We start from the raw sequence: 131049 nt of genomic DNA, 5'->3' as shown, positions 1-131049 counted from the left end.
ACACTGAATAACTGCTTTTTGTTTCACTGAATGGTCCCCTTTCTTTCGGATTTAAAGGGGAAAATACAGGAAAAACAACTCTGGGGAATGGAGTCTCGCATATAGGAGATTTTGTTTTCCAGTGGAGAGACTTTTGGCTGCACTGGGATCTTACATTAATTTTATAGGAGTTTAACTCCGTTGACGTAATCTGAATTATTCCTCTTTTACAATAAGGTGAGAGAGGCACTGGGCAAATTAATAGGAGCATGAATTCCACATAATTTACAAGGTCACAGTCATCTGGGTCCTGAATGCTGCCAGTGTTGGGATTGATTTTTTTCTCTATTTTCACTTTCTCTCATCATGACCATAAAACCCAAGAGGGCCTGATTTAATTCCAGCCTCCCTTTCTCTTTCCAGTCCCCAGGCCAACATGTACTGTAATAGGTGTTTGTGTAGTATAGCCGAATACTCCCAAAATAGCCAGCACTAAAAGTCGTCTAATTGGTTTACTGTCAGCAAGAGACTTGCTAGAGACAGCAAGAGAGCAGCAGAATCCGAAAGACTGAGCAGAAAAGTTTCGCCACGTTTGAGTTGGTAATACAGGTCTGTAGTCACCTGCGTCTGGTAAAGGGCTTCCTTATTTTTTTATTAATTTTAGTTTTATTGATTTATTTAAATGACTCTAGCTAGAAGTTAAAGGAAAGGAGAATTCATCAGACCTCAGCTGTGGGTGCAAGCTGTGGGCACAGCAAGTTCATGAGAGGCAACAGTGGAAAAGTTTGTCCAAGTGACACCACATTTTCCGATTTCCTTTACCAGCCACTAAGAGCGGGATTCCACTCACCTGAATAAAGTCTTCTAGAAATGTTGAATATTTACCCTAGGCTACTTGTCTGGCTTCCTTCTGTCATTGGTGGAGCAAGGTGCATCCATCACTTTGGCATCTTAGGTGACACTCTTAAACTTTCTTTGCTTACTGTTGGACAAGCCAGAACAATTCTAGATTGTTCAATTTTTAGCCAGATGAAGTTAACCAAGGTGAATCTCTCTCCAGTCTCTCCCACTTCTCCCCAGCAACATGTAGTTTTCGGCTCCACGTGCCATTTGCCTGGAAAATGAACTATGATTTTGTGCTGTGCTGCACCAACCCACCAAACCTTGGCATAACTCATGCTCCAAAGCGCTGAGATCTAAAGCCAGGGATGACTTGGTCATGCAGGACCTTCAATGTGAAAGTAAGGCTGGAGTCAGTGGGTACAGGATGAGTGAATTTCCTAGCAGTAAGCATGTGCAAGCACACTGGTTACGTACTTAAGCAGGTGCAAAACTTTGGCAGGATCCAGGCTTAAATATGAGCACCTCGAGGCAAGAAAATGTTCTTCTTTTGTTTCCTTTGCAGAGCAAAACTTGCTATTGTCACTTAATTAACTCGCTTTTCAAACTGATGAATGGTGAAGTAACGTTGGAAAGGTTACAACCATGGCATCACTTAAAACACTTTAATGCAACGCTGGGAGAAGCCAGAAAGTGATAGACTGGCTGCCCTGCTGTGTCAGGCTTCTCAGTGCTCACGGGGATTCCTTTGGGGTCTGTGGCATTGGATCCTCGTGGCTGCTCTGAAACTACATGGGCAGAGTCCACTGCATCCTCTTCCCAAAGGATCCTTATCTACAACGCTGAGGACACGGTGCAGTAGTTGATCATTAAAGGCTTGGTCAAGGAGAACAAGAACAGAAAGGGAAAGCTTGGGCAGAGCACGTAGAGATCTCTTCTTCCTAGCTTTAATAGGGCATTTAACACGAGTACATTTTCTAGCTCACTGTTGCAAATTCCTTTGTAGACGCAGCAAAAGGCAGGTCTTAAACAGAGACTGGTTGCACAGAATATTACAGAGTATTTTCAAGAGCATTAAGTGCGCCACCAAAGAGAGATCTTGTTCACTTCTCCTGCCCTTTCAGTGACAAATGACTGCAGTAAAATTGAACTCCTGCTTTTCCTTATTTATGAAACACCTCTTCCCTTTTGTATGAAAAACTAATTTTCCTGCGCTTTAAAAAGTGTCTAAGTGGCAGCTGAGAAAGCATGAGAAAGGTTTGCATTAGAGTGGAGGAACAATCCAAGCACTGTAAAACAAAAAGCTATTCAGTGGTGGTGTTTTTTTTTTCCCTAAAAGAAATGGAATGAAAACTGTCATCAGATTAAATTGTTCTATTCCTGATTATTGTATATAGCGCGATGAAACAAAAAATGCATTTCCATTCTCGCTTTCATGGGCAATCTATGCCTGCAAACCTCTTGATAAAGAACTTATTTTCAAGGAAGCACATTTCTGCGCTCTGTCAGCCATCCAGCAGAGCTCTCACGCTGCTTTGACTTTTCCATCGCCCAAGAGTATCAGACCTTTACAAATTTTCTGGGATCCCAGCAAATTTAACAACACAAGAAAATCCTTCTAGGGATTGATTGTGGACGTACAAGGTTTCTGGCACCACGTATTGCTTGCTTGCGTAGATGTAACCAACAGGCAGAACCTACACACCGGTCTTGAAAAAGTGCCGTTTAGGCAAAATAGATGTTATCCGTCATCCTCCCCACAGCTGAGACTGGAAATGTATCACAACTGGCCCCATTTCTTCAGGAAGGAACTGGTCTTAAAGAAGTCAGCTTAAATAAGATCAGCAAAGCCATCTCCAGCGATACCATCTGGTGACTCTTAATCACATCCAGGCGTAGAACGTCGCAAACATGAGTCAGGTTAAAAAAGGCATGAAAAAAACAGCGAGAGCATGGAAAAGCAAGAGTATTAAGTTAGAGTAGCTTGCAGCACAGGGAAGAGCAGCAAAGAGGAACATGTAACTAAGCAGTCCATGAGCTCAGGCACTAGGGCAGAACAAAATGCAATCGAAAAGTGACTGCAGCACTGGAAAGAACAGCATTAGAGCTGAATTTGAGTAGCCTCCTAACGCAAAGGAAAGGAAAACAGCTTTGTGATGAAATTTGCAGGTGCCTGCACAGTTGAAGTTGAGAATATTCATAGATCCAGAGGAAAATTCGCAATGTCTGTAAACAATACACGAGATAATCCATTATGTGAAATTTGTTTTGTTAATAAGAGATTCTAACCCTTGGAAATCTGAAAAAAAAATGGGTTGAGGCAGGATTGCATGGGGCAGACTCCCTGGTGCGGCACCCTGACCTGAAAACATTCCTGACAGGAGGCATCCCCTTTGGAAAGTCCCGGGCAAGGGGCTCGTCCTCCTGCCTAACACGGTGGAGCCCATGGAGCTGGGTCCACAAGAAGATGTGGAGGAGCCCATGGAAGTGGATCCACCTCGGCCACATCAGACCTGGGACTGCCCCGGCAGCGCTTTGCTCTGTGCCATGAGGGAACACCGACAGCTTCGCAACAGGGCCTGGCCAGCTCCCTGCTCATCGTCGCTCAGGCTCCATCCCAGGCATTAGCTTGGGGCCACCAAACACCCGGCAAGAAAGATCTCTTGCTGATTCTCAGGGGCTGTGTGAGTGCTTCTTTCCCATCTGCCAGCCCTTGTGTGAGAGGTGGCATCCCTTCTGCACAGAGCCTCAAGGAAGAGCACAAGAGAGGACCCAGCTCCCTTCAGACTGCTGCACTGGGGTGACAGGAGGAGTCCCCAAGTGCCACCACCATGTGCCTTTAACATCTGTGAAAATAGACCAAGGGGTGAAAATAGGAGTGTGTAAGCGATTATAGGTGGCTAATTTCTTATATTAGGTGTGAGTTTCTGTATCTGAGTAATTGGTAATGACAGACATGGAGAAGGCTGAGGTACTCAGCAACTTCTTTGCCTCTGTCTGCACTGGTAGATGGGCTTCCCAAGTCCTTCATTTCCCTGAACCTGTAGATGGGGGATCAAAGTCCTACCCATTATAAGTGAAGAGCAGGTTCGAGACCACCTGATGAATCTAAACAGGTACAAGTCTGTGGGGCCTGATGACATGAATCCCAGGGTCCTGAGGCAACTGGCTGATGGAGTTGCCAAGCCTCTCTCCATCATAGTCAAAAAGTCCTGGCATTCGGGCGATGTCCCTGATGAGTAGAAAAATGGAAACGTCATGCCCCTACTCTTCATCAATTAAAACAAAAAATTGCACAAAGAGCACTACTCTTCAACAGTTAAAACAATTAGGATACATTTCTTCTCAGCAAGAGCAGTCAGGCACTGGGACGGGTTGCCCAGGGAGGTGGTGGAGTCACCATCCCTGGGGGTGTTCAAGGAGAGGTTGGACGTGGTGCTTGGGGACATGGGTTAGTGGGTGACATTGGTAGGGGGGTGGTTGGACCAGATGATCTTGGAGGGCTTTTCCAGCCTTAATTTTTCTATGATTCTATGATTCTACTTTCTGATTAAAACACACCCATTCACCAACACCACCCTGCCCGTTCTCGCCTCTGCTTTTTGTTTTGTTCTCATGCTCTGGTGCAGGTACAGATTGGGAAGATAACAGCCCAGCCCAGAGCTCAGCATCATGTGCTTGTCACGGCTGTACCGGCACCGAAGCGTCCCTTCCCTGCCTGGCGAGACGTGACAGCTCTATGTGCCTCCTGACACTGCACAAGGACGTGGAAGAGCAACCCTTGTACTTTCTGTATTTCTCTTTTTTTTTTTCTTCTTTTTTTTTTCTTCCTGCTGTTGGTGTGCATCGTTAGCTTCAGTTTCATTTCACTGACTGCAACACTGTTCCTTTGCGGTAATGAGCACCTGGGCGACGCATCACAGGACCACTGTATTGGACGACGTCTACAAATAAATGAACTCGCTGACTTTTGCATTTAAGCCCTTCACTCAAACCTCTAATCTAAAGACAGGTGTTTTCTTAAAGTGGATTTATGTGCCAGCAAACGTACAGAAGCACTGGACATGTTGGTAGAGACGTGATCTCTAGAGGCTGAGAAATTGAGAAGATGAAAAAGGCAAGCTCGCATGAGATACAGGCTGATGGTTTGATGGGAGTGGTCTTCCCATTTCAAAAATATCTTCCAGTTAGTTTAACAGTATTTGATGCAATGATTTATAGGCTTGTGAACAAGTAGCTGAATAGTTTGGGCAGCGTGTGTTTCATCCTGTGCTGAATAGTTTGCATTAAGCTGCTGGAAGCGCATGCACATCCCTTCATCGCCAGCCTCTGTTCTCATACCTTTTCTTTCCTTCCTCTGGCTATAATCCAGCAAACTATTTTAGCACATGCTTAATCCCAAAATCATCGCTAATCCCAGCCTGTGCATGTGTGGAAGCTAAGCACAGCCTGAAGTACTTTGTTAGCCTGTGCTGGGCCTAATCAGCTCCCTGGGGGATCCCATCCCCTCCAGGAAAGCCCACACTAGGTGTTCTGTGATGTGGGGTGGTATCCACCAGCCAAGGGCATGGAGAAGAGATATCTTTTCCCTATGGGCATGAAGCCACGCATGCTGCAACCACAGAGGTCAGGCTTAAGAACCTGTTGCGAGGACTAAATTCACGAGATTCGTTTGCTCTTCAGGTGGTCAGGTCTGAGTACCAAGCCCAAATGCTCTGCTGGATTCCATCTTAGGTGTTTCAGCACAGTTTCTTTCTCTTTGTGAGGTCTGTAGTGTGGTAGCTTTGGGTTCAGCCCTGGTTTCTCCCTCTCCTTTCCATGCAGCTGTGGAGAACAGGGTCTGTCAGTCACCAGTGGCCCTTCTCTCCTGCAGGAGGTGACAGGATCAGCTGTAAATCCCACGGGGACAGTGCCTTCCTGCCTGGGACCTTGGCTCACTGCTGGTGACTTTGTGTATGGCAGAGCAATATATGATGGATGTCATTGCTGTGTATTGACCATATAACTCCTAGGGTGAGAGCCCTTCCTCTTGCTGGGGAACAGCAGCTCTTGGAGAAGCTGAAGAAAAGTACTGATCAGATAGACAAACACAAAAATATATATATACACAGATATACATTAAAAATAATATACGTGCGCATGAGTAAAAAGGGTTATTTCTTTTTCCTGAAATCCCCTACCCATGAAAGCTAGGGCATCTGGGCATTTGGGGTTCATTGTAGAAGTAGTTTTCATGTTTGGTGGAGTCTTCTGGTAAAAGGAGGGCATTCGGGGTGTTTTAGTTAGAGCTCAAAATCCTCCGGAGCCCCAGGGAAGTTTTATAGCTGCTCTCACTCTTTGTACAGAATCAGATATACATTGTGCAAAATAAAGCAGAGACGTGTACAGTTACTTTTATGATAGGTTCAGCTTGACAAAGTACATTAATAGAGTTTCTTTGTCCTTGCACAGGACAGGTTTGTTGTTCTTCAAGCACTTTTGTGAGCAAATGAATGCGTTAAATTAGGTCCTGTAGAGACTTGTTGGCAATTTTCAAGACATGGCATAATGAAGCTTGTTTCCAGCTCTGCAGGGATAGCTTCTTTTGTTAATCTACCAAATTAAGTATTGGGTAGGCTCATTGAGTTAGCAAATGGGAGAGGAGACATCAAAACCCCATTCTTTTACCCTCCTGCTCCTGGCCCTGTGACAATCCCCTCTGCCCCGAAGGGGAAGCAGATTTGTGTTCTGAGGGGTGAGTACGACCCTTTTCCAAAATAAAACCCATCTCAGATCAAACACCTCCAGTGAACTACAGAGAAAGAAAAGCAAGAGCAGAGGGCCAGCTACGTGGGCAGCTGTCTTCAGAGGGATGAACCAGGTTTTGGCAATCCATTTCTCCTCTCACCAGACAAGCAACCAACGGGACTAACTTGGATTAGATACCTGCCTCCTGAAAAGATAAATTTAAATTTATTAGGTGAAAGGGACCCAACCTTAGCTTCTTGATCTTTGGACAAACTGAGTAGATCTGACTCCCCCAGCAGAATCTATTGTTGCTTTTCAAGAAAAAAAAAATTAATGTTTTATCTCTTGCCAGATGGTTTTAAAAAGTGGTGGGCTCTTGGCCGGGATGTGGTACCACAGTCCTGCTGCTGCCAGCACATTCCTGCTCTGCTGAAAGGCCAAAAAAAAAAAAAGGAAAATTCCCCCCCTCCAGCAATGGGGAGCCTACAGCTAAGAGCAGCAGCATGCTCAAGAGATTTTGGCCAGTGCATCTGAATAAAATAACCTCTGTAATATTAGAACAGCAAAATACTGTGCTGCTTTTAGCACAACAAGGCACAGCAGCAGAGTGATCCTTGCTGGAGCACCGTGATACCTCCGCAAGAGAGCCGTGCTGAACCTACATGAGGTTAATTACTGGAAACACTCGTGCTACTGATGTGATTTCACTTGAACATTATGGAAATAATGGTCGCATCTCTATGGGGCAAAGTCAATGAAAGGTCCATGGAGCAGAGCCCCAGGTAGCTTGTGTACCCTTTATAGCAGAAGCTGGCAGTGTCTCCTTTAGGAGAGCTAAAATTCGGCTCGGAAACGCAGGCAATAAGAAACGCTCAAAAGCCACTTCTGGTACCCGTGTATTTACGGCTTCTCATTTTGAAGCCAGAAAGCACTCGTGCCTTTTAACAATCTAAACACACACAAAACGGAAAATGCAATTGCTTAATTTTGCCATGAGACCCATGCACAGGAACCCGTAAGGAGCAAACTCCACATTTCACACCCACAGCAGCCACACGCCCAGCCCAGCTTTGGCTCCTAGCTCTGTCCCCAGATGACTTCTGGCTTGGATGGCAGAAGCCTTCTTTTGTCACCTGCAGGCTTGTCCTTGGGCTGCAGGAGGAGAGGGGAAGGAGAAATCTGTGTTAGCATTAGGAAAAGTCTTGCTAGAAAGTGAGTGCGGGCATCCATCTCTCTGGAGGCAGCAGCAGAAGGTCCACAGCCACCCCTACACTCCCATCAGGGCATGAAAATGAGAAGGCAGCGGTGGTGGGAGCAGATATTCCCATTTTTTTTACTTTTTTACATCATGCCCCCAAAGCAGCATCCTCATGCGCAAAGTCATTGCCCCTCCTTCAGCATCGCCAGCTCCTGCCATCACCGTGTGCCCTGTTCATAATGCCAAGGGAGGCAAGATATCCTTACACTCTCTAGCTTGAACAAAAGACTGATTGCTTCTGACACTGGATTCCTGTGCCTGATAAACCTCTGACTTTTCTAACTTGAATAAGTGGTGTAATTCATAGCGGACCTGATCGTGGTCAGATTGAGCTGTTGTCATCACAGCGTCGTTCAACACCGGATAGGAAGGTGACTGGGAAAAGCTGAAATTAATAGCGCTTTCATATGGCTTTCCTAAAAGAGCCTGAAGAAAAAAAAAGCTGTAAGTGCAGATGAAATATTGCAGTGTCTATATGGAAAGGATTCATGCTGCCATTTGCTCTCTGGTTCATTATATTTGCTTTCCCCCGCTCCTCCACCCTTTACTGTAAGGCAGTAACTTGTCAGAAAGCTCTTCTCTGTTGATGTTTCACCTCCATTTCATTGGCCCTGACAATCTGCACTGACTTGGATAACATTTAGTCAAAGAAAATGCTGCGAATAAGATCAAACATTCTTCTATTTGACTGAGCGCTTCAAAGCAAACCAACAATATGTGAAATACAGTTCGTACAATTCGGTGTTCTTCATTTCGTTGGGCTCCTAAAGGCACTGCTTGTGAAAGGAGACATTGCGCAAATCCCGAGCGAGCATATGGCCACCCCGTCCTTTCGAGGAGACAGCCTGAATCTGTGCGATCCCACTAATGACGGGAGCAGCGCCTAATGGCAGGTGTCACTCATCCCAAGGTACCACGCTCCTGGGACCTCTCGGTACATCCGTGACAGACAGATTAGATATTTTCTGGAGAGGGTTACGTGGCTGCTGGAAGAAAGCCCTAGCTGGGAGGAAACAAGGAGAGAAAAGGAGTGGGGAAATCAGATAGAGCCTTTCCAGCTCCTCTTTCCGGAGCGGATGATCCTCCTGCTCAGGTATGAGCCGTGTCTGAAGCCAGCTGATAAAAGGGGGAGCCCCCTGTGCCTATGGGGGATGCCTCCCAAACAACTCCTCGCCCCTCTCGTCCTTGAAAATCGGAAGCCGAAGAGGCGCAGGGGGCAGCTCAGGAGCCCAGGCGCGTGCTGCTCTCATGGAGACCTGCTCTATATCTGTGCCTGGCCAGCGGCTCAGCCTGTCAAGCGGAGAAAAGGCTTTTCGTGCATTTCTGGGAATAGTCACAAGGTCACTCCGCGCAGGGAACGGGGTTTGGATCCTCTGCTGCAGAAGTCCTTCATCTTCTGTCAGCCGAGGGCCACACGAGACTGCAGGGAGGGAAAGATGAACGGGGCACGGCCCCCAGGAGAGCTGCTGCAGGAGGCTGCCCAAGACATCGTGTCACAGCACACATAATGCTGCTCGAGTAGAGCTGGGCAAGGCAGCGGCGGTGCTCTGGGGCCCATGAAACTGCTCCCTGCAGCCTCCCCGGGATGGCAATGATGATGAATGATGCTGGCTGTGCTCCACAGGCTGCCCAGCCTTGGAACAGCCTCTGCACCTTGCTCCTGGATGCTGCTGAAAGCTCCCGGTGCTCCAGGAGCCTCCTGCTGTGTCTCCACGGCCAGCCCCCTGCCTGCAGCATCTCCCTTCTCCTCTCATTTCAGGATGCTCCGGGAGAAGGCAGAAGGTGCAAGGCAGCCTGCCTGATGCCTTTCGTCCTGATCTCAGCGTCCAGAAAGGCAGGCATGAACGGACACACTCCCCAACATTAAAAAAGCATGTAAAAAAAGTAAATAAGTGACCTGGAATTGTGAAGAAAGCGAGAGGAAACGCAGGGTTTGAAGTTAATTAGCCCTTGAACTGTCAGGCCCAATTACTTCCAGCAGGCTCTGACATTTCGAAGATTAATTAGGGAGTTAGCTGTCACATCCCACCAAGGGCCACCATTGCGCTGGAGAAGAGCTACCTGCTCTCTGCACACAATGCCTGGAAATCTTGCGATGTGAAATTGTATCCAGAAGCTAATTGGGGACCTCTGGTAAAAGCTTTCGGATTATTTCACTCGTCCAAGGAATGCAGCGTATTTACGTGCTGAAATACAACCGGCTGCTCCAAGGGAAAGGTTTAACTGATAGGAGGAGGATTTTAAATACTTGAAGCTCCTGGGCAAAAGGCCTTTATATCCATCTGTTCCTTCTGCAACACTCTGATTACATCCAGTATGGATTATCGTAGGCTGCTCTACTCGCGTGTGTCCTCCCCAAAGAGATCCGAGCATGTTGCAACACACCTGGCCCTGCGATCAGCCTCCCACCCCATCTCACAACAGCATCCTCCTGGTGACGTCCCAGGTTCCTGCACTCTTCTCAAGGTTTCGCCAGCCCCAGCCACTTTCGGTGCCCCCAGCTCAAGAGACACAATGAAAAATGTCTGTCTGCATTGCAGCCTTAGGAGTTTTTTTTCATAAGCAGCTCCACAGACAAAAAAAAAAAAAAAAAGAAAACCAACCCTCCCTGCCTCAGAAGAGCTAACTGTAAAGCACCGAAGTGGAGAGTTGGGCAAAGGCTTTTTTATAAAAAAGAAAAGAAAGAAAAAAAGTGGAACAAAAACAAAAGGAAGGAAAAGAAAATGAAAACCCATTTTAGACACAGAATGGTTTCTGGCTTACGGCCACGCGGATATTTTTAACATGTCCATCAATACCGTCTCTGTGCACAACAGAGCTGTGAATCCGTATTTGTGCCTCCACTTCTCTCCCAACGACCGGAGGCTGTGCTGAAAAGAATAATTTGGTCTGAGCTACTTTTATTTTCCTTTATCATCGGGGCGTACTTATGACATGAAAGCCGGGCTGTGGAGAGTTGGGGCAAGCAAAAACCTCTCTTCAAAGTCTCCTTAGTACGTTCTTCTGAAAAGCAATCCGTCTACTCCCAAAACAGGTGGATTCACCTTCCAACAGCCATAGCAAGACCCTACACAACCCCTCTGCTTCCATGGGGCCAAACCCCACAGTTTAGGGGATGACTGTGGCCAGCACTGATGTTGATGGGAACTGGATGTGGGCTTGCAGATGCCTTGAAACAGGAGGGATGGGCTCTCCCTTTCTTCTCCAAGTGACCTGTGCAAGGTGACACCCAGCTGGCAACCAGACCAGGAAGCGATGTACCCCAGCCACAAGCCTGCTCCTTCTCTCATGCTTTTCTAACCATTTCCAACCCTACCAGGAACAGATGAGCTGAAAAAGAAATACCTGAGATTCCAGATGCCTGCTAATCTTCTGCACCATCAATACAGTAGCTGTAAATACCTGCTGGAGCCAACCCAAGGCTGGTTTGCCGTTTCATCTTTCAAGAGCTTTTTTAAAGCCAAGAGAAAAACTAGTTCCTCTACAGACAGCAGTTAATCATTAATGGTATGCACAAAAACATAACATACTTGACCCTTTGATGCGCTAGAAGGAGCAGGTAAGTGCGGGCTTATGTTCCCCCTAGACAAACCTGCCTCGCTGGGGGAAGCAGCCAGCTGAAATCCCCAGCGCCCCATGAAGGAGGTTGCATTTGGAAGGCAGCAGCCGGGTGCTTCAGGGCTGCTCGCTTGTACCTCTGCCTCCTAAATGCTGAGTCATTGATACGGTTCTCCAGCGGGGAACTGCTGAGTCAGCATTATTTTGCTGACGCACTGACTTTGCTTTCGGAGGACGGCGGGCGCAGGGCGCAGCAGAGGAGCTGGCAGGCGAGCAGGACCCGGTCCTCAGCCTGGTCCTCGCATGAGGAGATGCTGCCAGAGGGACGTCCTGTCAGGGTCTCTCAACCCACTGAGTCCCTTCAGCTCCTAGGGTTAAGGGCATGGTAGGGTGCGAGGCACCTCACACGCCTCAACCCTTTATTTTCCAGCAATAAATGGGGCAGCACTCCTTCGTTAGGTTTTTCTCACCGACACTTTCAGAGAGCATCCCGTTTCACCAGATGTCCCATCAAGTGCCTTGCAGCTTTGGGCACATCTTAAAAAAAAAATAAATAAATAAAACATACTAAATAAAAAAAGGGAGTTCCATTTGCCTGATTTGCGGTGGGGCTCGGCCAGCCCCCGGCTCCCACAGTGGCGGTGCCACCTGCTGGCCGCAAGTTGCTTGGGGCCAGGGGCTCGCCAGGCCCTAAGTGTGGCTGCCTCGTGTGTCTTGGGTTTGCTTTATTATTATTTTATTTTATTTTATTTTATTTTATTTTATTTTATTTTATTTTATTTTATTTTATTTTATTTTATTTTATTTTATTATTTTATTTTATTTTATTTTATTTATTTTATTTTATTTTATTTCAATTTCATTTCATATTTCATTTCATTTCATATTTCATTTTATTTCATATTTCATTTTATTTCATTTCATTTCTTTCATTTCATTTCTTTCATTTCACCTCATATCATACCATTTCTTTTCCTTTTTTATTTCATTTCACTCTTACTTATTCTATTTTATTGCATCCCAGGCCACACTGTCTGGGCGTCACGATGCCAGGCAGGGTGAGCAGGGCGGTGTGGGTGGGAGCTGCAGCACACCCAGCTATCAGTTCCCAGTGGGAACTGATAAGTATTTGGGAAGTGGAGCTCCTTGCAGGTGTGAGAGAACATGGTTTTGGGGTGGAAGGGGACAACACTGGGTGGGAGGATACTCTTTCTGCTCAGACCAGCAGGAAGGGAAGGTGGGCGGCATGGCCATGTGGGCACGATGGGCACACCTTCACCTCCAGACCCCAAAAGCCGCAGGGACCACGCAACGCACCCATCTGATGGGCTGTGATCCCCAGCAGCTGTTGTCACCAGGACTTTGCCCTCCAGCAAGTGACCTGCCCAAAATCTCACATGGAGGCAGGGTTGCAGCTGGGGTTGGCACAGAGGAGGTAGGAAGACACACTACTTCCAGAATTAGGAAGTTTTGATCCTCTGCAGTTTGCAACACACCTTACACCCAGAGTCTTGCTGAAGGTGGTGCGATGCATGGAGCTGTAGCTGGGGGGTGAGGAACACTCTGGCACAGCAAATATTGCAGTTGCTTATTCAGAGCCAACGGTTCAGAAAGAACCACATTATATCCTTGTCTCTAAATTGGAGAGATGTGGATTTGATGGATGGACCACTTGGTGGGTAAGGGATTGGCTGGATGGTCGCACTCAAAGAGTTGCAGTCAGAGGCTCAATGTCCAGGTGGAGATCAGTAACAAGTGGTGTTCCTCAGGGAACTGAGTACTGGGACCAGCACTGTTTAATGTCTTTGTCAGTGACATGGACGGTGGGATCAAGTGAACCCTCAGCAAGTCTGCCAATGGCACCAAGCTGTGTGGTGTGGTTGATACACTGGAGGGAAGGGATGCCATCCAGAGGGACCTGGACAGGCCTGAGAGGTGGGCCTGTGCGAACCTCATGAAGTTCAGAAAGGCCAAGGGCAAGGTCCTGCACCTGGGTTTGGGCAAGCACAAATACAGGCTGGGTGGAGAAGGGATGGAGAGCGGCCCTGAGGAGAAGGACCTGAGGGTGTTGGTTGTTGAGAAGCTTGACCTGAGCCAGCACTGTGTCCTCGAAGCCTGGAAAGCCACCTGTGTCCTGAGCTGCACCAAAACCAGCATGGCCAGCAGGGTGAGGGAGGGGATTGTGTCCCTCTGCTCTGCTCTCGTAAGATCCCACCCGGAGCCCTGCATTCAGCTCTGGGTCCCTCAGCACAAGAAGGACAGGGTTAGAGTGAGTCCAGAGGAGGGCCAAGAGGATGGTCAGAGGCCTGGAGCACCTCTTCTGTGAGGACAGGCTGAGGGAGTTGGGGTTTTCAGCTTGGAGAAGAGAACGCTATGGGAGACCTTACAGAGGCCTTCCAATACCTAAAGGGGGCCTACAGGAAAGCTGGGGAGGGACTCTTTGTCAGGGAGTGGAGTGATGACAATAGGACAAGGAGTAATGGCTTTAAACTAAAAGAGGGTAGGTTTAGACTAGGTATAAGGAAGAAATTCTTCCCTCAGAGCGTGGTGAGGCCCTGGCACAGGCTGCCCAGAGAAGCTGTGGATGCCCCATCCCTGGAGATGCTCAAGGCCAGGCTGGATGGGGCTTTGGGCAACCTGGTGTGGTGGGAGGTGTCCCTGCCCATGGCAGGGGGGTGGAACCAGGTGGTCTTTAAGGTCCCTTCCAACCCAAACTATTCTGTTACCCTATGAAATATTAGATGATAAAGTGCATATAGGAAATCTGCAATCCAGCTGCCGATCCTCTGGCAAGACAGAACCCTACAGAGGGTTATAGAGGGGCTGTACTGCCATGGGGGTGGTGAAAAAAAACAGGCTCCTTCTTCCACCCTGCCTGGAAGTGATGCTCACCTGAGCATTGCTGGCATCATGGCACACACTCACGAGCTGCGCCTCTGGCAAAACATTGTATGAGCCAGGTTCAGGCCTGGAGGGCAGTGACACCTTAATTTTGATGGAATGATATCCAGCACAGAGTCACAAGACAGAAAACAGGGGTGTGGGGTGGGTATAAACCGTTTAATGGCTTGCGTAAGGTGACTGAGGAAGCTGCAAAGAAGAACTTGCCATTCTTGGCTGCTTGCCTGGGGCTTGTGTGCAGCTGGGGAAAGAAGAAGTGAGAGGAAGGGCTGCCTGCTGGGGTGCTCGAGGGAGCCATGGCTTTGCTAGAAGAAGTCAGAGATGAAGTCTGAAGTAATGGGGCAAAAAAGTCACAGGGCATTGTCAAAGCCCTAGCCATAGAGCAGCCCTGCCTAACTGCATGTGGCAGGAACATGCGGTGCTGAGGGGACCTGAGCTCAATTCCAGGTTCTCCCTTAATCTGCACTATGGCCATGGGCAGGTCCCATCACTCTGCCTCCCTGTGCTCCATGGTGGCCTATTCAGATTTCATAATCCACACACCCTGCCTATGCATTTGAACACAGTGCCCAGGACCTCTGCTGACATCAAGCTGGTGGTGGGGCCTTCTGCAACGTCCCTCAGCCCAGACGGAGCCAGGCGAGCCCCTTACAGCCTCACTCCCCTCAAAGTGTTTTATTTTGCACATCTCCCTCTGTCAGCTCACTTCTTGCAGGGTTGGAGGCCTGGAAAACCTGACTCTGGACATAACCCTCAAATCCTGGTGACCTACATCATCGTGCCTCAGGGGCCAGGCCATGCATCTTTACATGAGGAAAGATGGCTGCTGAAAAAATAAAAAATAATAAATAAAAATGATATATCGGCTATTCTTTAATCTAATTTAACTCCTCAGTGTTTCATCAGTCACCCTTCCCTCCATCATCCTCCCCTCAGCACGTCCGAATGGGTGGCTGGAAGGACTCTTGCTCCTTTCTGACTACTGTCAGTTCTCTCTGTTTATTTTCTGCCCTCAACTCTCCTGCTTCCTGAGCAGGTCTGAGTTCAGTTAAAAGAAAACACAGTGTTTTACTCCATTTATAAATATAGCTGGTGGCACAACGTTATTGCTGTGGATGCAAATAATGACTTTTACTTCACTTTTTTAACATCTGCTCAAGCCCCTGGCAGTGACAGAAGAAATGATCCTGCCCCCACCACTCCTGGGCCGAATGACACATTGCCTTGAGTATACCTTGTGTGATATGAGTGTGGATGGGAAAAACAAACATCACACCCAATGCTTAGAGCATGGGCAAAGCCTTCCTGCGGGCACCCTGTAAAAGGTGTCACATAGCCTATCTGCATGTGGAGGAGGCCCTGGTTGTCCCTTGGGGCTGGGGCTGCTGCCCAGGACAATGAGGCTCCTTCCACTGCAGCAGGGACCAGTGGGCTCCAGCCAGATCCCCACAGGGGATATTGAGGTTCCTCCAGAGGGAAAAATTGTCAGAGGAGATGGGTGCAGCCAAGCTGACATGGATGCACAATTCTTGCTACGGTGAACCAGGGAATTAATGGGGTCATGACCAGACTGGTTTGTACCAGCTATCCGTACGAAACCGGATTTAACTGAGAAAAGTCAGAGCAATCCCGCAGGCTAGGTAGACAATTACTGTCCTGGAACAGAGATGTGACTGGGGTCTAATTCCCAAGCCTAAACCCTCTGGACTTTTTTTCTTCTGTGATAAGGAGATCAATTGATTTTATTGTCTGATGGATGTTGTAGGCATCATCAGCATCCAGGATCTCCATTCAGTCAGAGCTTATCTCAGGCACCCCTGCGGGCTGCCAGAGCCAGGACAAGAGCTCGTTGTTCGGAGCCATGAGTGGACATTTCTCTGCTCTGCAGGTCCCTTGTTGAAGGCAGTGCCTGCAGCTGCCAGCAGTGACCACACATACCCATAACTGAAGGTCACTGAAGGGTTTCCAGCCTCTGCGACCACCAAGAAAGGCTCGGGGACTCCACAGAACACCATGCCCCGATGGTGAGAAATCTTCACTCTGCAGCCTGAGTGGTTGCAGAAAGGTTATAAATTTTTTCTTTCTTTCTTTTCTGGTGCCAGCATTTACCCTAAATAGCTTTTCCGCCTCTCTAAGGTATTTGCAGAGGGCAGTGATGGCTTCTCTTGGCTTTGGGTACACCACAAACTTGGAGTTTCTCCTTATGGTAGTCCCCATTTCCTTGGTCATCTGGTTTGCCCAGTACTCTTTCTTTGTGGGACACTTGCTTTTGTAGCTAACAACAGCTGTTCGCAGAGCACTCAAGCAGATATATATTAGAGAGAGTGGACAACATCAGTCTTTCTTGTTTGGTTTTCTCATGGGCAGGAACTCGTAACCCTATAACATAATCGTTATTATAGGCAAATGGACCCTGTGCAGTCTTTCAGGTGAGAGACTGACAATCAGAGCCACTAACTCTAAAATATTCCTTTATCCAGGACAAGTAAACAGACCCTTCCTTAACACCATAACCTTTTCTTACACTTCTAAAAATATGTGAAAATTGACCTTGTTGGCCTGATTTTTCTCCTCATGGAAATGTACCCGGCAAGTTATCCTAGATCTTCTGCAGGATCAACTCTGTTTTGCTATTGCAAATATTTATTTCGGTATAAATATGGGCATGCTTATCTCCAGGTGTGCTGTCTTTTTCTCCCACTGTTGTAGTTCGATCTGCTTTTTATCTTGTGCTCTTTTGGAGAAAGTGTTGAGGCACGACTTAGGTTTCTGGTGAGCCTCTCAGATCACCATGTTCCTGATGTCTCAAGAGGAACCAGATCAAGTTCAGACTAGGGGACGAGGTGACCGGCACCTGCAGCCCAGCTAGCTGTGGAGAAGCTAAGGGATGAAGAGCAGTTGTTAGCTTTGGCTAGCATGATGTGAAGGAGATCATCTCTTATGGAAACACACTTTGGCAACCTTATCTACTGAGAAGGAGTTTTAAAAGCCTCTTTTTTGTTATACAGAGATTTCTTTTGATTACTAGTGGGGAAAAAAAGTGATTGCGGTTGAGAAGTCTCTTGGGCTGAATAAAAGAGCATAGAAGGATAGAAGTGGGGAAATGTGATTGTTCGAGAAAATTGTCCCCGAAACAGGCTCATGAGAGGAAAGGGAGTTTAGAAAGAATCAGTAGCTGTAGGTTTTTGTTTGTTTGTCTGTTTGTTCTTAACAGATAAGATCTGTGCCTCATCTACAGCAGCTACACTCAGAGGGAGAGTGAGATCTCCTTCTGTGAGATCTTCTCCAGTTTCTATTCCTTCTGCTCCCACACCATTTGTGGTAAGAGCTCCTGGAGAGTTTTACTTCATATCAGGTGAGTCTGGGACCGTCAGTGGTCGCTGGGCTCTGGGCAGGGGGGTTTCTGGTGGAGCAGATAGAAACCCTGTGCCCAGGACTTGTGCCTAGTAGGCCAAAGTAAGTGGCTCTGCTCTCACTATGTACACCGAGATGCTTGTGGGAATGTGGATCTGATATCTGGGACTCATATTCAGTCAAGTAAGGATTAAATTCAGCTAGCTTATCTGTTTCAAGGTAACCTTGAGGGAAGGTCTTTTTATTATATTTTATTGAGTAATAGTCAAGAACAGGTTTTGGTGTAATACTCCTGGAATAACAGCATCTGTAAATTTTCACATTTGAGCAAGTCTTTGCATGATGTTAAATCTGTATTATGCCATTGAACAGAAGAGAGTAAAACTAGATTTCCACTGTAAATTTAGTCAGGATGAGGGCCTTGTCTGCTGATGAGTATCTTAACTCAAGACACTGTGAGGGCACCAGATTTGCAGACAGTCCTGAGTCTCCCTCAAAGGCTGGGCACCTTGACCCCTCTCAGCTTGAGCATCTGAAAATAGAGTGACCAAGGCTGGCATTCATTTCGTGCACCGTTACCCCTCCATATGGCAGGCACCTCCTTTGTAAGCAGTCCTGTGTCTGTCCACAGCCTGTGCAGAAAAATGGACACAAATGGACACCAGAAAATGGAGAGAACATTGGTTCTCCTGACTTCAGAAAGGCATTAAACTGTTAGAGAGCACCCAAAGGAGGGCTACAAAGAAGGTTAAGGGTCTATGGGGAAAGATATATGAGGAGCAGCTGAGGTCCCTTGGTGTGCTCAGCCCCGAGCAGAGCAGGCTGAGGGGAGGCCTCATGGCGGCCTGCAGCTCCCTCACGAGGGGAGCGGAGGGGCAGGCGCTGAGCTCTGCTCTCTGGGGACAGCGACAGGACCCGAGGGAACGGCATGGAGCTGGGACAGGGGAGGGTCAGGCTGGGGGTTAGGGAAAGGGTCTGCACCCAGAGGGTGCTCGGGCACTGGGACAGGCTCCCCAGGGCAGTGGGCATGGCACTGAGCCTGCTGGAGTTCAAAGAACATTTGGACAACGCTCTCAGCCATAGGGTCTGATTTTTGTGTGGTCCTGTGTGGAGCTGGGAGTTGGAATTGCTGGCCTTTGTTGGTCCCTTCCAAACCGGGATCTCCTAAGACCCTATAATTCCATCACAGTGACTGTCAGAGGCTCTATAGGAAGTCTACAGACCTTCAGACAACAGACACAAGATGGAGAAAGAAACATGACAAAAAACTGCACACACCTGGCCTTGGCTTAGTACAGCAGTCAACTTGTTGATGTCAGTATGGCCCTGTTGACCTGCCAGTGTTGGATTCAGAGGGTCCCACGAGCAAGTTGCACTTAATATTTGCTAAACAACCTGGCCAGGAATGCAGGAGCCGTAGGCAGCAGCACTTGAAGATGAAGTGCCTCTTAATGTGTTTTCCTGTTTAAACAGAGCCATGCACTCTCAAAGCACAGCCAAGGCAAGAAGCAACAGCCCTTGGCAAGCAAGCCTACCTGCAGCATGCTCCTCACGCGTGTTTGCTCAGTGGGTTTGAGAAGCATACCAAGCATATTGACATTGCAACGCCGTGTTCGTCTTGTGTTGTTTGCAACTAGAGACGAGGATGACAATCTAATCACTGGACCCAGAGCTACTCAAACCCACGACTTAGTTTTTTCTTTGCAAATAGCCGGCACTCAGAGGAGCTAGATTAATCTCTGGGCAAATTTAGAATGAAATTGAATTGTGGCAGAAATCAAAACTCCAATCACAAAACAAACCAAGGCAGAAGCACCTAGGGGAGAGGAGGGACCTTAAGTGGCTCAAAAGCCCTGGCTGCATGCAGAGAGGTATCACCAGCACGGCCTAGGAGAGGCACCATTTTCAATGGGTAGACCCCAAACAGCATCCAGATGTCAGTGCAGAGGCAACATTTCGTCCACAGGCTGAAGAGTCCTTCCAACACCTCCATGTCATCCTGCTTTCGAGAGAAATCCAGGTACCAGCAGGATGGCCAACCACCAGCATTTCGCCATCTCCTTCCCATCATGAAGTTGACTTAAAATCCTGAAAAAATAGCGTACTCAGTATCCTGTGCTGGGACACAGCAGTTACACCCCCTTCACAGTCGTCTTGGTGTCTGATCTTCAGTGCTTGGGGTTTCAGCCTTTCTCCCTCCACATCTAAGAGAGAAGGAAGAAGCTGGAAAGAAAAATCGTGATGCTGCTAAGGCTGCACAACTGCAGCGTCTCAGTCATTAGCAAAAACTTCAAATGCTAGAATTCAAAAGGAAAAAAAAATCAGATTGACAACTTTGTATTAAAAGCGCTAAATGCATTTTTTTTACTCTTATTATTCTATTTCTCTGTATGTGACCATACTTGTGATGACAAATCCTGCCACTTAGATAAGGAACCAGGCTTTGAAGCCAGGACTTGAATTAGGTTTTGGATTTTTTTTTACTTTTTTTATTTTTTTGGAGGGAACTCCGCCTGTTTGGTTTGCTTCTTCCCACATTAAAAAGAAATATCCTCAAACCAGCAAAGCTCTGCTCTTCCCTCAGTTCTCTTTCAATTCCAGCTCATTTTGGCTCAGTGCCTCTTTGTCACCCAACGCATCGCCCACAAAGAGGAGAAAAAGAGAAATCCATTCAATTAAAAAAATAAAATAAAATGAAATGTGCTTTGGAGGGCAGATGTCAGAGCCAAGCTCGCCCCATGGCTCTTAGGGATTTGTTAACCTTGAGGATTATTAACAGAAAATTCATTTCCTGTTCCTACATAGATTTCATCTGCAATTTGTTGAGTTGTGTAGGGGTTTTTTAATTTTCTGAAAATGTTTCCTCTTCTCTGTGTACACTGAGAAAATTCCCATTACATCGCCCAAGAAAAAGTAATATCTCAATTAAAAGATAAGATGCTGCGCTCCTTCTCCTCTCAGTGCAGTGAAATGTGCGGCCCCATAGTGGGGCCACTCCTTCCAAAACACACATCTTCTTCAGGGCTTTGTAAAAGGGGGGGGTGGCTCTGTGTGCAATGTGTGGGTGGTTTGCTTCTTTCTGAGAAATAATTTACAGGCAGAAAAAGAAAAAAGAAAAAAAAAAAAAAAGAAAAAATTTATAAATAAAAAAAATATAAATCTTTCCTTTTGGTGTTCATCCCCGCAAAAATGAAGGCTGTGCATGGTTTTACCAGGCTAAGGCAGAAGGAAGGCTTTACAGTGCTCCACCACTTGCACAGCACCATTGTTCCCATCCCATCTTGTGGGGAAATTCAGGGCAGAGGGCCCCCATCTCAGGATGCTGCTCTCCATCCAGCATGAACACCCCCCCCCCCCCCTTGGCTCCTCTGGAGCACATCATTTTTGCTAAACCTGATAAAACCTCTATTTGAGGACAGTGTATACATGTGGGCATTTTTCCAAAGCCGCCTCCTTCGGCGTACAGCAAATTAAATTCAGTGTCAGCCCTTGGTCTGCTTCCCTCAGGGTTCTTTGAAAGCCCCAGCTTTTGTGTCCTGCCTCAAACTGGTAGCGGTTTACTGTAAAACTTAACAAGCTTAATTTGGTCAGTTTTCTTTTTGTTGCCCCAACACTCTGGCTCAGAGCAGTCTTTGCCATGTCCCAGAAGAGGCTGTTTTGAGCAAAAACATGGCAATATAACATACCCACACAAAACTGGCTGAGGTGAAAGTTTTTCCACTGCTTTGGAAACCTCCACCAAAACCCACCGCTGACACGCCATGAGGTTCCCCTGGACATCCAGGGCTGCAGAAGACCTCCTGAGGACATGGGGCCACCTGGGGCAGCTTTGCACCCCCCTGGGAAAGCATCCTCCCATATATTCACTATGTGAATGGCTGAAGTGCCATTGCAGGTGATATTCCTAATGAGGGGAAGTTCGTTTAAGCTTGGAGAAGAGCCAGAGCTTGTTTCTCTGTCCAGCAACCACTCTGCCTTAAGTGGAGCTGTGCAGAAAAGCACAAAGAAAGCCAGAAATTATGATGGAGACAGGGACTGCAGGTGAAGGAGGGGGATACTGCCAGCTCTCACATGTTCACAACTCTCTCCTCACACAGATCAATAATGAAGATGTAGAGAAAAAGAAAAAAAGAGAGAGAAAAGAAGTGGTGTATTCCACTGAAAGCTTCATGAAGCACCAGCTCCTGGCTGCATTTCCTTGCACGAGTTCAGCCCTTGCTGAGCTTCCTCCTCCTATTCAGTTCCTTTGACCTAGGCTTCATTTTCCATAATTTCCTGATGTCTTAATGCAGTAGCACAAGGTGGAGCTCTGTGTGGAGAGGCACAGGCCATGAGGGACCAGGGCCCGAAAATTGGAAGCGCACCTGAAAGCAGTCTGGGAAGGGGGCAGGAGCATCCCCTTGGTGACACAGGACATCTCTTCCAGCCGTGGCCACGCTGAGACCTGGCTCTTGGTGTGGCGGTGGCCTGGCCATCCGTGCCCCAAGCAGCTCGGGCTCCAGTTTTTATCTTTAGGAGAGGGATTTTGCTAATTTTATAGGCTGTTGAGACTGATGTTTCTCTGACAGCAAAAAATAGTGCCATTAAAAATGGATCGAGCATGTGACTCGGAACTTGAAGTGGGCTGCCTATAAAATTTGGGATTTGTGCTTTAATCTGGCGAGGCTGGTTTATAAAGGAGCTCCGCTTCAGATTCCTGCTTTAATCTCTTTGCACAGCCAGCGCTGAATGCTTACAAATGCTTTTCTGACGGGCTCTTTGTTTGCACCCTCTCTCCCGCATCCCTTAAAATCACAAAGTGAGTTTTTCGATACCCTCTTAGTCACCTAAAAACACAATTCGCACTGAAATTCAATATTTGCACTTTAAGAAAGAGCTGTGACACATAGTAATTAAAGCTTTATTAAAAAAGTCCTTTATTTTTCCAAGGAAAATTGCATTCCTCTAGTAATATTTATGAATAAGCTCTAACCATCACCAAAGAAAAGTGCTTATTATTATCTAGGCAGGCTCGATATCATCCCTGAGTGCTCAGGCTCAGGTGTGCCAGACCCTGGCTGGGGTGTCCGGAGTCCTCCCCAGCCAGCAACACATCATGCTGGAGGCGAGTCAGAAAAAGGCTGTGCCAGAGAAACCTCGCTTGAACCCTCCAGCCCAAAGTCATTCCGACATCTTGCGAGGCTGGATTTGGAAGCCCAGGTCCGGAGTTGAGACGGGGCTGATGGCTGCTCCCTACCTTAACCTTACACTCAGTAACATGCCGAAGAACAAAGCACGAGCACGGGGAAGCGTCAGCAGTGTGACTCCTAGCAAATACCTACCTGCTGATGAGCAATTTAATTGGAGCTCAATTACACGCTCCGGAAGCCTGGTTCCCCAGGATGCAATTACCCAAATTTCCCCCTCCAAAGGCGCTTCACCTCCCGGCTCACACAGACACCCCGGGCCAGGCACGGTGCCCACCATGGAGCTGGGTGCCCCCAAGCACCATGCCAGCTCGTGGGGCTCAGCCACCCGGACCCGCCACCCACTGACATTAACACGAGCTGGCTGGGCCCCCAAGCTACTGCAATTATATTTGGTGGAGGCTTTATCTGCCATGTCCGGTTTGTATTTAGGACGGGTTGTGCAATGTGTTCCCGTGCTGCCGGGCAGGCACTCGTTTCCTTTGACACTGACGGCGGGACTCACGGTGAGCGAGGAGCTGCTAAGGTGGGCAGAGCCTCGCTTCTGGTTTCACACCCGCTGAGAAAAGTTGGGAAATGTGGCAAAGGGATTCCTCTTCTTGGGGGTTTCCCTCTCAGTGGGGTCTCACGTTTCAATATCATGGCCAAGTGCAGCATCCACCATGAGCAAGCAGCCGGTATTACTGGAGGTGAATAAGGCCATATACTGCTTTTATCCACACTCTACAGGAAGACTCGAAGTGATATACTTACAGATCAGGTCACTGCAAGCTGTAATGCACAGTGTTTGCCGTGAAAGTATGGGGAAGAAACGTTCCTGCTGTTACAAGGTCAGCATTTTGGGGGCGAGGAGATGGTGCCGGGTAAGAGCAGGGTCTGCTCTCCCCTCTGCCATGTCTCACCAGGAGCCTTGCGAGGTCCCAGCTGAGCAAAAGCCTTCTCCACCTTCTCTCCATCACCAGCTCCGTTCTCTGTAAGCACAGCCAAGGCCACTTGCAGCACCAACCTCTGAAACCACCAACTTAATGCCACAGCTTCCCAGTCCAGCTCCTCAGAAAAGCAGGCCTAGCTCCACAATCAGCCTTATTTAGTGTGAAAGAAAAGAAAGAGAGGAAAAAAAAACCGCAAAGGCTATCAGTTGCTGAAGTCAGGTTTACGTGTCCTCGATTTCTATGGCAACTGCCTGCAGTTCAGCCGTGACACTGGTGCAGCCACAAGCCCTCGTACCAGCAGCCACCAAACACCACGGCGGAGATGTGGCCGGCTGCCCCCAGAGCACGGGATGGGAACTGAGGGTTTCCAGCAGCACCAGGCAGTGGGTCCAGCCATGTTTTTTCACTTAAGTCTTAGGAGATCCTTGTTGCAAATGCAAACTGAAGTTTCTTGATACCTCCAGGGAGCATTTGTCCATACCTTTCCCCCGAGGCTGAATATCTTTAATACTTTATGTCCTCTTCCTGCTGTCTCATTTCCCAGGTCATCCTCTTCATCTCGTTCTCAGCAAATACAGTCTTTAGGCTTCCCGAAAAGCCAAATATTGAAGCAGAAATGGCTTTTTCCCTCCTAGTTCTGTGGCTAGCACATATCTGCTTGCTGGGAGCTTGTTGAGGAGGTGAGGTCTGGCCACGCGTGGGTCACCTTCAGCAGGAGCCTACTTGGTGGCCAAAGTACAAAACCGAAAGTCTGGGCTGGTCTTTGAAGCTAGCCCCAGATTAAATGATTCTGTGATCTACAGTTTCATTATTCACATGAAAAAAAATTACTGCAAAAGAACAAAGAAGAGTAAATGTTGTTGCTGGTTGATTTTTGACAGCAAGGAAAAGCAAAGCAGCAGTCTTGACTACAGCTCTGAAATGATTCAGTCTGATGAGCCTGCTGCTGGTTTTGCCTGGGAATAACAATAACTGCAAAATATAGCTGAGCGTTGTTTATTTTAAACCTAACACCAGATTTTCCTTTTTTTTTTTTTTTTTTTCCCTCATGAGTTTCCAAGTTCGCACAGGCAGCTCCTGCCTCCCTGGCTGCACCCGTACCAAATTTGCTTTGCTGTACGGAAGCGGAGCCTGTGCAGGAGCTCCTCAAAACCCATTTCCCTGCAGGAGGCTGTGCTTATTCCAGACAAGCTCCTTGCACCGTGGGGCTGTGGCGTTTCTGATTTGCTGGAGGAGGTCCCAGAGCCCCGTCTGCCTTCCTGCAAGCCGAGGGAATCCTCTCCACCCCAGCAGCCGTGGCTTCCCCAGCACCAGGCGCAGCAGCAGCCGTGCCTGATGCGTGCCATCTGCATGCTGCTCACGTCGGGCTTCTGAGCTGAGACGATCAGCTGGTGGTAGGGAGCCCGCTGCTCTCTCTCAGCATGGACCTCTAAAAATATTACAGCCTGCCAGACGCTCGGGGCCGCGTTTTTGGGGTTGTAACTGGCGTTTCTAATTGTTTCACCAGGGCTGAGGATTTCATCTCAAGGAGATCACCTGGCCGGGTCACCGGCACCGTCACAGCTGTGGATGGGGCGCCCTGAGGGCAATTCCAGAAGTGTGTCTGTGCCCTGTCCCCGTGCCGTGGGCATGGTGCCAGCCCCAGGAGCACTGTCACGGCCTCACACTGGTCTGCGAGTCGGGCAGGGCTCCTCGGGGGATGCTGGAGGGCACAGGAGGACCAGGGGACACACCGAGGGGACATCTCCCCAAGGAATGTGTCCAGTGACCCATGTAGAAATGGTTACGGCCACGCAGGAGCCCACAGGTCACAGAAGGCCTCTTCTGCGTGAGGGGGACACGCAGCCAGAGGGAGACAGTTCCCACACCCTCCCTTTCTTTCCCTTTTACTATTTTTACCCCTGCCAAATCGAGAACAAAGCCAGCACCAAGGGAACGCAGCCCACATCTCTCCAAAGCGATGCGCCGGGGAGAAACCTGTGCAGGATCCACACACCGTGAGGGATACATCTATATTTATATACCTAAATCTACATCAATCCGTGCCCAGGAGGTCTCTGTGTGGCACTGGCAGCCCCCAGCAGGAGCTGACCAGCTCCAGCCCAGCCCCTGGTCCAGCAGCAAGGGCACGGGGACGCGCCTTTGCTCATAGGACAGCACCGAATCCAGCTGGCAGGCAGCTCTCCAAAACCCCACTGCAACACAAAAACCCTCTCAGCCCTCCCACTTGCTCTGCTTGAGCATCGCCTCAGCATCTTACGAGGCTTTATTGATCATTAGGCAGGTAATGAGGAGTGAAATTGTCCATCTCCCCCCTCCCGCACCTGCCTTTCACGGGGTGCACTCGGGGAGCCGAGGCGATGCGATATTTTCATTTATCACCCACTCGTCTCGGACACGTACACCAAGTGCCTACGGCACACACACCAGCAGCAATAAGAAGCAAGCACACAGTATACCAAACCCACAATCTGCTTTTTTTTTTTTTTTTTTTAGCTGCAGAGTTGTGTTTTAAGCCGGGTGTTACCCGGCTTACTCACCGCCTTATTTTAAAACCCGAGGAGAGCGGAGGAGCCCCGTGACTCACCCCACCGCCCCGCTCCTCCCTGCTGGCCCCAGCTCCGAGTTCAGCCCCCAGGGAGATGATGCGAGACCAGATTCAGGGCACAGAAGGTAAATGATGGAGTGCGAGCAAACATCCGAGCTCAGTAAAACACCAGCGTGCACGGAAAGGGGCAGGAGAAGGAAGGCGCACGGGTATGGCTCAGGCGCAGGGTTGGATAGCCAGGCTGGGAGCAGAGTCACCGAGGGCTGCAGGGAGGAAGGTAAATTTCGGTCCCCTTGCAGCTGAAGGATTTATCGCTCTGCCTGGCAGCGATGCCCGCAGAGCACTGGCTCTGGCGAGATGCCTGCCTGCCTGAAGCACAAACTGCGCCCCACTCATCCTTGCGGGGCTGTTCCAGATTCACCCGAGGAACCTGCCAGTGAGCAATGAGTTTGCTGCCCAGCTGAGGTCTTTTTATTTTATTTTATTTTATTTTATTTTATTTTATTTTATTTTATTTTATTTTATTTTATTTTATTTTATTTTATTTTATTTTATTTTATTTTATTTTATTTTATTTTATTTTATTTTATTTTATTTTATTTTATTTTTTCCCAGGTGATCTGGCTGCACAGTCCTGCAAATAAAACCAAGCCTGGCTTTATTTCAGGGCTCACCCGCACCACATCCCAGAAGGTGCAGGGCACCCAGGGCACAGTCTCCATTTGGAGTGACCCAGGGGACACCAGACCCTCAGGCATTTTTAATTTCCTGGTCTAGACTGGCTTTGGAAGAGGGCTACCAGCCTCTCCTGACCTTCTCATGCTGAGCAGATGTTTCTGCTCTCTCGTTCATGCGCCGCAGAGGCTCTGGGTGATGGCTGCCACTGTTCTGTTCAGGTTTTTGGATTCCTGCACACGCAGCAGCTCCTGGCTGAGCTCTTTAATTAGTTATTAAAACGGAGGCTGGGATTTCAGCATTAGCTTTTCCAAAGCCCCTGGGAAAAGCTGGAAGTTTGCTGCTAAAAAGGGGAAAACCTCCGAGGGGGACGTTTTCTGGTCAGACAGGAGCGTTCCTTACCGCTAAGCAAATCAGAGACGCCTCAGGGCTACTCGTGAGCGCCTGCTTTTGGGTATTTGCATGGGTGGCCGAGAGCAGGGATGATCCCAGCCAGCTGCCACGCCTCCGTGGGAGCCAAACGTGCCGCTTATCTGAGCTCACCCAGGGCCACGTCCCGCATGGAACCGGCTGCAGGTTGTGGCATTTCTCATCCCCGGCCGAAGGCGCTGTGCGAGGTTTCCTCCCCAAGGCTGGACGTGGTGCTTGGGGACATGGGTTAGTGGTGACATTGGTGGCAGGGGGATGGTTGGACCAGGTGATTTTGGAGGGCTTGTCCAACCCTAACGATTTGGTGATTCTCCTCATCCCCTGTCCCTCTTGTTGGCGTGCTTCGTGCCGAGGAAGAGGAGCCGTGTCCTGGGCAGGCAGGGCTGGGGTGCAGGTGTGGGCACGTACCTGCAGGGCCACGAAGGCTTCCCACAGAAGCAGCAGAAGCTGTTTACGTGTGATTTCAGACCAGAAAGAGGGCCGGGCTGCTCCTGCAGCGTTTCCAAGGCGTTTGGCCCTGGGGACAGCCTGCGGCTTCTCCTGAGAGCGGGGACAGCAGCACCAGCTGTGGCTGCTTCCCCTTTCAGCCCCTGCTCAGACCCGGGGCAGGAAAATCCCTCCAGATTTCATTTCTTCTTTTGATCATCATTTTGTTTGTATTGCAGTTTCCAAGGCTGGCACTGCCCTGGGGTCAGCTCTCCATTGTCTCACGCCACTGCACAGCCAAAGCAAAGACCATGGAGGGGACAACTTCATAAGGCACAGCAGCCCCCGACGTGTCCAGCACAGGACACTTGGAGCATCCACGAGCTGCCCATAACCCCCAAATTCATCTTCTGTACGTGTAAGGCCAGGTGAGATGGCTCCCCACAGCACCCTCTCCCCAGCTCCTGGGGTTTGAGGTCCACACCCCAAGATTTCTGCCGTCCTCAGGTGGGTGATTACCGTCCCACCTGGTCCCAGGGCAGCCCCAGCAACACCTCGAGGTCTGCAAAGAGAGAACAGCGCCAGCTTACCCGGTGTGAGACCCCCTGGTGTTGGATTAATGTGTTGTTGAGCATTACCCATATAACCAATCGATATTCAAATCAAATAATCAATAAAACACCTGAACAGGGATCTCCAGACAGCAAAAGCAGGAGGTGGGGGTGAGAAGGAGGCGAAGGTCCCAGACACAGCCCTGGGGTGGCTCCCTGCTGCGGGACGTCCTCGCCCGGCCCTGCTGCGTCACGGCGCGATGAGAGGCTGCCAAAACGTGTCAGAGCAGGACAGGTGGGGACGGGGCTCCGCTCGCTGCTGGCGTTTTTCTCATTTTTGGCAGCCTGAGTCATTCCAGGCTCATTCGGTGTCTCCTTGTGCTCCGTCACTTGGGTTTGCTCTTTGTCGTTACGGCTATAATTGCGTTTATGATATATTTTTTTGGTTAAATATTAAATAGTAAATACCCACGTTCAGTCGTCACAGTAAGAAACACTTAGATTTTCTCTCCTGTCTCCAGCCTGCCCCGGAGCACCCAGCAACGTGGGACCTGAGAGCAACGTGTGAAATTGGGAAGCGAAAATCAGAGCATCACCTCTGGGCAAGCCCAGGAGTCACGGGTGTAGGTCCTCCTTGCTTCCCTCCCCGGAGTCACCTGCTTGTGCCTCCACCTGCAGGAGGCATGAATATTCCCCATGCTATTTATTTCTGCAGTCTCTCATCTCTTCGGCATTTTAGGGTGCTCAAAATGATCTCCAGATGCACTGAGATACGAGAACACCCTCAGCAACAACACCCACGAGGGCAGCGGCCGTGTCCCGTGGCCAGGGCTGGGATCTATCCCCTCGGGCACGTTGCGATTCCTCATCCCGGGTAAGGACAACACCTCAGCTCAGGTGGGCAGGGGACATGAGGCAGGGACGGAGGAAGGAAGGAAGTCATTAAGGACAGGACAGGAGGTGTCCCGTCATCATCGCTGCTGCTGCTGGGCGGAGGTTACCCTATAACCATGAGCATGGGGCACGTTGTGTGCTCGTGAGCTGTCCCACAGCCCCGGGGCAGGCAAAGCCCTCCGGTGCTGCTTCGTTTTGTGGTCAGTTCCCATTTCTTGAAACCTTTGGGATGGCAGAGCCAGAGCTGTCTGAGTGCCTGCCTGACCCCACAGCAGGAGGGGCCACCTTTGGCCAGACAAGGAGGAATTCCCAACGCGTGGCTGCAGCCTGCCACGGAGGAGAAACCTGCCCTGAAAAACACTGGGGGACTCCAGGGTGTCCACACGGAGGAAGGATTGAACCTGGTGGCCAAACAGCAATAGGAACTCGCCCACGAAAAGGTGCTCGGTCATTTCATGACACCCCGGGGTTTGCATCACCCGGGTCGGGCCGGTTGTGGCCTGACTAAGATCTCGTGGGAGACAAACAACCGGCCTAATTGCTCCGGGGACAAATTCCTTCTGACACACACACACACACACACACACACACGTCTGATAACATCAATTACCTGGCAAACAGACTGATTCAAGGGCTGTGGGTGTTTCCAGAGGTGATAAACATGACGGGAGGAGGCTGGAAACACGCTGGCAAAGGCAAGGAGCTGTAAGGCTCTGCATCTGTCAGGGGCACACACTCAGGGGAAACGGAGATGCCAGGGTGTCATTCACGTGTCCCTGCAAGCTTCCAGCATCATAAAAGAAACCTCAGACCTCTATTTAAAAAAATTAAAAGGAAAAGAAGAAATCAAAGCTAGGCTGTGCTAGCTAGGATGTCAAAATCTCCTGCGTTAGCAGGGAATATGTTGAATAAAAACCATTTCGGAGTGCTTGGAGCCCTCTCCTCCATGAGCCCCTTCCAAACCTCTTCAGCCCCATCCCAGTCTCCGTCCTTACCCCACCCCATCACTGCAGGTGAGTCCTGTGTGCCTTGGGGTGCAGTAAAAGGGCCTGATGGCAAAGGGACCACTCAGGCACAGCACTGTGGGACCACCAAGCCGGGCAGTGCACAGCAAATAGGGGCTGTTTGGAGAGGCTCGGTGGACAAATGTCCCCCCTCGGTGCTCCCTTTGTCCTCAAAGGGCAAGCCAAGCAAACTGTTAGTGCAGAGGTGCAAGCGTTGGCATCCTCCTGAAAGCAAAAAACCTCCTTTAGGGGTTTATTAGGGTTTTTTAGGGGTTTATTTCGGGGGTCATACCAACACCAAGGCTCTGCAGACCTTCCCTGCAGCCGTCCTGTTGAGCCTCTCACTCGCTGCAGGTAGGAAAGGGGAAGAGTGAAAGGGGGAGGAGGAGCCAGGCAGGAATTCAGAGCACTGCAAACTAAGCCTAGAGAGAGGCTGAAAAAAGGGGAAATTTTAAATAAAGTGATTGGGAAGCAGTAGCTACAGGGGTCCTAGAGGAGTCCTTGGGGAAATAAAAGAGGACGGAGCCTGTGTTACAGCAGCAGGGAGGGCTGAGCTCTCCGAAAGCACTCCCGTGGCTGTGAGAGCTGGATGCCAAAGCGAATACATCATCGCCCACACTCAGAAGCGCTGCAGCAAACCACGGCACCACGAGGCACATCCGTAACTGAGGGACGGGCGGGCTGCAGCTGGGAAGGACCTCCGGTCTTCAGGTCCTCTTCCCAGGAAAGAAAAACCTGAAAACCCTGCGGCCAGCCCCAGGTGAAATGGAGAAACCGAGCGGCAGGCGAATGGAGCTAATTGGTCCTGATTGGAAAGGACTAAAAATAAATCCTGGGGGAAGACCTCGGCACACGGCACATCCCAAGGGGATGCCGACTCGGCGGTCCCGAGCAGAAACCTCCCTCATCACGGCTGCTGGGCTGTTCCTGCTAACCTGCCTCCTATTTACTGCCTCCAGGGCTTCGGCAAGGGGCGTTAGGACTGGAATGCAGAAAGGAGAAATGCGGGCTGAAAAAAATCTCCCTGACACAGCAAGACGTGCTGAGTGCGTCCGCGGGGAGATTTTCCGACACCATCAGCGGGCATGGTGCAGATTGAAACATGCTGGGACCTCCCTGCCAGGCACCTGGGGGCTCCTGGGACCTGTGTGTGGGGGCAGCAGGGATGCAAAATTCACCCCAAGCATCCTCGGGGCAGGGATGCTGCCACTGAGCAGGGGGAGATGGACTTTGAGCCCCCAGATGCGCTGAGCAGAGAGGCGCGGGTCAAGTGCAGCGGTGGCCACTCCAGAGCAATGAAACTTGAGCATGTGCCCACCCAGCAGAAACCAACCTAAAATTAAGAAAATTTTAAAAAAAGCACTGTGGACCCAGCCCTGGTGATGGACAGCACATTTCTTCCCATTCTCCTGTCCCCAGGGCTGTCCTCTCCGGTACCCAGCGCGGGCACCCAGGCTGGTGCCACAATGAGGGGCTGCCATGTGCCACCTGTCCTCTGATTCCCTGAACCCAAAGCCCCGTGCAGGCTCCTGCCTCACCTCAGAGGCTATCGCAGGAGCTGCCAGGGGCTCACCGGGCAGGAGGTGGCACTAAGTCTCTCTTCTCAGAAGGTTTCTGCCTCCTGTGGGCTCCGTGCTGGCTGCCCCTGGGCGAAACCCCAACCTGAGCTACGGCCTCCTGCCGTCCTCCACCAAAACCAGTGCTTGTGTTCCCCAGAGCAAAACCACCCCAACAAACTCTTCCCATTCCCTTAAACAACACCGAAGTATTCCTGGAACCTGTGGCTGTCCAACCAAATGGTCATTAATCACAGGAAATTAGGGTGGGGATGGTTCGGTTTCAAATCATCGATTTTGTTCCAAGAGGAGCAATGGGAATAAAGTTTTTATTCCCCATTAGCACCCCCAGGCTGCCCCGCAGATCCCTCCAGATTTTGCTGCTGATGCTCTGCAGGAGGCTCCAGGTGTGGCATCGAGCAGGACGAGAGGAAAGCGGGGTAGGGTGGGTGTGACAAGCGAAACGATAATCCCAGGTGGAGCTGGGATGATTTGCTTTAAAAGCTACTATTTAAATTCATTTCTAAAATTTTATTCAAGGGATTTATTGCCCACTAAAGCACCCCTCAGCCAGCTCTCCCCTGCCAGCAGCAGAAACGCCTTGGGGATGGCAAAGGACCACCAGAAAACCCCGAAAGCAGAAGCAGCACCTGGGGACACCCGAGCTGAGCCCCTCCATCCTCTCTTTGTCATCCAGGTGCTGCGGTGTTTACAGCTCTGATTTAATTTCCTCCTCCATCATACAGCAGTGGTGAGCCAGGGGAAGCTCCAGACAGCCAAAACACCATTTCTGCACCCTTCCAGGAGAAGATGCCGTGCCGCAGGCAAGAACAGCTCATTTCCAGAAAGCCCGGTTGGCCGCAGAGGAGCGTGCCCGTGCTGGCCCCTTTGTATCCTAAATAATAAACAGTACGGAGCGGAGACAGCAGAGGGCAGCTCCACCCTGCCTAACGCACGAAATATTGTGTGCAAGCAGCTGCTGTTTGCATGCTGCATGAGAAGGTGAGGCGGATGATTTTGCAGCCAGGAAAGAGCAGGGATGATGCTCCTCATCCCACCCACCCACCCACCCACCCATCCATCCATCCATCCATCCATCCATCCATCCATCAAGTGCTGGGGTCCGTCACGTCACTGGGGCTGTGAGGGACAATCTGTGGGGTCCTGCCCTGCTGCTGGGGGCTTGATGTGGCCCCGGGTATGTCCTCCTGAAGCCCTGCATCCACACGGGTGGGTGGTGGGGCTGGGGAGATGCTGGCATCATCCTGGTCGCGACCCGCACCAGGACCCAGCATTGTCCCACCTGATTTCCCTTCCAGCAACTCCTCCTCCAGCTTTTCTCTTCATGCCACGAAGCCCCGAGTCAGAGACTTTCCCTTTTTTATGGGGTTTTATCCACAAAACCCTGAGCTGTTTCCACAGGAGCATCGCAGCCTAGGGGCTGAGCACAGCTCCTTAAGCTCCTTCCCCCCGAGCCGCAGCTCGCCCTCGGTTACACGCCTCCAGCAGAAGGTGGGCAGAGGAAGTTTTGTAGCTCTCAAGAGTACAAACGAGCGCTCAATAAATAGAAATCCTTTCCCAGACACGAAAACACGGCGGCAGCAGAGTCCCCGGTGCCCCGGGGCTGTTTGCTTGGCTGTGCAATTGGCAGCGCGGATCCGGCTTTGTGCTGCCCGTCTCTGCTCCAGCACCTCTCCTGCCTGTCTGCTCGGCTCTGAAACAACCAGGAGGCACAGCCTGCTGCTCGAGGTCTCCCTCTTCTCCCTCCGTCCGTCCCTTTTGGCTGATCCTGCTGGGTTTGAAGGCAAAGCGTTGCTCCTTGCCTCGTGTGAGGGCACGGCCCTGCTCCTTCCAGCAGCCCTCTCAGCGCCCGCGGTGCTGGGGCACTTCCAGCACCCCGCTCTGCAAATACCCATTCACACTCTTCACGGTTGTCTGACATGGTATTTTACAAAATCAAGGGAAAACGCACTCGTGCTGGACCAAAAATGGGAATTTCCTGTCAGACAGCCCCTCAACAACATCCCTGCTTGCACCACAGGCCCCGTTCCCTGCGCTGGGCCTCGGCGCTCCCCCAGGCCGAACACAACCTCCCCGTCCCTCCCTGGGGAGGCTCTGGAGTTATTATAGGATAAAAACCCTTCCCAGCAGGCTCCCAGAGGCCAGCCACGCTATTTGGGGTTGACATGGCCTGGGTGGGTGGGTGCCAGCCCCCTGCTGAGCCCCGTGTTCGGGTGCCCTTCACCCACAGCTCAGCCCCGGCCCCTTCAGGCCCACCTCGTGCTGTGGTGTCCCAGCAGGAGCATCAGGGGGGTGCCACCTCTTGGCATCTTGGCAGGGACAATGTGACAGCCAAGAAATGAGGGGCCAAGCCTCAGCCCCTGTAGGGTCCCGGTGCTCCGTGCCCCCTTACGAGCAGGACGTGTGGGGAGGAAGGAGAGGAGGAACCCCAACCGGCCGCTGCATGCCATGGGGTTGCTTGATATCATCAGGAAGACATCGGGGCTCGTGGCTAATATCTGGCTTCTTGAGCCTGGCAATTAAATGCTGAGCTCCTCATCTAATTTCCTAGCACATTAAGCACACGGAACGACAGCTTAGTCTTTTATGATTGCTCTCAGGGGACGCGGAGCCATTGCGGCATCCTGCAAGATCAGCAGCGAAGGCTGAAGGTTGCCCTCGTGTCTCCGACAACCTCGCAGGGAGAGCCAAAAATCCAGCAGCACCCATGATTTGGAGCCACCAGGCTTGTGCCTGCACCCTGCCAGCTGGCTCCCTGGCCTCATCCATGTGGGGTGGACAGCCCCGGAGAGACCAAACCCTAGATGACGGAGTTTTTTTATGGCCATGGGAGAAGGAAATGGTCGTGTCTTCAAGGATTATGACAACAAAAAGGCTAATAGGCAAAAATCATTAATAATAATAATAATAAATGGGTATTTTCTTCCAGGTTTTTCTTCCACACCCCTGGTGAGCTCCTTTTGGCCGTCCGTCTCTCCTTGGTCTCTCTGACCTCTTCCTTCTCACCCCAGAGCAAAGCCTCCCACCCCTCTGCAGCCTCCCCTGCCCCCTGCGGCTCTCACAAGAGACTCAGGGCTTTCCTCTCCGTCTTTCTCCTTCAGTCTCATTTCTGCAGCTATCAAGTGCTGCTTAATGCAAATGTCCTCATAGGTCAAGTCACTTCAGACGCTGAGCTGCCGGAGCTGAGAAAAGCAACAGGTTGCTGTGAAGTCTGCTCAGTTTCTATGGCAGCACCGAGAGAGATTTTCTATCAGGCTCCGTTTTTGAGATGCTGCCTCCAGAGCTGATCCCAGGCCCCGGCAGTGATTGGTCCCTGTCTGACCCAAGGCATCAGGAGCCACCAGACCCATGGCAGGGTTGGGAATGAAGCGGGGACCATGGGGCTGAAGGGCTATCGGGCAGCAATTCAGGGCATAGGAAAACTTGGTGAGGGTGGACTGGTAGATGAACCTTCAAGTGGTCTCATCACCAGAGGACACCGTCTCAACCCCTGTGAGCTAACAAGAAAAAAAAACTGTTTTTACAAAGAGGTGAGATGCTGAACAAGCGACGAAAGGTTTTATCCTACATGGCATTACACCAGGCTGAAAGGGCACAATCGGATATTGACAGAACAGGGAGACCTTTGCCATGCAAGGGTGGAACAAAATCTACACATTGCATTTGATTTCATGTTTCTTATGGACAACCTCAAGCCCATGAGTGGCATTTTTCAATGAATGTGAGCCTGGGGGTGTCAGGGCTAGGAGCGCTGAGTGAGACAGCGGGGCTTTGTAAACTCATAGGCATCCTCCAAAATCTTGTTTTGAGATTTATATAGATACCTACCTGCAACCTTCCCTTGGGTAAGGGCAATATTAGCTCCCTCCTTTGCCCTCTTTTCCTCTCTTTCCTTGAACACCCCCAGGGACGGTGACTCCACCACCTCCCTGGGCAACCCATCCCAGTGCCTGACTGCTCTTTTGGGGAAGAAATGTCTCTGCCGGGCAGTGCAGGAGCACCCCGACCCCACAGCGCTCCCCAGCCCACCTGGCACACCCCATCCCACGGTGCTGAGCCTGCCCGCCGCAGAGGTGCCCGGAGAAAACACCCAAGGCACCGGCCTCTACCAGGCTCTGAAGTGGAAGAAAGCATTTTCTCAGCATTTTATTCCAGCTAACGCGTTCAGGCTGGCCTCACGCTGGGCTATTAACGCCGCCCCGGTTTGTAATTCTGCTTTCACGTCGGCTCCATTTTTCTCTTTTAATGCCGCTCTCTAGCCTCGCGGGTCTCAAACGTGGGACCTATTTTTCTGGCTGCTGTAGCAGAAAGAGCTAATTTGGTCCTTCTGTGTATAAGCAAGAGGACTGTGAAGAGGAATAGCGGGTGATTTTATCTCCGCGTACGTCCTTGGTCAGGCTGACACCATCCTGCTGAGGTGCCCATATTTTAAGGAGGACATCACAAAATTGGAGCGGGTGAAGAAAAGAGCCATAAAAAAAACGGCTTGAGAGCTGAGGAAAACCACTTATGGGGGAGACTTCTGGAGGTCAGCCTCTGTAACTTGTCAGAAAGAAACCCGAGGAGTGATTTGGTGATGTGCGTAAGTACATGTGAGGAGAGGAAATTCGGGATGCTAAGGGGCACCGAAAAGTTCGTCCGAGAGAGGCACACGGCGAGGCAGTGATGGGCTCCACCCAATGCTCAGAGCTGAATTAGGAATCAGACTTTTAGAAACTGAATTGAATTAGAAATCAGGCTTTTTAACCACAGGGGTGTTCACTGTCAGAGCAAGATGGCAAAGTGAGTGATGGGGTGGAGGCAAGTTTGGGTGCTCACGCTGCACCTCGGGGCAGAGGTCCCAGGGGCATCACGGTGAGCTTGCCCGGATCCAGCCCGGGAAGGGACTGGAGTTTGGGGAAGGGCACTGCCCATCAGCTCACATCTTCAGTTCAGGGGAAGGCAACAAAATGTTGCAGTGCCCAAATCATCACAGAGATCATCAGGAGCAGGTCTGGCAGACGACACAGCATGCCCACAGCTAATATATGTCTGCAGGCAGTGCTTCGGGTGCTGGAATCGCATCCAGCCCCAAACGCCAGAGCTGCCCCGAGCACAATCTGAAAGTGCCGGGCATGTAGAGCAACTTCTCACCCTTAAAACTTCCTCAGGTGCTTACAAATCTCAAAAGCAGCTAGAATATTTTCTTCCCCTGATGATTTCTTGCTCCTAAAGGACGTGTTTTGGCAGACGGGCACAGTCGGGAGGACTCCGTGGGCTCCAGGAATCAAGTGGTCTTCAAGCATTCAGAGCCCAGTGCAGCTCTGAAACCTTTCCAGGTTTCTGCAGCCTCTGTGTGGTGAAAGAAATGTCAATACCTGTGAACGTGGCTCATCCCAAGGAACCCTAAATCAAAGGGTTATAAGCACTGCAAACACAGCCTTAAAAACGGGATCTGTCCATAAACCGCTCGGGCTGTAAGAAACAAAGGTTCAGCCACCAAAACCATACAGACTTGCAGACTCTCAAAACTTTTAGCACGTTTGGAGCTCACATTTCCAGTCACCATCCCCAGGAGGAGATCGAGCTTGGCCCCAGCCTGAAGGACGGGGAGACCCGGCTGTTTTTATTTGCTTGATTACAACACGCCACCATGGCAACCTCATTTTTCCTCGCCTTGCTGGGTCCTTGGCCACGTGTGGCTTATTGTGCACCCTCCTCGTGACTGGAGTTAGAAAAAAAAACCCAAGCGGGTGCAGGTGGAAAGAAAGGATGCTGAAGAGGATCTGTCTTATAAAAAAGGGCTGAAGGAGCTCGTGCTAACAAAGCTTACGGTGCTGCTTCGCGTGGTGACTCTATAAATACATCCACGGATGCAGGGTAGGTGTCAGGGAGCGAGAACTCCCGCAAGTCAAGGGGGAACGGATTTAGACTGGAAACCAGCAGCAAGTTCCCAAATCACCCCAGAACGCCCAGCCTCTGGAGGTGCCACGCAGCTGGAGAAGGGTCGCTGGCAGCGGTGACTCCATCTCAAAATTGGGTGAGGATTTGGATCCGGGGAGGGGCGCTTATGTGGCAGCGCCTGCACCCTCCGGGCACCACGGCAGAAATGTCTCGTTAGGCACAGCAGAGGAATCGATCTGCATGCTCAGGGCCCTTCCTACACAGGCATGAATTAAAGAAAGGCAAATATTTGCTTTGAGCGGCTGTGCCATATGCTGAGGAAATGCTAATCTGCGCAGAAGAGACGCAGTGTAAATAACCTCCCCTGCAGCACCTTGCTTTCACCAAGCTTCGTCTTTCCAGGCAAACCAACAAGAAAACAAACCTGAGCGCATCCATTTTCCTCTCCTCTGTAGGAAATTCAGGCGAGATTAGGGCCAGCACCTCGACGCCATCGCCTGCCAGCCCTGGGAGCAGCACAGGTTCCTTGTGAGGTGCCTGCAGGAGGTACTGAAGGGAAAGAAACTTACTGGGTTCGGCTCACAGCACCTTCAGCCAAAAGCAACTGGAAAACACTACGATACCCAAAACCCTGAGGACGTTTCAAGGTGAGAAGCAAGCCCTTGGGATTTCAAACCCCTTCCCGTGCCAGGCAGACGTTGCTGTGGCTGTACAAAACCTGCCCTGGAGGCTGGCAGGTTTTGCAGCAGCAAGGCGGGCGATGCAGCCCGTCAGCTTCCTTTGCTCACCGAGAGACCTCCATCCCCTCACACACATCCTCCTCCCTGGGAAGGACGCAGAGCCCCCCGCTTTCACCACCACGCACACCGTGGGGCTGTCAGCAGCTCCTTCGGGTTCTCCCCTTTCCTTTGGGGCTGGATTTATAAGCCTTGCATGGAGTTGCTATGGTTTCTGTCCCCGTTGGTCCCGTTGGCATTCAGCGCGTCTCCTCTCACCTTCCCCGCGCTGGTGACCTTTCCTGCAGGAGGAGGAAGATCTCTCGTAGAGTCAGCCTGCTCGATGAGCCCAAAATATCTGCCACCGAGTGGGAGAGCACACCTGCAAAAGGCCGGCTGCGAGGTGGACGAACAATGGTGAGTATTTCCAAACAAACTGGAAGCAGAAAGTGCAACCCAGCGCTAATCGGGCAGCCCCTTTTAAAGCCGAGTGAGCTGAACTTTTCTCTGCAAAGATTTGACCTCTCCCCAAATCCCTCGATCAGCAATTTCCCCCGCTCGCTCTTTCATCTTGGAGGCCTCGTGAAGCGCTGGGAACCAGCTGGGCTTCCACGAGGAAGTCAGAGAGAAAGCTCAAATAATCGACTCGGCCCCAAGAGATGTGGGGTCTCTTTGCAGCCTGGAGAGCTCCTTGCTAATGGGAGTTTGGGTTTTGAAAGCCTTCTGGTGAGCGAGCAGCTGATGATAGCTTCTCTGGAGCCTGGTTAGACGTTCAGCCCAGGGGCAAGCCATAAAAAAACCAAAACCTGCCCAGCTCTGTGAGGTCTGAATCAGGTGCTAACACCGAACATCTGCTGGGGCCACTGCTCGCCTCTCCCCCCTCCGTCCCTGTGCTGGATGCTGGAACATTTCGGGTTTTATAGCCCGCGGCAATGAAAGGCCAATTTAAGAGGGAAAGCATTGCTGACAGTGCTACCCAAAAAAGAGCAGGCTCTGCTCTAACTGCTCTCCGCCCAGGATTTTGGTGGATCCAACACCACTGTGACACGATGAAACAATCTGCGTTTGGAAACAGAGCAAGGCAGACTCTCCATGTACGTTTATTACTTTGTACACCCAAACTGCTCGTTGGACCAAAATTAACAGTGCCACCCAGGCAGGCGTTTCACAGACCTTTGGAAGGGGACGTGGAAACACAGCTCTGAAACCTGGTTTTGTGCAAGGGGAAGCCCAAGCCAGCAAAGCGCCACGCGTGCACACATCCACACACCGACAGACCTAAAAAATGGTTGCAGCAGGCTGTGATGTGTCAGTTTGTCACTCTCTGATGAATCAAACAGCCCCTAAGTGAGGGTTTCAACAGGGGGTTGGGTGTTGGACTCGTGTAGGGTCTTGCCTTGCTACTGCTGTCGGCCCGGCCTTCCTTCCCTGTTCCTCCTTGCTGCATCCTGGCTCCCTTTTTGAGGTAATAACCCAGCCTCCACGGGCATTTCTGCTGAACATGGTGCTTCCAGCAGCAGCAAGGGCCCTGCTGCCTGCAGTATGAAGCTGAGAAAAGGAGTAGTTACACCTTGATAAAGTAAAATGCTGCTGAATCCTGCACTGCTCCTGGGCAGCCGAAGGGCGTGGGTTATCGGCATCCCCGTCTCTTCCCTCCTAGTGCCTGCCTGTGCAGAGTAAGCTCCTCGCTCCTCGGGCAGCAGTGGTGTGAGACCAGCGAGAGCCTCTGAAGTGCTAATCTGGCACTGGCCACAGAAGAGGCAGAGCTTTACCTGTTTCTACTGCAGTAAAAGCAAAAAAAAAAGAAAGCAAAGCAAAACAGGCGCAGCACACAGCTTTCAGGAGGAACTGACAGGCTGTGCTGTGGCCAGGCTTTCAAAGCTTTCTCTCTGTAAAGATCCAGTTATTCCCTGGGAGGAACAGACTGGCCCTGGGAGGAATTTAGCCCCAAATTATAAAGAGCCAACACGGCTCTGTGCTTGCTCATCTTCCAGCACAGAGAGAGCTGCTCCTTCCACAGCCTGCGAAGCCCAAGGGCTGTTGGTGCCAAGCGGGCAGCCGGGAGGAAAGGGGAGCTTTTATTCTGCCTGCAGGTGAAGAGGGAAAAGCTGCTGTTCTCCCTGCACTGACCTCCCTGGCCAAGAGGTAACTGGAAGATATTCCGGCTCCCCACATCTGACGTCTCAGCAGGAAGCCAGAGGGCACAGTCACCCCCTGAACTGCACAGCGACTCACAGCCAACGTGCTGCTTGGCATCCAGCTCACAAAATCACCACGAGTTTCAGAGCTTGTGTATTCCTCTGTAAATCCGTCCTGTCCTTCTCATTCCTTCCATGGGAAACCTTCACCTGCCAGACTTGCAGCCCAGGTCTGTGAAAAGCATGACAATTATGCTCCAGAGAGGACTTCTCTGCTAGGGTTTATAACCCCTCCCTTCTCATCCTTGCACGTGGGAAGGGAAGACACAGATAAGAACATCAGTGATACTGCACAGGTTATTTTCCCCTTAAATCAATTGCATTTGTACATTTGAAAGACACCTTCATTAAAAAAAAACAAAACAAAACACATTAACAGTTGAACAGTTCTGCAACATTAACAAGTGCAAATTCCATCGCCCAGTAAAGCTAGGAAAGGGCTCAGGCCTAATTGGAAGAACTGGAAGTCCACAGTCACGTAGTTTGAGGACAGCCTTGATATTAGTGTCTTTACTGTATTGAAGTCCTACTTAAATAACAACAGTAACAATAAGGAAAATATCTAGAAAGCAAAGTACAGGATTCTACAGAAGCATAAAAGTGCACGGTATAACTTAAGTCAAAGTGCCTACTGGCCAAACGGGTACAAACGATGTGCAGAGATCAGGTACGGGCTGAAAGCAGCCAAGGCCCTTCTCTTTTCCTCTCATTTCCGTCAGGAGAAGTCAAAAAAGCAACGTCGGTCCAGCCTGCAGTCACATCGATGCCAAACGGGGGTGTGTACGAGCCCACGTCGTGATGGCAAACCGATCCTCGTTTCCTCCATGTAAATTTAAATTAATCCACAGGCTTCGCTCTGGAAATGTGTGCGGAGAGCAGCAGCAAGGGCCAGCAGCGTCGACGCCACGTCCAGGGGAGGCAGAGTGGGCGGCTCACTAGAAACACAGCACTTGGAGCAGGGGGTGCAGTGAGCCCCCAGCTGATTTACTGATTCTAGCCATGAAAGATGACTGTTAGGAGGTAAACAATACCGCTCTTCATTGGGAAAATGAAAAGATCTTTCTCAGAAGTATTTTTTCCCTTCCTGTTTGTCTGATTTTACTATTTCAGACATAAAATATATATATTTTTTACAGTATCAGCCCGTTATTGTGTTCGCTCCCTTTAAAGGCAAATGGAGTTTAAAGGATCTTGTCACCAGAAGGGGGGCAGCACGGGGAGGGGAGGCAGACCTTTTATTAAACCTTTAAAAAAAAAAAAAAAAAGATTTCCAATTCATTTTGCAAGTGAAAACAACAAAAGCCATAAAACTCTAGCAAGGGAGAGCTGTCGGTGAGGCTAAGCAGATCCGAACTCCGCCATCCATTTTTCGTACTTCTCCAGGTCTGCAGCAGAAACAGATTTGGAGATTTTCTTCAGAGCCAGCTCGAAGTCCCCCTTGGTAACCGGCATCTGAAGCTCCTCTTTCGAAAGAGCCCGAATCTCTTCCGGAGTTAAGCCGTTAATACGTCGCCGCATTGCCATCAGAGAGGCATCCCTGGAAATACAGGACAAGGTTTGGGAGCTGATTGCCAGCAGCACGTGCTGTAAGCCTGTGGATTTCATCTTCAACGGTGGGAGAGGAACTGCACCCGGGGCTATCTATTCATCCTTTTCTTCCCCAAAAGCACTCTGGATTTCACAGACCCCTCTTTAAGATTTAAGATTTTCCCCTTCTCCCCAGAGGGCAGCCAGCAAGTGCCATGCAACAAATGCTAACACCACGTGGCCCTGCAGGGCTGGGGCCATTGGTGCCCGTGGCTTCTCGTGCTCTTTCTGCTCCTCCTCTCCTCGAGAACACCGCTCGTTTCTCACGGTACAGCCCACATGCAGCTTGAAATTACCTTTTCTCTCCCCCCAGTTTTTTTCCCAGCAGGGGATAACAGGTCATTTAACTGTTGCACTGTGTGACACACACCAAGTTCCCAAAACCATGGAGTCATTTCACAATTTCAGCAAAGTAGGAAGGGAAATAAAAAAAATAATCCCAAGCTGTGTTCTTAAAGGATCAGTTTCTCTTGGCAGGGACCCTATCTCTGTAAGGGACGGACAGCTCCTACTGGTAAGCTTTTTCAAATACCTGTCCTCCCCCAGAAAGGCCTGATTTGTCAAAAATTGACACAAGTTGCACAAACAGGATGGAAATGAATTCAATACTAATGCTATAAGCTATCCGCTATACCCCTGCACCTATACAATTCCAGCAAAAACCAAGACACTGCTGCGCTGTGGCTGTCCAAGCATACACCATTGGGAAGCCCCAAAGAGGGGAAAAATTCTAGGAAAAAATCTTTTCTATTGCACAATCACAGAATTGTAGCTCTTCACCTCACAGGATTTAAGAAAAGAATCCAACCCTGTTGTGCACTGCATTAACAAACATCAGTAAATGCAGACAAGGGTAACACAAGATTTGCTCCATTTTTTTTCCTTTAGATCTAAGCAAACCTGCTCACCTCTCATGCAAAACACCACAGTTTTTAGAGTGCTCCACATGACAGCAATGCACGTTTTCAGTAAATAGATTTGGGCCCCAAAAGTAGTCGCTGTTAGCTCGGCTTCAGTTGTTGTGGGCACTGCCTTTTATCACATAATGCAAATGACGACTTGCCAGGCAATTTTGTTTGCAAATTAAGGGGAAGGAGATACCTGCAAACATTAGTGATGTCAGCACCAGAATAACCTTCAATCTTCTCAGCAATTTCTTCGAGGCTGATATCAGGATCCAGTTCTACTTCCCGGAGATTAATCTTAAGCAGATCTGCTCTGCCTTTTGCTACAACACAAAAAAATATTTGTTTGAAGCCATGCAAGAGTAACATTAAAAAAAAAAAGAAGATACGAGCACAGCTTAGATTTTTCATACAAACAAAAGGCTTTAATATAAGGAAAGGAAAAAGAGACAGAGCAAATCATAAATCTTAGCAAAGTGCACAATCAAATACAGTAGAGTATGTGTTTTAAAACTGGATATTAAAAACAGCATACTCTGGAGATGCCTTCCAAAGGCATACATCATTAAAAATGCCTGTTATGTCTCAGGTGACAAAGCATTTGGTGACATGCTACCCAAAGGCACTAAAGCACAAGGCTACAAACGTCTGCTGCTTCTCACATCCCTTTGGATTCATTCTCTGCTCGGGTGTTTGATTGCATATTAGTCACACAGTTTCATTAAAAACACAACGAGGATTCTATTAGCAGAGCTTTAAACAACACCAAAGCCCTAACAATAGGCTGAACTTTAAGCATGTGTTTAAGCACTTCACCCAGTTGGGACCCAAGAAAGCTGCTGAAGCCTGATAGAAAACAGATACATTAAGAGGGTAAACACATTAATGTATTTACAACCCAAATGCCCTGGCATCCCACTTTCAGACCTGGGTGCAGCGCACACACAGGGATAGCCAGCTGTGTAAGTGAGTACTTACGCAGCCAATTAACCATTTTGCTCGTGGAGAGCACACAGGAGTGTGCGCGTTGGGGTACATACACTAAAGAGCCCAGGCTTCTAACAGGGAATTTGCATTTGACAGCTCAGGCCTCAGTGTTACTCTGCGTAACGGTGCTGAAGGAGGGACAAATGCTTTCCTGGCTTTTGCCGTGCGGAACCACAAAGCAGCTCAGCATCTTCATATCCACAGGGACCAATTTTTACAGCTTTGAAAAGAGGACAGCCATGGCAGGGGAAGTAGCACTAGGAAAAGCTAAAAGTCTGAAGGAAATATCCACGCTTTCTATTCGCTGACACCACAAATTAAAATAAATAAAAGCAGAGGGGAATCAGAAAGCTCATCCAAGGCTGCTGGTAATGGAGAGCTTCACAGACCTGTCAGGAATGCAGGCAGGTATCAATCAGACAGCTGGCACTGGATATAAAACGGGGATTTACTATTTACAGCAGTGTACACACGGCGTACCTGCAGAGAGCTTCTTGGCTCAGAGAATATTCGTCTGATTTTTCTACTGGGATAAGCAAGCCTCAACAGTAATCCAAAAATGAAACACTGCAGATATATACTTGTACCAAATGCTACAATATAAAGGTGTATATATGAAATCTCTCTCTTTTTTTGCAATTAAAATGCCTGGCCACATCAAACGCCACAAGGCAGTTACAGATGCATCATTTAGGCTTGCACGGAACAGCTCGACTTCCTTATACACAGAATAAACGCGCCGGCACAGAAGGCTGGAAATAAAACAGGAGCCCATCTTGTATGTTGTCCAGGGTGTAATCTACTGTGTCAAAAAAACAACCTTGCTTAATTAGAAACAAGAGCAGGAGCTGATAGGATTTTAAACTAATTGGTCATAAAGACAGGCATCCCGTTAGTAGCTGTTGCTGCCTGTAACCTGCGCAGACAAGCTGTAGGCCTATTAAGTGTCCTTATACCTGCTCGGCTCAATCACAATTGCTGTCACCACACACGCGGCATCTTGTTATCTGGAGTGCTCATGCAGGGAGACGAGGCGCCCGCTACACGGGCGCAGAAACAAAGCCACGCAAACTTCAAGCGCTGGGGATCTCAAAATTAATAGGACAGCTGAGTGACAGCCAGAAAAGACGAGCCGAGCTGAGCCGTCGCGGGGCAGGAAGGCAATCAGCCCGCTGCATTCGGAGCAGCTCGAAGCCTGGTTTAAGGCAAGCAAGCGGTGATTTACAAGGCACTGAGCCTGGAAGTGCAAATTCATGGAGCCACTTCTTTGCATTCGTCTGCGAGGGCATGGGTGCGTTCGCAGTATTTCTTAACGTGTCCAAAGGGTGCCTTTGATGATCACTCAAGGACTGACTGTTAAACATTTAAAATAATTCCAGGCTCATTAAAATGAGCTCCCTTTCAAAATGTAAGAAGCCAGCAATGGGCTTGCAAAGCAATGCAGCAGCTCTTTGTTTTTAAGCCCCCAAGCGAGCTGTTTTTTTTTTTTCCTCACTCTTTTTAAATATAAAGCAATCCTACCAAACGATTAACTCCTAAATTTCACTGCTCATCACAAAAGCATCACAATTCCTCACAACTCCAGCAGTCCCAGAGCAGTGCTAAGGCAGGCTTGCAAAGGCCATTTTAAAGTAAAATGCTTGTTCCAAACGTACCTGTGGGTAGAGGTATATAAATCCTCTTTTCCAGTCTCCTTCGGAGAGCTTCATCGATATCCCAGGGAAAATTGGTAGCAGCTAACACCATGACCATCTTGGAGGGGTCGTCGTTTTCCAGAGCACCACCTACCCCTGCAAGCACAACGGTTGGGAGAAATTTCACTTGAGATGCTTGCTAAGAAACATTGCACAAACACTGCAAAAGCTCAAACAAAGCTCAGCAACTGCTCCTTATGCTCCTAGAGCCACTTTCCAGGCTTTCCATGGCTTAGATGTGGCAGGATCATCACTGCCACAGACATTGGGACAGTTCATTCTTCTGCTGAGTCAAGGAAGGGCTTTCTTTGGCAGTGCTAATAACACTGTATGTGTGAAATAACGTGTGTTAATAAATATATGTATTAATTAATATGTGAGTGCAGTGCTGTCAGCCCCACCGACAACGCTCTCTCTGCCAAATCTGGCCACAGAGGTCACAAAATCACCCCCTGGCCTCCCAAATGAGGACTGCAAAGAAATGATCACTTTGGGGCAAAAAGTTGCCTACGCAGGGTGAATATTTGAGGCAATTATAAATGGTGGCTCAACAGCAACTGCAGTGTAGAGGTGATTGTCAAGGTACTACGCCACATAATGTTCCTCACGGAGGTGTGTCGTGTCACACAGAACTGATACTAAATGTGACTTAAAGGGTAATGTTAGCTGCCACCACAGCAAAATGAGATCTGGTCACTGGGTCCCTGAGCAGGAGATGCGAGGAAATAAGAGAAATTTGTTTAAATTGCATCAGAAATGAAGGCTTGCTTTAAACTTCTCAAATTCCCATTATCTGCTGCTCCTAGAGTAAGGTGCCTCTTAAAAAGGAGTTCTCAATTTTCCATCAAAATGGCTGTTTAGAAAGAAATAAAGCAGAGCACCTTGCTCCGTTATCTGCCTTCAAGCACTCAGAAAACGCACTCCTCCCAATTTCTCTTATTCCCCCCCACCCACAAAGCTAGGTTTTCCAGCTGGTTCGAGTTTTTTACATCCCCATCTGTAACGGAACAGCACCCCGGCCCCCAAATTACAGCTAAGCCTGGAATCTTTACCGTCCATTTGCACCAGCAGCTCCGACTTGACTCTGCGACTGGCCTCGTGCTCGTCAGACGTGCCTCTGCGGCTGCAGATGGAATCTATTTCATCTATGAAGATTGTTGTCGGAGCGTAAAACCTCGCCTTGATTCAAATGAAAGCACCGCTGTTAAGACCGAAGCAGCAAGCACAGGCCCTCAGCTGACCACGACGCAGTTCAGGCAGAAATACCACGGAGATGACTTCCCCGTTTGTCACAAGAAAACAATTCAAAACCTTTGATTTACAAACTGCTTAAGCTTCTACACTTCAAATTGTGCCTCTCGAGTCAGAGGTCTTTCAGTGTTGGTTGGTTTTCCTCAGAAACCAGCATTGAAAAGGGGAAAAGGAACACAAGCACTGTTCAGGCAGGTTTTTTTTAATGTTTAGGCTTTTGTGTTGGTGACGGCAAGGCACAGGGAACAGAAAGGAACCCAGTCCACCCCAAAACAGAGAGGTTTCAACTGAGAGTGTGCTAGAAGTGAAATGAAGATCCCAAAGAGGTGAAGGACCCTGCAGAGTAGATCCTGTCTTTCACACAGCCTGCATGATGGACTGTGCTCAAAAATTGACTGAGAAGCTCATGTCCATCACTCAGAGCAGAAACAGAACTAATGTTTGTATATAAAATAACAGCTCCCAAGCCCTTCCAATTTCAAATTACTTGTTACTACGGGCTTGGTATCCCATAACTAAGTAACTGAATTTCTGTCAAGGTTACCTTTAGCCTGGAAAAAGCTCTCCTTAACACAGGCGATGAACCATTTCCTTCCTAACCCTTGGTGACATATCGGAACAAGAAGGATACACACAGATTGTCTTTTGCTGTCTCGGTGCAGCAAGCTCCATACTTTCAGAGCACTACTGAGGGGCAGGAAACCGAGAGAGAGGTCCCTGCTCACCTTGGAGCTCCCCAGAGCACATCATCGAGGACGTACCATTTCAAACAAGAGGCGGACAAGCTTCTCAGACTCGCCCCTGTACTTCGATGTGAGCGTGGAGGAGGACACGTTGAAGAAGGTCGTTCCACATTCTGTAGCAACAGCTTTCGCGAGCATTGTTTTGCCAGTGCCAGGAGGACCAACCATCAGCACACCCTGAGAGGTGAAAACAAAGGGGATGAACAACAAATGAAGGAAATTTGCACTATAGTCCTCTACACTACATCTCAATATAATCCCAAATCTGTATTTTAACTGCTTAATGGAATAATTGTCATCAGTGGAAAACAAAGATATCCCATATAATGAGAGCAGCATGAAAATGTTCTGCCATTTCTTTGCCTTACCACTTCACCCGAGCCAGAATCACAACAGGCACCAGCTGCTGCTGCAGCTCTCACCTGGCAGGCAGGTGACAGATTTACAGCCTTGCTCTGAAACAGACAGAGCCCAGACTTGAACTTGGGCCCTTCCCGTCTCACAGGTGGCTGTACACGTGGATGAAGAGAGTGAAGTCGTCATCTTTTTGGAACAAAGGCTGCTTCGTGAAGAAAGTTTCACAGAAACCAAAACGCTTTTGCAGAAAGTAGAGCATTTTTCTGCAGAACAACATTTTGCCAACAAATCCTAACCAAGTGCATGTATGAATCTGGTTGATTTTTACAAGTTGGTGTTGTTTTTTTTTTTTTTACAAGATGAGGTATTAGGAAGAAATTCTTCCCTCAGAGGGTGGTGAGGCCCTGGCACAGGCTGCCCAGAGAAGCTGTGGATGCCCCATCCCTGGAGGTGCTCAAGGCCAGGCTGGATGGGGGTGGGACTGGGTGGGCTTTAAGGTCCCTTCCAACCCATTCTGTGATTCCATGATTGTCTCAGCACAATACAAGCAGGTTTTGAGCTGGACACGAGTGCTCTCACGACCCATGTAGTGACTGCAGCACGGAGGCTGGTTAACTATAAAGCAAAGACAGGCTCTTTAAGTGAGCCTTGACAAAAACAATGCAGGTTTCTGAAGATAACTGACCCATCAGAGGTCACTGCTCACTCTCAGCACTAAATCAGGATAACATTCTTAAATAGTTACCTTTGTGAATCATCTTTCCAACCCCTTCAGCACCAGAGCTGGGACAACACATTGTTCCACCCCCTCACAGCACTAGAAAAGGCCACTGGCGTTTTGAGCATGCTATGAAATCGCGGTGCACCAGCAGCTTTTTTTTTCCCCAATGGCAAGGTCTGACTACATACTAACAAGAGCTTCCTCAAGTAAAGTTGTGGCGTGTTGCAGGGGTAATGAAATTAGCCGGAATTAGAATTGCACATCATAATGTGCTTGGCAATTAATATCTTACAGAAAACGCCACAGCAGTAAAGTATCTGTTAAATGCAAGCCACGGAGCAAATTAGATTTCAGCTGTTCCCTGCAACAAAAAATTTACTTCAAAAAGCACAAAGAATGGCCTGGAAGAGATCTATAAAAACAAATCAACCGGGAATGCAATTATTCAAAAACGAACTCTTCAAAAGCAATCGCCTGTCTGTATTCCATTTTCCATTAACTCTTAATACCTTTATTGCCATTTAACACTTAGCTAATGCAAGCTCAACATACATTCACTGGGAAATTAAGTCAGAAATGTTCATCCTTCCCCCGTGCAGCTAACGGCCAATGTCACTCTTCAGGCTGCTCAAGGTTCCCTGAATTTCCAGGGCAGCGAGCATGAAAAGTAAATTGAGTTTTTTTTACTCTACACGAGCACTCAGACAGATACGGATTTGAGTTGCTGCAGAGTCACGCTGATGTTGTGATAATATTGCAAGTACAAGTCTGGAGTGCCTGGGTGAAAATTACTCAGCCTGTAATAGAGCTGACTTACCGGCCTCTCGGAGTTTCAAAATGTGCTTATTTAATATTTTAAAACAAGCAGAGCCTCACTTCAAATCCCACTTCACCTGGGCTCAACAAACTGCACTTACTGCTGGACCTAGTGACCCCAGGGGCTAACGTCCTTTCTTTGTGTCCTGGTTTCAGTTTTGTATGCAGTTTTAGTCCTCCATCATTCTGGAAGGGCAAATTCCAGCTTCAGCCACACACCCTGCTCCCTGCTGAACCCGAAGCCCATCGCTTTGGGCCTCCTGCACAAGTATTTCAGCGAGCATTACCTAGCACAGGACAGTGGTGGCATTATCTACGTGCCTGACACAGGTGCAAAGCCCGGGGAACACCATGTTCTACAGAGATTTAAAAAGAAAAAAGTCAGCTATGAAAAAAAAAAAGCAGACAAACCTTGAAGACTCAGGAAAACAAGGTGTTCACGGCTGCAAAGAGAAGCACATCGGATCAAGTTGCTCTTTCTCTTTGCAACTAGGAGGGGCTGCCACTTACTCACTAGTTAAAATCCTTGACGAACACAAAGGCTTCTTTATTCCTCCTCTAAGGCTCTGTTAATCCCAAGTATTCCAATAAGAAGCTGAAACACACCACGGGGAGTAAGTGTTTTGATGAAATCACCGCAGGGTTACTTCTTGTTGTTGTAACAATCACTAGCAGAGCAGTGGGAAGCACAGGGAGCAAGCGGGCCTTGGAACAAAACAGTTCAGAGGAAAAGCAGGAGCAAGCCTTGGGACCCTCAGCAACCTGCGGCTGCAAGCACACAGCCCGGTGCTGGATCAGGAAGGCAGCTGGCTCCTCCGTGCCAGGCAGCGTCCTGGGAATGAATGCAGGGGCAAACTGCGAGGGCTGTCGTGGGAATTGTTCTCGGCAGCGTCTGAACATCCCAAGCCATATCTGGCTGCCTGTTCCCCGAGTTCCTGTCCTGAATGGCCAGGCTCAACAAACGCCTGCTGCTCCGCTGATTACCGCGAGCAGCAGCCTTCCTTCAGAGCTTCTCATCCTTGTGGCACAGCCAGAGGTCAGCAGTAGGGAAAACACATGCTGTTCTACGTGAAAAATAAATTCAGGAGAGTTACAGCTTCACAAGCCCCCAGGGGAAAGGCTAACAATGAAGACTCTTCATGGACTCGTCAGAAATCAATTTGCATTTCAGGCTGAAGGGAGGAAATCATCTTAGCATTTTTTTTTCCACGTCTGCAACCACCTCGGTTTCAGAAGTGATACTGGCCAGCAAGAAAGGATAATCCCATGCAAAGAGGAAGAGACTAACTCTGAAGACGAGGCTGTTGTTTCTCTACCCACTGCCACAATATTTGGAGAGACAAAGCCATCAGCACCCTACATTCCCTGCAGCCTGCTGAGATACCTGCCTTAAAAGACAGACGGCCACTACGTGCTCCAAACATGTTAGGTGGAAAAGCAGCACAGTTCTTCAATCCCTTAAAAAGCTTTTGAAGGCAGAACAGGTGAAGCCTCCATAGCCTATGAAGGAATGGATCAAATTCCTCTGTGCCAAGACGAAAGGAGAGAGTTTCAATAGACATTGAAGAGAAGCATGAGGACCAAACAGGAGAAGATGGGGCAAGCGTTAGTAACGCAAGGTCTGACGTATGCTGCTGAGCCAGCGGACTAAAAAACTACTCGTGGACACAGCAATCCCTACACACGCATTTCTTTGGAGACTCCAGATGACAGACAACTTGTAACAGAGTCTGTCCTCCCCAGTTAAATTAAATTAATCATTAAATCCTTCCCCAGAACCAGAAGGCTCATCTCTGGTCCATCAGGAGCCCAGCCCAGCCCCATATCCTTGCTGTTGCCTGCAGTTGGTAGTCAGAGTAAAAAAGAGCTACCGTATGCAGAATAAAACAGTTCCCAAAACTGCTTTCCTCGGTGAAATGTTGAAGAGCAGCCGTTCTATTAAGCAGAGCTTCCCATTAAGCATTTCTGCCTCTCTCAGTGCACCCTATATGCTTGCTAACGTGTACAGGCTGACATACAGAAAGTATTAGCATCAAGAAGCAATCACGGAGTAAGCACAAGAGAATTATTTAGTGTAAAGCCTGCATCCATTTCCAGCTGTTTACTTCTGCACATTTTACGTGAATCATTACGAGAGGATTTCACGAAACAAATTCCTGAACTTTCCTGTTTGGCATTTTAGCCATCGACTGCAGTCAGCCACACATGCTAAAACAGCAGACGTGCATAACTAGGGCTTGCCATTTACTCAGACACCAAATAAATCCCCACCTTCCAAGGTCTTCGGATCCCTTTGAAGAAATCAGGCATCCACATCGGAAGGACGACAGCTTCTCTTAATAATTTCTTGGCTTCTTCCAAATCTGCTATGTCATCCCTGAGTGAGAAGAAACTTTTATGAGATTCCCGTACAGCAATATTCCTCCTGCTTTTACACAAGGACAACCAAAAGCTTTTCACCTGCTGCCATCCCCTTTTTGGCATGCCAGCGTGTGCCTCGTGAGAGCACTCCTATAATCCCACGACCTAAAACTAAATCCATTTGTGAAAGGTAGGGGGAAAAAAATGATTTTCCCGACTCAAGTTTCTCTGAGCTGCTTAATTAAAAATTGTTTTGGATCACGTGAACACCCAAGCAGTATCTTTAGAGATCTCTGGAGTACGCTTTTATTTGGGCAGCACTTGCAGTGGATGTGCTGCACCGTAACACCAGTTAGCAGCAAGAGCCTGACTGTCATCAAATTAATACACTGTTAAAACCAAAAGATCTTGCTTTGCTCATTTGTAGAAGACTGCGGTGGCTCCCTGCTTTAAAGGCTTAGGAGAAGAACAATTCCTCCCCCTTTAAATGCTGGCAAAATCACTTCAATGGAGAAAATCCTCATACCAATGAATGCTCGGATTCCTTGACACAATATCCCTTTCAAGAGCTTCAACCAAGTCTTTGTCGTAACCCGCTCCGTCAAATTTTGGGATTTCCCCATCACCAACACCTTCCTGGGGTATTTTCTTGCCCTAGAAGTGAAAGTCACACAGGCTCGTGAGGACATTTTGCTTTGCACATATTCTTTACCATTAAAACATTGCAGTGACGGCTGGTTTAGCCTCTGCTGGAGCCACAAGATGATGTGAAGCTTTAATGCAGCACCACAATGGGCAGCACAACCAACGTTTTCACACCCTGCACGCCATGAGGAGCCCCCAAACACCCGTGTTTGCTGGTTAAATTAGTGAACCCAATGCTCTTACCAGTGCTAAACCACTCTTTAGACACCTGACACACTTCTTGGCCAGCCAAATGCATGAATGCAACTCGTGGAAGAACGGAGATGGTGCTGGGACTTCGTGCTGCACTGCAGCCTGGTTGAAGACCAGACCACGTGAAGCCTGTTTGGAAGATGCTAAACCTGCTGCATCCCCTGCCTGAGCTCAGCCAGGGGCATCCCACCGTGACAGAAGAACACAAAGCTCTTACACCCGCTGTCTTTGATGGAGGAAAACTGCGAAGGGTCTCTCCTGGTGTTTAAATAAAGCCTTCTTGCCTGGCAATTTCTCCTGCAAGCTAGCCATTTCGCTTCTCTCATTCACAAGCAAGCTCTGTAAAGAGTTAAAAGCTTGCCAAAAGGTCATGTTCATTTAAGGACCGCACTGAAAGCCCTGAGCAAGCTCCCCGGTCACCCAGGCTTCTTCAAACTCCAGTCATTTCTGCAGCAAGCTGCAACCCATTGAGCAACTGAGTCCAGTCCTTCCTCTGCCCCTGACAGCCCCCACTTTCTGGCTTAATGCCTCCACAACACCAGCGAGCTTACGGGGTCGATGCAATATTTTCACTTTGAAGCATCACAGCTCGTGCTCCTCCTTCTCTCGGGCCTTTGACGATGGAAAGTGCCCAAGGAGCTGCTGCAGGACTCTCCAACTCAGCCTCCAAATGCCACCAGTGAGCAGGTTACAGCATCCCAGCTGGCAGCACAAGAGCAGCCTCAGGAAAGGGCTCAGAGGCAGCTGGAGACACACAAATAACCTCACGGAGGAGAAAGGAAAAAAGGCAGTGACTGCACCCTCCTGCCCGCCATTTGCCCCCGAGGCCGGTGAGGGAGCAGATTTACCTCCCCCCTGTTTTTATTTCTCCCTTCCAAGTGAACGTGGTGCTGTTCAGTGCTCCCAGCTCAGGGTTTCTGTGCTGGAAAGCAAGCTGAGGGCTGTGGTTAGCCAAAAAGGTGGTGTCAGAAACGTAATGGCAAGGTATAGAAAGGAAAGAGAGAGAAAAAGCCCCGTGGAGTTCGGAAGGTTTCAGAAGAGAGAAAATGCAATCCAAATGGAACTATAAAAAAAATCACAGTAAAGCAAAAGGTATTTGCTGTCTTTGTTAAAATCTCTCTCATATTCCTCTATAAGGAACTGATTTTCCTAGTGGAAGAGTGAAACTGAGCAAGGGCAGCTCAGGAGGCAGGGCGAGCTGGTGGAGGAGGCTGGAGCGGCTCAAACCCACGGCCCTGAGGCAGGGCTGCCTGCCGGAGAGGATCAGGGGGAGAAAAAAGGACAAATAGACCAGCCAAGGTGGGCTCTTAGTGTGGTATAGCTGAAAGAAGAGGGAAAAACGGAGAAAAGGAAAAGCAAAAAAGGGAGAGAGGGAGAGAAAGAAGAGAGGAAAAAGCAACAACTGCCAGATGCCCTCTGCACCCCGTGCTGCCAAAGCCGAAGGTGGCAGCTCAGCTGGGCAGCCAGCCCTTCCCAGCACCGCCAGGGAAAAGGAGACGTGCCAAACAAAGCTGGACACGATGATTTCTGCTGATACATCCCAGCCTTTCTTCTCCACAGCTGCCGAGCTCCCATCCTCCAGCAGAAATTGCCCTTACTGCCTCCGAGGGCATGCCTGCTCCGCACCGCTGACCACCGACCCGTTTCCTTGACATCCAACTCCTCTTGTGTCATCCTCCTCAACGGGATGACCTTTGTGCCAAGGCCATTAATTTAAGAGTAAAAGAAGAGTCCTGGTCCTGAGGAAATCCACAGGTAATTTGCCAATTGATTGAGACTTTCAGTTTAAACTCCTCTTGCTGCTTAATTCCTCCCCGACTCTTCTTCTACACCACACACCCTCTAAATTAACTAATTAATTCCCATGTGGCAGCCACGTAGATGAATTTCTTTCCCTAAGACATTAACTCAAACTCTGTTTGAGTTCTTTCTTTCACAGAAAGCGCTGGTAAAGGCAATACCTGTGCTCAAGCCGTTCATTTTCCCTCCGTTCTGCGTTTGTTCCACAACTTTGCGTACGGTTTAGATAAAATTAACAACTCCAGTTGCCTGGACCCCTTTTCCTTGTCCCTTCTCAATACAGGCATGGTCAACACAACTCACAATTCCCCTAAGACAAGAGCAGACCCAGGAAGTTTTACTGGAAATCCCTGCTCCCAGTCTTGCCATTTCACCTACCAGTTCTTTCTTTATTCTGGGATGGAGATTAAAAAGCCTTCCAGTTCCAATTCATGGAGGTCTGTACTTCCACCTACGTGCAGCTACCTCATCTCACATCTTCTTTTCCATAACCTGCCTTGCCTATATGCTTCTGATGTTGCATGTTGGAATAATCGAGCAAAAAACCACTCTTTTATGGTATTTTAAATCACATCTTGATCGATTTTAATATTCACTTCACTGATAGAGCAGCACAGCCCTTCGCTATTTCATACCCTTTGCAGCACCCATCCTTGCCCACTGAGGATCAAAAATAATCTGAAGACTACTCATAAAAGCATCCAGGTATGGTATTATGCAGCTTCTAAAAGACATACAGGGTAACATCCATGCCTCCTCTTTAAGCTGAGCTATTGAACTGAAGCGGTGATTCTTGGAAATGATGCAGCAGAAGGTACCTTGAGAACCAGCCCAACAATTTCCCATGGAAATAAGAAGAAAGCAGCACTTGAAAGCAGTATTTTAGAAAAAGGAATGTGTAAATGTAAGGGTTTAGTGGATAAACACCATCCGTGTGGGTTTCAGGTCAAAATTATTTTACAGAGCACTCTAAAAGGCCATTTACTGGCACAGTCAGGTTAAAACTCCTAATAGCAGGATGGATACAGCCAGAATGAAAAGACGATATGGCCTGGGAAGGACAAACAGTGATAAAAGGCTTCACATACACAGGCAAAATACTCTTAAAATGTACCTCCTGTACCTGCTGGAAAAATATTAGAAATAAATATACCTATTGCATGGTAATATTATAGCCAGGAAAGGGTACAACCTACTGCACTGCAGCAAACATCTTAGGAAAAGCTTTAACTGTTGCTTTTAACTGAACATAAAGCGTTACTGAACTTTGTGATTCAACGCCTGGGGTGACCTCATTGCAGCTGTTCAGTACTTAATATTATAAAAAAGATGGGGAGCAACTTTTTGCTCCGACAGACAATGACAGGACAAGGAGGAATGGCTTTAAAATAGCAGAGGGGAGATTTAGATTAGAGATAAGGAGAAAATTCTCCACTCTGAGGGGTGGTGAGGCCCTGGCACAGGCTGCCCAGAGAAGCTGTGGATGCCCCATCCCTGGAGGTGCTCAAGGCCAGGCTGGATGGGGCTTTGGGCAACCTGGTGTGGTGGGAGGTGTCCCTGCCCATGGCAAGGGGTTGGGACTGGGTGGGCTTTAAGGTCCCTTCCAACCCAAACCATTCTGTGATTCTACACAGTAGGCCACAGAGGAAAGTTTCTCTTAGCTTTACTCCAGACTGAAAGCCTGCAACAGTTGCAGACCAAGAAAGAATAAATCTGAGAGGGAAGTTAAACCTATTTTCATGCCTGTGTGTAAAATACGGGAAGTTGCTCTAACTTCTTTCGCTTCCCTTGCCTGGCTATTTACTCTTTCACTCAAAATGTTCTTCAAAGGAAAGCCATGGGTTCCTTACATAAATAACCAAACAATGGAAGAAATTGTAACCTGCTGTGATTTTTGCATACGTACCTCAGACAAAGAAAGCAAAATAACCACCAGGTAGCTAGAAAAACGCAAAGAGAAGAGCACGTTTTTTGAGTAGACATGAGCAGCTATTTTCCTTCTGCCACCTAGTGACCGATTTATTCAGATGAGGGCAGCATTTAAGACGTGCCATGTTAAACAGCCCTTCAGGACCTCCTCTGCCTGGCAGCAGCAGTGTCACCAACCACGTTATTCCCAGAGACAAGTATTGTACGAGTCATGTTGTTGTTGGGCTCCTTATAGTAAACCCAGTAATGCTCATCCGAGGAAATCTTTGAGAGCAGAGTTCAGCTTAATTAGAGCCGAGGCTCTGAAGGCTGCATCACACACACGCAGCTGGTGAACCTGTCACAAACAACGCCTCCAAGCCCTGGTGTAGCTGGCAGAACTGTAAACAAGTTCACAGATCCTTACCAGCTCTTGATAGCTTGTAGGACATACCCTTGTTATCTTAAATCTTCCTGATACAGAGGTGAGAGATTTCTAAAATGATTACGCTTTAACCGTGCGGTCACTCGGTGGCACTGCTGAAGATGTGCATGGCCCTACCTGCTCGCGGTGACGAGGGCTGATATTACTCACTGCTTTCCCTGAATATCAGAAAAGCAATTTATGATGATGAAAGAGGTCATCTTTTAAGTTTTCCCTGCGCTGAGATGCAACCTGCAATAGAAGGGCCACGAAGGGGCTAACCGAAGTCATCTGGAGGAAAACTGGACTAAATATTTTCTGATCTGTCTGCCAAGAGCCATACAATACTGAGCGTGTGCCCTGTAGGAAGGGGCCTCTTTTATCACTGTCTGTCAGGAAGGGAAAGCCACTACAGCCCGCTCTGGACTTGAATCACATATACCACAGATTCCTCGTGTTCCCAGCACTGACTCCACAGCTGAATTGAAAAATGCAAGCTCCTCAAAAAGCAGTTTGCGCACACAGGCATTTTTCTCCACCACAAAACAGTCCTTCCTATACATCAGTTGCTTTGACATCATTATTTGACAGTGAGTCACTGTTTCTCCTTTTCTATCAGTTCAGCACTGCTTCTTTGTCACAGGTCCACAGAGGAAAGAATCCCCAACTTACTCCAGTTCACTGCATTGTTGTTTATTTTTTTCCTTAAAAAAAGGACAAAGCCTTTCCAAGAAGCATCTTCCTAAACACCATAACAACAACAAAAGCTTTTTTTTCATAAACAAAAGAAAATTGAAGTTGCTCAGAGCTTGCTTTTGCTGCATCTCCTTCACACCAATTCCAAATATGTAATTTCAGACAACTTGGCACACATTTACATACCATCACATCACTGACAAAACTCTACTAGACTTGAAAACACACCCAAATTTTACTATGGCATGGCAGCAGCGACAGCACTGTGGAATTAATAATGTAATGATTGAAGGCTAGAGAAGAGCGCTGGTCTCATTTCTGTACTTTTTATGTGGAAATCTTTGCACAAGACCTGAATTGACCCATTTTTTAAAAAAGGGGGGAGAAGGGACTTTACCCTGACAGATTAGGGTCAGGATTATTGTGGTTTCTTTTTCTATTTTTTTAAATTTGTATTTAATAAGTGGAATTATGAATGCTTCCCTTTTCACCTGTGCATGGCAGCTCCTTCCCCCCATGTCTTACCTTGTCATCCCTGCCTCTAGCCCTGGGCTCCCTGTCGCGGCTGCCTGCAGATTTGTCGCTCCTGGCCGCCGGGTGCGCTCTGCCCGCGGGCCCCCGGGGCTGCAGGCCTGGGGAGTCCTTCCTCAAGGGCTTTGCTTCTCGGTTGGGACGTTTTATCTGAGGTGGGGCCCTAATGATAGAAAAAACACAACAAAAACAGAGTAAAGAGAGCAGTGTTAAGGAGGGAGGATTCTAGTAGTTCATTAATGGCTTTTAGTGATTTTATCATCTGAGCTGACAAGCCCCGGTGTCTTAGCTCTTGATATCTGAAAACCCAGCAACCTATTTCTGTTTAACAATCAAAAATAGAAAAAAAAAAAAAAAGCAAAACACAAAATTTCGACAGTGGGGAATAAAAGAAAATTATCAATATTATTATATTATACCAGCCAATACTGTTATACAAATCTTACAGCAAACCTGCATGCTTGCAACAAGAGAGGAAGCAACTTGGTAAAAGTGCTGGAAGCACAGTTTCCTCTGAATACATCAGGCTTTACTCAGATGCACAAGTCCTACACAGCCAAAAGACACTGCTAGCAAAAAATAAATAAATGCTGGTTAATAACTCTGACAGGTCCCAAAACAGAAAGAGAGGATTTTAAAAACAACCCTCCTACCTCCAAATTAATTCCCCCGAAAATGTCAAAACGTAAAAAAGTGCCTAGAAAGCAAAAGCAAGCAGAGCCAAACTGCAAGCACCTGTACTTGCGTGCATCACCCACGGTATCAAAGGGAACTCAGCAGTGGCATGAGGAGGCAGAATTGGTTTTTGTGACGAGGTGTCACAGCCATTTTGTTCCAGGGATCAAACTTGAAACAGAAAACTGAAAATACATGGCCAGAAGTGTCACCCAAGTTTAATTAGAGTTCCCTCCTGGATCTTCTACTTAGCCTTGCTCTGAGTAACTCAAAATTTGCTAACTGCAAAAAAACATTTTCGTGGAAGATGACTTAAAAGGAGTACGTATGGATATGCAGCGTTCCATAAAACTGCTGCATTTTGCTTTGTATACATTTTCATCAAGTTCAGCGGCACAGGAGAGTGGTTAGTTTTCCTTACTTACGTGCAAAAAATTTAAATTTCAGCTAAATTTTAAATTCAGCATTTAAAAATGCAGATGAACTATGGGGTCCTTACCTCTACTACAGATACAAGAAGGAATTTATCTTGTACTTCCCGTGGCATTACCATAAAATTCTGATAATCATTTCTACCACTCACTAAAGGAATCGTTAATACTATTTTTACATTTACATTTTTTAGGGTTTTCTACAAGTGAAGAACAGCTTGTTTGAAAATCACGCAGCACATGAATTTACACATAAACTTGGCATTTCTTTCTGCTAACCCAGATCTTTCACTTTCCTTTTTTTTTTTCCTTTGAATATATGAGTACACCAACATCAAAATTCTTTGTTATTAAAATATTAGAAGAATGTTGGCATATTAACCTTTATTCTTGTATTTTAATTAGATTTTTTTTTTTCTTCCAACAACCTGGGTCAAGCTCTATTAGGGTAAAACCAGGAATCTCACAAAACATGTGCAATTTATTTTAAGAAAACTATTAGTTAGTTAAAGTTACTTTTAGAGTGGTTACAAAAGGAAAACCAGCATGTACAGCAGAACGTGGTTAGCAAAAAAATTAACCAGCTGATTAAATAAAGGTCACATCTCTAACTAGGGAGCAGTTTCTAACCACTGTGTCCTTCTAGCTCCTCCAGTTCCAGCTCTTTCCAGAGTCCTCAGCCATAAACGAATTCAACTGCTTAAATAAATTGAAGTGGAAAAGTTTTCTCTCTGCATATGACAAAGGCAACTGTCACCAAAAGCTCACTGAGCTCTCCAGCAGACTCTAGCTCCAGGACTGACTTAGTCCCTCCCACCAGAATAAAAGCCTGACTTTCTTTAGAACTCCAGTAATAAATCTGACTGTAATTTATTTACATTTTTCCCCCCAACGAATTATATTTAAGCTTTATTAGAAGTAACTAGGGCATAAATGAAATGATTTTCATGTTACAAATACATTCAAGAAGAAAAGGAACTTGAAATTGAGGCAAACCAGTTTTATTCCATCCACCCTGCCTGAGCCTCTCATTACCTGTGTTCAGCTGGAACAGGAGGGGGCCAAACAGCGGGGTCTCTGTAAGGCTCATCTTGACAGGACACGGGGATATCTGCGGGTCTGTCCATTTTAAAGCTTTCTAAAGTGCTGACAATGCTCTTAACTTGCTCATATTCTTCAACTAATTCTTGTCGGACCTTCAGAAACACATAATTTAGAAATAGTTACAATTCCAACTTTATTTTTAAACCACAGAAAGCAGTTCAAAACATACACTGCCCTCCAGAGCTGAGCACTCACCAACCCCAGCCCTATCAGGCTGACAACACCATCAAAAGTCGAATCTGTTGGGTTCATCTTCGTGCTTGTGAGTGTCACGACCAGACCTGGAGATGGGACTTTTAATGACTGCTCCATAATGCGTGTTATTGCCCAGATTTACACGTGCATGTTGACACGTATGCACTCACACACGTGGTTTTATGGTATAAGGGCCCATCTGTAACATTTGCAGATCTTTAACGTTGGCATAAAAGAAGCACAATTTCTAAGGTCCTAGATATAAAACTGAGTCTGTAAATAAAATGCTGTAAAATTAACTGTGACGTGCACAGACCTACCGTACAGTCAAAGCACAACACCATTCTTATTTGGATTAGGAAGACCAGAAGAGAAAAACAGGATCACTAATGCCCTACAGCATCAGTTCAAGTGATAAGTAAAGCACACGAGCCAAGAACGAGAGGAAATTATGTCTCAAAGAAACCTGGTTGCAGAATTCTGCAGCTGAATTACGTACTTGACTTTTCCATTGCCACTTAGCACTGCTGCAGTGACTTCAAAATTATTTACTCAATATGGGTTCACTTCATGTTTTCTGTCCATGAAGCCTGGGAGAACAATCTCTGAAGAAATCTGACAAGCTTTAAGTGATACGGCTTGTTATGAGACGGAGTTTTCCACGTTAAGGTTGCCGGTTCTTAGCACACGACAGCAGCCAAAAAAAAGGCACCGTGCATCCTCGCTGAGAAACACGAGCTCTCGGTGCATTAGTCTAAGATGTACTTGGATTCACCTAAGTGCTCTTGTATGGCATTTTACCCGTCTCTCACCTATTGCCCACTGATGCTTTCCATCCTGTGGGATCAGCCTCCACGCTTCCTTCATCTCCAGCTGCTCAAGGGTCATAGCCTCCAGCTGTCACCTCTTCACCAAAGGGCTGGTGTGCAGCTAAAACCGATCCCTGCCTCGTTGTGTGTGCCTGAGGATCAGGATTGGCACACCACGGCTAGGATTACCTTAGGGTAACGTGAATCCTGCCTGTACCAGGCTGGTACCTGGAACTACGGAACCATCTCAGACCTTTCTGTCCTCTAGGAAGGCACAGAGTCCCTAAAAGCCCTTGAGGAGACACGCTACAGCAAGGGTATTTGCAGGCTGCCACCAGGCACACAACCAGCACACCCCATACCCTGCCGGGCTGAACCTACAGCCAGGAGCAGAAGCCAGCCTGTGAGACAGCCGAGGGAAGACACAGACACCCAGCTGTGCTCATGTCGTGTGTGCACATGAGAAGGAGCTGGGAAAAACACTGCCTGGGAATGCTGCACCAAGGCTCTGCGCTGTGGCAAACAGAGGAAGGCAATCGGCGACAACATCAGCAGATGTCAGTGATGCTGCCTGAAATCCTGACAGTCTTTGCTGTGTGAATCCTGAGCAGATTCTGCTCAAATCAAGAGGAGAGGAGAAAGGAGGTCTGCACGGCCAGCCTGCCTCCTGAGGCGACAAATCTAACAGCAGCAAATCAGGAAGCTCCTACAGAGCAGCACCATGCTTCACGGACACTGTTCCTGGTGGTGGTTACTGATGAAATGATGTAGCCACTAACCTGAGATCTTCTCTTCTCCGTGCGTGCCTAGAAAGGAACCACAACGGGCAAGTGCAGGCGGCTGTGTCTCATCAGCACGAGTGCAGAAGCGTGCCTGGTTTTCACCTGCTTATCCCATTTCTCCCTCACAATCTCAGGACGATCAGAACAGCACCTTTCCTCACCAACCCTACTCTCCGTATTTAAAAGGGCAGCAGTGGCTCTCTGCTTCTGCTGGGAAAACTTCAAGACACAAAGCGCCGTCTGACATAACCATTTGCTGGGTGTGGGGTAGGAAAAAATGAACAGAGAGCATTCAGAACCAAGCATGCATCACCTCCTCCTGGAAGTTACAGTTCTCCTAAAATGCTACCAGGTACCTCCTACGGTGATGTCTCATTCTGCTCGGTAATATTTTCCAGGAACTTCCCCCCACAAAGAAGAAATTAGGACATTTCAGCAGTGCAAAGAAATGCTTCTCTAGACTAAAATTTAAATCCTGTTTAAGGAGAAGAACATATATGACTATCCTCAGCCAGATGCCAGCAAGGATGGAGGCAAAAATGAAGGGCTAACCCTTGAGGTCCTGCTCAGCTCTTGCAACACCGCATTTAGTTCACCAGGAATTCTCCCTGAGTCTGTACAAAGGTGCCCGAGGGCATGGCAGAACAGCCTTCTTGCTCCTTCCTGATGGGATATCTGCATCTTTCCAAAGATGCAGGACACCCAGCTCAGGCAGGGTTGTTCTACCAAAGGCAGTCAATGCTCGACGTGCCCCACCACCCTGCTTTGCTCCCTCTGCTTTCGCCTCACACCACGAGCACACAGCCCACTGCTCCAGGCACACCGATGGGATTCCTCTTCATGGCCTTCCAACACGCACAGAGAAGTTGGTGGAAATGTAGTGGGGAACAACTCGCCACCACTGAGAACTGGTGCACCAGAGCAGGAAGGAGGGTGGTATCTGAAAATGCAAAGAAAGTGAGCTTTTGGTGCCTTGGGAGCTGAAAATTTAACAGCTGTTCGTTATCAAGACGTGAGCAGACCAAACTCTGAATTACTCAGCCCCTGCCACTGACTTGGTACCTGGCAAGGCAACTAAAAACCCTCAACGTACTCAGACAACGTAACCACAAAGGAAAAGCAGTTGCCAAATTCCCAGAGGCCTTAAAGAGACTGAGTCAGATGAAACAGGTGCAGAGAGAGCTTCCTGTAGTTACGGAGGTGACCGAGCCTCTGAGCGATGAGCACGGCTCTGCTGCAGCCTTGGAAAGCTGCAGAGAAATCACTGGGCTGGGCTCACCCGGTCTCCTTGCCCCTTCCCTCAGGTGTAAGGGCTCCCAAATGGCTCCAGCTCAGGTTCTACAGAATGCCCAAAAAATTAGGTTATTCATGTTAAAGTAATTTTAAGAGAAAGCACAGGCTTAACAGCTCACCACTGCCAAACAAGAAGGTCTCGCTCTCCTTACTTCTTCTACCTAACCACACTCTACGGGAACTCTTCTGGATTCAATTCTGGAAGAAAACTACCCTAGGAGGGTAATAAACAAGTACACATATAAATAAAGGAGAGTTTTGTGAGGTTAGCAAGCTGTGCTGGCTCACAACCCTGCGATCAGAAGAACACCAGGACAGAGAATGTCAGCGTGCAGAAAGCACGTCCTAGCATATGGGTGCAAAACAGAGCTGGGTTCACTCCTCCATCCTTGTGATAGTTCCAAAAAACAAAACAAAACAAAAAAAAACTTTTCTGAGTTCCTCTGTATTTCAAAATCTTGCAACTCCAGTAACCTTTGGGATCAACAGCTTTTCCTCATATTGCAGCCTGCACTTCGACACAACTTCCCGCAACGTGGGTATTTTATGCTCTGGTGAATGCACACAACATGTGGGGTTGTTTTTAATTGCATCGTGCTGGAACTAAGCTAATCAAGTTTCTGCAAAAGCATTTTGCAAACCTGAAATTACTGCCTGCAATTATTGTTAGCTGTTATCTCCATCCAAAAAAAATGAAAGTAATTCCCCCAACCACTCTGTCTGATCCCAAGGAGTCAAAGCACAGCTCCAGCATTCACGGATCTCCACGAGCTGCCTGCAGAATATCCCTTAATTACTCACGAAGAAATCTGTGAAGTGTTAATAAAATGGGCAAGAGGCAGAAGCAACATAAGCACAGACTGACCAAAATGTGTTTAAGATTAAAACTAAAAATTAACCTTTATTCTCTGAGCGAGACTGCAGTGCACCTCAACACTTGCTGCAGCGACCACGGATGGAGAGGGCATGTTGGAGGCTGCTCAGAGCTCTCCAGGAGAATCCCCGAGCTTCTGCCTCAGCTCCAGCACCCTCAGACACCGTGCAAGACGCAGCACGGTTACAATACGCAGCAGGTTTTGCTCAACAGCCTCTGGCCTTGTTGTGAGCCGGCACTCTCTCCCGGGGGCATGCTCAGCTGTCGTTCTGCAGCTGCCGACCTGTCACCGAAGCAGCTCCTTCCTACAAGCCAGCTGTCTCGTGAAAAGACCACAGCAGCCAAGAAACTCTCTGGGAGTAAACAGGGGGAATGTCAGAACGAGTAAAGCTCACGACGGCGGTCAAGAGAGGAAATCTACCTTCTATTGTTGGTAAGCAGAGAGAGAGGTGAGGCGCTTTTGATTTTAAACGGGGTGACTCCCGGCCAATTTTTTTAACCTCAACCCCTCTGAATTTTCCAAAGGGTTTGAGGAATTCTCATCTCATCATATTGCTGCTTTGGCAGGCCGTGCACTGACCTCCAGGACTCATCTTTTGTCCTTTTGAAATCCTGCAGATTGCCCCAGACTAATCACCTCCCTCCCCTACTCAGCGCTGGCTCTGACGCCGGGGATGCAGCACTGCTCCACGTGGAGCTGCACCATCAGGTCGTTCCCAGAGGAGCAGATGATACACGTTCACGTTCCTGCTCCTCCTAATTATCCTCTCCCTGCCATGCACAAGAACTCCTGGAAATCACGGTGCCCAGTTGCAAAGCTGAAGCTGTCTGTGCTGTGGAAGACAAGCTACCAACTAGTCGGATCATGGCACCGAATTATTCTGTCCAGAGCAACCTGTACGAATATAAAAACGATGACACCGAGGCAAATAGAGGTGGATCAAGAGTGTTTGGGAGTCTGACCCCAAATCCTTCCTAGTTCTGGTTCACCTTTGCTCTACATCCCTCAAAAAACTGCTGGCAAAATCCTATGGCGTACACAAAGCGACGAGCCAGGTTCACCTAGCATGAGGGAGTTGCCCAGGATGGAGCACCCCTACGGAGAAGTGATCATATGGGGAGAAAATCGGTCAGCTGCAGTGGCGTGGCTGTAACTGCACTTTGAGGTATGTTACCCTCACAGGCATTCCTGTTTTAGGAGGAAATGTATATGCAAACACCTTAAACTCAGTTCTCAACCTGAGAAGTGAAAAGAAAAATCACCCTGTTCACAACCATACAGGAAGAGAAGGGCACGCTTCATGCTGCCAGATTTCCTCAGCGTCCGTTTCCCAGGAATCCTTCTAGGGGTCCAAGGAGGAAGGCAGATTGGGAAGATGCGTACAGCCAGCAGATCCCAAAGAACTGGTTTAAATAATAATCTTTTCTTCTCCTCTGAGCACTTACCTACATGCACATTCACGCCGTGGATCACGCCCACCAGTTAAAGCTCTGCCTGCCTAGAGAATGCCAAACTCCAGCAGGTACCAGTGGCATTATCCTCCTCAGGTTCAGCAGGGGATGAAGAAACTAAAGTAACTAAAGAACAGGTTTGTTCCATGTTCCAGATGAGACAGAGTTTAAGATAAGACCCATGAGCATTCATCCCCTTAACCACAACCTAAGGTTGCTTTGCTTCTGGTGCTACCTACAAGAGGACACAAGGGCATGAAAATATTCTAATTTTGTGCATTATTGGGTTAGACCTGAATTTTGCTAAATCTATGTGTACAGATTCTGGTGATAATATATTTTTTTTCTTTTACTTTTCTCGTAAGAGGCAGCGTGCCTGACAGCTACTGCTTGTGCCTGGCAGTTTGGAGGCAGACACTGTTGGAGCTGGAAAGCAGCATTAACATCCAGATCATCACAGTCCCTCTTACTCTGTCTCAGTGAGTGAGAAGACACTGCAATTATTTATCTAGAGTGGGCTAGAAAGCACGTCTACCTCTCCAGATCCCAGCAGAAAAGGGGCAGCTACGGAAAAGCTGACAGGGTTATCATCTGCTCCCAGGGCTACAGGGAGTTCCATCAATTTACGACAAGGCAAACAACCTGGGGATGAAGAACAGTATTTTTATTTCCACCCCACGCTTCTTACTCTTTGGTATTTGTCCCTGAACCAAGGGTGGCACCAGTAATGGCAAAGCCATGTTCTGACCACGCATATCCACCACCACTGCTGAGCTAGGAAGCTTCAGAACCAGGACGAGCACGCCGCATGACAGGCACGACCCCACCTGCTGCTGATCCTTCTGGAGATAGTTCTCTCTAAAGTGTACGGGACACTGTTGGGGCCGTTCTGGTTTTCTTTAAAATGGGGTAATTTCTGAGGAGGTGCCAACTTTAGATCCTCTGCTACGGAACCAGCTGCCTTCCCCAAGGAGTGATCCTGCAGACTGTTACTGGCCCCTTTTTGCTTGAAGCTTGTATGCAGCGTAGAGCATCCAGTCCATGCTGCACAGGCTTCCCTGAAGCAGTTGGAACAACACAATGTCGTGAGACTTGAAGTAATTTTCCCAAGACAAGAGCTGTTAAAAGCTTAATGGAAGAATCAATGTAATCAGAGGAAAGACAAAATACTGAAAATGAAGCCGATGCAGAGCCACAGCTGCAGAACAAGGAAAAAAATCATGTTCTACCTTCATGCCAGCTACAACTTCATCAGGAACTAAGGACATGAACAGGAGATGAACACCTCTCTGTACCAGAACGGCCAGGGGTGAGGAGGAGCTTGAACCCATACACCTGAATGTGAATATCTCCTGTCCAACCTTCAGCTTGTTACAGCATCAGGACAGCTAAGCTATCACTGCTGCTTGTATGCACACACATTTTGCAGGCAACATCTTCATGAGCAGACAGACTTTTATAGTGTCGTGATAAAGACCTACGAGTAGAATGTGATTAGGAAATGATTGCTAACAGTTTTAGCTGTCAGTATTCAAAAAATGCCAGACGCTTGAAGCACAAAATCATGACCAAAGCACCTGCTGCAATAAACATAAAAATTTGCTTCCATTTTAAGCGACATTAGTTAAACACTAATATTTAGAGAAACTCTCCTTGAAATCTTCTCTTCACCCACTGCAGAATTTTATCTTTACAAAGGGGTATGTTCTTTCAAAAAGAACATTTGCACAATATGATTTTTTTTTTTCCTGGAACATACCTTTCAATGTTTATCCTTTGAATATTATTATTTCAGATGGAGTGCATTTTCTACAATGAAAAATACATACGTGTAGAATGGTAATGTACGTGATACATGATCCAGACTAAGGGTATTACTTGGGGTTTTGGAAACCTGATTGGAATTTGTACCTTGTAGTGCCATAGCTACCTGCTACTCAGACAAGCACTCCACTGATGCTAAGCCATTTACTCACATCTTAAGTTTACTGAATAAAAAATACAACAGCAAAGAGAAGTCTTCAGCAAAACAGTTTTGCCAAAGTAAGCAATCACACACAGACAGACCAGTGAGTAGTGATGAAACATCACAAGAGAAAGCAAAAAAGGTTCAATTAGAATAAAATGATCCTTTTTAATACACCATACGAAATATTTCCCCATAAATAGCAACCAAATATTGTGAACAAAATGTTAAAAACTTGGTTGAAATATACATCCTTTATACCACAGAATGTATGTAGAATGTATTTTTCAAGTATCAGATAACAGTGGACAGGGAGCCTGATTTCACCTTACCTGTTGCCATTTGCCCTTTACTGCTGGATCTCTGATCGACTGGCAATGCCTCTGGATCTGTTGGATTACACCCTGGTAATAGACCATCGAGGAGTCATAATTCCCAAGGAGCGCGTATTCTCTTCCCTTTTTGGCATTATCGCAGATCTCTGCTAAATTCATCTTTACTCAGAAGTCTACAAAAGAACACAATCATCAGAAAAATTGTAGACTGCAGAGTAATTCAGACCGTGAAACCCCAGTTTTGTTATTTCTCTCATAGCTGAATTGTTTTTTGTTTTTTTTTCTTTACCAGTCATTTAGCTCTTGAAGTACCTCTTTACCAAATTAAGGTGAGGGATCATAACATCACAATTCTTTTACAGTGATTAAAAAACAAATAAACACACAAAAAGACGATGCAGCTTCTTCACTGCCTTTGGTCCCAATCCTGTTAAATGAACACAAGAAAATTAAAAGCCCTGCCCACACCGAACTTCAAGGACTTAACCAGCCAAACTTCCATTCACCACAATGGATGAGCAGCCGTCAGCCCATGAATCACAGCTGGCACGAGGCATTAAATTGCTTTTTATGCTTTTTCTACATGCCTACACGCTCCGAGCAGCACCAGGGACGTCTGCGCTTAGCTCTTTCAAGAGCCCTCACCCTAATGAGACTACAATGCTGCTGCACGGCAGCCCCACTGGAGGCAAAGCTGAGAACCTCCTTCTGTTTAAATACTCTTGCAAAGTACTCCAACATCCACAGGTTGACTTGCACCTTTTCATTAAATTTGGCTTGTCACTTAGGGGTTGATGGCAGTTCAAGGCACCTTAAAACAGCAGTTCTCAAAGCACTGCCTTTCCCTTGCCCCCAGAACAAGACGCCAGCGATGCCTGCCCCTTTAGTTTACCTGAATCCCACACAGCCCAACAGCTAGGGCCTCGCCACCCAAAAAAGCACCAGCTCCAAAGCAGGTTCCCTAGAGCAGGCTGCCCAGGTAGGGCCATCCAGACGGGCCTTGAATATCTCCAGAGAAGGAGACTCCACAACCTCCCTGGGCAGCCTGTCCCACTGCTCCGTCACCCTCACCATGAAGAAGTTCCTTCACATGTTGGTGCGGAACTTCCTGGGCTCCATCTTGTGGCCACTGCCCCTTGTCCTGTCCCCACAAACCACTGAAAAGAGGTTGCCCAAATCCCTCTGTCTCCCACCCCTCAGGTATTTATACACATTGAAGGGATCCCCTCTCAGCCTTCTCCAGGCTGAACAGCCCCAGGTCTCTCAGCCTTTCCTCACAGGGAAGATGCTCCAGGCCCCGTATCATCTTTGTGGCCCTCCGCTGGGCTCTTTCCAGGAGATCCCTGTCTTTTTTGTACCAGGGAACCCAAAACTGGACACAGCACTCCAGGTGAGGCCTGACCAGGGCAGAGCAGAGGGGGAGGATCACCTCCCTTGACCTGCTGGCCACGCTCCTTTTAACACACACAAGGATGGCCCCAAAATAGTTTAAACAAGTCCCAAACCTCTTATACCCATCAGCTACGGCACTCTTAATTCAGAATAGCCAACTTCCAAAGCAAGTCAGAACAAATATACACAAAATTAAGGGGAAAAAAGTTCTTTTGGGGAAGCTGCTCTCTCCTGGATGGTTTTCTGACCAACCCCATGCTGCAGCACCAGGTCTGGGAGGAGGCAACAAGATTCAGGGATGGATTTTTTTCCATGCTGTATGTGCATTTTTTATTATCTGTTCTACCTACTGTGGAGTTCATAGGCTGTATACTCCGAAGAAACCAGAAATAAAAAAAAAAAGTATAAATGGTGAGTTTTGTTTTGTTTTTAAATATTTGTTTTTCCTGCCCTATCACAGCCACCTATTTTACGATGCACAGTGAGGGACGAGCGTCGCCAGCACCCTCAGAACAACTCACACCTTCCTGGTGACACCAGCTCTCCATCCCACCGCAACATGGCTCCGTCCTGCACCACCAGACAGCTCCACAGCACACCACGATGCCCTCTGAGATCCCTCAGCTCACGGATCATCGATGAGGAGAGGTGCCCACACACAAGGTGGCTGCTCCTCTCTTCTTACTGCTTGGAAGCTTTTCCTCACGATTAATCTAAAGCTGCCCTTCTTGATTTAAGGCCACGCTGTTCTTCTAAGTCAGCTCTGACCAGTTCCAAACATACTCCTCTCCCTCAATCATAATTTCACCAAATACAGCCCAACAATCTTATTTTCCACCTTTCCCTTCAAGGTCAAAATTCATTAAAATAGAGGCACGGAACAGCATGGCAACAGGGCCCTACCTGGAGAGGCATCACCTGCAGCACTAACTGGAACGATGTCAGAGGAGGAGAAAACATTTTTACCACATCCCCCACCATCCCCACCAGAAGCCTGCAGAAGCGTATTTCTCTCAGACTCTATTTCTTCACGTGCCTGATGTATTTCAATTGATTTTAAGAATTCAAAGATGCAATTCCAAAGAAAAAATTAAATCTTGCCTGTTTTATTAGAAAGATCGTCGCCTTCATTTTGGCACGCCAAAACCAACATTTTAGCCCCTCATTGTCAGATGAAGCACAAGCAAACAAAAGGGCTTGCCAAGTTCCACAACTGAATTATTTTTATCTTTCTCTAGTAACTTGGCTTTGCTTAAATTTGCAGCTGTGGCTCCATGGACCTGGATGGGCACTAATAATTATTACCTCACTGCGTCCCAACTACTTTTTGGTCTCTATATATACATATATGGTTCTTTTTGTTATATATATACACCTGTGGTTCAGTTCCAGCAGGTCTGGATTTAAATGGTGATTCAAGAAGCCACTTAAATAAAGGTAAAAAGTCTGCTCTAAGATTTTTTTATGTTTCTTTTTTTTCCCTTTTGCTGTGCACATCAGCAGCGGCACATACGGATACAAACACGGCAGTGGCAGCAGCAGGTAATGCCATCAGAGCGTTCCCTCCTCCTCAGAGGTGTCGCTTTGAAGAGCACTCACAGGATAAAGTGTGTGCACACCACAGCCCAGGAACCCCAGCACTAAGGGGACTGTTTTTTGTCATCAGTTGTTTGGCTTCTTTGCACTGAAACTCTGTTTTGGAATAGAGTTAATAAGGAAATGTGCGTGGGAATGGGAGGAAGAGACATGCACGTGGATGTCAAACAACGTGTGTGTGGATTCTTCTAAGAACTAACTTAAAATATAAAGGGGAAAAAAATCTTTAAATGAAGTAAAAACAATCGCCACAAGTTAAAGGAAATCACAATTACACAACAAACCACTGAGCGAGGTGGTCAGTGCTTCAGAGAGAACATGCTATTGCACTGAACAGCGAGCATCCTGGAGAATGAAACGACCATGTGCAAAGCCTCTGAACTACAGCTTTCTGAAGAACTAGAAAAAGAAGCACCAGAGACTGCTGTGCTGCTCCTGAGACTGACTGCAAACTGTATTCTCCTCCTGAGCAACTCACATGCCGATTTCAGGCATACCCACAGCCACATCTGCAGCTCTTCAGGTGATGAGGTGCTCATCGCCCAGGTAGATAGATAACAGAAGTGAAAATGGCAAATACAAGCACTGTGGGGCACTTGATGGAGCATAACTCCACACACACAGGGGTTACCTTGTGAGAAGATCACCATCTTCCTTGCTGTCACAGCCCTGCTGACCCAAGCTCCTCTCTTCCCTATGGCACACCCTCCTGGGGCTTCTGGCATTAGCACCACACCAAACCCAAACCAGCATCAGTCATCCATGTAGTACCAACCCTGAGGTGGTGGATCCCTTCTCCGACAGGATACAGGGCTAAGATAACCTGAAGGCTTTTAAAAAGCCTGTCCGGAGCTCAGTCCAGGACAATAATCCCTCTGGCTCCTTGTGGAGCCACCTGCATCTCTGCACATCACACCCATAAGCGCTTCTGGCGGAGCAAACGTGCCACCAAAGACTCCCAAGATGGGTCTGTGCGGAGCCAGCCCAGGTTCAAAGTGTTTATTAGGTCAGGCTCTGAGCCAGGGAAGTTAAAAAGCTGCTGCACCTGGTGCTGGATATGGCTTATCCATGTTCTCACACCGCTGTGGCTCGTCAGCCCTGACAGCCCACAGCCAGCTCCACTCAGACTCAGCCCTGGTGCTGCCACATTCCTAGTGCAGCTGATCTGCAAACCAGATAAACTTTCCACGAATAATCGCAGGTTTAAAGGACTCACATGTGTTTATAACCCTGACTCATAAGGTCAGCATTCAGGCCTGGATGCTTTTCCTCCTCCTGAATTCCCTTTCTGAATGCCGGAGAATTGGCTCCTGAGGACTATGACCGCATATCTTGTGGAATTCTGCTTCTTAAAAGTTCTTTTGAAGAATGTATTCCCTAAGCAGAAGAATTTTGAAGAATGCATTCTATGGATGTATGCTTTAATACATAAATATGGATGTATTTATATACGTCCTGCTGTTAGTGCTACAGCCTTTGGATTCCTCAGCTCATCACCACCAGAACGAGTTGTTTGGCAATTATTTACCTAGAAAGCCCCAGATAAAGGCCTATCGTTATCTCCCTACCTTCCCCTTACTCCTCAATCTTAAAATTGTGAGTGGCTCAGGGCAGGGTCTGCTCCTTAGGAGGAGGAGGAGGAGGAGAACACCTTCAGCTGCAATAAAACCAAGCACCCACTGGCCAGACCCCCCCCTCTGAGGGGATTAATGCTGTATATACGTGTGCAGCTGCACAGAACTGGGGTAGACGCTCAATATTGACACCCAATGGGGCACCACTGCAGCGATGCTTGCATGACACAGCTCTCCAGGAACACTTAAAAAACAAAACACAACAGAACACCCCTCCACACAGCACGCCTGCAACAAACACGTACATTTTAAACACCCCCTCGATCGGGAGCTGCGGTTTTATTGGTTTTATTGCCCTGCCCCTCCCTCCTGCCTGTTGAGCGGGATAACGCCAAACCCATCGCCAGGGGTAACGGGGTGGGGTGGGGGTGGGGGGGCAGCAAAAACACCAAAAAAAAACCGGTGGGCACGACCAAAACCCGCAGTTTTAAGCACCTGAGGGCGTTAACACCCCCTCACGGAGCCCTCCAGCCCCAAATTCCCCAATTCTAACCCCAAAACCCCCTCTTCTAACCCCAAAATCCCCTCCCCAAGCCTCCTGCCCCCCCCATCCCCTCACAGGGGGCTCTCCCCCCCCAATCCCCTCAGAGCCCTCTCAGCGGGGGCAAACCCGCAGCGCCCATCCCCGCGCATGCCCGCTGGGACTTGTAGTCCCCTCCCGCCTCCCTCCCCTCAGCGCCCAGCGCGCGGCGGCGGCCTCGGGACTACATTTCCCAGCAGGCTCCGCGGGAAGCTGCCCCCCACCTCCCTATACAACCCCCCCCAGCTTTTTCTCTCGGCTCCGCCGCGGGGCCGAACCGCCTCGGGCGGCGCCCTGAGGGACCGCCGGGGCCCCGCCGTTACCTCGGGAGCAGCGGGGTGCGTGGCCGGGCGCCGGCGGAGCGGGGAGGGGGGCGCGGCCCCTTCGGCGCGGCCACACCGGGGGGAAACGGGAGGGGAGGGGAGGGGGGGGGGGGGGGGGAGGATGGGCGACAATCGGTTGCCATGGCGGCGGGGGAGGGGGCGGGGCTTCTCGCGGGGGGCGGGACCTCGCCTCAGGGCGGGCGGGCGGGCTCGGGGAGGGAGGGGGCGGCCGCTGGCGGCCCCTGGGGCGGGGGAGGGCTGAGGGGAAATGTGCCCTTTATCCCCTATAAACCCCTTTTTGGGGGGTTTTGGGGCCAGCTGGAAGCAGATTAGGAGTCCTCCCGCTTGTTGGAGGGTGGTTGGGGGTGTTGTGGACATCCATCCCCACCACACATACACACCTCGAGCGCCGTTTTTATGTGGTGATGGAGGAATAAAACATGGGGTTTGGCAGTTCTGGCACCACAGCGGCACCCGGTGAGGGCTGACCCAGTCTGAGGCGTCTGAGGGTGAACATAACCTCACGTTTCTGAGCTCTGGTGCCCGTACAAACCTCTCCCTGCCCGCATGGCCACCAGAAAGCGTGCAGCTGCTCGCTGCCACGGCTCCCCGAGCATCCCACAAACCATGATCTGCCCATAGCTCCCACCGGCCACACGTGATTTCTCTGGAAAAAACGCAAATTGTTATCTTAAGGTAGCAGCGCGAGGCTGCGTCTCGCAGCAAGAGCCTCGGAAATGGGAGCTGACGCGAGCGAAAAGAGCCGGGGCTGAAAGCCCATGCTCGGGACGCCTCTTAAACAATACAGCATGTGTGGATGTGTCACTTGTGCACGTACATCTCTCGCTTCCCTCAAAATCATGTGGAGATTCTTATGCCTTTGTGGAGCATTTTAGAACTGGAGCCAAAATCGTGATGAATTCGTAACAGCTGCAACTCTGGCTTCCCCTTTTTTCCAGATTTCTTCAAACTTGCCTGCCCATGACTCCGATTCCTGCTGTTTGTTTTTTTTTTTAACATACCCAAAAGCGTAGATGCTGTGCAGACCTTACAGAGCTCAATGTTTCTGAAGGGGGAGTAGATCATACGCAGCCTGCCCCCTGTACCACCATAATACCCATTCCCACAAGGCTGCATCCCTCTGATCCCATTAGACACATAAACTGCTTCGTCTGGGGATCGTATCCCTCAGCTGGTAAACTGTGACCGGGAGAAGGTTGGGTGGTTAGTCATAACCTCTCTCTTGCTTCGTTTATTTTTTTTCCCTTCAACTTTTTGTGTAATACTTCAGTCGAGATGGGCTGCTTCCTCGTGGTACCCTTGCCCCCCCTGACCTCCCTCTGAAAAGTTGCTGAGCACCGGAGCGGTACCTGAGTCACTCAGACACTCTTTTTGGACCCCTCAGAGGGAAAGTTTGTTTTGGGAGGCACATTTTGTTTGCACATTTAGCCAAGATCTGCTAAGTGGTTGGGACAGAAGGGAGGGAACCACATCTCCAAGCTCCCCCCCCTGCACATGAGCTGTTCTCCAGGCTCATAGGATAGCTGAAGCTGGAAGGGCCCTCGGGAGGTCGGCTGCTCCAGCCTCCTGCTCCTCCTCGTGATCGCGCTTGTAGCTATCCTGCTGCCTGGTCTTTGGTACAAGAAGTGACAAAAGGAGGGGGAAGGACTAACAGGCCATCGGGAATTCATAAATTTGTTAATAAAGTGAAAGAATGGTAACCACGAGGGTGATATTTCATAGCTTTTCCTACTGCCACGATCAGACAAACTCCAGCAGGTTTGGCTGGAGAGACCCAAGAAATATTGCTCCCCTGACCCCCTGTTCTGCCTCCTTACTGAAGGTTCCTGCCCCCACAACGGTCCCTGGAATGGAAACCACTCATGTTTCTAATCCATTTTAATACGAAATATGGCATTACACTCATCTTTATCAGCAGTTTAAGCTAATTTGCTGGACCTTGTATCGAAACAGCTGGGACTCGTGCACGTATTTCATTTCAGCAGCTCTGCTGTCAGGCAGAGGGAAGGTACAAAATGTCTGTGCGGGGGCGACACTCCAAACCACTGCAACTTCTTCTCCTCTGAGTGTGTTTTCAGGGCTTGCGTCCTTTTATTTTTCGACAGAGGCTGTCTACCTGGCAGTTCTGGGTAAGGCATGCTGGTGGTGGGTGTCAGCAGCTGTGGCTAGATGGGCTCCAGCTGTGCTGGTGGAGAAGGGCATTACTCACAGCCGGACCCCAGGGACTTTGCGTGCCCCTTTCAGCGATCTGCAAATCTGCCAGCTGAGCTGATTGCATGCCCTCTCGCTCTGATTTATGCTAGGCAGTTCAATCAGAAGCTGATATAAATTAACGTAGCTCTTTTGCTGTGAACGTTTGATTTGGTTCAAAAGTGTCTCTTAAGCGAGAGTAATTGCAGGCTCTGCCAGATAAGTTTAGAGCTATCCACGCTTAGGGTCTGTGTCAGATTAGCAAAGCTGGTTTCCAAATTGATTTGGTTATTGTTACATAAATTCTGTGTCTCGCTCAGATGGCTGGTACAGGCATTTAGGACAAAGTTGCAGGGATCTTCATCTGTAACCTTCTCCCACGCACAAAGTCCTGCAGGAGGAGGTTGAGAGCTCAGGAGGTATCCATGAATTATCAGCTGCCCTTTGCTGTTGTCTTCCCTTCCCCTTGCAATTATTTTTAACTAGAGAGCCAGCATTATTACGCCTTCGTAATATTGTTTAATGCTCACGTGCAAACATAACCCTTTACCAAAGGTCTTACAGGTTGCATTGAGAAATGCTGTAATAAGGGGGGGTAAAAAAAAAAAAGTAGGGAAGCAATAAGGAAAAGAGGGAGCATGTAATATATTCATGGACGTTAACCTTGGGGAACCTAAGGGAAGTTGTGTACGGCTCAGTAAAGGCATCAGTAGACACTGTTAATTTCAATGTATGCATGTAGTGATTCTTCTGCCTATGTGTTTTTATTGTATGGTATTTATCAGAAAGATGCATCCACCAATTTCCCTTCTAGGAAGGAATGTCAGAGCCTGAGCCTCCAGAATCTGTGATGGAGTGGCAACACAGAAGGATCCAGCCAACATCTTTCACACCACGTACGTCTCAAATGCTATGGATTGTTCATGGAAAAGCAGTTGATGCTCAAATGAGACTTCAACTTAGCCAGAAAACGAGAGTAGGCATGGATATAGTTTATTGTATTTAACAGATCAAGTGTAGACACCTGCCTTGTAGACTTGTGCATCTGAATTAGCCTTCCTCTTGGTTTTCTTCATGATGGAGAGAGGTGCTTCCCTCTTTGACTAAGGCAAACTCTCCTGACTCTGTTTAATATTTTTTCCACTGCTTATTAAAGTGCTTAGCCTATCACCATAAATGTGGGTGTTTGCAACTGTAGATGCATAAAGTTAGCTGAGAGGAGTGCTACCTAATGTGTTCATTGCATCGTTAGAGCCAGAGAGAGAGAAATATGTCATGAGAGTTATGACTAGGTTGATTAAAATGACGAAGAACGAGCCAGTGACAAATTAATGGCAAATACGGGTAGGAGAAAAAAAAAAAAAAAGAAAAAAAAGTATGTCTTTGAGATTGGTTGAAATAAGCTCCCAGCAGGTTGGAAAAAAAAAAAAAAAAGTAATTCTGCTTGGAGTCTTTGGACAGAAATTGAAAGAATTATCAGAAATGAGGTACTGTGTTTCTTTTCTGTGTATACTTAATATGCAGAAGCATTTTGCATCTGCTACAGTATTACTCTTTGGAGAAGGATTAAGAAAGCAGTTTACAGAGGTCAAAGAGAGAGTAAGGCTTGGACAGAAACCTCAGAGAAAGTGGAGCCAGGCCCACGAAGCTGCATGTCAGCAATTGGTACCTGAAAACCGAGGGCAGGAAATGAAAAATGCAGTCACATCACCCCAGCCCTGTGGCAGATCACCAGTGTAAGGTGGCAGGGTTGTGTCAGTTTCATCCGTGTGCGAGGGCTGACAGCTAAGAAGAAACCTGTGATGCTCAATTAAGCAAAAAAATGTCTGGCAATACAATTCTTCTGTGGTAGGGTGTGGATTTTAGACTGGTTTGCTAAAGATATGACACTCTGGAGTTGCACACTGTCCCACTGCAGTGATTTTGACCCTCGTTGGCCAATTTCTACCACATTTAAGAACAGGGTAGAAGCTTTAATGATAACCGAGTTCCTTTCAGTTTTTGGTAAGTGGCCTGGTAGAAAGCAGGGGCTCAGCTGGTGCCTCTGCTGAGCACAAGGTAGGCAGAGCTTAGCTGTTAAATATTTCATCTGGCAACAAGCTGCCCAGTCAGCGTGCATAAGGGGACTGACCGCTCCGTGCTGACTGCTGCTTGCACGGCCGTGGTGTTACGCATGACCCGCAGGCAGCTGTTTTACTGCGGTGTGAGGGCTGAGGGGAAACCATCACAGAACCGTAGGATGCTGACCTTCAGGAGTTTGAACCGAGCAGTTATCGCAGTCGAGCCTGTTACCTCAGACACAGGCATAAATTTAAGTCATACTGGTATGTATTGTTCTCCTTCCCTTCTAAATACGTCTCTGACTTAAAAGTGGAAGTTTCAAATAAGGGAGCAGTTGGGCAGCTTTTTTCACACACTACTTAGATGTGCAAACCAGTAGAATAAACACAGCACGGTCTAACACGCATTAATGCCTTGTCCAGCAATGGCAGTGAAGGTGGTTATGTACAGAGAAAAACACACTGAAAAATTTGTGTTCTGCTGTGTGCCTAAGAATCAAGAATGTGCAAGTCAGGAGTGCAGGAGGTAAGCAAGCAGTGCCTGTGCATCAAAACCAACTTTTGTCATTTATCCGTGACTTCTTCCTTCCATCAAGTAACGTGTAAAAAGTTCTGAGCGGATAGGAGCAATGTCCTGAATGGCAAAATGTAATTACCAAAATGTAATTAGCCAAAATCCTTCATGAAAACTTTTAAAAATTGCTTAAGGAGAACAAAAACATGAATAAGATGTGCTGGTGATCACTTCAATAATCATTTTGTCCCTTTCTGGTCCGCTGATATGATTACTGTAGGGAACATGCCGTGGTTTCCATGTGAACGACTTAATCTGGTTTGTATTTTGAGAGTAAAACTGGGAATCTTTTTTTAACTTCAAAATTTGGACTGCATGTGGAAGATGTGCGTTTCTTAACTTTGTTCGTTTATCTAACAAATGAGAAACGTTACAGTGTCAGTGGAGGGTCAGTGGCACACTGACAGCGTCGTGTAACAGAACAGACGTGGTTATCAGAGCTTTGGTTAAACATATTTCAAATTATTATAGCATCCCATTCACATTCTCGGGGGAAATATTCACTGCATACGTTTAAACATCTAACTTACATGCCTAAATTAGGAGGCTTGTCTCCCTAGATGCCTTGCATAGCTGAAGGAGTGAGAGAGGCTCCTCCGGGGAGCAATTCAGACTATGTTAGCGAGGCTTCTGCTCTGAATTATCATCTGGAGGAGCCTCTTCAACTCTGAATGCTGTTCTGTGCTATTCTTTGCATCTTTGCCTTGGCAACAAAACCGAGTTAGCTGATCTCCACCCCTCAACACTTGTTCTTGCTTTTGCTTATCACTCTGCTGCCCGTGCTGCTACAGCTGTTTGTGTGGTGGCACTGCCGGATGGGCGGGTGAAATCAGCTGGATTGAAAGGCACCCTGAGAAAGAATCACAGAATTTCTAGGTTGGAAGAGACCTCTAGAAGTCGCTGCTTTTCACCCAGACCACAGCTCTGACCTGGTGCGTTGTATGATCCTGTGAACAGCTAAACCTACACATCCGAGGCAGCGAGGAACTTTAGCAAGAGGCAGGAATTAATCGAACTCTTGGACCTGTTTGCCAAGTGTCCTACCAAGAAAAAGATCTATGCAACTTCAGGATTTTAGTAAAGGAGACTAAATCCTTTATCAAAGCATGCGTGTTTGTGTATGTGATTTTTATGCCCTTAGTGTTTCACAAATATCCTGGAGGTTTGTTGTAGATTGCATCGCTGTAAGAAGGAGAGAATCTGACCTTATGTCTCTGTTGTTCTTGTAAAAATGGCCATCGTTTACAAACAAAATAGCTTACAGGGTTTACAAATGTACCATGAAAAGGTCTGCTGAACTAAAACTTCATTTTCTGATTATTAAATCCCTTCCAGTTCAGAGGGATTTACTGCCAGTGATGACCACCACTGGGACGCTTTTGCAGTCCCAGCGGTTAAGATATTTAGCGTTGTTAGAGAATTAACTGTCGTGTTTGAAAGCAGTGTGCTTTTAAAGCAATTAGGAATGCTGGCCACAAACCCAATGAGCTGAGAGAATGGTTAATGGCTTGTAATGGTTAATAATTTTACATGGTATCTGGGGCGCCGCTTTTTAAAAGTTGTGTAGCCATCAGGACAGGCTTCTTAATAACCTGTGAAGAGATTGTTTAGTTACATATTTATCTATCACATTCCACATACATTTACCTATGACATGACCTGGCTAATTGCTTCTTCTAGCTGAAGCCTCACCTCTTTCTGGTCCTTCTCCACGTGAGACTGAAGACATTCCTCAAGAATCACTGGCTCGTGCCCAGCTGCTTAGCACTACTGCAGTGCCCTTTCCACGACACATAGCCCTCTACCCTGGAGCTTGTGGCATCCTCCTAGCCCTGGAGCAGAATTATTGTTTTAATGTGTTTTTCAGCTTACATTGTGATATGTCAGGGCTGTGCAACAACCTCTCAGAGTGATGTTGTTATAGCTTGAAATGAAACGTATGTATTATGTGCACTGGGATACAAGTAAGTGTCTGGGTAGAGGGTTTGCTGAGCCTGCCAGAATGGTGTTGGACAACACCGTGGATCTCAGGGAGCCAAATAAAAAGTTTGTGGCCTTATTTGTGCTTGGGAGTAATCCCAAGAGCAAACTACCTGAGATCCATGCCTTATCCTGAAGACACGAGATGTACCTCGATGGATTCCCAAGGAGAACGCTAACAGTTAAGTAGGAAGCTCAAACTCATTCCCTCTAACTGCACTGTAGACACAGTGTAAATGTCTAAGTGCCCAATTTAGTCTCCTGAAGGAATGGGTACAATACAACTACACAGGTTCAGACAGAGTAACTGAGTGCATGTGGTAAGTGTAAACAAATTTTGGGAACAGAAGCGGTTAATGCCATATATCACAAGCACCTGAACGTTTCATACATGCTGCTGAATTAAAGCTGCTTGCATCCCCGGTTAATAGCTCTACCTGCAACTCAACAGAGCTTTGGCTGGCTTTTGGATCTAAAAATAAAGTTCTCCTTACTGAGATACCGTGTAATTGAGTGATATTCGCCGTAGGAAGGGAGTGTAGAAGTGGAGTAGGTTATATTTAATTGCCGTGTGGAAGCCTCTCATACATTGCGTAGGAAACTTTTATTGTATTCTTGATTGCACCATATGGCATCCAAGTGTAATGTGATAAAATTACTAATACAGGACAATAAATAACGCCGTGGTTATGTGTGCTGGGTGCCACCCCATCCATGCAAAACAAGTAATTATAGCTGGAGTGAAAAATGGAGGTGTGAGTGTTGTATCTAGGAATACATTAGAAGTGACAGAGTTTGCTATTAAGGGTGGGAGTTTGTCTCATCTGACTCCATGGATTCAAGAAGTAGGTGTCCACGCGAAGCCAGTCATCTGCAACTGCGTCTGTGATCAGCGGAGAGGAACAGGCACTTGGGAAGATAAACGGCCCCTCCGGTCTTAGACAAATATTTTCAGAGGAATGAATCTCAAAACCTCGCACAAACGGAGAAGCTTCAGCAGTATCTTCCCGAGTGAAACAGAGAATACGTCCGGGAAAGCCTGGTCACACACGGTAACCTTTCTCAAACAAATCACCGAGCCTATTCTCCGCTCCAGTGGACAGTCATCAACAGCAAAACTTTGGGTAATGTTTATTTACATTTTTTTACACATCCCAGCAATGAAAATTTCACCATTTCTCTGGGCAGTCTCTAGTAATGCTTTATCTTCCTTAATCCTGGACAATTCTCTAATATTTAATGTAAATGTCTTTAACTGCAGCTTAACTTCATTGCTTGTGGACACAGGCAGCAGTCTCCTTCGTTCTTCTTCGTGACTGCTTTCTGCAAATTTGGAGATTACTATTCCCACTTCCCTCCAGTTTCCTCTACTCTTGGCACCATTTGTATCGTGACACCGAAATGAAGCGCTCTTGTGATATGAGCAGGATTTATGCACAGTTAAGCCTCTCAGATAAAGCGTAAGTGGAGTTAAGGTCTGGAGATGGGGCTGGGGGAGGAGGAAGAGGAGGAAGGTCTTTTTCCATCCCAGCCTCCTGTCTTGTGGCCGATTTGAGCTGATCCTTGGCTGTTCCCGTTCCTGTCCACCCCCCTGTAATGGATGTAGTGAGACAAGGTGACGCTGGGGCCCTGGAGCCTCCTCCTCGTTCCGCATTACTTGAATTTAGGAAGTAAACCAAACCAACACCTCCTCTCACCTGCCCTTCCCGGCCCCCAGCAATCTCCGTGATGCAGTAACTCCACGGGAGCGCTGATATTTCCTGGTACGCTCACAATTGCAATACCATTGTGCTGTTAGTCTGTCACTCAGCACGAAGACTGAGCAATCCCAGGTCACTCTGTCCTTCTTGATACATCAGGGGGAGGAGAGGATTAAGAATTTGGTCGTTTCTGTCCCTCTTTTCTGGCCTCTGACTGGTTCACCACTTCCGAAGGCACGACGGCTACACTAGACAGTGAAAATGTTGGTGCTTGTTAGGCAGTTTGTACAAGCATAATGTAATTTCTGTATCTTTTCTTCCTTTTTTCCCCCCTTGTTGTTTTCACTGAGTTTCTATGCTTTCTAATTTTAAACAGAAATCCAGCCATTTTATTTGTGTGTACTGAGCATAAGGATGTTGCAAGTTACCTCTAATACAGCACCAATCTCAGGACTATACGGTACACCACAGAAATATCCTCAACACGTTAATTTGAAACATATTTTTCTTTAGATTAGTTCATAAAGAGGGAGGAAGGAAGATGTTTAGCTCCAGACAGAATTTGCAATAGAAATTGGTTATTTCTGTACAGCATCTTTCCTTTGAAATATCACTAAATGATTTCCAGAGAGAGGAAGAATGTAATTTAATGATCCCTTGCACAGCTCTAACACCTTTCAGCAGAGCATCTCAAAGCACTTCAGGCAAGCCTGAAAGCTTGTCTCCTTTTCCCCAGCTATATCAGTTGGCCTAATAAAAGGTATTTTCTCTTCCTACACACCTTGTATTGTTTAGCACTCAAAGTATTATCGTGCTTGTTTTACAGATAACTAAAAAGAGACCCCAAATCCGTGTCGTTTGATTTCAGGCAATGAAGCTGAGACGAGCTCTGGGGGGTCTCATTTGTTGCGAGGCTCCAGGACCTGCAGAATACGCCTTCTCCCATGGCAGGGAGTGAAGCCTTCGTCCCCCTGATACTGGTGGCAAGCTTCTCCTGGATCTGAATTAGGTTGAAATCACCGTGGAGGGATCCGGCTCCCTGTTACGCATGTACATGTACTTGGTGCTGACAAAACGAGCTACGTGAGAGCCCTTGAATCAGCTCGTCCTGACCTGGATGCGTGCTCTCCTCGCTGGTGAGCAACCTGGGTTCCAGCTGTGCTGCCCAGACTGCTGCAAAGACTTGTCACATCCCCTCTGTCTTTGTCCTTTTCTGACTGAAGGCCAGCCTAACCTTGTGGAGCACACGGAGAGATCTCTTTCAGTGTCATTTTTTGCCTAGTTAAGGCTGTGGGTTTGGGTCTACAGCACCCAGTGCACCTAAAGCCGAGTGTTGTCTTGGGAAATTGCAGTCTGAGAGAATCATCTTTCTGCTGAAATGTCCTTGGAGTATGCGCTATCGTTAGAAGCTACATCCTACAACAGAAACACTTTAAAATACAGATTTAAAAAAGGACACAAAGGGAGAAAATGCCTCTGTGTGCAGTGTACAGCTGTCATCTCTTGCTATCAAGGATGGCTGGATATGGTGCTGGTGAGGAAAAGGGGATTTGTTCATTCTCTCTCCCCATATTGTCCACTTGCCCCTTGCTGCAGGAGTCTCCTCAAGCCTGATGGAGCTGTGGCCACCCAGTCTTAGTATGTTCTTGATGATTTTCTTGCTGGATGTTCAGGGAATGCTCCGGCTGTTGTGCTAGCCTGAGAAAAGAAAGCTCTTGCTCATCTGGCATTTGTTAGCCGCAGCTGTCTTTCCCTCTTTCACAGCATTTCAGGTTATGGATAAGCTAGAGGAAAAGCAAAGGGAGTTTTTTTCATGGCACCCGTTTCAATTTGGAGCTCGAGAGCACCAAACAGCTGAGGTCTGAGGGTGACTGCTGGTCTCACGGAAACACTCTCCTGTCTTTTGGGCTGAATTAAACGTCGGTCTCCCTATTACATCTGGTGTTACGAGCTGCTTGCAGATCTTTCTATCTGCTCGTTCCCTCGTCCTGCTGGAAAACAATACGTGGGAGTTTCTTTCCATACCAGATCTTTGCGGGTTACTTGCTAGTAAACTAATTTTACATGACTCAGATTTAAATAATAAAAAGGCTTAACTCCAGTCTGAGCAGAGTTTATTGTCCACAACTGTAGCCTAGAGACAAACCCCAGCACCTTTGGGACTCGGCTGAGGCAGCAATTAGGCAGCATTTTATTGTGATGCAGTGAGTGCGCAGAAGATGAAGCTGGACTACTCTCAAGAGCTTAGAAACAAAATTGGCTTCCTGGAGAGAGAACATAAGAAATCTGGCAACCTAAAAATATTTAAAGAGCTTAGGGTTCCCAGGGGAGAATTTCAAGCTATTGAAGTGGAAAAGACTGAGCATTTGCTAAGATTGGAAAAAAAAAAAAAGAGGGGGGGGGGGAAAGAAGGGGCTACATGAAAAACGACAAAGTGTACAGATTTTTTTTTTTTTACTGTAGCATGTTTCAAAGGGGAAAATATAATAAACCTGAAATCAATCAGTAGCACAGACTTCAATGCAGCCTTCCAAATCAAACGGCCTTGGTTTGAAAACCGGAGTCGAAGCGGGATTTTTTTTTTCCTTTTTTATTTTTTTTTTCTCTTTTCAGTTCAGAATTACGAGTGATCGAGGCCAAGGAAACATTAAATGAGGTGAAAGGTCTGGGCTAGAGGGCATCTTGAGCAAGCCTAATGAAGTCACGGTTGCTTCAGTGGCCGCGCTCTCCAAGGGTTTGGCTGTGTCTGGCACCGCTCCGTGCCTCCACGCCAGGCACCCTGCTCCTGGCAGCAGCCCCACAGCGTGCAGCATCCCCGTGTCAAAGCACAGAGGTGTGAAAGGGGATTTATCTCTCCCAGCAGACCTTTACCTGTGGGCTGGTTTAGCCCAACTGAGGGTGAATTCCTAATGCCTGCTAAAAATGCCAATTTCTTTGCGACTTAAAACGGGGTCAACTCGCAAGCGGACACCCCCAAGTTAAACATCTCCGTTTGATCCCCGAGCTCTGCCCGCACAGCTCCCGTTCCTTTGGTGCAGGAGATTTCTCTGCTGGCTTTGGGCTACCCCTTTGCATTGCGTTGACTTTGACAGAGCTCCGCTGGTAGGCAAAAGCAGTCCACGTTTCTTCACTAGTCCCATACGGAGTACCTTGTGAAGTGTGCCTGGTAAAGCCATCCTGCTCCTGCTTATTGCGAAACTGCCCAGAATCCATCCCTTTTTGTTTGCCAGAAAGGAGGCACCTCCGGTAAACCATCACCAGCGGGGAAAAGGACGGCGTTATCCCCTCCGAAGCCTGCCAGCAGAGCATGCCAGCTGCACTCAGAGAGCAGAAAGCAGGCTGCTGGCTGGTGTGCAAATGGAGCAGCAAACACGGCGCTCCCCAGGGACGCAGACACCGTGGGAGCAGCTCTGGAGGAGCAGAGGACATGCGTATCGCAGCGCCTGCGTGAGGCTGGGCTTCTGCTATTCCCTGCTGCGAGGCCAGATTCGTATTTAAGGCATTTCCTGCTTCAGCATCGTCTGCTCGCAGTGTGAGCCACGCTTCCTAGGTTGGGTTTCCTGCCCTGTCGGTGCTGAGGAGCCACGCACACCGCACGGCTCCCCGTGGTGCTGAAGAGGGGACGGGGCCGAGGAGCTGCTCCAGTGCACCCATTGCTGACTTCTCCAGGTAACCCGCTTCGCCCTCCAGATCCTGCTCCTTGCCAAAGTCACCTGGAGGAGAGGCAGTGTTCGGGTTCGGTGGGACGTGGAAACGCTCAGCACGGGCTGTGAAGGGAGATGGGAATACCTTAAACGTGTTTCCTCGCTGACAGCAGCAACCTGCAGCCCCAGAGCCAGGGCCTCACACCAGGAAGAGCCACCTGCCCTACAGCACCCCATTTCTTATGGCAACAGACCTTAGGCAGCTTCTTGGCCTTACAGATCCGGGCCATATTGCACTAAGCTTTATGTGTTGATGCAGAAAGGTCCCAGGGTCTTCTGTGAGCTCTGCTTGCGGCCATACATTTGGTGCTCTCAGATTAACCCAAATTTGAGATTTAGAAACAAGCAGGCTCTTTGGAAAGTGTCGTGGTTTTGTTGTTTATTTGTTTATTAATTTATATAAATTATTTTCCTTTATTCTATGCTTATGAAATAAATAGTTCAGCCAAATCAGGGTTTAATTTTCAGTGACCTGACTGGGGACCAGCTGGACAGTGTCAGGTCAGCAAGGGTTTGTTTAGGGCCCTTTTGTAGCACTTTGTACTCCTGTTGAGATGTGCTTTGACCATTTCAAACCATCCTACAAACCGAAGTGTTAAACCTGACTCTGCTGCGAGAGATCTCAGCATCGCTCCTATTACAGACAGAAAAATAAAAAATAATAATAACAAATAAATTAAAAAAAAAAAAAAAGGGCAGGGATTTGTACTTGTCAGTGGCTAGGACTGGATTCTCTCGTCCTGATTTTTGGCTCTAAGCACCAGATGCGTTGTTTTGAAGGTGTTATCGCAGCCAGCCCTTAGCGGACGAACGGTGGGGCAGGAAGCAAGCTAAAGCCTAATGAGGCCGATGTTCTTCCCAAGGCAGAGTGATACTAATGGAGCTGGAGAAGCTGCCTTGAAATTACTACGGGCTGACACCTCGTTAGAGTCAGGAAGATGAAGAACGGCGCATTTTGGGGAGGAAAGAAGTCCTATGGGCAGAGCTCGCACAAGACTGAAAGTAGCTGGAGGGCTGGCTTCTGATCACGGTATCAATTTCTCTCCTGTTCACGGCCTAACTGAGTTTGATGAATGGCTTTACTCTCCTTGTTTTACTGTCATTTGGTACCTGGAAACTCAAGCTCGAAGGAATCGTTCACCGGGTGCTCTGAAAGCACCAGGACACCATCACCCCGTGCTGTTCCCGAGCAGGATGTGCAATAAACCTGGCCAGGGAGATGCAAGAGGCAAGTCAGCGTGCGTCAGGACACCAAAACGAGCTGGCTCCCTGATCTCCTGAATGCCGGGACGCCGCCTGCCTCTCTGCAGGCACCCAGATGAACAGACCCAGCTTTCCAAATTACAGCTCCCAGGGCATGGGGCAGAGGGAGACGAAACCAAGCTAAGATCCTTTCCCTGGCAGAGAGGAGCCCAGACAAAGTGCTGTGCGTGCCATGCAGAGGGGGAACAGCTTTTTTTAGTCTCTGTCATGTGGTCTTCTTGCAGGAGTGACTTCCCCCAAGCATCCTTCTTGGCTCCCTGCTCTGCCATGCTCCTTGCCCTCTGCTCCCCGCACCCCTGTCTGGTGGCAGACGCAGCCTGGCCATGCCTCGGAGAAATCAGCTCCTCTCCAGGACTGCACGCTCCTTTTGGAGAAGAAGAGGCCTGTGCTTATTGCTCCCAGAAGAACCGTAATAGCTATTTACCCATGGCAAGAAAATGTTATTTTTGGGCAAAAGGGAGCTGTAATGTTTTCCTGTTACAGTAGTTGGCAGCATTTCTCTATAGCCCAAACCTATCTTCCTTAATGGGCTCTCTACTCGTTGCCGTAAGTTTACTAGAGGGAGAGAAGCATACGAACAGTTTTGGAATTCAACCAAAACATCATGGAAGTAAGGGAGCCTTAAACCCTGCGAGCCCAATAGCGACGGATGAAGGAACGGCCAAATAGGAGCCAGAACCAGCAGCCTCAGCTGGGAGGCACTGGTGGCTGAGGGCAGTGACTGATACAGGCGGTAAGGACGTCGCTCCTCTGGGTCCCTCCAGATGTTTCAGCTTACTCCATGTGAGCGATGGCACGGGGAAATGGGAACCAAATGGGCTAGCCGAGACAGCCGCCTTCGGAGGCCGGCTTTGCTGAGCGAGCTGATCAAAGACACCAAGGTGAATTTCACGGAATAATCATAGGGAGCAGTAAGAAAGGTAGGTGGTGACCTGCCTCTCCTGCAGAACTGATTATAAACCAGCCTGTGACCCCGATTTTCTCTCCCATTATCGTCTTGTCTCTAATCCGCCTTGGCTTCGGGGGAAGGTTACTGGGGAGGCTGCTGTGGGTAAGCCCTGGTAGAACTCGTCCTGCCGTGCAGCTTCATCTCACAGCGCCTCCACAAACCTGACACAGCAAGGCAGGAACGAGCTCCTGCTTCAGGGAACGCCTGGGGGGGTCTTGTGCAGCCAGGTGCCAGCCTTTGCCCCAGTTTTCCCTTATCACGGCGGGAGCACTGTGATAAGGGAAAGCGAGCACTGCGTGGCTCCCCGTGCAGCTGCATCACGGGCACGTCACCAGGCACCCCTCACAACACATCTCCCATCCTAAACCTTAAACAGCATGGGAAACCACTCGATTTTGTCTTGTTTCAGAAACTCAGCAAGTGCTGTTGTAGCTACGAGCCCGGTGTGTCAGGTGTTAAATCCAGCGCTCGCCGTGCTGGAGCTGGAGAGGAAGGTTGGTGCCTGGCTGGATAATAAAATAGCAGGCACCTTCAGCCCAAATACCACAGGAAAACCCCTCGCTTACGTGTGTAGCAGATGCATGGCACCGTTCTTTAACTGTTAACCCCCTTCTCTCTATGTTCAAAGGCACGGAGGAATGTTTGCATCCCATCCCAAGGCAGCTGCCGGCAAACCCCCCATGGCTTTTGGGGTTTGCGAGGTGCCTCAGGAGCTCATTTTGGGTTCACAGCCTGTGTCGGCCAGTTGAAGTCGATGCTGCTGCCAGAAGGACCAGTCTCGCACCCACCACGTCTCCTTGGGCCTGGCATCTCTCCTGGCATTGATGTGGCCACTCAGACAGCCACACCAGCAAGCTGAAGGTCCTGCAGATTCACCCTACAGGATTGAGAATGAGGAGGGAGGATTGCAGCCGGCTGGGGGAGCTGCCTCCTGGCAGGAGCCCAGGGTAGGTCAGCTTAGGCCAGTTGGGAAACTGCAGATTCACCCAGCTTCGCTCTCAGGAAGCAGCCCGAGAGCTTCCCAGGGGCCCGTGGCCCAGTGTGGGTGCAGTAACCAGCAGCATCTTCGCCCCTAGAACAAAAGAGGGCAGCCACACCGGGCCTTGCACCATTTCGAGACAGGGAGAACGCAAATTAACCTTTATGGCTTGCCTTTAAAATAATGGCACGAGGGTTTGGATAGCGTTTCGGTAGTGCTGCAGCAGTAACGATGTCAGGCTATAAGCAAGGCAGGATTTATAGGAAGAGATAAGGCCTTTTAATAGAGCAGCTGGCCGAGCTGCAGCAAGCAGACACACCAGCCCTCCTTCAGGCGCCTGTTTCAGATGGGTAGAGCTCGTGTGTGTCTGGGGAAGCATGCTTTCCCTTTGAGACAGGCTGGTTTAATAAACCCCTTTTCTACCAGCCTCGCTCCACTCCTGGTTCAAGTGGGCTCTTCAGGCCAAAGCTGAATACAAGGCTCATTGAAGCGGGCGTCCCTGATCCTGGAAATTCAGTTCTCACCCCTGAACCATTAACTTGTAGGTCCACGTTTGTAAATACACAGCAGAGGCAGGACATGCTGAAGCCAGATACGCAATGAATTAAGTCTTTTCTCATCTCCCCCCATGCCAGGCATAGCCACACGCCACCTAGTGAGGTGACACAGACCGCTGGGTTACGTATCCTGCACATGGAGCTTGCATTTATCCTACAAGCCCTGCAAGGATGCCTCCTGGAGAGCAGGCAAGTTATTTCCAAAGTCAAACAAGTTATTTGTTTTAAGGCAGCTCTCCGAAGGACAGGGCCTGTCCAAGCCATTGCTGCTCGGCAAACTGAGACACTTGCCAACCACCAGAATGGGATAGACACGTGGAAAAGAAACCAGATTTTCAGAAAAAAAATCACTTAGCACAAGAGCAGTAACCTGGACGGGGCCCATAAGGTAGCTGCTGCCTACAGTGCTTTCTGGCTACGGTGGCTGCTGTTGTAGAAGTCACTTTATCACTGTGTAACTGAAGGGAAATGCAAACTTTGCCACTGAAAGCTGAATTCCTTCCTCTGGCCAGGCTGCAGCCGCCAAGGAGCTGAGGAATCCCCTGGCTTCTTCCTGCTCCGTGCTTCCTCGCCGTAGCTGCAGCCGGCGTTACAGGAAGCAATGCAGAACACACACCCTCCTTTTGTGCTTTATGAACCCTGCACTGGCAGCAAACACTTGTCCTTTGTCAGCGAGGAAAGCAGCTAGCAGGAGACACAGAAGATTTATAGGTGCAACATCCCAGCGCCGCGCGCTCACATCTACCCTCCCTCCAATCCCAGCTCCTTTACAAGGAACCTTGCTGCTAAACCCCAATGCCACGCCGAGGATATTTACCCCACAGGGAGCTGATCATCTGGGAGGTAACAAGGTGCCATTTCCTCCTGGATGTGGTGGCTGACGGCAACCACATGCTAGTGCTGCAATTTAGGGCCGCGCTGGATGCCAGGCGTCTACGCAGCGCTTACCGGCGCGGTGAGGCCGTGCTGCCACGTGAGCTGGGGAGGCTCAGTTTGCTGTCAGGCTGAGAGTTTTCAAATAAAATAAAATAAATAAATTAATAAATAAATAAATAAAGATAAAAGAAAAAAAATTAAGATACCAAAAATGGAATGCCAGGCTTCATTGTAAGGCTTTCTTTTCTTATTTTTATTCCTTTCATTATACATTATCAATAAGTTTATTTATATCATAAATTATAAATAACTGTTTATTTATTTCACATATTTTGGAGTCAAACTCCAAAGGTTATTAGATTGCTACTAGATTTCGACCTGCTCCTCACAGGTGACGGGGTGGCTCCAGAGACCGCAGGACAGCACGGGTCGCCCCGTGTCAGAACCCTGTCCTCCAAGAACGACAAAACGCTGCCTCGCCCTTCACTTCTCTGGTATTTTGTTTATCCTTCTGTGGACGCTGGCAGATCTTATCCCGTCCTTTGCAGGTGAGCAGCCAGGAGGTGAGCAGTGCCACCGTGTCCCCAGCACCCTGCTCTGAGCCAGCACGACGCTGTGAAACCTTGGGACATGGCAGCACACACAGCAGTTCCCGTGAACTTTTACTCGGGCAGATAATGACAGGACAAGGGGGAATGGCTTTAAATTAAAAAAAGGGGAGAGGTAGATGAGATATTAGGAGGAAATTCTTCACCCAGAGGGCGGTGAGGCCCTGGCACAGGCTGCCCAGAGAAGCTGTGGATGCCCCATCCCTGGAGGTGCTCAAGGCCAGGCTGGATGGGGCTTTGGGCAACCTGGTGTGGTGGGAGGTGTCCCTGCACATGGCAAGGGGGTGGCACTAGACAACCTTTAAGGTCCCTTCCAACCCAACCCATTTTTTAATTCCATGATCCTCTGAAGCCCACGGCGTGGCTGTAGTTCTGCTTTCCCCAAGCTGTGGCTGTACTTGGCCAACTCCCCTTGTCAGTGGACAAGGAGACAAGTTTGGGGATGCATTAATGAGTGTGTCGGGGGTGATTAACCACAGTCCCTCACCTTGAAATGACTTCAGCTTGATTTCTCATGGAAATCAGGCTTCTGTGGTCGCATGGCAGCTGTACCCAGGTGTTTCTGTGTGCGCCTTCCCCTGCGGCTGCCCTTCCCCTGGTAACTTTTAAATTCACTGCCCAATTCCAGCAATCTCTAACAGAGCAGTAGCACCTTTAAAGATAATTAAGTTGCTAAGCGTTCATTAAAGTCAGCAGTCAGCTGCAGGAGAAAGAGCCTATTGTCATTTAGAGTAACAACCTGGCTCAAGGCTGCTTGCCCCAGAGAATCTCCGGAGAGGATACCAAGCAAAGCCCCTTTTCCTCCCCACAGGTGTTGTAGCAGAGCCCTAAAACCTGCAGTTCTTTTCCCAATTGTTTGTCAGGTGGGGGATCACAGATGCGTTTTTCAGTGGGTACAAACTGCCTAAGACTAATGAATTCCTCCAAACTTGGTGCAAGACTTAGCAGAGTGTGTCTCAGCGCACTGCCAAGGGAAGCACTTCATTCAGAACTGTAAAAGGATTACCAGCAGCGTGACCCAAACCACTAGAAATGATCTCGTGGGATTAGAGCAGTTAATTTCGATGTGGCAGCACCCAAACCCTTTCCAGCAGGTCTCTACGTCGAGCTGGGCGTTACGCCTTCCCCTCCACCCATTTTGTGCTCGCCCTCATCCATTTTGTGTTTACGCGCCAACGCAGCGGCCCCAACCTCTGCCTCATGCATCGCAGGAACAGCTGCATCAGCCAGTTGTCGCTTTGCAGGAGAAATTCTCTCCCTTTGCAGCCTTGCTCTGCAAATCCGACAGGAAAAAATACCCAAAGCACAGCTTGAACGAGCGGGCGGCACGGCGGCGTTGCTCCGTCGGGAGCCCAAAACCCCCTGGTGCCACCGCGCAGTGCAGGGGTGGGGATGCCAGGCCTTCCCTGCTCATCCCCGAGCCCAGAGCTCCCACTTAAAACAGCTGTCTGTGTAAAAAAAAAAGGCCTCGCACCTGCCAAACCACCAGCCTCAAGCTTCCTTCCTTGTTTCTTCAGGCCTCAGAATAACAAGAGCGTTTGTGCAATCTGCAGCGCGCCCTGCGGTTTTCTCCTCTCCCCGAAGACATGCTATCTAATCTCCTCAGCACAAAAAAATCAGGCAGCGAGAGGAGAGAAAAGAGGTTAACAGAGAAGCAGCTCAGCTCGGCTGGCTTCGCTTTTCACCATCCTTGCTCAAAAAGGGTGGTACGGACCCTGCAGGAGGGGCGCGCTTGGGCGGATTGCACTGTGCGTGCGGTGCACGAGGCGCTGAACGAGACGAATCCGTTAGCTGAAAACTCATCTCGAATCGGAAACTTTCCGGGGTCCGATTTTAAGCTACAGCGAGAGTTCAGTGTGCTTTTGGTTCCTGTTTTTTTTTATTTTATTTTATTTATTTTTTTTGCTAGCATTGAGAAACGAGGTGCCGTAGGAAGCGGCGTGGCGCGGAGCACACAGCATCAGCCTGCATACAAAGGAAGGAAGATGATGTGGCAGAACATTGTTGGGGAAAGATCCTGTTTGTACAGGGAGCCGGAGAATAGTAAACCAGAACAGAGCGGGGATGCAGAACTGAAAGGAAATAAGCCCCGAACGACTTGTGAATGCTGTTTGTGTGCAAGAGCCCGCGAGAGGCGCTGAAACAATTTAAGCAATGTACAAACCCGGCTTATTTGTCTTTTCTCAGATTTCCTATCGTTTAATGGAGGGGAGGAGAGAGGAGAAGAGAGAGGAGACACACTTGGCTGCGTTCCTCCGCCGGTCTGTTCCTCTGTGTCAGTCCGGCAGCAGCCAGGCATGTGACTCCTGCAGCACTGAGGTTTGCCTGAAAACTGCCCGAGCTGACTGAAAGTTTCTGGGCAGTAATTCCTGCTGCTGGGCAGTAATTCCTCGCTCCGCTTTATCCCAGCAGCGCCCGGCGGCAGGAGCGACTTCTGGAAAGGGCCCGCCTGCATCTGTGATTTTGGGAGACACGCAGAAAGCCTTCCCTTCCCTTCCTGCAGCTCCACAAAATAATTCACTGCTCTGATGAGCTTCGGCTCCCGATAAACGTTTGCCTGTTCCACAGATGCTGTGTGTGTATCAGGGGGAAATTACTTCCCTGCAACGTGTGCCTGTTTGAGCTCCTGTACTCTTTTGTTAGCCTCTTTAAAGCGCAGCCGCTTAAGGTCATTACATGCTCTAAATAAGCCTCTAATGCAATTTCAGATAAACCCATCTTTGCAGAGTCGTATCAAACATCCTGATAACGGAGCGGCTTGCCCCTGCACCAGGAGAATTTGGCTGTGAGTAAGCTGGGTGGTACCGCAGGCGGTGTTTTCTTCCGAATCGATTCAGGCAGTTTCTGGGCAAATTTCGAGACCAATACGTGCACAGCAGCAAAAACTTGCGTCCAAATACAAGCATCTGTAGTTCCTTTCTGCTTGTGCACAACCTTCCTGTGTTGGTGTGAGCAGCTTTGATCTGTGATACAGTGACCGGCTTCCTGCAGCAGGCGGGAGATAGAGGCTCAGCGGTGCCTGCAAGCCGTGTCGAGGGTTTATCAAAGTTGCTGACTCCTAAAATGCAGGCAGGGCTTGCTGCAAATGACCCTTTTCTCCTGGCCCGCAGGCTAGAAACAAACCTGATGCAAAGGACGGAGCCACAGGCTCCAGTGGCACTCTAACTTGGGAGCCATATGGGTTGGAGATCTCAAGGCTGATGCTTGAGGAGGTCCCGGAGGGCTCGGGGCTGTGCACACACAGCTCAGGGAGCCAGCAGCTACCTGCACGGTGCAGACATCTCAGGGCTCGTGGCCCAGGTGTGCCTGGCTGCTTCCGTGCTGACTGTGTAGGGTCAAAGCCTCGCTGCGGTGAGGGTGTCATCGCTCCTCACCCTTCTGGGGAGTTTGTGCAGCCTCTCTGGGTATTACGCCTGTCTGAAAAGGAAATAGGAAGGAGCTTCGGGTGGAAATTGTGAGCAAGCAGCGATGGAGCAGAACCCAGCCGGCTTCCCACAGCTCAGGCGGAGAATCCAAGCTGCGTGCTTTGGCGTGAAATGCTCAGAGACCCTGAGCTCTACCTGGAGTCTTCCAAAATCAGCAGGTGCTGGAGATGCTTTGTCCTGGCCATGGGTACCATGGGTTCAAGCGGGGCAGCCACGCTGGTTTGCTGCTCACACATCCCCTGGCAAGGCTTGGCCTTTACCTCTGAGCCCTCCCGAGATGCTGTTCCTCCGGGCCTGGACGAAACCAGCCTTTTTTTTTTTGTCTGGGGGGTGGCTGTGGGAGGGGAGCTTGCCCTACAGAGGAGCTCCGCTGTGCCACTTGCCAAAGGGCAAGAGAACACACCCTGGTCTGTTTACAGCACAAATCACGGTGTCAGATTTGTCTTTAGCTTCACCAGAGATGTACCAGAGAGAGTTTTGGCCCAGAACAGCGTGACGTATGTAGAGCTGCCATGCAAACACATATGAATAGCGTGGGGAAAAGATCTGGGATCTGAGAGCTTAATGTCTGTTGTGTCTGATTTTCCTCTACGGCACCCCGCAGCCAAGAAGTGGTTACCATGAGCAGATGATGCACGGAGGGGTGTTGCTACAGCACCTGCACAGCTGGATAGCTGCTCACCTGAACGTGCTGAAAATAAGAGAGCGAGGGGTGTTGGTCATCAGAGTGCTTCTCAGTTATAAAAAAAGAGAGTAAGACTTCTCAGCTCATGGATGGAGAGAGGAGGCAAGCCTCGAACACGTGAAGATGGCCTTGCTGCTTCATGTGGCCTTGCTGCTGGGTTTGTTTTCCCTGCCAGCGGCCCATGGAAATGGTAAAATTAGCCCAGGCTATTAAAGGCTCTAATCCCAATTCACCGCTCAGACCCTGCTCGTATCCAGGCCTCCTCAGCTGCATTTCACAGCCCTGGGAAGGGCTCCCCAGCTGCACCATCCCAGCGTTTTGAAGTGGAGCATGGTGCGTTGCATTAACTCGGCTCAGACGACCGGCTCGAAACATCTGAATCCCATTTCTTGATGTTAATTCCCCTTGCTCAATCTTTATTTCAGCTGTGTGGAATTCTCAGACCTTTCTGACCCCGCCTTATCGTTTCCTGATGTTTCCCTGCGAGCTCACCGAGGTTTTCGGGGAGAGGCTGATGGGTTTGAAAACGTGCACACCTTTGATTGCGTGCGCGGCCGGCCCGTCGGACCCCATCCCTCACGTGCTGCGTATATATCATCGTGCTGCCTCCTCTGCAGCTCTCCCATCCTTATCTGCACGCCCCCCTGCTGCAGTCCTCCTTAAAATGTGGTTATTATTTCAGGCTTTCCAAGCTCAGCCCTCTGCGTACGGCGCAAAACTCGATCCGAGCTTACGTCCGCCCTTGTCACTCACATCCAGGTTCCATCTGTTCCCCTTTTCCTCTCCCGGCGCTGCTCGCCACATCCAGACCACATGCTGCTTATACATTGTACCAGAGACATTTCTGCACACACACTTCTGGAAATGTGGCTCTTAGTGCTTTATTGTTCGCATGTGTCTTGTTGCTCCGGGCAAGTTTTATCAGTAATGATTTTGTTGTTTACTGACATGGAGAATGAAATAGGGCACTGTTAAAATGTGAACAGGGGGGAGAGAAAAAGGGGCCTTTGATACACCAATTACGCCGCTTCTGCCAGCTTGCTGATCGAGCCCCCCCTGCCACCACCTCCCCAAATTCCGTAGTTGCCTGAGGATGACACCAGACCCGACCACCACCGCGATGCACGGACAGCTTCTCCCTGTGGCAAGGGCTCCCAAGCATCCCCTACACCCCTGTGCCTGGTGAGGAGAGGGGACGGGATCTTCTGCCACCAAAGGGCTCCTTCCCAGCCCTCCAGCCCTAGCTTTAGGGTTGCACCCCGGCACCTCTTCACTGCAGCTATGCTCTTCCATTTGAAGCTCCTGGGTGTCTGCAGCGGGGATGGCGTGGAGCCATGAGGCTGGATTATTGCCACCCGGGGATTTCCTGCAGCAGGAAATCCCCAGCTGCCCCAAACCCCTGCTTTCCCACCTGCAGAAGCCCGAGACCTGCCTATGGTGATGATCATTTCCACTGCTGGGGAAAGCAAAGGCTGTAGGAACCCACGGGTGACAGGAACAGACCCAGTTCCCAGCGGCGTTGTTGTGAAAAATGAGATAGGAGCAGAGCTCTTGGCAAGCTGCTGTAGATTAAAAAGGGGGCAGGTAGGAGCAGGGATGAAGCAAGAGCCTAAAAGAGTTGTTGGGGAGAAACAAAGGCTCCGAGTGACATTTGGGTATGGGAAAGAAACCGGCACCCATGGCTTTCATTGGTGTCCGGAGCGCTAAAAGCAGAAGTGGTTGCTGGAGGCTGAGCAGGAATCCGAGGCTGAGCTCGCAGCTTCCTCCCAAACTGGGGGAGAAACTGCTCGCTTGATTTACAGGCTCAGTGGCAAAACAGGTCTTTAGTTGTAGAGCTTGATATTTATTTTCCTGGAAACAAATTGCTTTGTGAGCAGTGGAACTAATGCCACCTGGATGCCCGTGGGTCTGTGCCCCTTGCTCCTTGCTCCTCCTGCACAGAGCACCAAGCCCAGCTCCCCCTGCCTCTGTGTGCTCCGATTTTTGGCAGGGCAGCAGGCAGGTATGTGTGTTCAGGCTGACCAGCTAACGCCAGCGTGCAGGCAACCACTAGCCCAGTTGGCTGCTGGCCCATCCTGTGCCCAGCCAAGCGTTTTCACAAAGCTTAGCAAGGAAATCAGTGACCTCTGAGACTTCTGCCTCTCCGCCCTGTACAACACCAAGGGAAAAGTTACTGCTGGGGCCGGATAGATTGAACCTGAGCTAAACTGTCCTGGCGCGTTGTCTTTGGATGTATGTTGAGGATGTCAGTCCAGGTTCTGGAACTCATTTCTCTCCCTCTCTCTTTTTTTTCAGCTATTTTTAACCTGGATGTGCTCTGCGATTCGTTTCATGCACTGCACTGAAATGGCACAGCCGAGGGGTGAGTGGCAGGGGGAGAGGGGAAGGGGGAACCGGGGGCCGCTGGTGTTGGCACTGCAACACAGGCACAGTCCTGAGCTGCCCAGGTGTAAGGAGACAGAGAAATCAAGGCTTCCTGTGAAAAAGCACCAGAGAAAATGTTTTTTGTCACGGCCCCACACCTCAATACTGCCCACGTCTCTGCATGCGCCTCCCTCTGTGCAGGGTCTGTGAAGAGAAATCCTTTTTGTGGGAGCCCCGTCACTGTCACCCTAATGTCCCTTCATCTGAGCTACCCTCAATACGAAGAAGAAGGGAGGTTTTATCTGGAAAATGCATAGGAAAACAGGCTTCTTGAGCGTTAATTTACCAAATGAGCGCTCTAATTGCCAAGCATTTCTTTTCTTCGGTTAAATATAGCTGATTATAATGTGTGAGATCTGTCTTTTCCCCTTGTGCTCTGTTTAGCGCTGTTTGTTCGACATGAAAGGAAAAGAGGATTAAAAGGGAGAGATCGTATCGTAAACAGCCCTTCAGGGTAGGTGGGAAAACAACAGTAACTCTCTGCAACACAACACAGGGATGCCCTCAGGAAAAGGTTTTGAAAGTGTCCTGCATTTGAAAGTTAATGAGTAAATAGATCTCAAACATTACTTTAAAGACCGACAGTGCCAGCTTTAACATCTCAAGCTCGCACCACAACTGAGAGGAGACAAAGGGAATTTTTAATGGGCAATAAATGGACTAATATTTTTGGATGCAAAGCTAAAAGCGGGTTAGTTCTGATGGGATGTGGGTTTCTTCTCTGCTTCCTGACACAGCAGCTTTACTGGGTTTGTTTGCCTTACAGTATCTTCGGGTGAGACACCACTTCTTCCTTTAAAAAAAAAGAAGAAAATATTAGTTGGCCTTGGTAAATAATCTCCTTTGGGCTACAATAGATCTGTTAAGTACAGAGTTTGCAGGACTTGGGGGTCCCTTCTTACTGCTCACACACTGCAGGAGCACGATTTCTCCCCAGATGTTCCTGTCCCACCCTGTTGCACTTCAGAACAGCCTCCAGTTCTCGTGTCCCTGGATGTGAGGGGGTTTGGAGGAGTGATAGTGCTGGGGAACAGGGATGAGGTTGGGATGGAAATCCTGTATTAAGGGAACTGCCATCAAGTGAGGGTCAAGGAGAGAAACAGAGACCAAGAATCCCCATTTCCAGCCCAAAGTCAAGGCTGTCAAAGTCCCCGTACACCTGGGTATGCCTTTACCTGCCTAGAATCATCCAAACCCCCACTGATGTTCTCCAGACCCTTTACCCACTCAGGGTCCCCCAAACCATCTCACCTATTGCCAGCCAACCCCCACTCACCTTGATACCTCAGAAATCTATGAATTGTTTCACAAACCCTCTCCCTAACCCCATTTTCCCCCAAACCCCTCTGCTGTTACCACAATATTGAGACAATCTGCCTACACTGGCTCAAGTCACCAGCCTATAAAAAGAAGAATCAGCTCCCTAAGCCTCAGACATCCAGACACCAGGGAGCATGTGCCAGCCCTTGACAGAACACATTAATAGCGTCTCCAGTCCCTTATCACAGCTGCTTTCCACCTCGCCCTTTTGCCAAGGGCCAGCCACCACCTTCCAGTGCTTTCTCATTGATAAAAAACACTTGGTGTCATTTTCCTGCTCTGTCATTACGCTCTGCCTCTTCTAGAGCGTAAAACCCCTCGATCTCTCTGCTCACACCTTCGTGGCAGACCAGCCTCTCCGCGCCAAGGATCTGCATGAGTAAATCTCTAGATTTATTCCACCCAAAAGCAAGAACACTATTGAGTCCACCTTCCATCCACAGATACATACGTACCTACGTACATAGAGACACACATATATGTAAGCTTTACCAAGTCCTGTGCAATTTCTGGCATCCTTCTGAGCTCCTGGAGCATGAAAAGTCCCAAAGGAAGAGGAGACCGAGCTGCTCTGTTTATGTTTGAGTGAGACTGCTTGCACAAGTGGCCCTGTCCTTCCGTGCAGCCCCAGCCCCAGGCACTCAGGACACAGCTGATCGGCGTGAGGCTCCGGCCAAGCCTGCTGTGACCCTCTTTGGAAAAAAAAACCTCAAGAGTTCAGCTTTCTTCTGGCTGATAAAGCCGGCATTGTGAAGAAACCAGAAATACTAGTCCTGCTCGAGAGCTGTGCTGTGCCCCAGGCAAGAATAGGAAGGCAGGATTCTCCCTTCAAATAAAAGCGAAACAATCAGGTATTCTTAACCCAGTCCCAGGTGGAAGGCCCTGCTGGCTGGGAATATGCACTTGTGTGGCTCCAAGGGTGAAGATGTGAGGCTGGGGACCGGTGGAGCACGGGAACACAAACCCAGCAGGAAAAAAAAGGGGTTGCTCATGGTGCAGAACCAAGGAGGAATTTCATCACCTGCCTCCGCTAGGTGAAAGGTGGGTGAGCTCCATGCCTCGTTGGATCTGGCTGGCTGGGAACAGCATCACGTTCGGCTAAAGGTGAAACGCAGGGGAGAGGAACCGCATGGGCAAGTGTATGCAGAGGAGCAGATGGAAGAGGTGGGCGCTCTGACACTGTCAGGGCAAGCATTGCAGAAGGAGGGAGAGTTCAAAGAAGGATGGGGAAAAAAAAAAAAATCTCCTTCCAGTGCGTGAGATCAAATAACATAGAGCAAGGGTAGGTCTGGGACTTTTCAATGGGAGGAGGAAGCCTTGAGCTAAAATCTGTGCTCCCATTTCCTAGTCCACTGCCCAAAGACTCTTGGCAAGAAGCAATACCAAGTGTGAAACACTGGCCTTAGTGGATATCGGTTCAGCAAACCCCAAATTCAAACAAACACCAAATCACAGTCCCGGGGATGGCCTGTTTCCCTGCTTGTTTCCTACTCCTTCCATGCCTTGCCTCATGCTAAACATGGGTTTATCCTTCAGAAAAAGACACTGACTAAACAACACACTGCTGTTACCTGCTCTGACATCCCTTCCCTTCAGTCCCCTCACTTCAGTGCAGCACGGGGCGTAAGTCATCTCTCCAAATCCAGGTGTGAAGCTCAGATGAATGCTCTCAGGACCGCAGTAACTGCAGTGAGTAGATTTCCACCGCCTGTAATGGGCGAGCTGTGCTCCAGGACTCCCTAATACTTCCCCAAAGCCCCGTGGATGCACAGTCAGAGACCTAAAGACAGACCTATAACGTGCTACAGAAAAATAACAGGCATTGCAAGCGTCTCATGTCCTGCCATAACAGGACTCTTTGGCAAGTATTTTAGAGAGAATGAGTCTCTCTGTTGCATCTAGACCCCTAACTCTGTTCCTGTCCAAAACTGGTGTGCACTTTTTCCTTGGACAGTGCCCAATCTGAAGAGTTAGTGTTTTCCACACAAAAATGCCTGGTTGGGAACCTTCCAAGAAGTTCTATTTTTGATTCAATGAAGAATGGCAGCTTTCCATGGAATTTACTTTTCTTTCTTCCCCCCCACCCCCCAACAAGATTGCTCAAAAATCTGTAAATTTTCATTTGGAAATACTACCAGGGGGCCTTAGGGATGTCAGAGTTCAATTGTCTTGGTCTGCAGGAGGCTGGATGGTTTCTGTAGTCATCCTTTATAACTTGGAAAAACTACGGTTGTGTTTTATTTTATTTTTTTTTCCTTCTTTACCTTTTCATTGCTCTGTTTTTCCCTTCTCCTGAAGACAGTACAGCAGAGGCTCTGCCGTAGACTTCTGAAAACTCTCACATGGTTTTAACACCGTGTTCCCGAGGCCATATGGTCACTTGCGACCAGGAAAGATTAGGAGAGGAGTCAGAGCTGTGAGGAAACTGGTGGAAGCCACTCCATGTCAGAGGAAAGATCTGCCGATGTGTGGTTGCCCGAGAGCTGGAGACACAGAACTCGCAGGATGCCTTTTATCCTCCTGCATCCGAGGTTCACCTACTTCTATACACAAGCTGTCCCACAGCCTGCAAACCACGTCCTAAATAGCTGAGATTTGCAAGAGCATGCCGGCTCCTCACTGGCTCCCACGTTCTGAATCATTTCTAGTCCCATTCTCCGTCTCCAGAGTCCTCGGTGAACAAGAACTGAGCTTCTTCCAAGTTGTAATGATCCTCACTTGTTCGCTCTCTCACAAACAGAATCCCTTTGGCCAGCAGCCAGGACTGCAATAAGGGCCAGGCACATACAAGGGCAGCTTAGAAGTACCTCAGCTTTGGGAAATCCTGCTGGGCTGTAAAAGCTGCCCACAAACCCAAATCATATCAAGCAAGGCCTGTCTGATAATTCTTTGGCATAATCCCCGAACTCGCTGAACAGCTTTTCCATACTAAGTATTTCCAGGTGGGTTATTAGGTCCTGTATCCCTTCCATCTTGTATCCTCTTGTGGTTGAGAAAGGCATTCCTTAGAGCAAGCTTTTTTTTTTTAAAATAAAAGGAAAACAAATATCTTCCTTTACGTTTCTGGTTCCTGCAAACCAGAAGAATACTTTGCAAGACACAACCTCCTCCTGCCCTAACAAACAGCATAGAGGTCTCATCTCTCCCCAATGCCTGTAAAAACGTTCAGTGAGGGTGATAATTGCTATTTGCACAGGGAGGTTGATAGTGGTACAACCACCAGTGCCCGCACTGATGTTAGCACAAGGCATGCTCCGTTAAAACTAGCTTTTTTTTTTTTTTTTTTTAATAGCGGTATCACTGTAGCCACATTTGGGGCTGTGCTTCTTTAATCGTGCCAGAGTAGTTAAAAGGAAACAGCTGAGCAGAGCGTGTCCTGCAATGCCTGCTGGCAAAGCCCTGCAGCTCAGGGCTCTGAGGAGCCAGGATCCTGGACCTGGGCAGCCCGTCTACCTCAGGGTGCAAACGCTTCTCTTGTTTTCCTAGTGCTTCCATGTGTGCACACAGGATTCATCAGCAAAGCCTGGCTTTGCCAGGAAAAGCTGCATCCCCGTGAGGATCTCTCTGCTGCTGTAATTTTGATCGCTTTCTGCCAGGGAAGGCTGCTTTGCAAGGAGAGAGGCAGGTGGGGGGGTGCTGATTATTTTTGTTCACTGTGAAAATCCATGTCTACTGTGGACGGGATTACTGGACATGGACCCCCAGTGTAAGACTTGCAGATCTGTAGGTACTGTGTGAGAGAACTGGGTAAGGAAATGACAGGGGTTTTCGTTTGGAAATCATCGATGCAACAAACCGGTAGCGTTGCTGATCTGAGCCTTTGGGGTCTCTGCCACCACAGAAAACGAAGAGAGGTGGAAACATCACAGTGCAAAAACCCAAAAGGTTTCTGTGAGTTAAAACATGCTGTTTCACTCTGAGAAACTTTCAGGCAAGATGATTTTGAAAGTAGACGTGTCTCTGTGGGGGAAAAAAATAAAAATACCCAACCGTGACTGGTAAGATCTGACCAGGCAGCGCGTGGTTGGGTTGGAAGCAGCCCTGCTGGTGAGGCCTGACTCCCCAGGGAGCCCTGCCTCGCCACGAGGACACGAGTGCTGGCTGGGATTTCTTCCGTACCACCTCTTGAAAGAGGTGATGGTGATGGGAGCCCGGTCCCACCTCAGCCACCCCATGCTGGTGGTTGCAGGGAGGTCAAACAGGCCGCAGCCCTGTGCGGAGTGTTGGTGTGGCTCCCCGTCCTCCCCACACCCTTCCTGCCAGCATCTCCTCCCCGTGCTGACACCACCCGATCCTGACACCTCCCATTCCTGAGATCTTCTTCTTTATTCCCCCCACAGACATCCCTGGCCCGTTCCTGCTGGTTTCTGGCCAGCTGCGGATAGCTGTGCTGAGCACCGTGGCCTGCCACCATGTTGGGTGCTGGGCCAGCGCTCCTGCTTTTAACCCTCTCCATCTCCCCTCAGGTGGTGAGACCTGGTGAGGCCATACCAAAGCTGGTCTGGGTGGCAGAAGAACCCAGGGTCTGTGGGGCCAAGCAAAAACTGCAGCCCCAACAGCCCTGGTAGGGCCTGGAGAGCCCCCACGCTGCTGCTGGAGAGCAAAAGCAAGGCAGGAGGTGCTGCAAAGACATCATCTTCCCTCCCAGCGAGCAGCAGAAAGCTCCACCCAAGTTTCACTCCTCACTCCCATTTTAAATTTAAAAAAAAAAAAAAAAAAAAAGAAAAACAGCACTTGCTGCTGTGCATTGCCCGTGCTACCATGTGATCCAGGCATGTGATTAAGTTGTTGATACTTGCTTTTTTTTTTATTATTTTTTTTAATAGGATCAAATTCGTAGCTGCTGTAGAAGCCTGCGCAACTTGTCAGAGCAATTCTCTACCCTGGCAAGTTACACAAGCTGTGGAGCTTCTCCCTGCCCCAGGGTATCCTACCCATCTCTGCCTTCTCCCTTCACGGATGACTCCTCCTCGGTGTCCTCTTTGCAAAGGCATCAGCTATGGCTGTTTTTAGGAAAACAGGCAAAATTCCTTTTAAGCTGCACTGTGGAGCATGGTGAGACGCCTCGGTGATGAGGCAGTAGTTTCTTCCAGCCTTTCCTCCCGTTGGAAGTAAATAAAAAGGGAGGATGAGTTTCAGCTGGAGGAAAAAAAAATAATAAAAAAGGGACTGTGCTTGCCAGCCTTGTAACATGCTCTGTGTGTTTGATTTCCTCTCGCAGGCTGCACAGATCTGCCTGTGCAGATCTGTTTAGTCATGTTGCAGGGACTGGATGGGGCTGTTTGGCAGTGTTTGTTCCCAGCTCTCCTGAAGGATCAGATGTTACCCATGCTGGGTTGCCATCACCTCCGAACCGGGCCCCTTCCCTCCCTCCTGGTTTGCTTATTATCAACCCGCTCTGCAGCCAGGGCTCCGGAGGATGAAGAGGGGCGTGCAGAGCTTTTTTATGCCCTTTTACTGCAGGACTAGAAGCAGCCGTGGGCCTATGCCTGGAGTCCTTCTGTGACCGGTCTACATGCCGTGGGCCAAATCCCAGTCTGGTTCCCATGTCTCAGTGGTTCCAGTGGGTGAGGAAGCACTGGGAGTATGAAATGCCAGTGCTTACCTTTGTGGTGGTCATCACCCACCACCTCTGTGGGTTACTGAGGCAGAAGATGAAAGGTATGGTGTGAACACCACTGATCTCCCCAGCTTGCACCGCATGCTTCCAAGAGATGTACCACACGCCCTTCCCGGGATTTGATTTTAATTACAGACGAGCTTTTTGTTCATGGGAAGAGGTGCCAATCCTCCTTATGGGGTTTAACTGCTCATACACTTGATCCTAGCAGCCTGGGGAGGCCTCTCTGCTCTTTCTCCAGGGCTCGCTGTTGTTAGCTTGCTGTTGGTGCTTGTACCTGCCGACACCACCTCCCTTCGGAGATGCTGCTTTGTTGTTTTAACTAGAAATCGGGTGTAACAGTTGTACAGCGATTGTGATCTCTATCTCCCCTGTACTGGAAATGTGCATCCAAAGCTGCCCTGCAGGAAGCAAATGCTCACCTGAGCCTCCCACTGCTGCGTGGCTTTCACTAGGGTATTAAGGTGTGTGTTGCTCACTAGAAATAAACATACTAGTTTCCTGAAGTCTAGAGGCAACAGTGGACAAAGTGCTTGCTTTTCCTCTTCTCCTGTTTCCCATTTTCTTTATTTTGCTACAATATCTTCTCCCTGCTTAGAAAGGTATCTTTTTGATCTCAACCACCCATCATCACCTCTTTTCATACTGCCTGGATTTGAACCAGACAGTCACAGGCTCTCCAACTCATTGCAAACTTCCTGAGTTGCCCTAATCTTTGTTTAAAAAAAATAAAATTAAATTAAAAAAACTGGTGTTAGTGGTTTTCTCTTAAAAAAAAAAAAAACAACTATTTAAAAACAACAACAAAACAAAGCTGATGCTTAGAAAAGCCATGTGGTTTTTATTTCTATGCTTAAGTAGGACTTGAGGTGGATCATGCAAAATATCTCTATTTCTAGGTAGACTAGTTTTGCTGTGTTTTGGCCCATCTTTTCCTCATGGCCTGTGTGAGGACCCTGTTTCTTCTCTGGGCCCTAGAGCTCTCTCCTACGTCAGGTTTGCCTGAAATTCCTTTTCTCCTGAGGATCTCAGGCAGTTCATGCCTGTTTTGCATCTGAGGCCTCGTGTCTCTGCCCGATAATGGACTCCCTGCCCCATTGGTTTTGTTCTGCTGAACAGGAGCCTGCTAATTTTTTAAATCTTATCCCCGTGTTTGTAGAAGGCTCTGTTTTGCCAGAGCACCAAGCCTTCAGCCTGGAAATGCTGATTATCTGTGTGTCACTAAACAATGATCCAGATAGCATTCAGCATGTCGTTCTCAGCAGCAGCCAGCATCATTCCTGTTTTTTTTCGGATCAGTACAGCTTCTTGTTGCGTGCTGAAAATGACTTTCTGCTCTTAACAGCTATCATTCTTCTCAAAGCTCTTCTTTTTCCTTAGTGATACCAGCAGGAAACACGTTTATGATGGCAGATATAAATATGAATAACAGACCACCAGCTTTCTAAATTTCAACTTGTTTTCTACTTTTCACATTAAAAAAAAAAAAAAAAATTAATTATTTGGAGAAGGTCTGTCATTTTCTGAGAACCTCTATTAAAAAATATTTTAAAGTTCCTTTCTTTTCTCCCTGCCAGTATTCTCCACTCTCAAGAAAATATATTTCTATGGGAAAAGTTATGGAGACTCCTGAGTTAGGGAAGGGAGAAGAGCTGAAGATGTTGTGGCCATCACGACCGACCCAAAGCTGTTAACAGAGGTTGTGGTTTCACTAGCCCAGAGCTTTGCTGTGTGGAGCCTTCAGCTGCACTGAGACAAGCTGCTGCTTTAGAGACAAGCTTCCAGAGGCTAAACAGCAAGTCTGTTGCAATAACTCTGTTGATCAAATAAAATTTCTGTTCGCAGTGCTGAGCCAAAAACAGTTTTTGATTGCAGCCTTGAGGGGTATTTCTTGGCTCGTGCTCGATGTTTTAAGCAATGCGCAGCTCTACAAGTCATTACCAATGTTTAAGATCTCTTCCTTCTTACTGTTATCCTCAGAGATGTGGAATGAAGACTATTTACCGTTCCCTCATAGTTCATTATGATTATTAAACCATAAGAATGAGGACATGTGCATGAGAGTTGGATATATCAGGCCTGTTCTGGCTCTGTCAACATTATTTTCCCTAAAAAGAGAGTATATTTAGAAATATGGCCGAGCTTTCCTTTTATCATTTTATCCTTGTAACTGTGTTTGTATACAAAGATTTCACAACGCCATGTTATATATGCGGTGTTTGCTGAAGCAGTAATACACGGTCTCTCATTACCACGTTACCAAGGCGCTCAAACAAGTCCCTTCATTAATAATCCCTTGCCTTATACCTTCAGAATCCGCAGTCTGATCTCACCTCTGCTTGCTATCTCATCTGCCTTCTCCCCTGCGTTGGATATAAAGCTATTTTAATTTTCCCACCTGCCCCCCATGCCCTTCCAGCTCCTTTAAGATGGGTCCTCAGAACACCCCAGTGCAATAAGGACCAGCTGAGACCCCAGAGAGAAGGGATGGTGTAGGCACTGCAGCGGCATACAGAGGTACTAAAGAGGGTAGGAAGGGGAGTACATTTGCATTAAGATGGATTACACAGCAGCAAAAAGGTCAAAGCTTGTTGGGCCAGGCCTTGACCAATCTGGCTGCAGTGATCCTGGCTCCAGGCAGCTCGGGCTTTGCAGACCACGTTCACTTGGTGCAGTGTAGGTACATCTTGAAGTCCTTTGTGGCCTTCTAGTTAAATATTAATAAGACATCTACATAGCCTGTGTGTGCTGTCATGCTACATGATTTTTCTCCTGAAAAGCAAGATTTTTTTCTGCTCTGAAGAATGCGCTTGTTTGCCAGACACACCAGTTTGTACCTTCTCTCCATTCTAGATGTCTTGTATCCTCTGCCAGAGAGCAGCCTTCCAGTACCTAAAAGGGTACTACAGGAAAGCTGGAGAGGGACTTTCTGCAGGGGCATATAGCAATAGGACAAGGGATAACCGTCCTAAACTAAAAGAGGGTGGATTTAGACTCAGTTTAAGGAAGAAAATCTTCCCTCAGAGGGTGGTGAGGCCCTGGCACAGGCTGCCCAGAGAAGCTGTGGCTGCCCCATCCCTGGAGGTGCTCAAGGCCAGGCTGGATGGGGCTTTGGGCAACCTGGTGTGGTGGGAGGTGTCCCTGCCCATGGCAGGGGGTTGGAATTAGATAATCTTTAAGGTCCCTTCCAACCCAAATTCTTCTGTGATTCCGTGCTTCCATGATTCCCTGCTTCTAGATCGTTGTGACACAACACTGGAGCCTGCAGGACCAGGGATTATCTCATGCCTTGCTCATGCAGCACCTACACAAATGAGGTTTTAATCTAGACACACATCCCTAGTGCATACTATGTAATAAATTGGTGAATGAAAATGGATAAACCGGGAACACAGCTCATTATGGAAATAGTACCTAATATGGGAACAATTCCGAACTCCTCAAGATTCCTGTGCTCCTTTCTGCTTTGCTCCAAGCACTTGAAAACATGCTTTGCTGCAAGATGGTTTGTGTTAGAAATTATGACATTTGCTTAATTAAATTTCAGAAATATCAAAGTGGCAGCCCTACTGGGCCAGAGTCAAGAGCGTTTGCTTCCATATTTTATGGTGCTTACACTATGTTGCTAATTGGTGGCTAGTAAGTTTGCAGTTAATATACTTAACATCACATTGCTGATGGCAAATAAAACTTAATTCTTCACTTGAGAACACTTATCAGTACAAATACACTGTTATATCCTAGTTATGCTATGCTAGTGAGAGAGAGAGCAGCATTAACTAATAGTTCTGTAAGAATATGGATGGCTTAATAACAACGTATTTTGTCTTAGTGATTCTGCTAACTAGGTTAATGTTGAAATATTATAATTTTCACCATTCCAGGACCCAGAAGTCAATGCTTATAACCAGGATCGTGCTGCATTGGACTCTGAACAAGGAACAAAACATGCATGCTCCAAGGAGTTTTGACTGTAAGAAATAACGGGTGGATATAGGCAGGCAGCAGTACTAGGAGCAGGTAGAGCCAAATGTAATATTTATATGCTCACTCGAGCTTTTCCTAGTAGCATTTGCATTCTGACCTATCCACTGCTTTAAAAAACAATATCCAAGGTCTTCTCTGCAGGTAGGTCATGACTGAGCTGCCTTTTAAGCAGTAGCAGATGTTCAGATACCGCTAAGACCATGTAAAGCTGCATGTACATACAAAACGTTGTCAGTTCCCAGCAGTGGGTCCTAAAAGCGTGCATACAACCCAGTCCATGTAGCAGCTCCTCCCGGCTCTCTCTCCAGTCACCCTGCCAGCTGACAATGCAGTACATGCAGGTATTGTGGCTGCTCTGTGTCATCCTTCTCCTGCTGAGCTCTAGTTTGGGGTGACAGGAGTAGCACGGGCACCCAGACTGCTGGGATGCTCTCGGGAAGCCCTGAGGCACTGCTTTTGTGACAAGTTCTTCCCTTTGAGGTTTGAATCTGGCCTTGAGGGCACCTCGGAGCCCTGGGAGGCATACTGAGGGCAGCACTGGGGCAGCGTATACGTGTGCTTTCAATTCAATAAGGAATTCAGAAGGCAAAAGTAAAGCTTTTGGTCAAGGAAACAGCAATTAGTGGGCAAATACTTAAAACTGGAGAGGACAGATAGGCAAGTAACCCAGATGCATAAAACCAGACAAAGCAAGATGTGCATAAATGGTCTATATAACTGTTTACACAGTCCAAAAGAAAGAGAAAATCCAAAATATTTTTTTCCTGCTTGAAAACAGAGGACACGGGCACTATTTTTTGTCCTTTCTGTCAGCGTTGTGTAGCCTACTGCTGGTGGTGACACGGCCTGTGCCTGTGGTGCTTTGGGGTGTAGGGCTCCCCACATTTTACAAGCACTTCCAGCAGCCATCTAGCCATTCCTGCTGTCTCTGTCAGGTGCATCAGGAGAAGCGTAACAACCACAGGCACCCGCTCATTTGCCTTCCTTCTCTTCTGCCCTTCTCCCCGTATCAAAAGCGCCAACTCCTCCACTGCCCTGGAGCAGTCAGTCATTAACAAACTCGCTCCTGCCAGGGTGCTTCTCAAGCCAGTGCAGTCAAAGATATTTCTGGGAAAGACAGAAGACAAGTTAGATTTTCAGCTGCTGCAGAAAAGGAAAGAATAACCATTAAAAAAAAAAAAAAAAAAAAAAAAAAAACACTATTTTTTTTTCTTTTTACCCACTACCCACAAGAGGTAGTGCTGTAGGGCAGCAGCACTGCAGATGGAAGGCTTGTCAGAAGCTCTGGCCAGTGCTGTCATGATGAGTTTACTCTGCACATAGGTTCTCCTTGGCAGGGGACATCCAGAGGATGCAAGGAGCTAGCAAACATTACAGATTTTGGAGCGTGGAGTTGCTAATCTCTGGCTAAGGATACCCAAGGGCCAGAGAGAGCAATTGTTTCAGACAGCCAGAGGATGCTTCATGGTCCCACTGCTCACAGAAAGGGAGCTCATTGAAGTGCCTGTGGAGTGGTGTGCATGGGTATGCGGTGGTGGAAGCAGCGATGGAGTCCCTGTGGCCAGGAACCTCAAGTGAACAGAAGCTGCTCCAAGGAGGCAAGGTGTGGGTTAGCTGACGACAAGCAGAAATCCCTGACACTGCAGCGATTGTCTCCTGCCCTGGGATCTCTCTTCTTCGACCATTTACCTCTGAGTGAGGGAACTGGACTGTCAACACTCATGGCCAGACCGTGTTCACAGGACTGCCAGACACGTTTCCCAGGCAGAGAGGGTGTTGGAGGGGAGCACAACACGCTGCTTCTGGCCGTGGAAGGGGCCAACATGCAGGAGGGGCTCAGATTTCTTAACCTTTACTGTTAGTTCCTTGGCAGTCCTCAGCTTAATAAACCAGCAGAGGAAACCTTGCTTGCTTTTTTTCCCCCTCTATGCATTGATAATGACACCCATTTTAAATTGCCCTCCTTAGAAAGGTAGAGGAGTATGCCAAGAAAAAAAAAATTAAAAAGAAAAAAAAAAAACACAAACCAAGTCTTCATCTTACTTCTCACTTGTGTCCTGATGTCCTCCTCAGCGTGGAGCTCAGAGCTGCTATTTTGGGGATCCCATGATGTACCTTGCAGGTAGTCCAGGATGGGATGGGTGGTCATCACCACCTCTGATAGCACAGTCCTTCCTAGAGGAGGAACAGAAGAAGCTGGAGAATATTTGTGCTACTGGACAGTGTAGTGATACAGCTGCCAGAGGTCCACTGCTTTGACTTGGTGCTGCTTTCCTCCCAGCTGGTACCCCTGAGCTTTTGTTACAGGCTGGTTATTGCAGGGCTGTACATACAGTCATTTATCCTCTTGAGGTTTAGAGATCCTCTTGTTCTAGATGAAAGCATGGGATTTCAGTTTGTGCATGTGCACATCTCTTGTGTACACCTGGAGCCCAAATTAACCTGTGGCTGTGCATGCAAAATGTGGGATCTCCCCCAGAACTGGTACTTCCATTTCTCTGAAATGTTTTCTGAATAGTGTTATGGGATTTTCAGATCCTTAGCTAGCCTAAAAGGATATGGGACCCATGTAGCTGAACAGCACTCAGCTTCTTCAAACTAGGAAAACCACAAAATCACAGAAATGCTGGTTGGAAGGGACCTCTGAATGTCCCAAGCTTGTTCAGGCTCAGCACAGGACCGTCGCACTAGGTCAGGTCAGTCTTGGCCTTGTCGAACCAGGTCTTGAGAGCCCTGGTTCGACAAGGATGGAGAGCCCCTGTCCATTCTCACCCTCCAAGCTCCATCCTGGTTTTGTTGCCCCTCACATCAGATGTCACTCCTGTGGCTCCATGAGGCAGGTGTGATTTACAGGAGGCTATCACCCACTCGTCTCCCCCATCTTTGGATTAAACCCAGCCCTCAGCCTCTGCTCCTGGCCTGTGAGGCCTACGCTTCAACCACCTTGCTACCCCTCTTCTTCCTCAATCTGTGGGGCCAGAGGAGCCCAGCGTGTCACCCGTGGCCTCCCTGGCATGGAGCTGAGGGGAATTAATAGCTCCCCTTGGGCTGCCAGCTACGTGCCTCCTGGTGCGGCCCACCAGGCTCTTTGGCCTCGTTGCGATCCAGCACACCCTGGGCTCCGGCAAGGTGTGACCCGCAGTCTGTAGCAACATGAACGGGAGCAGAGGTTTTGCTGGCTGCACTTGAGATAGTACAGTGAGCAAGCAGTTTCAAAATCCAATTTCATAGGCAGAGAGATTACATTAATCTCCCTTAATAGCTAAACAATTCAGTTTTCAAGATAGGACAAAGCATGGGATATTCTTGACAAAACTGGCGCTTCAAAGCTGCCTACATCAGATTTAAACTCCTAACTCCTAAGCTCCCAATGATAGAACCGATTGTATCTTTCCAGAGAGTAGCACTGAAAACTTGTGTTTAATCTCCCCTTTTTGAAACACGCTGTAGCTGCCTGGGCTTGCCTGTTGGGAAGCAAATGTAGATTGACTTTGCCTTCAAATACCATATGAGGAAACTCATTCAGCCCTCACCAAGTGATCTCTGGGGCCTGTGGAATGATAAAAGCTCAAGTTATCAAAGTATCTGTAAACTGCCTTCTGATTTCTAGCTCGAGCACCTCCCTGAATCTGGACTCTTTGATTTAAGGTGGCTGCTTTCCTTCACCGTGTCTCAACAGGCAGAAAAGGGCATAGCATTAATTCCTGTTGGCTCAGTTGCATTAGCTCAATGCGGTGGAAAAGCCCTCCTCAGCTCCAGAAATGTAGGACTGAATCCGGATCTGCATTACAAACTTCTGTCCGTGGAGAAACTACCTTACAATCCCCAGGGATGTTCCCATACCACCAGAAATCTCGGTGTCAAAGTGCTTTTGTTGCTGGCCCTATTCAGATCGGAGGACAAACATTAGCTGTCCTGGAGAAGACATCGATTTTTGGGACGGACTGCACGTTTGCAGAGAATCTGCAGGTTTTTGTGGTCTAGGCAGATCCATTTCAGGCTGTTTTCCAGTGTTTGTGCTGTGATTTAGGGCTCTGACAAATGAGCTCCAGCAAATCATAGCGAGGTGACTGAAGAGGCAACCAGCCCAGCTGTTTATGACTGTTCCGCTGGCAAGGATTTCTGTCCCTGCAGCAGGCTTGGCAGAAGGCGACATATGTCCAGGGCAGAGCTGCTCCAAATTGTGTTTTAGCTGAAATCTCCAAGGAGGTGAGATCAGACCATCCAGAAGTCTGTGAACTGGAGATACGGAGATGTTCTCCCTAATGCTCTGCGCCCATCAAGGCCAGCACCGCTGCCATGCCGTCTGTCCTCACAGCTTCTGTCCCGTGTTCCTGTCCCCTCCGTGCACCAGAACTGGCAGCCAGCTGACCCTTTCGGGAGGTGATTCGGGGATTTCAGCCAGCTAAATGAACTCCTCACTCATCTAGCAGGAGAGCGTGGGGCTAAAACACCACCAGCTCCTAGCAGCTGAGACAAGCACGATGCCTCTCTCCCAGGCAATGCTACAAGTGTCCTGGTGGAGTGGCATCGAGCAACAGCAGGTGATAACGTGTTCATCTGCAACAGGATGCTAATCAGGGACCAGAGGCTTCTTCTCATGCTCCTGTACAGCCAACTAGCAGGACCTCTGATGTCAGGGAAATTGCCCTTTCCCCTTCAGCTGCAATTGCTGCAGGTGGCCTGGCCATCATAAAATCATTACGGTTGGACAAGCCCTCCGAGATCATCTGGTCCAACCATCCCCTAAAACCAATGTCACCGCTAAGCCATGTCCCCAAGCACCACGTCCAACCTCTCCTTGAACACCCCCAGGGACGGTGACTCCACCACCTCCCTGGGCAACCCGTCCCAGTGCCTGACTGCTCTTTCTGAGCAGAAATGTCTCCTCATTTCCAACCTGAACCTCCCCTGGCACAACCTGAGGCCATTCCCTCTGGCCCTATCACTGGTTACCTGTGAGAAGAGGCCGACCCCCAGCTCCCCACACCTTCCTTTCAGGTGTTTATTGCAGAGAGCAATGAGGTCTCCCCTGAGCCTCCTCTGCTCCAGACTAAACACCCCCAGCTCCCTCAGCCGCTTCTCATAGCACTTGTGCTCCAGGCCCTTCACCAGCTCCGTAGCCCTTCTCTGGACACCAACAACCATTAGAGGTCCTCTCCGTCCTCGGGTGACCCAGAGGGCAGCTGGCCAGAGCCTGCCCTTGCAGCCCGGGGCAGCAGCAGACAGGAGCCGCTGCAGCAGCGAGTCGGGACCGGCTGTGATCTGAGCGTCATTCCCAGGCTGAAACACAGGAGAGTTTTTCTCTCCTGGTCCCATGACTAACATGGAAATAAACCGGGAAAAGGACTGAGCCTTAAATATACAACGAGCTCTTCCCCACCCATTACCACCTAACCGATAAGCTGTTCCAGGCTATCTTGTTTATGTTTAAGAACGTTTAATACCTCTTAGCATTCGTGTTTGCCTTGAAGCTACAGGCAGCTATGTGCTGTAGTGTGCTAAATATTTGTGCAGTAAGTACAAACAGATGTTTGAAGATCTGCTTTGAAGCAAATCTTTGCCCTCTAGATTCTCTCCCAAGACTCTTCAGGAACAGTACACATCGATATATTCAGAGCAAAGCCTTGAAGGGCAGGGAGAGAGGAAACGCACAGGAATAGCCAGTAGTGGAGGAGGAACACATCCTCACATCTCTACACATAAATCCTCCTCAGCAACAGTTTGGACATCAGAGCTTTCATAAACAATTCATTTGCAGGGCCTCATTCCTACAAAGCAATCTCTGCTGTGTGCAGGGCTTCCAGGCTTGTTTGGGCTCACTAGCCAGATCCTTGTCACCCTCAAGAGCTATTGCCTGCAACCTAAATAATCTCACTAAAGTCAAAAATCCCGGAGCGAGCAGAGAAAGCAAAACCTGGCCTCTTTGCCCTGATTTTCAGCCCCTCTGCAGGATACCCCGGATGAAGTAGCTGAACAGCCTCTGCCCCGGGCAGCTCCCAGCTCGTGTCGGGATGGAGCAGGGGAGCCGAGAGGGGAAAGGTAACGCGGAACCAGCCAGGACTGTGCGGTGGTTGCTGCGTGGGAGGTTGTGCTGAGGGCTCCCAAATGACTCTAACCGCTGCTTTATGGCTTTGCTTTTGTTTCTCCTTTTCTCACGTTTTTGGGGAGAAGAGGGCGTGTCTGCAGGCTCAGGTGTTAGCCTGCGATGTCGATGGGGATGAGCTACGGCCAGGTTTCTGCTCTGCCAGCAACTCCCTTGGGCAAGCTGCTCAAATTGCCTCAGCCTTTTGCCCCTTGTTCTTGAAGTACAAATAACACTTCCATACCCCCAGGGCACATGAGATGAATACTTCAAAGACGGGGAGGCCTTCAGATATGGCACTGGAGAGAGCCCTACGAGGCCCGGAGTAGGTTCGCTCTGCACTACCTTTCGGCTGTATGCTTTGGACAGCAGAAGGGATGCTTCAGGGCACTTAGAGCAGCTGACTTTCAGATGCAAAGAAATGTTTGGCTGGAGCTGTACAGAGCCAACGGTTTGCTTTAAGGCTCGCTAATTTGCTTTGTAGGATTCTTTGGTCTTTGTTTCACCTGTTCTTGTATTTCTTGGTTAAAGCATGAAAATGACTCGTAACTACACCGTCCATTTTCTGCGAGGAGCTGGCCTGGCTCATCCACAGACAGGCTTGCTGGAGTGATAACTGGGGAGGAAAAAGGGGGAAAAAAGGAGCGTGACATCACAGGGATGTGAGCCTGTAAAGGTGCTGTCTCTCCCCTCTCCTTACCTTTGCTCTGTTCTTTTTTCTAGTTGCCTACTTGCAAAAAAAAACAAGGTCTAGTGGCTAAGCTATTACTGAGGAGACTGCCTTGGTTTGCAGAGAGTCTTCTTTGGTGTAGGTCCCTGAAACAGAGTCCTCGGGGTAGGAGGCAGCAAAGTGCAAAGGCAGGAAGAGGAGCAGAGCACCGGAGCTGGCGAGGAGCCCATCCTCGTCTGCAGCACGGCGCTGTCAGACTGACTCAGCTGTAACGTGAAGCTGCATCTTCCAGCTGCCTGGGCCGGTCATTTTGTCATCTTGTGCCCCTATACAAGAGAGCAACGTTTTCTTCCTTCGTGGCAGAAAGATGCCCTTTTGGGGGACAGCTCTGTGCCTTCATTCTCAGCTGACTTCCTTGAGGTGGCAATGAAATCCGTGGTGCTGTGTTTTCCCTTGTCTTCTGGCATCTGCAGCCCCAGTGCTCTTGGGATTGAGATTTTTCCTTTTAAAAAGGGATGGGTGTGCTCACCTCTTTATTTGTGGGTTGGGGGAAGAAAACCACGTGCCTGTTTTCATGGATTCGCAGCTGAAGCCTTATCAAGGACAGGAAAGCAAGCACCTCTCTGTTTCTTTTTCTCTTGTGCAGGTCCCCTCCACAAACAGCAAGCGTTTTGCTGGTGTAAAACAGAAAGGAGGAAGGCTCTGTGGTGGTGATCTGGCTCTGTGAATCTGCTTCAGCTGAGTAAAAGGTAGGGGAAAAGAGCAACAGCCCCAAAATTTTAAACAAAGGAAGAGAGGGAAGGAACTAAGCAAAATGAATCCTCACATCCAGTCTCCTGTTTCACCAGGAGAATGGAAACCTTGCTGAGGGAGCTGGTACCTGCTGCCAGCCTTAGCCATCCTGTGCTTTGTTTTGGAAAGAGAAGCCAAGCTGTACGAGGAATTACCACCTGCTCAATTTTAAGTTGAAACAAATAAACAGAACTGTTTTTTACCCTTAATTTCCTGCTCAGTGCCAGTTTTTCCAGGCCAAGAAAAATCTTTTCTTTCGTGAGAAGCTCTGTGAGTGGCTGTGCCTGGGGAGGCAGCTTCGCCCCCTGCCCACCTCCACAGCGACCAGCGAAGCGAAGCAAAGCTCCCGCAGCCAGCAAGCCCAAATCCCCACAGGTTGTCCCTCTGGCTCTGCCATCAGAAGGCCAAACACTCTCTGGAATGTGCTGTGCTGATGTGACAAGGCTTGGCCATGAGGCCAGCAAGTTTGGCTCATTTCTATGCCATCACTGCTAGCCCGGTACGCATGGTATTTTTTTTTTTTGTGATGCTCCAGCTTCCTCCCAGGCCGGTGCCAGCAATTCGGTCCTGTTTGATAGACCACCATTCAGCCGTGGCGTGGAGCTGTGGTCCTAATGGCCTGTGTTAATTAAAAATCTAATGGCCCTTTCTTGGGAGAAAGTTCGTTAGTTCCAGTGTTTTCCTAAGGTAATTATATCGAGCCGGCCTGTCGCCCTCCCCCGCGGTTTCGCTTACTGCTTGCTTTCTCTAAGCCCCTGCCCCCTGCAAACTGCCTTGGTGTGCCGTGTTCCACCCCGACACCTCAAACCGGGTTGCACATTTGGTTCAGAGCATGGCAAAGAGCTGTAGGAGAGAGATGCCCTGCCTTTACTGGGACAGTGTGGACCATTTACAGCTTCAGTTGTGCTGCCCCGCAGCGCCGAATTGCGATTGAGAAACTCCTCCTTGAGGCTTCATCTCCCCTGCGTTCTGAAATAGCAAGAGATAAACAGGAAAAAGGGGAGACACTTTCTGCTTTATATTGTTCGGCTCTCCAGTCAGCTCCGTCTCTGGTATTAAGAACTTCCTGTTTTGTTTTAAGTCTTCTGACAGGCGAGGAGCCTTCGTTTCAGCCTGAGCTCAGAATGACTAGCGTGTTTCCAGGCTCTGGGGTACAAATTCCAGTATCCTCCTCACCTCTAGGCCAAAATTTTAGAGCTGGAAGTCAAACTGATGAAAATCGGGTGCTTAAATCAGCGGTTGGTTGCCAAAGCACTAATGACCCGACTTTCACAATGGGTGAACACCTGCAGACCCTGTAGCAGTCGTGGGACTCGGGAGGGCAGGACCTGCAGAAATGAGATCGATTTTGTGCAGGAGCTCAAACAAGGACCCAAATTTAAGAATTTAAAGAAGGATGTGCTCAGAAACAAGAAACAGAAAAGAGGATCTGGAAAAAAAATGTGGAGAAAGGTGCATTTGTGTAATATCACTTTTGTAAGATGCTTGTGAAATGTTCTGCACGGTGCATTGCGTCATTTTTCACATGCGCTTAAATCAGTAAGACTCTTTCTTTTCCAGGTCTCCGATAACTTTCCCTGTGAACTGAACCATCTCCTTCGGGTGGTATGCTGGAGAAATAGAGTCCCTCTGCGTGCTTACTTCATGCGTACTGCCCCTGGCTGCTGCTCTGCCTGCCTGGGAACCATCTCCCGATCATGGTGTGTGACAGTTCAGCTTGGACTTACCAATTCTGTGAGAGTTAAAAATTAAACCAGCTGATCAAGATCTGAAGCAGCACTGGATTTAAGAGACTAGCAAGTGGTCCAGCCTGGAGTTAATTCATTATAAATTTCTCTAGAAGAGCTTGTCAAAAGGAAACGTGAAGCAGCTGGAAAGAAACATCCTTACAGCGAATGCCAAAGTCATTTGCATCCAGCGGACTGGGAGACTCAGGGCTTTGGACAGATGATGTGGGTGAAAGAAATAAAAATCTAAATACAGAGGAAAAAGCACTAGTTCCCACTGAGTGATTACAGAGGAAACGGTCTTACCGCTATAGGGACCTAATTAGAGACTCGGTCTCACAACAGTCTAATAACTCCTCCAGGACAGTGAGAAACCCGAACGAGCTACAGCGGTCTGGTCAGGCCTGCAGAGTTTGGAAGCTCTGCCACACCGAAGGTAAGCTGAAATGCCAGGTTTATGTAGCTGAGGTAATGTCCAGTGTTTTTGAATCCCACAGTGTGTTCAGTGCCCACTTAGGACAAGCGCAGCAATCTCATTGTCTGTATATTTGTTCTGACCTACAGAGTGCAGCCCTGGGCTCCCACTGCCTTGGACCGCAGCATCCTGAAGGAATTGCTTCCAGCACACATTTTCCCAGGCAAATACATGTATAATAGTTAATTATCAACATTAATAGGTGAGATCTTCACATTTCCATGCCTGATGTGCAGATATCTCAGGTGGTCTCTGAAGCGTCTTCTGCAGATGGGGTGTGGATCCTCAACCCTCACTCAAGACATCAGGTTTTTCTAAGCAGCAGTGAGGTTTTGCTGGATTTTAATTTAATTAATTAATTTAGCTGGTGTTTCACCACTGAAGGCCCTTTTTATGTGACCCTGATCCCTGCAGAGCGGTTTTGTACAGGTGCTGCTTCAGGGGAGCTCAGGGATCTCTCCATGCTGCTGCTATTGGCCCTGTCTGATCTCCGTGCCCCCAGGAAGGAGCAGGGCTGCCCAGGGACATCCCGTACAGGACACTGGTTTTGGGTCTCCTCCAGAGCCAGGAGATGGTGCAACCTGCCCACAGAGCTCTCAGCACTGCTGACATTGGGCAAGGACATTTCCATAACCAGGATAAATAAACAGATGCCTTTTCTTGCTCTAGGGAGATTATTTCTTCTGTGCCACTAGCCCGAGACTGTTTGCTTGGCTTAGCCCGTATTTTTACCATATGCAACAAGCCTTAACCACTTCATTTGAGGCTGTTATTCATTTGCAGCCAATATGAAACATTTCTGGAGTTTCTTTTTCATTTTTCTGGCTCTTGCACGTTGCTAATCTCTCCCCTTCTCTACATACACTCTCTTCTCTAGCATTTCAGGTCTCCTCTCCTGTAATATTTTAAATCCTTTATTGCCCGATGCTGCAGACGGAGTATTGGTTACCTTCCATCACCAGTCTGGCCGCGAGGACTTCCTTTGCTTGACAGGTTGATTACTTTGTCAAGGTGAATGTTAAGTCGAGCCTGTCTGGAGCACCTCCGTGTGTTTGCTGCCAGGCTCCAGCTGCGAGCTGGTCTCTTACCAGACACGCTGTTCCACCAGACAGAGAATAAAATTAGGAGTAAAACCGGGATTTTGAGGGGCTTTTCTCCCCACTTCCCTTCCAAGGTGGACGTTGCTCCAGTTTATACCAATGGGGTGTAGATGGCCAACTCTCTAAATGCAATAAGCTAATATATGGAAAGCAAACCCAACTGATGGAATCCCATTGATAAAGAAGACTCCCAGTCCCAGCAACAGCTCAGCAAAGCCCACAAATAGAAATTAGGAGTTAATAAAAATTGTACCGATTAAAACTAGGAAAGCTAATCAAGGTGGGAAAGAAACTTTCTCCCCCTCATATAGACCTTGGCGTCCCGGATAGCTCCCCTTGCCAGACGCGGTGCACAGGGCTGGACCCAGTTATCTCCCTGCTCACCAAACAGGCTACACGTCACACCAAACCTTGCCTCCTTGTGCCAGGCACATGCTGCCTGGTTCTCCACACCCTCAGCTTGTTCTCAGGTTCTGCTTGACCCCTACACACCACAAATCAGTGGGAGTTTGTCCTTCATAGGTGGTTTTCCCTCATCTTTAGTAACCCCTAAAAGAGGGTAGCTGTAGTGTTACCAGTGCCCAGTGGATGTCATCAGGGAAAAACAGCAAAAAACAAGTAAATTAAATGCATTTCATTGTGGTTCCTGAGGGAGAGCAGGTTATACTGTTTATGAGCTGCAAGCCAGGTCAAGAGGGTTGGATCTTCCACAGAGAAATTGCTGACATTGGCCCAAAAATGTCATTGGTATGGTAAAGAAAAGCATCCAAATCTTTCTTAACTGTCCTTAGTTGATACTTTATAAGAAGTGGCATCCAGACCACTTAAGAAATTGGGAACTAAGGGTAAATAGCACAAAGAAAACAGGGGGTGAAGGTAAGGAAACCGAGTCATGGTGCTGAGTGCTCCTGGGAAGTTAGTCCCAATAAGTGCCGGAGCCACACATCACCTGGGACCAGAGTGCAAACAACTCCCTTCTGCCGCTGCTGAGAGAGTGTCGCAACTTCTTGGGCAAGACACAGAAATAAAAAAGAAGGTTGGCCGGCGTTACTATCTGGTGGTAGGGGAGCGTTTATTTCCCTAACCACAAGCGGCTGTGCCTGACCATTTTGGACATCTGAGCAGGCAGTTCCGAGGAAAGCTGCGTAGGCTTGGTTTTCCGAGGGGCCTGTTTCCAGTATGTGCAAACTTCATTTTTCCTCGATAGGAGAAATCCTTGTTTATACTTTTAGGAATTCATTCCTGGCATATCGTACCAGAAATAGTAAACAAAGGCACAGTGGACTGGTAAGACTGTGGGGACCAACTTTTGCTGGGCGATGCAAGGTAACCTCACCACTGAGAATGGCCGGGACGGCGGCCAACCAAGATTAATGGCATCATTAACGTCCCCGGTTTATTTATAGGTTCAAAAACGTCTCAGATCTGCAAACTGAGCAGCGTCACGCCGTGCAACGCAGCGACTCGCAGGTCTCCTGCTTCTGTCCTGTTCCTGTGCTGTCACCCTGATTGCTGAGACTGTAAAACCTCAGGGCAGGGACTGGCTCTCATTGCACACCTACGCCATGAACCTTCTCCATTCTCTTTTTGAAGAATTCCTGAGGCCCAGGCCGGGCAGTCATCACCAGAATTAAAGATTTTCTGCCTCTGTTTTTAAGCTGCAAGCTCTGTGGGAGGAGGATTGAAAGTCTCGTAGCTGTGGAGAGCACCTAGATTGTGTGGGGCCCCAGTGAAGCATGCAGATATAATTAATGACCGTGGAGGTCTTCCCACAGGTGCCAAGAGCCAGAAGAGCCAGCTCAGCTCCCAGGTCCTCAAGGAAACATGTAGGACTGTCAAAAAAAGAAAGAGCACCCCGAGCGTGTTGGCCCCGGAGTGGGAGTTTTCAGCTTGTGGCCTGCCTCCAGGAGCTCAGGAGAAGGTGGGTTAGAGAGGGGGCTTCTTGTCAGCAGGCAGCCACCCAAGGGATCTGCAGAGCCACAGGGGCTTGAGGGGTAAGAGGAGAACATACAAATGTCAGGAGGGACCCCTGACCTCCAGAAACACCAGTAACCGGTGTGTCTCCTCGTGAAGACATGGTTTTGGAGGGCAGCCACCCTTCACCTTCCTGTTTGTGATGTATTCATCTGAGTTACACGCCTGTGTCAGTCTCTCCTTGGCCCTCTGTCTTCTGTGGGGTAAAATAAAGAGCTGGCAGAGAACTGCTCAAGCCACTGTTGTCTTCATTTCTTTGGGAAATGAGACCACGTCAGGGCAGAGTAAAGGAGTCCAAGATACAAGAAGGGGCTGAAGGAGGATTTCTCTGCCATGGGCACTGCAGATGAAGCCACAACCCTGGGATCCTCTCACTGCCAGTGTCTGGTGGGCTCAAAGCATCTCAGCCTCGTACTTTCCCCTTCTCCTCTTTCCCTCTTGGGTTCTGGGCTCCAGGTCCTCTCCATCCCCTCTTGGACAGGACCCAGCTCCCTGCTGTGAGAGGGAAGTTAGTGCTGGCTCTGTGCCTCAGTTTCCCTGTCTGACCATGACACTCAACAAGTTTTGCACAGCCCTTTGAAGGACAAAAGCAGAATTATTTCAGTCATCAAAAGGCCATGACTGGGAAAGTATTTATTTCCTTGTCTGATATACGTGAGATCCCATACAATATAAAAGGCTTCAAGGAAATGCAGGTCATATGCAGCATCTGAGATAAAAGGGGAAAAAAGGTAACGTTTTAACTGTGCTCCACTTATCCCAGGAAAGAGACGCCTCTCACGTAGTTGTTTCTCATCTAAATTCCTGAACATCTAACTCATGCTAGCTTAGAGGAGTGAGTCTCATGGTGTAAGAGGCCATCTACATTTCTCTCAGACTGATTATATGCTTTGAAAGGTGAATATAAAAGGTGCAAGGTGTTTTTTTTTTTCAACATCTAAGCCACAGAGGGACAGCTGTCTCCCAGACTTCAGTGCTGAATGGCTTCTGTGCAATTGCTCACCTCTGATACAGAAAGCAAGGGCTGGGATTTATTATTTTTTTTCCTGTTTCACTAGGCTACACCCTGTTGTAACCATATTTAACCTTTCTTTTTCTAGCTGCCAACACTGGGTGGCACTAGGTAACTCCTGACATTACACAAAATTGACTCTCGAACTTGAATCATGCTAACTTGGCTCCACACTGTCCTGACAGCAACTGGTTTTGTTTGAGAAACTTAGGATCGTATGGTTGATGCAGTAGACACATCTGACTCACATGGCACATTTTGTACTTCCTTGGTTTGTTAGGCTGCGAAAGCACTCCTGAAACTCTGGCACCACAGGTTTGGTAAAGACTCAATGTGCTCTTGGGCTTTGAAGCCAAGTTTCTTACTTACTGAGGTACAAATGGCTGGAAAACTTTAAAATAACTGTGCCGGAGATTAAAACAAATTTCACAGAATCACAGAATGGTTGAGGCTGGAAGGTACCCCTGGAAATCTAATCCAAGACCCCTGTCCAAGCAGGGTCAGCCAGAGCAGGTTGTGTAGAACCATGTCCTGTCAGGTTTTGAGTACCTCCAGGCATGGAGACTCCACAACCTCTCTGGGGAGCATCCTGAGTGTTCAACCACCTTCAGCGTAAAAGAGTATTTCAGCTGGCCCATTGCCTCTTATCCTGGGCTGGCAGACTTAGAAGAGTCTGGCCCTGTCTTCTTTACTCTACCCCAACATCAGGTACTCAGGTACTGAGGGCACACTCTGTCCCACCATCCAGATCATTAAAATGAAATTAAACAATATTGGACCCAAATTTAATCCCATGGTACTCCACTAGTGCCTGGCCTCCAGCTGGACTTCATGCACCTGGTCACGATCCTTTCAGCCTGGCAATTCAGCCATTTTTCTATCCACCTCACTGTCTATATATCTACCCAGTACTTCACCAACTTGTCTATGAGGGTGTCATGGAAGGCAATGTTGAAAACCATACTAAAGTTGAGGCATACAACATCCACTGCTCTGCCTTCATCCACCAAGACATTCATCCCGTCACAGATGTCTATCTGGGTGGCTGAGTATACATCCCCCTTCACAAAACCATGTTGACTTCTCCTCACCATCTGGGTCCTCTCTCCCCCAGTCAGCAGCAAGCCCATATTTTCCCTAGTTTCCCCTTTCCTGCTCATACATCTGTAGAAGCTCTTGTTGTTTACATCCCTCACCAGATTCAGCTCCAGCTGGGCTTTGCCTTTCCTAACCCCGTAGTTTCTACACTATTTCTAGGGTGACCTGCCCCTGCTTCCACCTCTTGTGCATTTCTTTTTTTGTGTTTGACCTTTTTCAGGAGCTCTTTTCTTGTCCATGCAGGCCTCCTGCTGCCTTTGCTTGACATCCTGCACATGGGGATGGACTATTCTTGAGCAGGAGGTAAAACTCGAAAATCAGGCAGCCCTCTTCTTCCCAGGGCTGTATCCTAAGGGATTCTTCCAAGCAGCAATGCAAACGGGTTGGAGCCTGCTCTCCTGCAGTCCAGGGCTGTGGTCCTGCTTTTTTTTGGACTGTTCTTCAGTCACCTGTGTCCAGAGATTATTGGTGTATTCCAGAAACCTCCTGCACTGCTGGAGCCCTGCTGTGCTGCCCATCCAGCAGACATCAGGGTGTGTGAAGCCCCCAGTGAGGACCACGGCCTGCAAACATGAGGCTTCTTTGTGTTGCATGAAGAGGGCCTCAGCTCCTTCCTCTTCCTCATCAGGTGGTCTGTAGCAGCCATTCACAACCCATGTTGGTCTGCCCACTGACCCCAACCCATAAACTCTCTGGTGGCTCCAAGGCAGAGCTCCCTGCAGCCCCTCAAACCAAGGGAATCGCCCCCTGTCCTTCCCCAGCCTGTTACTCCTGCAGGGCCTGCATCCACCCACAGCAGTGAGCTATCCCACCACGACTCGTGTAATGGTGGGTCACCATCTCCACGGTCACCAAACCAAATCCTTGTTGTCACCAGCAGCTATCCCACCAGCAGTTCAACTGCAGGACCCATCTGCTCCTCCTGAAGCCCTTCAATAGCAACACTGAGGAGAAAATCCACTGGGAGCTCATGCCTTGGCCCTTCCCACCACAGCCATGAGGCCACGCTGGATGTGCTCCAGGTCCCCCCTGGCTTCATCACTGGTGACCTCGTGGAAGAGTTGGACCAGAGCCCTTGGCAAGCAGCACACCTCCCCAAATGTTGAGTCAGCATGAGGGGGCCTCCATCCCAGCAGCAGGCTGCTGCCACTCGCTGCCTCCTACTGTGCCCTGCCCTGTATCTGCTGGGAACCCCTTCAGGGTTCTCCTTTCTTCAGGGGTCCCCTTTCCTCAGGACCACGCTGGACCCCGTTTGAGGCTGCAGCATCCCCCCCTGCAGCATCCCCCCGTCGCTCTGGCAGCCCCCCACCAGCCCCAAAGGCTTCCTGAAGATCTCGGAGCAGAGCCTGGAAGCCGCCGTGTCTGCTGCTGCCAGCTGCGCGCTGTGAACGTCCCGTTAAAATAAATCAGCTTTTATAAGAACACAACCACAAATGCGTGCCTCCCCCCCCTGCCGTCGGTGCTTACTCTACAAACGCTGAAGTTGCTGTTTTAAGGACCCGTAATGGCTCCGCTGGGCTTTGTGTGACCCCAGGGCCGGGTGCTGGTGCGCACGGTGATGGAGGCAGCAAAAAATCGGGGCTGAGAAATGTGTCCTGGGAGGACATGTGGCTGAGCCACCCATGGAGACCCATCACCGTGCCCTGGAAATAAAAGCGAGCATCACAACGTTGGTACCTGTCCCTAGGAAGGTGTTTAAAGTCTAACAGTGGGTGGAATAAGCTAACGGGGTCATAAAAAGTTTTGTCCTGAGAGCAAGGACATAGAAACATCGATGATAAATCCGTAACGTGGAAATAAAGGTCGGTATCAAACCTCTACATGGACGTCCTCAAGGTGGCTGGGGGGCAAGAAGCAGAAGAAACCTTCTCATTAAATCTTCTACAGGATAACCAGAAGGGTTTTGAGCTTTAAGCCTTTTTTTTTGTTGACTGAAATGTCGACTACTGGCAGCTCTGCTTTGTCAAACACACAAGGACCCCGAAGAGGCAGAAGCGTTTCGGAGAGAGGCCCTGGCTTTGCAGGGATCATGGGGCTTGTGGCCACATTCAGGCCGAGGATAAACCCCGCTGTCCACAGGGATAACCTGGGGAAAGGCAGTCGCACGGGGTTTTTCCATTGCTGCAGAAACCTTTGCTGCAATTCAGCTCATGTTGATTAACCCTGAACGCTGGATTCTTCAAAAGTGATTAGTGAGCTCATACTGGAAACAGAAACAGATGCACCATCTGTTACGCAGTACATGGCTTTTAGAGGGAGGTTTTCCTGAAACACAGTTGTTGCAGAGACTGACGTGAGTCTTCACTGCTGCCACCTTCCTGTTACCTCCCTAGAAGCTGAAAACCCCTCTGGACATGGACATTGAACGGGTGGGCTTTGCTTTTAGGGCATGGTGGTGCAGCTCTGGCCAGCGAGTGGGCCGAGAACTGTGCTACTCAGGGCTCGCAGCCTTTGGGGTAGGGCTTTGCAGCAGAGATGCTTTCCAAGTGGCTGAAATCCCAGAGCGGAGAAGTCTGGGCTTCGGTCTGGACTTGTGCCCGTGCCTCGGAGCATCTCCTCCTTGAGTGAAATGGAAACACCGAGAGGTCAGAGGTGGGTTTTCTCACTCCTCCTGCGGAGCTGTTCCACGCAGCGCATCCCTGCCCCCAAATGCTCCTGGTCTGCCCCGTAGTCACTCGCTGCGGGTCTGGGGGATTAGCAGGAGCCCTAAGCAGCTCTCAGACAGCAATTGCAATTACGGTCCTGCCGCAGTGATCGTCCGCAGCCCTGCTCCGCGTCCCCGTCCGGAGCAGCAGGGGATTCGAAGGAGCGCTGCGAGGCCGAAGAAAGCCGCACACACCAATGTGCCTCCCTCGATCGAATCTGGCATCCTTCTGGCTTTCATATCTCCTGAAGGGCAAAGGGCACGCTTGTGCTTTTCATAGCGCTGCTGCCTGATAACTAATATCTGCTCTAATATCTGCTCTGGGCGAGGTGTCGGAGGGCAGCAGCGGCTTGCCTTTGATCCCGAGCTCACCTGTGTCAGCGCAGCTGCACAACCAGCCCAAAAGCTTCCAGGACTCGCGCTTTCTTCTACCATTTCCACAGCACAAACCTCGTGCCTCCTATCCAAAGAGCCTGGCAGGCCTCCGTTTGCACACATAACTCTGATTTATTATTTACACAGAACCAGAGAGGGACCGCTGCTTTTTGAGCCCATGGCAAAATGGCTCGCTGCTTCCAGAGCGCTTCGATGCCGGGGACAGGATCCAGTGGAGATGGAAAGCACGGGAAGGGGACTGCTGTTGTTGAAAGGACCAGATTTCGATACACACCATGCCTACAAAGCCCAGGTGTGGCTTTGCAGGGGGAAGGCCCAAACCCCAGCACATCCCTTGAGCAGCAGTGGGTCAGGGGAAGCTGAGCACCGTGCTCCAGCATCACCCGTGGGCATCTTCTGAGCATGGGGCCTGCTGCATGACAGTGTTTTTTCCCAGCTTAGGCCAGATGCAATCCCTCAAATGCAATCCCTCTCTGCCCCCAGGCTCATACGGTGGGCGAGGAGGGCTCCGTTTCGCTGCCACCGTGAGCTCAGCTCCCCTGCACGGACAACACGGCTTCGCCCGGCCTCTCGCTCATTCCCCCAGGGCTGATTCAAAAAAGATGTTGGCAGAAGATGTTAGGGAGCTCTCCGAAAAAAACTCTTCTCGTGCTCCGGCACTTCCTTCTCTCCTTCCCCAGGCAGGTCTGGTCTGCACGCACCCGTCCCCGCTGCTGCCTCGCCGCAGGTCCTCCTGGTTAATTCAGAGCGCTTAATTAGAGAGCTGATCAGCCCTCTGCCCTGTGAAGTGTCACAGAGGGGTGAGGCTGGCAGGGACCCCTGGAGGCCCCTGGTGCCAGCCCTGCCCAAGCAGAGACACCCAGAGCAGGCTGCCCAGGCCCACGTCCAGGCGGCTTTTGAACAGAAAAAAATGGAAAGCATGGAAAAAATGAGGGATTTGGGGGTCTTCCTGCATTTCCTTGATATCCCAGAGCATCCCTGCCTGGTTCCCATGGGATTTGGGTCCCTGGGGCTCAGCGATGCTCAGGGTCCCTGCACAGAAACCCCAGTGACACCGAGAGCTGAGCCCTGTGCTCTAGGACCATGGTTTGATGGGACCTTAGATCCTCCTCGGGGACAGAAACCCCTCTGATGGCCAGACCTGCACCAGCCCACCGCCCTAATAATTTGGTAATAATTTGTCCCTGCACCCAAAAACAGTCCCATTTTTTTTTTTTTTTCCCCAAGTGTTTAGCAAATGTAACCTCTGTGTTTTATAACTTTTGTTCATTGATCAAACTGATGTGTTTCTCCTGTGGACAAATAGTCATTACATCTGAAAGTTTACAGCCCGGCTTTGAAGTTAATGTTCGCCGAGATGAAGGAGAAAGTTCACACTTCTTCTATTGTTTCCATGCCTTTTGGCTCCCCACCAGATAGGACAGCAATGCCTTAAATTTACAAGTGATGACTATTTTTGCAGCCAGAAAAAAAAGCCAAAAAAACCTTGCTAAAATAATAATGGCTCGAATCCCGTCGTGCTCAGCAAAACGCTGGGAGAGGAGGGAAGTGGATCCAGGAAATCTCCGAGCGTTTCAGAACTGCTAATTTCTGTGTTTGCTATTTCCCCTTCGTCTGTCTCCCATGCTGCCTGCATCTCCCTTCCTCGCTTTTTTGCTCTTCCCTTCAAATAGGTAAAGGAAATGCTGAATTCACCACATACACTGTCGGCAGCTCAGCCCAAAGTTTTAAGCTGTGATGACTGGAGGGAATTTTTGGGGAAAAACTCCAATTTAGCATCCCTTTATATAGGAAAATGCCCCCTGTTTGCTTAGGAAGAGCCCATGGATGCTCAGCAGCACCGTGATGCTGCGCTGGAGCCAATGCCGCATCCCACCGTGGATGCAGTGAGCAGCACACCTCATCCAGCCCCTCCAGAAGATTTGTGCTCCATTTGTTTTCGTGATACCTCATTTCCAGCAGCCAGCAAGGCTGGAAACCCTTCCCGAGCCATGCCGTGGCACGGTGGGTTTATTTCACCACCACATTCCCTCTGTGCCCAGTGCCGAGCAGGTTGGGAGCAGCCCCGAGAGGTGCGGGGCTCTGCATCCCATTAGGTCTCCCCGGAGGAAGCCGGGCAGATTTTTTATTTATTATTTTATTAAACCAAGCTCACAGTCGATTCCTGAAGCAGGGCTTTTTGAACTAGGAGCCGAACCTTATGTTTGGTTCCCTGCCAAGCGCGGGATAGCGCGAGGAGGCGAGGAGACGTATTTTGGGGCTGCGTGTCTGCGCGCGGGCTGCTCGCTCGCACTGAAGGAGCTGTTTGTAAAGGATCCTCTGGTGGCGAAACAGATGTGGGGGCCCGGCCCTGGGACAAGATATATTCCCGGGGCTTCGTGTCAATAATCGTTCTCACCCGGGACTCTTCTCGCGCTGCAATAACTTCTTGCCAGGGGCTCTTCTTCTTCTCATGCTGCTGGCTCCCTGGCGGAGCGCTCAGGGTGGTTTGGGACATGGATACCCGGGCGCTAACAGCGTTATTTCCCGTTCTCCTCTTCTGCTTTGCGAGCTGAATTCTGCTCCAGACAGCTCTTAACAGGGCTGTGTTCAGTGCCCAAGAAAACGCTTTGGGTTGTGCTTCTAAAATCTAAACTAAGGAAGGAGGAAACTCCGGGGCGCAAGCGAGCGTTCATTCTGCATGCTCTGAGGTTTTGCTGACTCGTCCTTCAGTGAGTCCTGGCTCTCTTACGGCTCCGACAATAATTTTTAAAAGAAACGAGGCCGGCACATCTCCCGCGGCGAGCCTGTGTCTGCAGCAGGGCACGGCATATGGAAGGCATAACAGGAGATGGTAAATTTTTGCTCTGACATTACCGTGGAAGTTAGGCGAAAAGGTGTCAGCCTTGGCTTGGGCTTTCACGAGTGCCACGGGCGGGCTGCGGCTATTTGGGGCTCCTTCAAACAACCCCATCGTCTTCCAAAAGGAGAAACTCACAATCTGGACTCAATTGAACCTGAAAGCCATAAAGTCCCAGGTTCCAATAAATCGTTGTTTTAGAAAAACACATCCAGCGCAGAGTAAAACAGAGGCCATAAAAGAAATTAAAACACGTGTGGGTCGCATGCGCCACTGGGTGCCCCTCCATCCTGCCCCTTTGTGCTCTTGCCTAGCTCCGGGGAGCATCCTGATGGTCCCAGTGTGAGGCCAAGGCCAAAGAGAAGGGCAGCGCCAAGAGCCAAGGGTGAAAGCTATGGGGTATTTTGGGGGGAGGCTTCGCTTGCCTGCTCCGCTGAAGTCGAAGCTCAAAGCAAAAATGAAAGCAGCTGGGATCACGCCACTGAGAAACAGGCTTTAACAAGCTCCTTTTTGGGGCTTTAAAGAATTCCTGCCTGTGATGTCATCTTGACATTTCCTGGCTCACTGGCGATTGCCTCGCATCAGGAGCCCAGGATCCAGGGGAATCGTCACCGACTGCTCAGCACGGCCCTGGCGATGCGCTAAGAACCCCACACAGGGACCAGGAGCAGCAAAAGTTGCCCCCTCGTTAACCTTCCTCCTTCCCAGCCCCACCACGAGAGGCATCCCCACCAACCTGCAGCTCTGGCCATAATGGTGGTAGTGGAGGTTTTAATTTTTCTGATTTTTTAAAAAGTTTTTTGGAAGCAGCTCCGAAAACCTGGGCATTTTCCAGTGGGAGCTGCACTATTTGGAAGCTCAGACTTTATATCAAGGTATAATCTATTTTTTTTTTTTTTGTATCTCTTGTATTACGGCAATTGCATTAACCTCCAGGTGACTTCCTGGAGCCAAAAACCAAGCAAAACCCTACAGATCCTGGGAGTGCTCCTGAAGGTTCATTGAATTTCTGTTGAAGATATTCTGAACTGGAAAATTAGGGAAGAAAAAAAAAAAAAAAAAAGGCAAGAAAAAAAATCCACCACACCTTCTTTTTCAGCATTTTGGAAGGAGCCCTGCCAGGTGCCCCCATCCCTGCCTGCCACGTGCAGGGACAAGGGGGCGATGGGGTCAATGAGGATGAATCAATGGGGAAAATGGGGATGATGAGGACGATGGGGATGATGGGGGACAGCAGGGATGCAGTGTCCAAGGCCCAGGGGACGAGGACAGCTCACATCAATCTCACAGCACAGTCGCCTCTTTGCAGCTTGGCACACACGAACCCTGCTGCTGTTTACATCAACCCTTGGAGAAGCAACTCGTTAAAGCTGGAGGCTCAATTAAAAAATAAAAGTAGGATTTTCATCACGCTTTCCATCACGCAGATCCCGACGCAGCTGTCCGTGTGCTGTCCCTGCCCACGTCGCTATCTGGTCTCACGGCACATAGGGCAGCTCCTCTTACCCGAGCCCCCGTCTGCTGCAGGGAGTGGGATGATTGAAACCAGACTCTGCCCAAATTTTGTTACCTGCACCCCTGAGGATGGTTGGCTCGGGAGCTCCCCGGTACCAATAACCC

General features: G+C 48.8%; 1 protein-coding gene and 4 long non-coding RNA genes across 13 annotated transcripts; 3 read left to right on the top strand and 2 right to left on the bottom strand.

Annotated features, from left to right (window-relative positions):
• Positions 1-26893: 26893 nt before the first annotated feature.
• LOC106016661 (uncharacterized) lies at positions 26894-32850 on the top strand. The gene is made up of 3 exons (XR_011806473.1): positions 26894-27615; positions 28053-28241; positions 28886-32850. It is a non-coding gene; the product is annotated as an uncharacterized lncRNA (long non-coding RNA).
• Positions 32851-34936: 2086 nt separating this feature from the next.
• On the bottom strand, positions 34937-38739 carry LOC140001496 (uncharacterized). Its single transcript, XR_011806740.1, has 3 exons — positions 38588-38739; positions 38147-38271; positions 34937-37170 (listed from the first exon to the last, which is right to left on the bottom strand). It is a non-coding gene; the product is annotated as an uncharacterized lncRNA (long non-coding RNA).
• A 776-nt stretch (positions 38740-39515) lies between these two features.
• KATNAL1 (katanin catalytic subunit A1 like 1) lies at positions 39516-73801 on the bottom strand. 3 transcript variants are annotated; one of them, XM_072032645.1, is made up of 12 exons: positions 72787-73233; positions 72435-72595; positions 68228-68403; positions 60456-60616; positions 58309-58477; positions 52585-52712; positions 51969-52074; positions 47822-47980; positions 46862-46988; positions 45771-45905; positions 43325-43451; positions 39516-42173 (listed from the first exon to the last, which is right to left on the bottom strand). In XM_072032645.1, exons 3-12 carry the CDS (start codon positions 68387-68389, stop codon positions 41975-41977), a joined length of 1473 nt encoding a protein of 490 aa, XP_071888746.1. In that variant the 5' UTR covers positions 68390-68403; positions 72435-72595; positions 72787-73233; the 3' UTR covers positions 39516-41974. The 3 variants fall into 3 exon arrangements, with proteins under 3 accessions (XP_071888746.1, XP_038030762.1, XP_071888747.1); XM_038174834.2 differs by lacking the exons at positions 72435-72595; positions 72787-73233 and adding an exon at positions 73696-73801; XM_072032646.1 differs by lacking the exon at positions 72787-73233 and having other exon boundaries at positions 72435-72598.
• Positions 73567-84321, top strand: LOC106016662 (uncharacterized). 3 transcript variants are annotated; one of them, XR_011806471.1, is made up of 5 exons: positions 73567-73710; positions 76721-76802; positions 80221-81644; positions 81782-81980; positions 83089-84321. It is a non-coding gene; the product is annotated as an uncharacterized lncRNA (long non-coding RNA). The 3 variants fall into 3 exon arrangements; XR_005263430.2 differs by lacking the exon at positions 73567-73710 and adding an exon at positions 75860-76325; XR_011806472.1 differs by lacking the exons at positions 73567-73710; positions 80221-81644 and adding an exon at positions 75860-76325.
• Positions 84322-85754: 1433 nt separating this feature from the next.
• LOC106016663 (uncharacterized) lies at positions 85755-121675 on the top strand. 5 transcript variants are annotated; one of them, XR_011806466.1, is made up of 9 exons: positions 85755-85889; positions 86705-88107; positions 88765-89083; positions 89751-91096; positions 97562-97628; positions 116019-116121; positions 117725-118327; positions 118456-118568; positions 120873-121675. It is a non-coding gene; the product is annotated as an uncharacterized lncRNA (long non-coding RNA). The 5 variants fall into 5 exon arrangements; XR_011806465.1 differs by lacking the exon at positions 85755-85889 and adding an exon at positions 116221-117616 and having other exon boundaries at positions 85984-88107; XR_011806467.1 differs by lacking the exons at positions 85755-85889; positions 118456-118568 and having other exon boundaries at positions 85984-88107.
• Positions 121676-131049: the final 9374 nt, after the last annotated feature.

The sequence above is a fragment of the Anas platyrhynchos genome, chromosome 1, assembly GCF_047663525.1.
Source record: "Anas platyrhynchos isolate ZD024472 breed Pekin duck chromosome 1, IASCAAS_PekinDuck_T2T, whole genome shotgun sequence".
NCBI lineage: Eukaryota > Metazoa > Chordata > Aves > Anseriformes > Anatidae > Anas > Anas platyrhynchos.
Note: the sequence above shows the minus strand (reverse complement) of the source record. Positions and strands in the feature narration are given on the sequence as shown.

Coding starts and splice junctions, on each gene's coding strand:
- KATNAL1 (XM_038174834.2), bottom strand. CDS start 68,389: ATGAATTTAGCAGAGATCTGCGATAATGCCAAAAAGGGAAGAGAATAC. Junction 47,981..51,968: donor GGATCCGAAGACCTTGGAAG/GTGGGGATTTAT, acceptor TTCACCTCTCAG/GGTGTGCTGATGGTTGGTCC. Junction 42,174..43,324: donor GACATCACTAATGTTTGCAG/GTATCTCCTTCC, acceptor CTGTATTTCCAG/GGATGCCTCTCTGATGGCAA.